General features: G+C 46.6%; 1 protein-coding gene across 1 annotated transcript; it reads right to left on the reverse strand.

The window, feature by feature from the left end:
* Positions 1 to 17,277: 17,277 nt before the first annotated feature.
* Positions 17,278 to 119,921, reverse strand: SPP2 (secreted phosphoprotein 2). Its single transcript, XM_069221374.1, has 7 exons — positions 119,767 to 119,921; positions 119,535 to 119,665; positions 114,454 to 114,576; positions 111,640 to 111,750; positions 107,317 to 107,371; positions 90,482 to 90,586; positions 17,278 to 18,079 (listed from the first exon to the last, which is right to left on the reverse strand). The coding sequence occupies exons 1-6, from the start codon at positions 119,819 to 119,821 to the stop codon at positions 90,492 to 90,494; spliced, it is 570 nt and encodes a 189-aa protein (XP_069077475.1). The 5' UTR covers positions 119,822 to 119,921; the 3' UTR covers positions 17,278 to 18,079; positions 90,482 to 90,491.
* Positions 119,922 to 144,179: the final 24,258 nt, after the last annotated feature.

The raw sequence follows: 144,179 nt of genomic DNA on the forward strand, positions 1-144,179 counted from the left end.
ATCATAGTGCTGACAGCATTTCTCTGTCAGCACCTCCAGCTCCCTCTCAGAGAATTTCAGCTTCCTCTTCCTTGGTGTTCCCTCCATGGCAGCTGCTGTTTGTCCTGTGTGAAATTCGGCAGTTATAAAAGGGTGTGGTCCTGCCTCCTCCCAGGTGTATTAGTAAACTTCCTGGCTGTGATGTCATCATCATGTGCCAGGAAGTGTTTCCAGAGTGTTCTGGAGTGGTTTCTGGAGTGTTCTGCTGCACCTGTAATCAATTTTCAAGGTAATCGCAATTTGCGACATCTACTCGCTAATTGCGAGTTCGTTTTTTTTTTGCACACTCGCAAAAAGCGACCTCGCAATCTGCGGACTCGCACACTGCGTTGCGAGTCCGGGTGCGAGTCGCTATTTCGACACGTTTTTTTTCCCTGCATTCCAATTTGCGACTCGCATTTTGCGAGTCGCATCAACTTGCAAAATGCAAGTCGCAAATTTTTGTTTTCCTACATCTGGCCCGTAGTGCATTACACACATTCAAAGCTAATAGAACTACTGCAAATGTATTAAAAACAAGGACCATAAAGCATCACTTTTCCTAGTTGTAAAACAAAAGTTTCAGCATTGAGAGAGCTTAAAAAGATAATGAATGGTGGTAGGGGTTATTATTTTGAAATCCCCACTAATATAGATTGGGGACCAGCAATGATGTAGACAGAAAGAGCACATTGTGGTCAAGGTTTTGAAGGCAGTTCCTTTGTCCTAGGGCCACCACAGGCTGAGTTATGAGCAAAAATGCCCTGCAAAGCATTATGAGACAAGTTTCTGTTCCACAAATATTTGAATATGTTAATATGACTGTAATCCTTAGAAAAGCCCTGAGAGCACACCACAATGGAAATAACATTTGTAAGAAACATGGGGCCAGATGTATCAAAAAAGCCTTTTGCGAATCGGTAATAGCGAATTTTAAGAAATTGCTATTTCTGATTCGTAAAATGATATGTATCATATTAGCGATTCGGCAATAGTGATTTCTTAAAAATCGCAAATGCTATTACCGAATCGCAAATAGCGAAACAGCCCCCATTCGCACCTATGGGCCTGTAGGTCCATATGTGCGATTTTTTTGCATTTCTCAAATAGCAAATTCCTAACTGGAATTCGCAATTATGGAAATGCAAAACCCCAGGGTGCTGGGGGCCTAAGGCCCCCTCTGCTGCACCCCAAAATGTTTTTTGGGACATGTAAGGCACACACATGTCAAAGGGGCATGTGTGTGTTACATGTCAATTTTAAAAATGAATTTTTAATTCATTTTTAAAATTTGCACATGGTTACCACCAAGTTTTACTTGGTGGTAATTGCGATTCCTTAACGCCAAATTCGCATTAAGGAATTGCTTGATACATGTGGTTTAGAAATCGCAAATAAGGATTCCTTATTTGCGATTTCTTATTTAGAGAATCGCAATTTGCGATTCTCTCAACAGGCTCGCAAATTTAAGGAATCGCTATTTTAGCGATTCCTTAAATTTGCGTTGCGAATGCCTTTCATTAATACTGAAATGCATTTTTGCATTCGCAAACGGGCATTTGCGAATGCAAAAAGGCTTGATACATCTGGCCCATGGTTGTGTAACTATATAGTTAGCCCGCTAGCGGGAATAGCCACACAAAAAGAAAATGGCAATTAATAACGCAGTGTAACCATACATTTAGCCCCTAGAGACCATAGCACATTACATATATTCAGGGGCGGCAGGCCTATAGCAATGATATTACAAAGAAGGCCCTTAAAACACATAGGCCCATATTTATACTTTTTGACGCACAACTGCGCCAACGCAGTTGTCCGCCAAAAATTTTACCGCCGGCTAGCGCCATGCGGGCGCCTTATTTATTGAATGACGTTAGCCGGCGCTGCGGACTGGTGTGCGTCAAAATATATGACTCACACCAGGCAGCGCCGGCGTAGGGGAAAATGGAGGTTGGGTGTCAAAAAATGGGGCAAGTCAGGTCTGAGGCAAAATTCAGGCCTCAACCCGATTTGCGCCATTTTTTTTTACGCCCAACCTCCATTGACGTGACTCCTGTCTTAGCAAAGACAGGAGTCATGCCCCCTTGCCCAGTGGCCATGCCCAGGGGACTTATGTCCCCTGGGCATGGTCATTGGGCATAGTGGCATGTAGGGGGGCCCAAATCAGGCCCCCCTATGCCACAAAAAAAACCGAAAAAAAATACTTACCCTAACTTACCTCAACTTCCCTGGGATGGGTCCCTCCATCCTTGGGTGTCCTCCTGGGGTGGGCAAGGGTGGCAGGGGGTGTCCCTGGGGGCATGGGAGGGCACCTCTGGGCTCGTTCTGAGCCCACAGGTCCCTTAACGCCTGCCCTGACCCAGGCGTTAAAAACGGCACCCATCAGGCTGGGCGCCGTTTTTTAAGGCCTGCCCCCTCCTGTGCGTCAAAATGACGTCAGAGTATAAATATGGGGCACAGGCCTTAAAGTTTTTTTTTGGAAGGGAACGCCTACCTTGCATATAATTAACGCAAGGCTGGTTCCCCCTTCCAAAAAATGACGCACATGGTGGAACTTTGACGCCCGCGGGGTCGGACGTCAAAGTATAAATATGGGGCAGGGTTTGCGCCGATTGTGCGTTAAAAATTTTGACGCACATTCGGCGCAAACAGAGTATAAATATGCCCCAAAGTACTTTCAGCTGTAAAACAAAAGTTCCAGCCATGACATAGCTTAAACACACACTGAGTGGTGGGAGGGTCCCCACTAACCTAGTGTGGGGACCAAAAGATGATGTAGACAGAAAGAGCATGTCATGAACGTTTTGGTGGTGGTCCAGTGTTCCTAGAACCACCACAGGCTGAGTTATGGGCAAAATTGTTGTGAAAAAGAATGCTTGCAAAGCGCCAGGGGTCAAGTTTCCTGAATGCAGTGAATATTGTAGTATTGGCTCTCCTGCTGTGCCGGGAGAGACGCTTTCGCTTTGAGGTTTTCTGTTTTACCATAAAGCATTTACCAATTTCAAGTGTTTTAAGAGGAGAGCCACAAGAAATGATTCTGATTAGGTAACTGTGAACAATGTGACAAGCGCTCCAACAGAGCCGATCTAGTTCACACTGTTTGCCTGTGCGTTTATGAGCGACATGGCCACCATGAAGCACAAGGGGGGGGGACAGAAAAAAATAGTTCACCTACGCTAAAGTATATCTGCAATTGAGCAATAATCCATGTAACAGGATCAGTCCCCAAGGCGGTAACAAAAATATCCCATGGTGGGACAGACATAAAGCATTTACCAATGACATCAAGGAATTTTTTAAAGGCAAGCCCACGAACGAGTGAAAGTGATGGGTGTGACATGGGCATGGTTAAAAGCCCACAATGCTTACAACAGATCAAATAACTTGCGAGATTGACCTAAAAATGTGGGAACCGGTTTAGCTGGGTCTTTAGGACCTCCTACCTGGCTGCGACCTGGAATTATGAACGAATATGGATATTTTGTGTCTTAATCGATTTGCCTATTTTTTTCGATTAATGAACTGTCTTGATTGGCTTTACCTATGCATGTTTGATGGGGCTATAATGATTGATATTTATTTTTTCTGTTAAGCTGCTTTGGGTTTTGTATTTACTATACCACTGTGAATTTTAAATTATATGAAAACGTCTCAATATTAAAAAAAGGATCCTCGTCTAATTTTTCCTGTCATTTGTTCATTTACATGTACAGTGCAATTTCTATTGCAACCCTAGCGTTTATACCTGCCTGCTAAACCTAATTAGCAAGTAAAATTGGCCTCACAAGTTCCCAGCCCGAGATTTTTTTAACACTGACCTTTTTGCCCACAATTTGTAATGAGATCGGATATGCTGGCAAAACCTAAGACCCAGGCGTAATGTGTGTGATCACATATTTGCTTAGATACACATGTGAAGAAATACATATTCTCATTCTGAACCATTTTCAGATTATCAGCTGACCCTGCATGATGCTATATATTACGTTAAGTCACCTGCTTTGTTCTGTGTGTGTTTTCTTCTTCTTGACATTTGCTTTGGGTTTTTTCCAGATTTTTGTGTCTGTTGCCACACATCCTGTGTGTTCTGGGTGTTTTTCGACAGTATTGTTTGCTTTGCTTGTCAAGTATGGTGTAGGTCATATCACCGAGCACCAAATTCAGAGTGCAGATCATACTTCTTATAGGTGCCAAGGGCTCATGGCACAATTAGTGGCACACGTGGAGACTCAGAGAAGAGCACAGTGCACTGCTCGCTAGACCGAGCAGCAATGGAATTTTACCACAAGCCTTGATCCCTACATCTTGGCGCACCTCAGTGTGGAGGCATGAGGGAGTGAAACTGCTATTCAGAAGATTGTAACCGGGTGTTAAATTTAGTTTTCTGTGTTAAATAAACGTTATGCAGAAACAAGCATTGACAAAGACAATACATTTGATTCTGATTCACACAGTGACAAAAGAGATAAAAATGTCTGCTCCTGTGCAAAAGAATTAAACAAGTATTGGCAAAGCCAATAGCTCTCGCTTATGCTAGAGCTACTGGCTTTGCCAATGCATTATTGCCAAGTTGTACACCAGCATGGCTGCTGTTCAGCATGGCTAAAAGTTAGTGGAGTGTCATATAGTGAAGTTGTGTAGAGTGGAGTAGACTGTTGTAGAGTAGAGTGTGGTAGAGTCGAGTGGTGTAGAGTGGAGTAGAGTGTTGAGTGGCATAGAGTATCATAGAGTGGAGTGACATAGTGTGGAGTGGCGTAGAGTGTCATAGAGTGGAGTGGCGTAGAATGTCGTGGAGTCGAAGTTTTGGTGCTCAGGTTTAGATAGGAAAGTTGACAAAATAGTGAGAGAATGTTATGACTGTGTTAAGGGAGAAATGTCACTTAAAGTATCTCCTGCACTTTTGAAACCTGTGAAATGGACAGAATTCCCATGGCAGAAAGTTGCTTTGGATATTTCAGGAACATTTTATTTTTTGCCACAAGATTCTAGCTTTGCTTTAGTACTCATAGAATAGCATTCCAAGTGTCCTGAGATTAAGTTTCGGATGCAAATCACCTCAGTATAGTTATTGAGTTTCTCAAAGAGATTTTTGCGGGAGAAGGGTACCCATTTGATAACGGACAATGGTGTCCAGTTGAATTCTAAAGAATTGGAAGGTTTTCTCAGCAATGTAAAATACAAACAATTACCACAGCTTTATGTGAACATCAAAAGAATGGACAAGTTGATAGATTCAATCGTGTGCTAAAAGGCTGAGTAAGTGATGCTAGAAAATGTGGTTGTGAGTGGAATAATGTATCAAGAGAGAAATTATGGTTATATAAAATAACACCTCATACCACCCAAGAAGTCAGTCCTTTCAAATGAATAAAAGGGATAGATCCTGTATCTCCATTGTGCCCATCGTGGTTCAAAAAGAGGTGGGTTAAGAAGACCGAAGTGCTTTATGTTGAGTATGTGGCCCGGAAAGTGGAGGAGAAATAATGTAAGATGAAAACATGGTATGAATCTAAGTGGAAAGTGAAAGAACCCAAGTTTAAGGTGGGTAATTAGGTAAGAATCTGGTTGCCAGGAAGTTTGACGAAATGTTCACCTAAATATGGCAAAGCTATGAAAGAATTAAAGGTAAACACAAGTAGTGTAGTCACACAGGAGGGGAACGTACGGAATGTCAGGCATAAAAAACAGAAAGATGATGATGGAAGGGAGAAAAGAATCAGAGGAGAATTCTCTTCTCATGATTGATACAAATAAAAGGAATGATGGATGTATAATAGAAAGACAAGGATCAGAAATGATGATTTGGTGATTAGTGAGATTATTCCTTGTTGTGATTTGGTGGCTTCAAGAGTCAAGGAAACTAATTGAGTGAGAGATGCACCTGGATAATACAAATATTTTGTTTTCTTTTTAGGGAGGAAGATGTGTTACATTCAGAAATAATTATTTCTTAATTTCATTATAGTTTAGGTAACTCTCTTTTAAATATGTTTAAATATATTGTACATATTAATTCCTTTATATGTGTAACCAGAGGTTGTGTTTATTTTTAATTGTGTTGCTCCACTCCGTAGCAGCTGTTAGAATTCAGAACATTAGGTTCTGGCTGAGCAGCTGTTTAGACGCAGAGTCTCTTTGATGCTGTGCAGCAAATAAATGTCCTTCCTTCAAAATCCTGTGTACGGTCTGGATATCTTTTCTATTCAACAGATCACTGCTTTCTTTTACAAGTGCTGGATTTCACAGGTAGTTTATTCCATGATGAAGACCCCCAAATTCTCAGAATTTTCCTTTCAAGTCATTTTTGCTGAGTGGTGGCACCACACTCTTGTTGTAGATCTTAGACATCATGAAGCTTGTAGCTTGAGAACAGTTTCAACAATTATTTTGGACCTCGGGGTCCCTATGCTCTATGAGAAGTATTTGATGTGAAGTCAATGAAGGTTGGAAAGAATTGAGGTAATGTGCTTTGCTCTTTCCAGATCTGTTGCTAGTTATGCAGGTCAGTTCTGGACTAGTTGGAATTGCAGTAGGTCCTTTTTGGAAAGGCTAATGTATATAGTATTACAATAGTGATGTCAAGATAATACCAGTGCATGAATGAGATCTACTTTGTGACAGAAGCCTAATAATGAACGCTTTGAAAAGTACATTGAGGTGGAAGTCTTAAATCCTTGTCCCTGTGTTCACTTGGGGAGTATTTCATGATCAAAGGCTATACCCAGTTTTCATGTTTTGCTTACCAGAAAGGGAGGTTCTCTCAATGAGTCTGGCCATTTAAATGGCAGGTGATTTTGGACGAAGTTGCTGAAGGTGAGAACTTCAGTTTTAGATTTGTTAAGGCATACATTACTGTTTAGATATAACCATGCCACAGACTTGAAGGAGAAGATGTATTTTATTGTGGTAATGAAGTTACATCTTCATAGCAGGGTCACACAGGGATAATTGGCTAGCATGGAATGCAGCCTATGATGACCACCCTGCATTCCATAACCTATTTACATTCCAGACAAACATCACCACACTTCTCCCCTTTTAACAAATAAACTTTAAACACATGGGAAAATAACTGTTCCTTCACCTAACACCTTGGCACCCCATCCCACCCACCTTATTTAAACACCAAAACCCCTAAACACCCATACAATTACATTCCTAGTACTAATAATAGTATGCAGTAAGATGCAGGAATATGCACTAGGCTTACTTTTAGAGAATGTAGTTTACTTGTAACAAACATATACCTATTTCTCCTATATTTTCTTTCACAGTTTGACAAAATCTTCCCATTGTTTGGCATGTGTTTGCAACAAGAACTTCTTCTTACACCATTGTCATTTTTCTGTGCTTAATTCATTATCTACTCTGCTGCATCTGTCTTTACATCTCATGTTTACACTGTGGTCCAAAGGAATGCAAGATGTGCTCCACCAATTACTATCCAACAATTTCACAGATTTTTTCTGTATCTCAACTATTTGTGCTGCCTCTTTAAACTTAGAAAAACCTTTTGAAAATAAATTGTGTTTTTTACACTCACACAGTCTCCTATTTTCAACTTATTCACCTTTTTCTTTCTTTCCTCTACCCCCATCTTTTCCACATTATTTAAGTTAGATTTCCTTTTCAGCAAGCCTCCGCCAGTTAATTGCAACTCCTCCCTTTGAGAGCAGTTTCACCCTCCAAAAAGGACACATATTCATTGTTGCTTTTCTCTCGCTCAATAATTCAAATGGCTTTTTCTCAGTGACACTATTTGTAACGCTGCGCCTCAACGCAGCGTCTCTTTTTGCTTCTGCAGTAGGAACGTGCTGCCAATTCTCGGAGCGCCGTTTTTGGTCACTTTGGCAACGCGTCCTGGGAAGCGTGTATTGCGCTCCCGGTTGCGTTACTCTTAGCTACTGTAAGGCATTTTTCATCTCCCCTGTCGGAGGTGGCCTTCTTCTGGTCTTTTTCTTTTTTTTTTTCCTTGCCTCAGTAGTCTGCCCTTTTCATGTTCATGTTGTGTCCATCTTGTCTTCTTCCTGTTTGTATTTCCCAGCATGCTCTCTTTCTTAAATACTGCCTTCTTTTTCCTATTCTTGTCTATGGGCTTTTTCCCAATTCAAGATGGTGTTCTTTTCATTTCCTGGCCTGCGTGAAGAAATTAAAGATGAACTTGTACATTCTCCTCCTGCTTGTTCCTTGAAGGAATTGATGGATCAAGTCATGAACATTGAATATAGACTACGAGAGTGCAAGATGGAGAGACGTAGAACGCGAGTCCCATACCAGTCTGGTAATTTTCGTACCAGTAGTCGGTGAACGGACGAAGTTCCATCCAAAGCCTCTCCATCCCCCACTGAAGAACCCATGCAGATTGATCTTGTCCGTGGTCCATTAACTGAATAAGAAAGGGAGGATAGAAGACGAAAGGGACTTTGTCTGTATTGTGGTAAGGCTGGCCATCTGATTCGTAGTTGCCCGGTACAACCTTCAAGGCCTGCGGGAAACGCCAACTCCCGTCCCCTGTAAGGAGGAAGGAGACGGGAGGAGCTGAAGTACCATCGATATGTTCCTCCAGAGAAAGTATGTCCACCCTGTTTATCCTCTCGGTCAAGTTACAAAGTTCAAAGGATCAAGAAGAACATCTCCTGGCGCTCATAGATTGTGGAACCAGTGGAATCTATTTGGATGAGACCTGGGCTATGAATAAAGGAATTTCCCATATTCCTAAAGAAACTCCTGAGCAGGTACACACGGTTGATGGCTCTCCTTTAACCTCAGGTCCTGTGGTGGTCTCAACTCCTACACTTTGTCTGACATTTGGGGGGCATCAAGAACATGTTGTCTTTGATCCTATAGCATCACCAAATCACACCATGATTTTAGGAATGCCCTGGTTAACTCGACACAACCCCTATATCAATTGGGAAATGAGAACAATATCTCTAACGTCTTTGTTTTGTCAGCAGAACTGTTATTCCACTAACTATTGGTCTCCCTAAAGGTCCTGCAAGTCAACTAAGGATAATACTAACTCTATAAACATGATTCAGGGAGTTCCAAATTGTTATCAGGAATATATTGGGATTTTTCAGAAACCCAGTAATCCCATTCTACCTCCTCATTGAATCTATGACTGTGCTATTCCATTAGTCCTGACAAAGTCATACCCTTTGGTCGAATGTATTCTTTGACAGACCAAGAAAAGAAGGTGCTCAAGGAATACCTATATGTAAGGATGATAACTTACAGAACAGATTAATTGTTCCTTTTGCGTCTCCTGCTGGGGCTCCTCTTTTCTTCATCCCCAAGAAGACGAAAGATCTGCGTCCATGTGTTGACTTTCGCGAACTCAGAGGAATAACAATTAAGGATCGTTACCCGTTACCCTTAATTAGGGATATATTGGATGCCATTCAAGGAGCCAAGATGTTCACCAAATTAGATTTAAGGGGTGCCTATCATATTCTACGGATCAACGAAGGAGATGAATGGAAGCCAGCTTTACGTACTCCTTTCGGGCTCTATGAGTACCGTGTCATGCCTTTCGGATTGACCAATGCACCTTCTGTCTTCCAACCATTCATGGACTCAGTATCCTCTGATTTATTAAACCAATATGTAGTAATCTATTTGGATGATATCTTGATAAATTCCTGTGATCCTGAGCAACATACGGAACATGTACTGCAGGTCTTGGAAAGACTTAAGAAGAACCAGTTATTTTGTAAACCAGAGAAGTGTGAATTCCATAAGACCGAAGTGAAGTATTTGGGGTCAGTATCAATCAACACAGAATATCCATGGACCCTGACAAGGTCAGCGCCATCTTAGATTGTCCTTCTCCAGCGTCAATAAAGGATATGCAATGTTTCCTTGGTCTATCAAACTTCTATCTTCAGTTTATCCAGAACTTTGCCAACCTACAAAGTTTCATTACACAAACAATTAAGAAAGAGAATCTGAAGAAGGGCTTCGTCTGGACCGAGAATGCTGAACGTGCTTTTCAAGAATTAAAGAAGGCCTTTACCCAAGCACCCATTTTGCGACACCCTGACATTACCAAAAAATGTATTGTTGTGACTGATGCCTCAGACAGAGCCATTGGGGCAGTTCTGCTGCAGAAACAAGACAACGATGGATTAGAACATCCTATCTTTTATCTTTCTCATATCTTATCAGAAGCAGAACGCAATTATTCAGTACTCAAACGAGAATTACTTGCTCTCAAAGTAGCATATAAGGAATGGAGGCATTTCTTGATAGGATCCAGAGAGCCTTTTGAAGCCAGGACTGACCATCGCAATTTACAATGTCTTCGGAGTTTCCAGTGTCACAACAGTCGTCAAGCAAGATGAGCTTTCTTCTTTAGCCAGTACGATTTCGTGATCACGTACATACCTGTCTCCCAGAATTCAGTGGCAGATGCTTTATCCCATAGATATCCTGACGTCGCTAAGAACTCTTCTCCACACATTATTGAGTCTAGTAGAATCATCAGAGCTACTCAATCTTTTCAAGAACGTGTTAAATCAGAGTACCAGTTTCTTTTTACTTCAGAATGGGATAGAGTGACTCCTTTTTTGCAGAAGAAGGATGACTACTTCTGTCATCAGCAGGCTCTTTTCTTACCTACCAAGAAAGTTCAGACAAACACATTACAAATGTGTCATGATTCCCCGATAGCCGAGCATCGAGGAATCAAGAAGACCCAGGAGCTGCTACTCCAATCATTTTGGTGGCCTTCACTTAAGACAGATACAGAAACCTATGTTTCAGCATGTCCAGTATGTGCTCAGACCAAGACACCCCAAACTAAGTCAGCAGGTTTATTAAGGCCTTTACCGGTTCCCTCAGCTCCTTGGTGTACACTATCCACGGATTGCATATGTTCTTTATCTACCTCTTCTGGTAACCATGTAGTCATGGTAACTGTAGATTCATTCACCAAGATGGCACATTTCACAGCCTTAAAGAAATTACCGACAGCCCCAGAACTGAGTTGCATCTTCATGCAGGATATTTTTCGCCTCCATGGTCTCCCGCAAGAGGTCATTTCGGACAGAGGGCCACAATATGTGTCACGTTTCTGGAGAGCCTTTTGTGCCTCATTAAACATTGAAGTTGCCTTGTCCTCTGGTTTCCATCCACAAACGAATGGTCAAACTGAAAGCGTGAATCAGGAACTCCAACAGTATCTGAGATGTTACTGTAATGGCACACAAAGTAATTGGTCGGAGTTTCTTGCTCTTGCCGAGTTCTCCTATAATAACACAGTGCATAGTGCGACCAAGGCCACACCTTTTTATTGCACCTATGGATTTCATCCTAGGACCATATCAACTGTTTCCAGTATATCCTCTTTTGTTCCTGCAGTCACTTCTTTTGCATGTCGGATCTGACAAATCCAGGGCCTACTTCATACAACCCTCTTAGCTTCTAAACAAGCAATGAAATGAAAAGTTGATCGTTATCAACAAACGGCACCTTCGTATCAAGTAGGCCACAAGGTGTGGCTTTCCTCCAGATTTCTACCTTCCCAATTTTCTGTCAATAAATTCAAACCACGTTTTTATGGACCCTTTCGGATTTTGCAAATCTTGAATCATGTTGTTGTGTGACTGCACTTACCTCATACCTGGAGGGTTCATCCAGATTTCATGTGTCCCAATTAAAGCCCTCTGTTCCTGATCCATACCACTGACATTTCCAGTGTCCTCCTCCTCTTTCCGTTGACGGACAGCTTGAATATGAAGTCCAGGAAATGTGTGATTCCCTATTTTTTCAGCACAGACTGCAATTTATGGTTCAATGGAAGGGCTACCCTCGCAGTGACTGTTCTTGAGAGGATGCTTCCTCCGTCCATGCTCCCCGTTTGGTTTGCCTGTTTTTTGACCGTCACCCTGACAAACCTGGGGCCTCGGGAAGGGGACCTACTGTAACGCTGCGCCTCAACACGGCATCTCTTTTTGCTTCCGTGGTAGGAACGCGCTGCTGATTCTCAGAGCGCCGTTCCCCACGTTTTTTGGTCACTTTGGCAACACGTCCTGGGAAGCGTGTATTGCGCTCCCGGTCACGTTGCCCTTACCTACTGTAAGGCATTTTTCATCTCCCCTGTAGGTGGTGGCCTTCTTCTGGTCTTTTTCTTTTTCTTTTTCCTTGCCTCAGTATTCTGCCCTTTTCATGTTCATGTTGTGTTCATCTTGTCTTCTTCCTGTTTGTATTTCCCAGCATGCTCTCTTTCTGATATACTGCCTTCTTTTTCCTACTCTTGTCTATGGGCTTTTTCCCAATTCACGATGGTGTTCTTTTCATTTCCTGTTATGTCACTTCCCCTTTTTCAGTATATAAGCCATTCAGTCTTGGTCTATCTTGCGTTGCAAACACTTCCCTTTGGTTGTGCTCTTCGCTCCTGTTCATCGTTCCTGCTTTTTTCCTTGGAGTATTTTTTGCCTTGTTTTTTCCTGTTTTCAAGACCTGTTTTTCTTCTTCTTTTTTTTAAGAGTTCCTGTTTGAGGTTTTTCCCCAGTTCTTGTTTTTTTTTTCCTCTGGGACTCCTTCTGGAGGGTACGGTCTGCTTTGGCGTTCCCTGTCAAGCGGCACCGTGGCTACTAGAACAGGGGCGACCCTATCTGGGATTATCCAGAACCTGTAGAAGACCGGGTGTGTTCTCCAATCCTGCATCCAGAGGTGAGAACTCAAGTGCAATTTGTGACACTATATGGTGTAGTGCGATATTACCACAGAAACTCTTTGACAGCTTTCCCCCACGTCCATATCTCTACGTGGATTGAACACACTCAACTAAAACTCTGTTGAAAAGTTCCACTTTCCATTACTTTGTGGTGATATAGTGGCGTTCTAATGTGTTTAATAGCACATTTGTCCTGGAATGACATAATTTGCACAGATTTAATTTGAACCCCTTTGTCTGTCATGATTTCAACTGGCATCTCTTCTCTAGCAAAAGACTTTTGAAAATAGTCAATTACACTTCTTGTGGTAGGTTCACTTACTGGTTCAACTTTGACCCATCTTGACAGGTGAGCGATCGTGACCATGAAATATTTCATATGATTAGGTAAAATGTGATATGGGCCCAAAATGTCTACACCTACACTTTGCCATGCTCTTTCAGGACATAACGTGACTGACTCAATTGAGCCCTCAGTTACCAGCACTTTATCACTCACTTTACATTTGACACAATTTCTCACAAAATCCTCAATTTCACCATCCATTTTAGGCCACCAGAAATCTTCTCTTACATTTGTCTTGGTTGCAGCTGATCCTAACTGCCCTGACTGTGCTAATCCTTTAGTGGAAACACAAAGATGGAACTAATTTATTTCCTTTAACTAACTTCCCACCTCCCACGGAGAAATTCATTCAATACTTTCCAAACATTTGCAACTTATCAGATATATTTTTCTCTTTTGGCCAGCTTGACTTCACAAATGAAGTTACTTCTTTCAGTATTTTGTCCTCATTGATGGCTTTTACCCAATCTTTTTCACTCTTACAAATACTCTTATCTCCAATATGAGCTGTAAAACACTCCTTTACTTTAGATTTCCAATGAAAGGCTTCAGGATCTTGAGTGGGTAATGTGAGAGACAGTCAGCTTCAGAACTTTTCTCCCTGGGAATATATTCCACGGTGAAAGAGAACTCTAACAATTTAGCTGATAGCCTGGCTACTCTAGCAGTTGAACACTTCAATTTTTTTCCTGACAAAATATCTACTAGGAGTTGATGATCAATCTTTACTACAAATGGTCTTCCCTTAAGACACGTCTGAATTTTTCTGCACTCCATACACATGCCAGTATTTCTTTCTCAATTACTGAGTATTTCCGTTTCACTTGGCACAGTGTCCTAGAAGCAAATCCTATAATTGTTTCATACCTGCCTTCCAACTGGGACAATATTGCTCCTAGACCATACTCACAGGCATCTACTGTCACAATTGTTCTCTACAAAGTACTGTAATGCAGGTGCCTTAATAATTTCCTCTTTAACTCTCTTATGTGTACTTTCACACTTTTCAGACCATGCAAACTCGACGCCCTTTTTAGCAATACTCTGAAACATCCGGTCAAACTTGCAAAGGTTTTCAAAAACATAGTGTAGAATTCACAGAGTCTCAGAAAGGATAATAATTTCACATTGTTCTTGGGAACAGGAGCTTCAACTATGCTTTTCACCAAGGTCGGTGTGGGCTTTACCCCTTGTCCAGAAAAAAACATGCCCCTGGTACTCAATCTCTCTTTTACTGAAAATGCATTTGTCTTTTCTAAGTGTGACTCCTCTTTTTTCTAACACCCTTAAGACATCATTCAATTTCATGTTCACATGCACTATCTGAAAATATTAAGATATCACCTTGAAACACTGCAACCTGCCGAAAATCAATAAGCATACTGGACATTAGTCTTTGAAAAAACACTGCAATTGAAGCTATACCACATGGTATTCCAGAAAACTGGAATACTCCCTCTGGTATTACAAAGACTGTTAAGTGTCTATAATCTTTATCAAGTTCTACCTGATGATATGCAGCTCTTAAGTCTAGTTTGGTGAGCCAACTGGAATGTCCTAATTTTGTAATTAAGTCTTCAGTTCTTGACAATGTGAAGTTGTCTACCTAGATAGCTTCGTTGAGAATCCTTAAGTCTAAGCACATTCTGAGTTCACCAGATGTATTTTTTGTTAACACAATCAGAGACAACCATGCTTCAATCGTTTCAATAATCCCTTGGGCACACGTGTCTTTTAGCATGTCTTTTACACTAAAAGGTATGTTCTGTAACTTATGCTTTACTGGTGACACACCTTGTTTGACCTTAATAGTATAGATGAAATCTGTTATTTTGCCCAATTTCTCCTGAAGTACATTTCTAATTTTTTCCTGCCATGAATTTTCTTTGTCACACACTGACCCGATTTTATATCTCTCAATGGTAATGGGTTTGTCTAATCCTGGTCTTATTGTTAAATTAAACTCAGCTTGACATACCCATCTCAACACATTGATACCTTTTTTTGCTACATGCATCTTTCCATTGATGGATTCTTCTAAAGTTTCGATGGCGGCCCAAAAATATCCAATTAAATCCACTCTACTTCCCTTCAAATGCCACCGTTCAGATAGCTGGTGAATTGTTCTATTAGGGGGTAATCAGTGGCAGCCAGTAATTTGAAAAACAACAAGATTACGTCACCCATTCACAACACTCACAAATATACATATAGTCATACATACATACACACACACATACAAGCAACAAACATTACAAAGCATAAAACTTACTTGCAGCATCTCTGATGGAAGAAGGCCTCGGAGGTTCCAGGAGGGTTGGTACTTCTGCATCTTCTCATTGACTGACTCAGTGGCAATCCCTACCTCGTCACAGGGTGGGATGGGGTCAGTGAGACTTGAGGACCCCTTCCCACTCTGTGATGAGGTATCAGTGATAGACTCTCAGCCCTTGGCACTTCAGGGCTTAGAAAGGAAGGGCCCATGTCTGAAGCTATCAGTGACACTCCCCCTCCACATGAGGGGGAAGTGCTCCAAATGCTTTGCCTGTCTGAAGAAGTCATGCTTACAGAAGCTGTGACATATTCAGCCTAGCGAAGTTCAGCTCAGACAGCCAGGTGCCTTTGCATTTAGCACATTTCTAGCACCTGGCTGCCTGACCTCAAAATAAAGAGTGTCTGTCAGGCTGACCTTTGCTCAACCTTTGCTCAGCCTGACAGACACTCTTCATGTCTGCAAAAAAGGTGGGGGGCTGGGCCCCATCTGCCCTTAAGGAATTGGCCAGGGCTAGTCATAATTGATAAATGTGAGGTGAACTATGGTGGCATAATGTTCATACATGCACCGTTGTGTACGTTGTGTAGCTTGGCTCACATAGGCCTGCCTTGGGCATTTGATTCTCCCTCTTATTTTGAGTTTCCGCTCTCCAACCTTTTCAGGAACATGTTCATGTGCAACCCCTGACTGTGACTACAGTGAAGCACCGCTGACCTGAAAAGTGCTGCACTGCCAAGCCACAGCCACTGAGGGTGGAACTTTGCTGATCTGGCTGCCCTGGCCGGCGTCACTGAGAGTTTGTCTGGTATGGTGTGGTCTTTGGAAAGATCCCCTGGATGATCAGATTTCCTCACCCATCTCTTCCAGTCCCATATTAATCAGTTTACTAACTACGAGGCATGGTCAGGAGCCAGGCAACAATGTTTGCATGCCGTGTTTGTGAATAATGCATGACTCAGATTGTATGTTTGAATGTAGAGATTTTAAAATTATGCTACCATAAAATCATGGCAGAATATCTGTGACCAAAATATCAAGAAGGTGAGCATACAGGGGGGGCTCCTCCGTTTGGGCAGAGGAGCTTTGCACCCCGCTAGCAGCGGCAGCTGTAAAACCTTTACCAGAAAACGATAATATATTATTGTTTTCTGGTAAAGGGGCGGGCCATGGGGGTGGCGAGCAGTGAGCGGGAGTGCACTGAACTCTCCTTTACTGTGCATGTATGTTTGGACGGCTGTCTCGGGCCAGCCAAACACACATGCACAGTAGCTATCTCAAGCCTGGCAACACAGTTGCCCGTCTGGAGAGAGCCTGCACAGGCTTCCAGTCTGCCTGGGAGCACCAGGGCTGGGCGCTCCCAGCCAATCCTGATGCTCCTCTGAGCAGCATCAGGATTGGCCGCAGGGCAGGCTGGGAGCCTGTGTCTGCAGCCTTCAACGAAGGAGAGGAGCGGTGGGGCAGTGAGGGAAGGTAAGTGGTTGTTTATTTATTAAATGAATTAAATGCTTATTCCCCCCTGCGAGTGCTGCTGTGCCCCTTTGACGCCCCGCAAGCCGCTACTGTGTACTTATAGAGGCCAATAAAAGTGTGCTTTAACCTAACTGGCCATCTACATACCTTGAAGATATATATATCTGGCCAGCTATAGGAACACAAATTTAATCAATATTCTGTTACCATAGCATGCACTCGTAGTGTGATGCAGTCTGCCTAGATTTGGGTATACGCTATGGACCACACCTTTATTACATTAAACACCTAGCTAGGTAAGTGGGGCACAGTGTTCCCCCCTGTGTATTTTGGATGTACTGTGCAGTCAATGTGCAGAGGTTGTAATAGAGTGGGTAAGGTTTCAGGCAGAAAGTCAAGTAGTTTAATACATCAGATATCATATGCAGATCATATAGCAGCATAGAACATTTAGCTTGTTATTTTTCAGCAGTGCACAAATACACAATATTTATGGCATTGAGTAGAATAACATCAGACATTTGTAAGGATGACTGGTTTTCAAACAACGTTTTATTCTTCTTGTTTAGGACTTCTAGTTTGGTGCTTTTATGTTACATTTTCAAATGTTTCAAGGCAGCCAATGCGTTTTGCCCAGTGTGACATGAACGTCAAAGGCTTTTCAAGGCTAGTTTGTATCTTAAGTAGGAGCAATATCTACTGGTATGTAAGCATTCCTGATCTCTGTCATCTCAGGATCAGTTAAGTCCGCCCCATCAACCTGTGTAGTATACATTTTGATCCTTTCGTCTATCATAAAAGTGGCATGCAGAGGTTGGCCCAAATTCCTGCATTCCTGTGCTCAACAGAGTTTAGTTTTTTTTGGGCTGGGACGTGGGAACACAGTCCAGTTTTCGCCCCTCTTACTCTTTAATTTGGTGTGTTCACTGCACTGCTCATTGTTTCTTACATGTTAGGAGACTTGTTCTGGGGATTCTTGTTGTACTATAAACCAAGTATATGAGTATTTTATGTTAATGTAAAGTATTGTCTCTGATTTGAGGGGACAGCTGGGAACGCTGCCTGAAAAGTGGTCATAGAAGGTTATTGGTAGACTGGTTGCTTCAAACAACATGCTCCCTGTGACGTGAACATTTCTAAATCTTAGGTGAAGATGAGAAGTTCAGTAAAGATCCCAGTCAAAGAAGACAATCATTTGTTAGAAAAGTCTTATAAGTGTCTCATTCTCAGTCCATTGATGTTGGCCTTTCACTTCATGGTGCATTCCGGCATGGCTGCATATTTCCTAAAATTGAAGAAACATCACTGTAAATCTGATGTTAACTCAGATGGTTTTACCTAATGCAATCGAGAGAATTGATCTGTTGCAGAACTGCCCAGCACAGTTCTGTGTGCTGCAGCCCAGGATATCACACTTAAGAGGCAGACTGAAGAGAAATGAGAGAAGGATGTAGAGATACAAGGTTTACAGAGGTGAAAGCTCCAACAATGGGACTCAAACTCCATGCAGGGCATGGATGACTAGACAGCACGTCCCTGTATCTGATCTGAATGAATCAGAGGCACAAAGATTGGCTTTTCCACTTCACTACACCACCCATGCATGTCTGTTCCACTCACTCCCTCTCTTCTCAAACCCTTTTTCTTATATCCACTACTTCGTCTTCTTCACCCTGTGCCTACCAATTTCTCCCTTCCTTATATGCTTTCCACCCATTGCTCTTGTCCATCCTCTATTTCTACTGACACATTTCCTCTCCCTCTCATTTTCCCTTTTCTCCATCCACTTTCTTAGACTTTCTTTCTATCCTTTCCTTCTTCGCCTTGATTTTCTTCCTCCTTGCTCTGCTTTTCCTCCCTCTAGTTACATTACACCCCTTCCTGCTCCACTTAGCTTCATTTCATCCCTTTTTTCTTCCTTTCTTTCCTCCTTTGTTCTTACTCCTTGCCTCCTACTGTCCCTGTCTTTCTTTCTCTTTTTTCTCTCCCTACCAACTTACTTTTCTTCTCATTTCTTTGCTCACCTCCTCTCTAGCTTTTTCTCTCCCCACTCCCTTTCTCTTCCGTAATTTAATTCACTTTCTTTGTCTTGCAAAATCAAAGAAAATTCAGAGACACCAACTTTCTATACGATTAGAATCGAGGCTTCATGTCACATTCAAAATCATCAATGTGTGATCATCCCCGACTTGTTTGGTGACATATATGTCACTTCATCAGGGCTGTTTGAAATAATCTAAAATTATACACATTCATACATAATTATTGACTCTAATATTGATAAAATAAAATGTCTGCAATATAACTTCACAAACCAGCATCATACCCAAAATCTATATCCACGACAAGTAGCTCTTAGATGCCTAACTGTAAGAAAATGGATCTCTCTGCATTCAATTCCTCATCATATGTGGCAAGAATGAAATTGTATATTCTTTCACACTTATTTTAAGTGGTTACCTCAATTGATATTTCAAAATTTGAAAGCAAAAGTATTTACATTCCCTATTAGTTCAAGATAAAACTCTAGCTAGCAAACATGCATGTATCTGGACATCAATAATGATATGTAGTATTTTTTATTATTACTAACAAATGATAGCAGTTCTGCATTGTTACAAAATAGAATATTTGTCATTACATACTACAGAAGTAAATAAACACAATATGGGGGTTATTACAACTTTGGAGGAGGTGTTAATCCGTCCCAAAAGTGATGGTAAAGTGACGGGTATACCACCAGCCGTATTACGAGTCCATTATATCCTATGGAACTCGTAATACGGCTGGTGGTATATCCGTCTCTTTACCGTCACTTTTGGGACGGATTAACACCTCCTCCAAAGTTATAATAACCCCCTATGTGTTGGCTCAATCTTCCATCCTGAGACACCAGCATAGTCAGTGGTGCTAACATCAAATGCTTTATAATTTCCTTTTTCTTCATGTACTACAATGTGCAGTGCTATCCCACTGTCTCGAATCATGTGCCGTATTGGATTCCATATGTGTGCAACAAAGCAAGTAACCATCATAAGTCAAATTATTCGAACATAAGATAGATTTGATATGGTATCTCATCACAAAATCATATGAGCTTTTCCTACTAAATATGTGATTGAACAGAGTACATGCTAGTTCACACCCCGCCTGACACCTTCAAAAGCAACATGGTTAATGGCACCAAAAACAGGCACATTGTAGCTTTCTCTTTGCAGAAGGGCAAATTAAGTACATTGTCTCAAACTATGCATCAAATTGGACTCCCTATATTTGCCTGTATTCAAATAACTTTGGTCAATAAAGTTATTCTAAAATTCGTTTTTCATGTTATTGGAACAGAAATTAGTGTAATATTCAATGTATCATGTACAATAGGTGTAATGATTATACTAGCAATTGAACTCCTTATAATCTTGAATATTTTGTTAGTTTCTCTGAATATTTTACTTAAATTCTATTACTTGCTTGAATATGCAAACCAATAAATACTTGCTAATTTTTACTTACTATTAACTAGTTCAACACTCATTTAACTTACCATATTATCAAATGTATGGTAAAAATATACATGTTACAGGAGCACCCAGACTCTAGGCATGCAGGATTGTAAAATAAAAAAGTTTAAATCTCTAGTTTCGAGATTAATTGTTGCTAAGGAACAGCACCAAAGTAGCCCTTGAGCTGTTTTAGGAATGTTATAAAATTATGCAGTCATAGATAAACTGGAATACTCATCATAGAGGTTCAGACGATTTGATAAACTCTGAAGGGTATCTGTCCAACTTGCTTCTTTTTTAACTTTGTGATAGTTCTCTCTTTCCCTACTCTGGTGTGGTGTAATATAAGATCAACACATAGAACATTTGCATCAATAAGGTTATCCAGCAGACAATTCAAAGTAAAGTGAACAGCCATTGGATATCCGTTGTCTTTGTTTGCTGTTGCCCTCAATAATTCCTGCAATAGAGTTGATATGAACTTTCAACTAAAGATACAGATGGAGAACTTTATTTTGCACGTAATAAAGTGCAAAATATTATACTACATGAATTGGGATCGAAGAAAGTTATGGATTTCCTAACCGTGCATCTACAACAGTTACTTGCACCAAATGTAGAAAAAACATTAAATTTATCATGAATTATTAACAACTGTTCTGACTTGTTATGAAAATGAATAGTGTCACTAGCACTCAATATGTTCTGAAGGGTTTTTGATTTTGTGAATGTTGTTCATGGTTTCTTGTGTATTTCACTGGGGTGATCTGGGTCCAAATTCAAGGCAGAGCAATGTTTAGTCAAGATTTTAAAGGCATCATTACTCTCAATGACATTGGTAGGCCAAGGGGAACCCCAGACACCGAAGGTTGTAACGCCTAAAATGACCATGACCAAAAGAGTCAAATAAGTCATTTATCTTGGCCCTCACCAATTCCAGATGAGAAGTTTATTTCATTAGAGGTAACCCAACACAGCCAGCAACTGAACTGCCTTATTGAAAAGACATGTACATGTCATAATAGCACTACAAATGAACATTCCCCGGCATGTCATAGGCTACAGAAAACCGAAGTGCAACACAACACAGACTCTGGGTACGCCAGAAAAGTGTGCACTGACCTTTCAGCCTCAAGGAACTGACAATTCAACCTAGCCAAATCAGACCATTCAAAGGAGCATAGCCTCCTGGAGCAAGGAAAGAACCTTGGATCTCAAGATTGAAGACAGCTTCAAAAACAAAGCTTCAGGTATCTCTTCTCAGCTTCCTAGTAAAGGAGAGTCTCCTACCTCCCCCATTTGTATAGACAAAGATCACCTTCACTGTCAAAAGATTAATAGGACCATTTTTCAAAGGTTCAAGAGAGAGCCATCATCAAAACTCAAAGGACCAGAAGATGGCTCCAAGATGGCAGCAGAGGCATGACCCATGAAGCTAACAGGCATGAATAGTTCCTAGTTCAATACCTTCCCCCAGGGGTTTCCAGACCATATGAAAGCCACTAGAACATGCAAGGGACCCATATCAGGAGGGAGAAAGATACATACATCATGAACAAAAGGATAACTAATGCTTTCAATAGGCCCTGAGGGTGGGTGGATGAGTGGACTTTTGTAAGGCCCTGCAATTTCCAAGGCTATCCCAACCATAGCATTCCTCTTTCAGCCACCATGCTGTTTGACTCATCCAAGAAAATTGAAATAGGAACAGAACCAGCAACCAAAGTGGGAAGAGAGAGAGAGAGAGAGAGAGAGAAAGAGAGAGAAAGAGTTCATTCTGTCTGAATGGCGAATAGGTGCAGAAGGGGTATCCAAGACCAATTTGGAGTCACTGTAATCACAGAAACAAACTCCCGATTTTGTGAAAACCTCTGGAAGGAAGAGGAAACAGATAAATGATAAACAACTCCTGGGGCCATAGGGGTATGTGTGAATCAACCTCCTTTCAGCCTTTCACTCTGTCGTTTGAGAAAAATAGCCAGAGAGCAAAGAGTATTGCCTGAAGGTGAACAGCTCCAGCCACAGCCATTGAAGGCACAAATTCCTTACAGTCTCCTCTAAAACCTCCAGATGAAAAGAATACATAATTGGGGAAGGGATGACCAAGCTAAAGCTTTGGTCTGGACACTCTCTGATCCTGGAATATATAAGAAGTGGATCAGGAGCATATTGAGTTGGACCCAGGATGTACAAGAGTGTGCCAACAGAACCAGGAAAGGAGTTTTTGTGCCTTGCTTCTTTATGATATCTTACTTTGTCATCTGGTTCACAATTCTTACCCTCAAAGGCTTCCCAGAAAGCTAGAGGCACATATGTATGTAAATCTAATCAAAAGAGCTGAGGAGCACTGTACAGGATAAATGACATGCATAGTCAGCAAGTGATAGGAGAGGTAGTTGGTGATTGGATTGTTACTGTATTGTGATGTAGTGTTCTTTAAAGAAGTGTGTTCTTTTTCTTTTGTACACACCTTAGTCGCCAGTGTGATGGTGGCTTGGCTGCAGGTGTGCAGAGAAACACCAGAGATGGCAAGCTTGTGTGTGAGAAAAACAGGGGTATATGATGTAACTGGATGTGAAGATGGTGCACCCTGGCAAGGACAGCCCAAGGATTTCTATCAGGCTGGTGGTGATGGGATCATATTTCTTCAAGACTCCAGGGAATGAATGAAAGGTGGATGGTCAACTATGTTGAAGACAGCTAAGAGGTTTAGCAATATCAGGAGGCAGGGGCTGTCTTCATCCATGGTCAGGAGAATATTGCCTATGATGTGCAGGTAGTGGTTTCCACGCTAAAGCTTGATCTGAAGCCACATTGGTAATCATGCAGGAGATAGTTAGCATTGATGTGATTCTGGAGTTAAGCATATATAGGTAGAACACAAATTGCGACTTGCAATTTGCGAGTCAAAGCGACTCGCAAATTGCAACTCGCAATTCGCGATGCAGAAAGGTGTCTCAGAGTCCTTCTGCGACTTGCTATGGGGTCGCTAACACCCACCTCATAAATATTTATGAGGTGGGTCGCAGTTTGCGACCCCATAGTGAGTCTAGGCACTCACGGGGATGGTGGCCTGCTGGAGACAGCAGACCACCATGTCCATGACTGCTTTTAAATAAAGCAGTTTTTTTTCTTCTCTTTGCAGCCCGTTTTCCTTAAAGGAAAACGAGCTGCAAATAGAAAAAAATACCGAAACCTTTTGTTTCGGGTTTTTTCAGAGTAGGCAGTGGTCCATAGGACCACTGCCTGCTCTGAAAAAAAAAATTCTGTGAGCATTCACAAAGGGGAAGGGGTCCCCTGGGGACCCCTTCCCGTTTGCGAATGAGTTACCATCCACTTCAAGTGGATGGTAACTGCGAGTTGATTTGTGACCGCTTTTGCGGTCACAAATCAACTTACATCGCGGTGCGAGTCGCAAATAGGAAGTGAACACCCCTTCCTATTTGCGAGTCGGAAACACATTTTGCGAGTCGGTTCCGACTCGCAAAATGTGTTTATGCATCACGTGAGGGCTTTTGCGCCTCGCAAACGGCGTTTTTTGCCGTTTGCGAGGTGCAAAAGCCTACCTACATCTGGCCCCATAGTGCCTTTGCAATTATCTTGCCAATGAAGTGTAAGTGAGTGATGGGCCATTAGTCGGTGAGGTTATCAGGGTCTAATGTAAATTTCTTTAGAAGTGGTAATCTTGCTTATCTTGAGAACTTCTGGGAAGATACGTTGAGTGAAGGAAGTGTTCCCATGGTGACCAATGGAGAAAGAGCTTCCCCAGAGAAAACCTTTATGAAGGACGAGGATAAGACTTCATCTCCAAAGGATGTGTCTTTGAGGAAGTTGAAGGCAATATTTACAAGAAATGACACATCGCTGTGTCGCAGCAGTGATGCATCAAAATCATTTACAATGCGCAGGAATCTGCTACGATGCCATGGATGCACCATATTTACAAGATAGGGCACTATGGCGCAAGGCCCGAAGGTGTGTCAGAAATTCTGATGCATCTATGGGAACTTCGATGTGACGATTCTGCCCAAAAAGTGGTGCCTGCTGAAGTTAGCTTCACAACTGATGCAACTTCAGCGATGTGTCAAAATTTAGAGTTGCCACATCAGTTTAAAATGACGCAAGTAGCCTAATGTTTTAGGACTAATAAAAAAGGACTGTAAAATGGTGGAATATCACATCTACACTTTTACATTGGTCCTGGGTGTAAGAAAGTATGCATGCAGTATGTCTATGTGTCACATTACAGTAGGCATACTGTACACATGTGTATGTAGAGCCCTGCATAGGTGTGACACAGTGTGTGACAGTGTAATGTAAGTGAATACAAGTATATGTTGGAATGTGAAGTGCAACTGCATGTATTATGTACCTTATGTGTGTACTTACCTGTTGTTCTTTTGGAATACGTAGGCATAGACTTGGTGACCCCTTTCTCCACGGAGAAGTGACAATCTTAGCCTGCCACTTGCAAAACGTACACAGTATCACATTACCTTGCTGCATAGGATGATGGAATTATAGGTGCCATGGTTCCAGCTCAGTCATGGGGTTCTACAACATGATTCTCACATGTGTAGACCCACTACTGGTAGAGGAGAAGTGAAATGCAGATGTATTCTAGTGTCTAAACTGGCTTCAGCTAGTCAGATCCCTATTGCAAAGCCAATTACTAATGTTTACGCTTGGGATAAGGAGGCATAGTAATTTTGACGCATTGTAGACACTGCGTCATTTGCCAAGGAGTCACCTTCCTAACAACTTGAAAATATGGATGCATCAGTTCTGTTTGGGATTGTACAAAGGAAATGCTGCCTTGCATCTATTAATTCTAATGTGACGCATCCTGACAAAAAAGTGACGCACCTGCCTAGATGGGCCACTTTGTAAATATGGAGCAAAGAAAGCGCCGCCGGTGCATCAAAAAAGTGGCGCACTGGCGGCGCAAGCTTCTTGTAAATATGGGCCTGAGTATATGAGTGAGATCTGTGAGAGACAGGGATTTGAAGGATGACTATTCTGGGATTCTATGAGAAGGGGTCAGTGTAAGATGAGAAGCAAGATTGGCATTTTCAAAGTGCTGTCAGACCTTTATTATTTTAGTGAAGAAGAGGCTGATGATACTCTACTTGTGTGAGGATAGTGGGATAAGTGGATGAGACAGGGGGTTGATGCTATACTTGATTGCCTTGAAAAATATTCTGTGTTTGTTGGTGGCTTCTTGAATGGTATTGGTATAGTACTCAGCTTTAGTTGATGTGATGAGCTATCTGTGTTGCACAGACAAATTTCAGTTCCTGAGGTCATCAGGATTTCTGTTTTCTTCCATTTTCCTCCCTATCTGTTAATCACACATTTATTGTCAACCAGGTTTTTCGTGTACCAGGGTACTAAACGTTTTGGCTTGCACTTGTATGTTTACTTTGGAACGTGGATGCTCACATTGTTTCCTCAAAACGCATTAAAGTATTTTAGAAGGATGTTTGCGTTAAAAATTGAGATAGTAGGGTAAGAGATAAGTCAATGAATTAGATTGCTAATGGAAAATTCTTTAAAGCATCTGAAGGTTTGGTATTTGGGTTGACCTTCACTTGTTGGTAGGATAGAACACAGATATGGTGTGGTGGACGGACAGTCCTGGAATATGAGTAGATTGCATTGCACTGCTGGTGATGTTGAAAAAACAAGATTGAAGATGTGGAGTGTGTTGGCTAGGTGACGTGTTGTACCATGTTGAGTGGGTTAAGGAGGTTAAATAGGCTGTCTTGTTTTTTTTTTAGCTTGGGTTGTCTGTAAGATTGAAACCCTTGTTCTGCCTCAATGACTTGTAGATGAGATGGACGGCGATGTTCTGAGTAGCATGTCAGTAGCTCCATAGAGTTGAGTGTCACTTGTTTGCTGTGGGTGTAGGACCAGGAAGACATATTGGTGACATAAGGATATCATCCCTTTTTATGTGTATAGTCTACACAATGGATGCTATAGCCAAAGGGAAGAAGGATGCCAAGGATGTGTGAGAAGGTGGGGTAAGTCATGTTTCTGTGATGAAGAGAGCATCAGGATTGTAGTACGTAATAAGGTTTGCAATATCTGGTACATGGGGTACAACACAGTGAATGTTAATAAGCATGAGTTGTACCTCTGTGCATCTCCCCTGTGTCCTGATACAGCCCAGTGTTCAACGATTGCAAAAAGACCTAGGTAAGGAGCCCTGAGATTTGTCTGGGTAAATAGTATTATTTGTTAAAAAGTGTTTGTTTCAGCTACCTGTGTCTGTTCCACTGTGGACTCTCTGTGTTTCAGGCAGCCTGGCCTCTTTTAAAGTGGTATTTTATTTTATTTGTTTTTGCCGTGACTGTGTGAATTGCCTTACTAGTTTGTGCCCCCCCCCCTTTTTTCTCTTCTAAGTAAAAAGGCTACACACATCTTGCAGAGTGTGTTTTTAGGAGACTGTTTTAATCTGTTTGTGTGATTTAAATTGTGCTTAAAAACTGTCTGCCCCCCTGTATTTTTGCCTTTAAAAAAGCCCGATTTTAGAGTGCGCGCCCAGCACTATTGCAGTGTTTGTTTCTTAAACAATCTCTCCCTTACCTGGAAAGTAGACTCTGTTAGCTTGGAAGTGTGGATTCAGCCTGTCTGTATCCAAGGAGATTCTGAATAGAGCAGCAGTTGCCTTTCCCCCTGACCACAGGGACTGGAGTTCAGTTAACTTGCTCCTTATGTAAGTTCCTATTGGTTGTTGCATATGTTGTTGTGATAGGTTGTTGGGAGATGGTCTTTCATTGGTTGCTGGCTCCAGGGCTGCAGTTATGATATGTGGATAGGGCTGGGAATCTGATTGGCTGTTGGCTCTAGGGCTGATATTCTGATTGGCTGTTGGTTCTAGGGCTTTGATTGGTGGATAGGTCTGAGATTCTGTTTGGCTGTTGGTTCTAGGGCTGTGATTGGTGGAGAGGGCTGGGATTCTGATTGGCTGTTGGTTCTAGGGCTATTATTGGTGGATAGGGCTGGGATCCTGATTGGTTGCTGGTTTTAGGGCTGGGGCTGTGATTGGTGGTCAGGAATAGGGCTATGATTGGTGATTAGGGCTGGGTCTCCCATTAGTTGTTTGAATCAGGGCTTGAAATTGGATTGGCTAGGGTTAGGACCAGCTTCTTATTGGCCAGTAGGGCTATAAAAGGCTAGGACTCAGGGCGTCTCATCCCGGGCGTCGCGGCAAAGGGCGGAGAGGACAAGGGCAGCTGCCTGTTTGGGCCTGTTCGAGACAGGTAGGGACTAGGGACTAGGGCCAAGAATGCTGCCCAATTCACATTTGAGCATGAATGGTTTCAGCCCCTACACATCCCTCAACATGCAGACACATATTCTACAAAGACATCCAACACATGCATCACAAACTGACCACATACAGATTGTATTGCCCCATCACCCAACACAATACCCTGTATACAACACATATACACATATCCCCCACTACTACTACAGTCAAACACCTGCATTCTCACAGCCAACACTGCTCTGTCCACTCCCACTAACACAACTTGCCATCACCCACACAATACAAAACTACAGCATACATTTCTTTCAGTCTCAGCCTCCCAGATAGACACTCTCTTCTCATACTAACCAACAACACTATCCGCTGTTTGCTCCACACAGACCACCTGTCATCATAACAATGCCCAAACCCTGCCTTCAAACACATAATCTACAAACACTCTTCCCCTCTCTTCACCAATTACACACAACCATACAATCCCCACATTTCACTCCACCACACATATTACCTCTTCCAGTCATCACAACTAATACTAACTCCCCTGACACATCCCCATCACCTCTTACACACCTCGTACATTCATCTCCAAAACACATCAACACCCCATCTAACACTCAAATTCCACTTACCAGCACTAACTCACATACAAATCCCTCACCAAAAACAACTACACCAATATCCCCTCTCACTATGCCACAAAAACAATACCGACCACAAACATCAGCACATCAAAGCAACACAAACTTACATTACACTTCTCGTCATACCCACTCCCACCCCCAGGACTACACAAAGAATACAAATGCCATCCTATCTCCACCCCTACTTTCTCACTCTTCACAAACACCTACCACAAGCACCCCAACCCAGCAGCTTTCATTCACTCGCCTCTCCTCCATTGCACAATTTAGAGCCTTACATCATAATCCACATGCTCCTCTACCACCCCTAACCCATACTCCATCCACACTAAACAAACGCAAACAAAATAAAAAACATGCCACTCATATCAACCTCGCATCCCCTTGTCTGTTACATAATAAAACTACCCTACAAAAAACAGTACACTCCTCATGGCTCTTTCAGCCACCAAGTCCACCACCCACACACACAGACCCAACAAAATGCCTCCTTAACCTGCTGGAAGAGGAACACTATATTGAAAAGCAAGACTATTGATAGCCTCAAACAGTTATCACAACTAGTAACACTCCTGCTTCAAGCTCACATTATACTACTTACCCTTCTCCTAAACAAAACAACACTACCACTAACACACCTTTTCTAAACTGCCAGCTCATAAATGCTCGATCACTCTAAAAAAACAAGCACCACATCTACGACCTGCTCACAGACACACAACCTGACTTACTATTCATAACTGAATCCTGGTTGGGAGATGACATGGCACCAGTGTTGCACGAAGCCGTTCCTCCGGGCTATCAAACCATCACTCAAAACCATATAGGCAAGAGAGGAGGTGGACTAGCTATTATATTCAAACAGGCAATGAACCTCAGTAAAACAGACAACATCTCCATACAAGGTTGTGAAGCCCTCCTTACCAGATGCCACCCTACTCCAACTTCCTCCTGTAACTTTCTCCTCCTTTACAGACCTCCACCTAACAACTCCACTTTCCCAGATGCTTTTCTAGACACAGTCTCAAACCTTATTACACTATACTCCAATCTATGCATTCTTGGGGATCTAAACATTTGGTTTGACAAACCCAATATGCCCCATCCAAAAGCTATCACCACTGGCCTAGTCTCATTGAACCTACATCAGATTGTACACAGTCCCACACACATCGCTGGTCACATCCTAGATGTCATTTTTGCTAAGCCTGAACTAGTTACCATTCATAGCATCACACCAATCACCTGGTAAGACCACCATATGATAACTTTCCGACATACAACTCCACAAATCAACACACCCCACAACTACTTACATACATACACCTATCGACCATGGAGCAAACTCAATTTGGATCACTTAGAAACACAACTAACAGCAAACACAGATCTAGATACAATTAATTCTGTGCCAAAACTTTATGAGTGGCTACAGGAAGCTTTTGATGTCCTAATATCACTCAGAAAAACTAAACACGACAAAAGAAAACCAACACCTTGGAGAAACACAGAACTTAAAAAGACAAAGCAACAAATCAGAAAGTTGCAGCAGACCTGGCTCAAAAAAAACAACAGTCAAGACAAACTGCAGCTAAACAAACTTAACAGGATATACAAATCATCAATCAAAAAAGCTAAAAAAGATACTACTCAGACAGAATTCAAAATGCTCAATCTACAACCAGGGAATTTTATAAAATTCTCAATGAATTTCGAAAACCTACATGTATGGAAGGAAGTCATCCCACTACTCAAGATTTCACAAACAAATTGGTAACTCACTACACAACCAAGGCAGACACATTGAACTCCTATTTAAAACAGAAGAAAACCATCCGCACCAACCCCTTTGCTAAAATACCCTTTAAGAATAAACCAACCCAACCTCTACAGTCCTTCAAACAAATATCCCAGGATGAATTTATGGATTTGGTCAAAGCAAGCAGACCTTCTGGTTGCCCTTCCGACCCTTTCCCACCACAAATCTTCAAGAACATTCTTCTATCTACTTCTGCTGCCACGCCTGTAAGAAGAATCATCAACAACTCTTTTACTTCAGAAACTTTTCCTGTTGACCTGAAAAAGGCATACATGGGACCTTTATTAAAGAAAACAAACCTAGACCCGCAAGACCCCAACAACTACAGACCAATCACAAATGGACCTTTCCTGGGCAAATTGATAGAATGAGCAGCATTCGCCCAGATGTCACAATTCATTGAAGACAATAATTCCGCCCAGGAAGAAGCACTGAATCGGCACTCATGGCAATCTGGGACGATCTTAAAAACACAGTCAACCGAAATGGAGTTGCTGCACTATTTCTCTTGGACCTCTCAGCTGCCTTTGATATGGTTGACCATGACACCCTAACTCAAAGACTCCACAAAGCCGGCATACAAGGGATTGCTCTCGACTGGATTACTTCCTATCTTCAAAAAAGATCGAATATCATCCACTCGCCCCCCTTCTCGTCCGAACCCTACCTCACAAAAGCAGGCGTCGCCCAAGGGTCAATCATCTCACCTTTGCTTTTCAACATCTACGTGGTATCTTTACCAGAACTGATCAATGATTTCCATCTCACATGCTACAACAATGCAGATGACACACAAATACTACTTAAATTAGAATGCCCCAAAAACATTGAAAACTCACAAATCTTCCGTTGCCTCAGAGCCGTTGATCAGTGGATGACCTGGAGCCATCTCAAACTAAATACCTCCAAAACAGAAATACTCATATGTGGTGACTGGAAAAATTATGACCCTCTGTGCGTCTGGCCTGACGATCTCGGACCACCTCCTCAATTATCCAAGGAAGTTAAAAACCTAGGAATCACCATGGATTCCAAGTTAACTATGAATGCCCAAGTAGACAAATTAGCACGAACAAGCTTCATCACCTTGAAGACTTTACGACGCATCTTCCCCCACCTCGGATTTCCACACAAGGTGCAAGCTACTATCTCGCTTGTACTATCCAAACTGGATTATGCCAATAGCCTCTACCATGGATCATCTCTATCTGTTATGAAAAAACTACAAGGTATCCAGAATTCCGCAGCCAGCCGTACAGAAGACCGCCATAACACCGCCGCGGTAAACCGCCACGGTCATTCTGACCCACAACAGTCAAACCGCCAAAATACTGACATCCACAAAAGTCCGCCACCAAAGGGCAGCGAGAAACTGGCGATGACCAAACCTCCACCGTCACGCCAACAGAAATACGCCCACACTATCACGACACACGAATCCACGCGGCGGTCTTTCAACCGCGGTATTCCATTGGCGGTACACACCGCCGCGCTAAAAATACACACACACCTACAAAATACAACCACATTGGACAATTCAAAAACACACACCTGATACACATACACACACCACTCCCACACACATCTATTACAATATAAAACACACACCCACATCACCCACAAACCTCCACTCCTAGAGATTCGTGAAAACGCACCGAGAAAAGACATCTGAGCACCCAGACGCCTAATTCACTGTCACCCAGCAATATTTGCACGCACTTCACACAACACAACAATACACATCACCACACTTAGCACCACACAATCCACCCTACACATCACCCACACCACCCCATGGCACCGCAAAGACACCCCAGGTTCTCTGATGATGAACTCAGGGTCATGGTGGAGGAAATTGTACGAGTAGAGCCACAGCTGTTCGGGGCACAGGTGCAGCACACCACCATTGCCAGGAAGATGGAGCTATGGAGCAGAATAGTGGACAGGGTCAATGCTGTGGGACAGCACCCAAGAAATCGGGACGACATCAGGAAGAGGTGGAACGACCTACGGGGGAAGGTGCGTTCCATGGTATCCAGGCACAACATTGCGGTGCAGAAGACTGGCGGCGGACCCCCACCTCCTCCCCCAGAATTTACAACATGGGAGGAGCAAGTCTTGAACATCCTGCATCCTGAGGGCCTTGCAGGAGTAGGCGGAGGAATGGACTCTGGTAAGTCAAATCCTCACTACTTCTTCCCCCCACCCCACCTGCATGCCAACTCATACCCCCACCCTCACCCCCACCCCCATCACACCTACTCCTTGCAAATGTCTCGCCATCACAACCCACCCATCCCAAAACCTAGCCCTGCATGCGTCCACAAAGCATGGGCACCCATCACCTAAGCATGCCCACTGCACATACACATACAGCCCCCAACCACCATCACAACAGCCCCCACAAAGGAATGCCAGCACTGGGGTACACGGGCACCCACCCATTGCACGCTATGGCACACACAGAAGCAATAACCATACTTTTATACCCCTGCAGGACCCGAACGCCACGTCACTGCGCAGGAGGGTCCACATATGTCCACTCCACCCCCAGAAGAGGCCCACAGTGAGGACAGCAGCTCTGTCTCCCTGGATCTAGATGACCAGCCCGGTCCATCGGGGACCTCGGGACAGTCGGTTCCCCTCACACAGCCACAGGCCACAGCAGACCTTCCCCCCTCTGGGAACACCAGCACAGCACCCACCCAGTGGGCCCATACCTCTGTCCCCAGGACACGTCAATCAGCGGTGTGTCCACCACTACAGGGAACCCAGGCTAACCCAACACCCCAACAACAGGGACCTGGGGGCAGTGGTAGTGGGCACACGGTCCAGGGGACAGAGGCCCAGGGAAACAGGGGAACTGGGAGGGCTGCTGTGCGACAGGTGGGGGAAAGGCCCAGGGAACCCACTCTCCACGAGGCCCTCTCCTCCATCATGGGAGCATACCACCGCTCCCAGGAGACGATGGCGACGGTCCTGGCCAGGTTTCAGGAGATCCAGCTTCTGCAGGAGCAACAGTATATGGGGTTCAGGGAGGAACTAAGAAACATAAGTTCCGCCATGGGTACCATCGTAGTGGCCCTGAATCAGGTAGTCACCACATTGCGGGACACTGTGGCACCTCAAAGGGCCCCTGACACTAGCATGGACCAAGAACTGCCTACCACCTCCGCCGGCGCTAGTGGAAAGGGAGGCCCCGACACAAGACCAACAGGCCACCAGAACCCCACCCCCTGCAGAAGGAGAACCACCCCGCAAGCGGGCCCTGAGATCCAGGAAGAAGTCAGAGTAAGATGTCAAGACCCCCGCCAGCAAAGGATACCGCCCTGATTGTCATCCCACTGTCCCACATTGTCACCCTGTCCAACCTTAAACTGCCCCTGCTCCACTTCCCACAGGCATTTGGACAATGCACCTGTAAAAAACTGATAGTCTGGACTCTGCCATGGACAATCCTCCACCATCACCCCTCACCGATTTGCAACCACCCATCCAATTTAGAGCACTTGAATAAAAACACTTATTGCACAAAACAATCTGGAGTCTGGCTGTGATTTAGAATAAATGTATTAGACATGACCGTGCCAAAATGTTCATTCACATTGTGATGCCAACAAACCGCTGTCACACAGCTGTAGTCCATGGGGAAACAAAGCAGATGTCACGCAGTGGGGCCCACAGCTCTGAAAACGGAAGGGAAAGTCACAACACAGTTACCATACACTGGGGGAAAAAGTCAGACATTAGAGAGGTAGGAGTCTTTAAGTAAATGTAATACGCCGGTGTGTACTCTTACCTGTGTGTCACTGAAAATACTGCTGTATTACTGTGTTCCTGTTCTCTATGTCGTCCTCTTCGGCTTCCTCCTCTTCACTCTCCACAGGCTCCACAGCTGCTACAACACCACCATCTGGACCATCCTCCTGCAGAAAAGGCACCTGGCGGCGCAAAGCCAGGTTGTGAAGCATACAGCAGACCACGATGATCTGGCACACCTTCTTTGGTGAGTACATTAGGGATCCACCTGTCATATGGAGGCACCTGAACCTGGCCTTCAGGAGGCCAAAGGTTCGCTCGATCACCCTCCTAGTCCGCCCATGGGCCTCATTGTACCGTTCCTCTGCCCTTGTCCTGGGATTCCTCACTGGGGTCAGTAGCCATGACAGGTTGGGGTAACCAGAGTCCCCTAATAGCCACACCCGGTGCCTCTGGAGTTGACCCATCACATACAGGATGCTGCTATTCCGCAGGATGTACGCGTCATGCACTGACCCAGGGAACTTGGCATTAACATGGGAGATGTACTGGTCAGCCAAACACACCATCTGTACATTCATGGAATGATAACTCTTCCGGTTCCTGTACACCTGTTCACTCCTGCTGGGGGGGACCAAAGCAACATGTGTCCCATCAATGGCACCTATGATGTTGGGGATATGTCCAAGGGCATAGAAATCAGCCTTCATTGTAGCCAAATCCCCCACCTCAGGGAAAACGATGTATCTCCGCATGTGTTTGAGCAGGGCAGACAACACTCTGGACAACACCTTGGAAAACATAGGCTGGGACATCCCTGATGATATGGCCACTGTTGTTTGAAATGACCCACTTGCTAAGAAATGGAGTACTGACAGCACCTGCACTGGAGGGGGGATCCCTGTGGGTTGGCGGATGGGTGACATCAGGTCTGGCTCCAGCTGGGCACACAGTTCCTGTATAGTGGCTCGGTCAAGCCTGTATGTCAGTATGACATGTCGTTCCTCCATTGTCGACAGGTCCACCAGCGGTCTGTACACGTGAAGATTCCTATGAAGGACAACAGCGAGCACAGAGTCAATCAACCCACAGGTACGTAACCACAGCTTGCACATGACACGATTCCCAATGCATTGAATGGCTTGTATGAGTGTTGGTGCAAGGCCTAGGTATGTGTGACGCAGTTGGTAATTAGGCCATGTGGGCCCTTGAAATGGCGGCTGCCTGACCTGTGAAGTGCGACGGTGGGATGTGAGGTCAATGCGCTGGCGTGGCACACCGCAGTGGTAGGCGGTCGAAGACCGCGGCGCAAAGCCGCATTGGTTAACATTGAACCCTATGGGTTTCAGGAGCCAATGACGATGTGCGCCGGCGGTCGCGATATGCACCGCCGCGGTACGCACCGCCGCGGGCGTGACCGCCATTTTCTATCTGCCTAATCACTCGATACCTGATCTTTGACAGGAGAGGACCTACACTGCAAGTGCTGCTGTGACCTCGGTCTGGAAGAGACAATGGCTCATGCGACTGGGGAAAGGGCCCCTGCCTTCACTGCAGAGGAGTTGGAGAAACTTGTGGATGGGGTCCTCCCCCAGTATGCGCTACTCTACGGTCCTCCAGACCAACAGGTAAGTACAGTGGGACCATGCTTAGTGGGCAATTCCTGGGTTGAGTGGGGTGGATGAAAGATGGTGGGGAGGGGAGCGATTGAGGCATGCATCAAACGACAGATGAGAGCATGTGCCACATGGCAAGGGTGGGGATGGGGGGCCACTCACATCGAGCATGCAGAAGGTGATGACAATTTTTCTCTCCCTGTACATGTCACATAGGTCAGCACCCACCAGAAAGTCGCGATTTGACGTGCCATCGCCAAGGACGTCCGGACCCTGGGGGTCCACAACAGACGGGGCACCCACTGCCGGAAGAGGTGGGAGGACATCCGACGCTGGAGCAGGAAGACGGCGGAGGCTCAGCTGGGGATGGCCTCCCAACGTAGGAGGGGTGCCAGTCGTCATTTGACCCCCCTGATGTCCCGGATCCTGGCGGTGGCCTACCCCGATTTGGATGGGCGCGTGAGGACATCACAGCAGACACAAGGGGGTGAGTACAAATACATTCTGCTGACTTTGCGCGCAGTGTAGGTGTCTGGGTGGGGGAGGAGGGCTGTGGGTATCCCTAGGCCGGGGCGATTTCTGTAGGCTAGGCCCCTCCGTAAGGCATGGCCCTGTGCCCCCGCCCCCCACCTCTGTAGGGTGCCAAGTACAGGTATCCATGGCCCTGTGTCATCTATGTGTGCAGTTGTCATCCATAGGCTTGTAGGCCATGTCCCATGGATTGCGTAGTGGACCCCAAGTGCGCGGTGTAGTGCAGGGGGCATCTGTGTCTGTCTTGTCCGCCAACGGTAGCGGTAATCCATGCATTCAACATGTCTTTATTTCTCCCCCCCCTTTTTTGTGGTCTTCCTGTTCATGTGTGCATTAGCATCATCAGGCGGAGGAGAAGTGGCATCGGAGCACGAGGGAGCTGCATCCCACATGGCCCTGGAGGGCCATGCAACGGAGTCCGAATACACCAGTGGGACGGAGGGCGAGGGGAGCTCCACAGCGGGGACTCGTGCTGATGTCAGTGACAGCGACTCGTCCTCTGAAAGGAGCTCCCTTGTGGTGGCGGTAACATCCGTGCCCCCGCAACAACAGGTACAGCCACCACCCAGCGCACCAGCACCGACCTCCCAGCAGCCCCTCAGCATTTGCCCCGTGCCCGCTCACCCAGGAAGGTGGGCATCTCCTTCGCCCCAGGCACCTCAGGCCCTGCCCCTGTCGCCCCTGCTGCCCTCAGTGAGGAGGTCATTGACCTCCTGAGGACCATCATTGTTGGGCAGTCTACCCTTTTGAATGCCATCCAGGGTGTAGAAAGGGAGGTGCACCAGAGTAATGCATACCTGGAGGGCATTCATTCGGGTCAGGCTGCCCATCAGCGATCGTTCAACGCTCTGGCCTCAGCACTGACGGCAGCAATTGTCCTTGTCTCTAGCCTCCCCCCTCTAACTTCCTCCACCCAGACCCAATCCCCTGTACCTCTGCCTATCCCAGACACGCCATCAGACCAGCCTGCACACACCTCAACACCCTAGGGAAGCTCATCCAGACATAAGCACCACACATCACACAAGCATTCACACAAGCAACATCCACATGCAGACATACCAACAGCCACTGCCTCCACTGTGTCCCCCTCCTCCTCATCTCCCTCCTCCCTCCCTGTCACGTCTCCACTCACACTTAGATGCACAACATCTTCAGCCACTACGTCCATCACCAGCACACCCACCAGAACAATCCACACACGTGCAGTCACCACCCCCACTAACATTTACACGTCCCCTGTGTCCTCTCCCAGTGTGTCTGTCACCCCCTCTTCCAAACTACACAAACGCAGGCAGCCACCCACCCAACAGCCATCCACCTCACGACAGCCTCCAGCCAAAGCACCTGCACCCAAAGACACCAGACTTCACACTCCTACAACCACATCCTCTTCTTCCACTCCCACTACACCTACCCGTCCCTCTCTTTCGAAATTGCTTTTCCTTGCCAACCTTAACCTCTTTCCAACAACTCCCCCACCCCGTCCATCTCATAAGACTCCAATCAGCACCTCAGCCACCACAAAACCGGGACATGTAAATACTGTTGTCCATGGACTGTGGAGTCCCCCACCCTCAAGGGCATCCAGTTCAGCTAGGAGCCAAGGCACGGCCAGCCCACCCCCGGAAAAGCATCAGAAGATTGCCAGTGCCCGGCGCGAGAGACCAAAGACCCCAGGACCAAAATCCCTACATTGGCTCGGGCAGGAAGTCGGGTGCCACCTGGCACACCACCAAAGGTGGGAAAGGGCCACAAGCGTACAGGGAAGGGTGGGAAGGGCAGCACGCCCGACAAGTCCGGCAGCAGGCCAGCTGGCCAGGAGGGCCCCAGCAGCCCCATCCCAGGTGTGCAGGAGGACACCCACAGGCCCGGTACTGCAGCCCAGGAGGGCCCCGCAAGCCACGTCCCAGGTGGGCAGGAGGACACCCACAGGCCGGGTACTGCAGCCCAGGAGGGCCCCGCAAGCCACCAGACAGATGGGCAGGAAGGCCCCGCCAGCCACATGTCAGGTGGAGAGTGAAACCATGCCTGGGCCGGATCCGCTGACCAGGACACTCATCTCAAGCACCGCTCCGCTGGGCACCGCCGTCTCAAGCACCGCTGAACTGGGCACCGCCGTCTCAAGCACCGCTGAACAGGGCCCTTCATCTCAAGCACTGCTCCGCTGGGCACCGCCATCTCAAGCACCGCTGAACAGGGCCCTTCATCTCAAGCACCGCTGAACAGGGCACCGCCGTCTCAAGCACCGCTGAACAGGGCCTTTCATCTCAAGCACCGCTGAACAGGGCACCGCCGTCTCAAGCACCGCTGAACAGGGCCCTTTATCTCAAGCACTGCTCCGCTGGGCACCGCCGTCTCAAGCACCGCTGAACAGGGCCCTTCATCTCAAGCACTGCTCCGCTGGGCACCGCCGTCTCAAGCACCGCTGAACAGGGCCCTTCATCTCAAGCACCGCTGAACAGGGCACCGCCGTCTCAAGCACTGCTGAACAGGGCCCTTCATCTCAAGCACTGCTCCGCTGGGCACCGCCGTCTCAAGCACCGCTGAACAGGGCACCGCCATCTCAAGCACCGCTGAACAGGGCCCTTCATCTCAAGCACTGCTCCGCTGGGCACCGCCATCTCAAGCACCGCTGAACAGGGCCCTTCATCTCAAGCACCGCTGAACAGGGCACCGCCGTCTCAAGCACCGCTGAACAGGGCCCTTCATCTCAAGCACTGCTCCACTGGGCACCGCCGTCTCAAGCACCGCTGAACAGGGCACCGCCGTCTCAAGCACCGCTGAACAGGGCCCTTCATCTCAAGCACTGCTCCGCTGGGCACCGCCGTCTCAAGCACCGCTGAACAGGGCCCTTCATCTCAAGCACTGCTCCGCTGGGCACCGCCGTCTCAAGCACCGCTGAACAGGGCACCGCCGTCTCAAGCACCGCTGAACAGGGCCCTTCATCTCAAGCACTGCTCCGCTGGGCACCGCCGTCTCAAGCACAGCTGAACAGGGCCCTTCATCTCAAGCACTGCTCCGCTGGGCACCGCCGTCTCAAGCACCGCTGAACTGGGCACCGCCGTCTCAAGCACCGCTGAACAGGGCCCTTCATCTCAAGAACCGCTGGCCCATTGGCGGAAGGGGCAGGCCCGCATCTGTGTCGGGCAGGGCTGCACGAAGCACTCTGGGCACTAGTCCCCCTCCAGTACCAGTGGAGACTGATATTGACTAGAGAGACTGTGGCTTTGCACTCCCCAGGATGGCACAGTGGGCAACCCACCCACTGTAGAGACTTGAGAGACTGTGGCTTTGCACTCCCCAGGATGGCACAGTGGGCAACCCACCCACTGTAGAGACTTGTGAGACTGTGGCTTTGCACTCCCCAGGATGGCACAGTGGGCAACCCACCCACTGTAGAGACTTGTGAGACTGTGGCTTTGCACTCCCCAGGATGGCACAGTGGGCAACCCACCCAATGTAGAGACTTGTGAGACTGTGGCTTTGCACTCCCCAGGATGGCACAGTGGGCAACCCACCCACTGTAGAGACTTGTGAGACTGTGGCTTTGCACTCCCCAGGATGGCACAGTGGCCATGGATGCCCCTCGTGGATCTGGCGTCGTGGACTCATCTGGCTGAGGTGCCCCCCTTCCCTTCCCCCTGAGGTGCCTGTAGTTTTCCTATCTGATGCCCCTGCAGTGTTCTCTCCGTTGGAGGCAGGTATCCTGTGTGGGCTTTGCCCATTTGTTTTGGCCCAGTGGCCCACGAACAATGGCTGATAGACATATCGGACTGGACAATTTATGTATATAAAGTTATAGATGTGTGATATATTTTATACTCAGTCTTACAATATAATTCTATATTTATAATCATTTCCTTTTGCCTTTGCATTCTTCCGGGGAGTTTGGGGGGGTAACTGTGATGTATTTCTATGCATTGATGTGTGTGTTGTAGTGGGTGAGGGTGGGGGTGGGTGTGTCGCGTATGTGTGTCCCCTTAATATTTTCTCCTCCCCCCTCCCCTGTGTCGTAGGTGCAGTACTCACCGTTGGCTTCTGCGTCAGCGTTCGTGCTCCTGGTAGAGGAGCAGGAAGACAATGGCTGGTAGGATGTGGAGTTCGGGTTCCATGCTGTCCAGATTCCTCGTGGGGTGTATGGAGGTGAGCGTTTTCCGTTTGAAATGTCTGTTTCCGCCGTGTTTTTATCGGTGGGGCTACCGCCCCGGAAAAGGTGGCGGATTGGTGGGTTGTGATAGGGTGGGCGGTACATTGTCTCCCGCCTGTCTGTTGGCGGTGACCGCCGCACTGTTTGTTTGTCCCGCCGTGGTGGTCGGAGTGTTAAAGTGGCGGTTTCCGCCAGGGTCGGAATTGCATTTCTTTTACCGCCAGCCTGTTGGCGGTTTGGCCGCCGCTTTAACACCGACCGCCAGGGTTGGAATGACCCCCACAGTCTCAGAACCCTTCATTTGGAGGGCATACCAGCTACACACAGAGAGATCAGAGATCCAATGATGGCCTCTTAGGCCCTGCTATTAGTTGTCAGGACCAAATGCTCTTCTTCGACTCACCATTATAAAGAGACTCTCAAGAGGGGGAGAACTTAAATAGGCAAGCCATGGGTCTGGGACTCCCACACCCAAAATATCATAACATGTTGCACAAAGGGGTTCTGATGGGTCGTGGCCGAGACCACCATAAAAACATATGCAGCTACTTCTCCTTGGGATTGCAGCCACTGACGTTCTGGGCCCACCTCCAGCTAAAGGAGAACCCACAACCAAGACTACAGCTTGACAGCACTGAAAGACAAGAGAAGCACCTGATCACACTAGTCTTGAACAATGCACCAATGATTTCCTAAGTCGATAAGGAATTAGATTAGATTCAACATCCACCCACAAGGCAGTCTGCTTAAGTTTCAAGAGCATGGAATAATGACAGCTGAGTGAACATTCTTCAGTAATGTCTCCACCTTTGTAAACATAGTCACCATCAGTTGTGTTCTCTAATAGCATTAATGTGCCCCGCCACACTGTGCAGTAGAAGATCAATCTATAATGTCTCAGTAGTGTAGGGTAACCCCCCCACCCAGGCCATTTTGTGCAGATCAAGATCTTTTTTTGATAGCCTACTGAATTCAGGATGTTGTAGGCTTTTTTTTGCTTTCATTGACCTAAACAGGCCGACACACCTGAAAGCAATGACTTGTAAATGAAAAGCTCCGACCTGGAGACAGTGTCTGTGATTAATTGAAATAAATCATTATCCTACAGAAATGCCTGCTTCAAAACCAATTATGGAAACAAGTCTTTACCAGAAACAAGGCTTTACAATCTTCTCAGTTCTGCCCACTCCCTAAGAATAAGACAATGGGTATTTTAAAGGAGAAACAGACAAGAGACATTCATTGGTTGGTACCTACAGACAGGATTGTCTAGAGGAAGATTGGGAGTTGTAGATGCATAAGAATGAGGAATATTCTGTAATCCCAAATTATCTTGTGTGCAGTCCAACATTAGAACATAGAGAAGCCCACACATATTTCTTCCAGAGGTATCCAACTTATCCCCATCCTGTATTTCTTCATCTCCCATCACAAGTGACACATCCCCATCAAGCTTTGAGATCTTAGGGGCAGAAGGACTTGGGAAACCCAGAACCAAAATGGCCTCAATCAGACATTTAAAGTGGGCAAGAGACATAGGTGACAAAGGTTTCCTAGCAGGGATGGTGCGAAAGAGTGGACAACACCATCATGAGAAGGAGTACCAGTCAAGAAAGAATAATTCCTGTGATGTTAGTTCAAATACATCCTCCTGAATTTATGAATCTCCCTCCACAAAAGTCTCTGTGGGAGGCAGAGGAAACATATACAGGCTTGGCACTTTCATCCTTCCATGAAACTGAAAGGAGGCCACAAAAGCTAAGGCAGAAGTCAGAATAATAAGGCACAAAAATCATCATACACAACCACATCCTCTTTTCAAAGGTTCAGAGACTATATACCAGCAGTGCAACCCCAAACAATAATATGAAACTCCCCAACATTGAGCTAGTGCCCTGGGAATTGGAAGGTGGACTCAGTGGAAATTAGAACATGTCCCTCAGTGATTTCTGATGATTCTGAAGCAATGTTCGGGATGCCACTGATGTATTGTATTCTATTGTAGCATTTATATAGCACACTATGCCCCTGACCTGTAGCCATGCAATGCAAGGGTTCGTCACCCTGGGAGTCTTGGTGTAGTGAGAGAATACAAGTGGTGGCCAAGCACACCATGGCCAAGCCGTGGACAGCAACAGGTCAATGCCTCAAGTTACTCTGCCCTGCACAAGCCTCCACAAATGCCAAGAAGCATCCCATGGATCCCTGAAGAGACCACAGATGTTCATCAGGTCCATCTATAGAGAACACACAAGAAACAACATGAGCATCCTTCTACATACAGGTGTACTTGGCAGACTTTTATAAGGTACAGATAAAATTGGAAGCGTTGGAGAATGTCAGATCCTCTCATAAGTTAAGTCCCCCAGGTGGAGCTGAAGAGACAAAGAGGCCTTTATTTGCTTGCTTGATGTCTGTCTCTATGTTCAGACTGTGACAAAGAACAGGCTGAATGGGAGATGAGGCCTGTGATGCTTGTGCAGCTCCCTTTCCTAAGTGATGGAACCAAAGGTGATGCAAGCTGTGCTGGCATCATAGAAATGGGCTTTCCATGCCTGAACACTGGTGATGGCATCTACGCATAGTGTCCTCGAGCACCAACCCACATCTAGTATGTGCACCTGGATTTTGGCAGTCCCATACCACTTCTTTCCAAAACGAGCACAGATACCATAGTTCCGGGGCCAGTCTCAGATCGAACGAAGCACACATGTGCCAGCACTAATGGCTGCCTCCCATATGTGAGATATGGAACTGAGGGAGCTCTCACCACTGGACATCCCTGGGTTACTTCTGGCACGGGGCAACTTAGGCTACCCCTTCTCCTGGTCTGTGCAGCTTCCCTAGGCTTGAAATCCACCCTTATCTAGGGCAAGGAAGCCATTCTTATGAGCCAGACAGTGCAAAGCCTGTGAGTCTGCAGTGACGGCATTAACCCTCTCTCACCCCCTCTCGGACCACTGCCTGCTCTGACAAAATGAAAAGAAAACTTTTCATTTAAAAAAAAAATGCATCCTGTTTTCCTTTAATCCCTTGGATGCCCTGGATGAGCTGGTCTCACCGCCGGCCACGGTTGCCATGTGCTGAAGACGATACTTGGTCGTCCTGCACACGGCCCAAGGGGGGAGTGCTAGCACTCCCCCCGTGGGCCTCCCACCCCCTCTACCCTGGGCAGAGATGGAAGGGGAATTGCTTACCCTTCCACCCCTGACCCGCCGTGTAACCCCCCCGTGACGTCTGATGATGTGAGCGCGCGATCGCGCGCTAACCTCATCAGAGGTTGCTCCCATTGATCGGAAGAGAAATGCAAGCATTTCTCTTCCAATCGGGGGATGGAGGCGGGCAGAGAGACAGGAGAGGAAAGGCCTTTCCTTTTTCTTTCATGTCTTTATGACCATTTCTGCAGCCCGATCGTAAAGCGATCGGACTGCAGAAATGCCAACTAGACACCTGGGAGTTTTTAAAAAAAATAAACAATGAAGGGGAGTGACCCCTTGGACAAGGGTCGCTCCCCTGGGGGTCATTTTTTTATTAGGCCCTTTCTGCCGCCCCGGGGGCAGATTGGCCTATTTTAATTAGTCAGATCTGCCCCGGGAGGGGAGGGGGGGGGAGTAGAAACCACTAGGCACCAGGGATCTTTTAAAAAAAAAACTTTTTACATGTGGGGAGTGTCCTCTTAGGCAAGGGTCACTCCCCTGGGGGGTAAATTGTTTTTAGGTCATTTCTGCCCCCTTGGGGGCAGATCAGCCTATTTTGATTAGGCTGATCTGTCCCCAAGGGGAACAGAAACCACTAGGCACCAGGGATTTTTTAAAATATTTTTTTTACTGATAGGAGCGACCCCTTAGGCAAGAGTTGCTCCCCTGGGGATCAATTTTATTTTAGGTAATTTCTGCCCACCTTGGAGGCAGATTGGCCTATTTTAATTAGGCTGATCTGCCCCCAAGGGGGGCAGAAACCACTAGGCACCAGGGATTGGTTTATTTTTTACAGATGGGGAGCGACCCCTTAGGCAAGGGTCGCTCCCCTGGGGGTCAAATTTATTTTAGGCCATTTCTGCCCTATGTGTCCGATCTGCCCCCAGGGGGCAGAAACCACGTAGGCACCAGGGATTGGTGTGTGAGTGTGTTTTGTTTGGGGGGGGGCAGCCCCTTGGGCAAGGGTCGCTCCCCATGGGGGAATATTACTGTTGGCCACTTCTGCCCATCAGCCTATTTTTGTAAGGCCCATCTGCCCCCAAGGGGGGCAGAAAGCCCACCAGAGACCAAGGAAGAGTTTTTTTAAAAAAAGGGGGTGGGAGAATGGCCATACCCCCTCCCCAAATAAATGGGGAGAAAGTTGTTCTGCCCACTGGTGGGCAGATGGGGTAATTACCCCTGATCCTCTCCGGAGGGGGTGGGGGGCAGAAATACTACTAGGAGCCAGGGAATAAAAAAAAAATAGTGGGTGGTAGCTACCAACCAGTATGGGCATGGTTATGCCCCCACCCCAACTAAAGGGGGTACCAGTCTTTCAGCTCTCCCCCCGCACACTAAAAGATCTTATCCCATTGGCAAGCAAGAGGACATTTGATTTTTTTTTTTTTTTGGCCCATGAGAGCTTGTCTAACTCTCAAAATCGTCCCACTTGGAATGGTGAGGGCTGCAGTTTTTGGACTTTGGGACACTGCCATGTAGAGAAATCTACGAGACCTAGACACATCTGAAAACTAAACATCTGGGTGAGTCCAGGGTGGCGTGCTTCACATGCACAAGCACCATTTTATTACCCCAAATGCTCTGCAAACCTCCAACTTTGCTTGAAATCACACATTGTTCCCACATTTTTGTAATGGAACCTTCCAGAAAAAAAAACACTGGGAAATCCACACAAGTCACACCTCCCTAGACTCACTCAGGTGTCTAGTTTTCAGAAATGTCTGGGTTTGGTCAGTTTCCCTAGATGGCTGCTGAGCCCAGGACCAAAAACGCAGGTCTCCCCACCTCCACAACTGCAAAAACAGGTAGTTTAGTATTTGATAATTTTGATGTGTCCATGTAGTGTTTTGGGGCATTTCCTGTCTCGGGCACTAGGCCTACCCACACAAGTGAGGTACCATTTTTATCAGGAGATGTGGGGGAATGTTAGGCAAAAGGAAGTTTGTGGCTCCCCTCAGATTCCAGAACTTTGCAGCACCGAAATGTGAGGAAAAACTATTTTGTTTTGCCAAATGTTGAGTTTTGCTAAGGATTCTGGGTAACAGAACCTGGTGAGAGAGCTACAAGTTACCCCGTCCTGGTTTCCCCTAGGTGTCTAGTTTTCAGAAATGTCCAGGTTTGCTAGGTTTTCCTAGGGGCCAGATGAGCTAGAGGCCGAAATCTACAGCTAGCCACTTTCCAAAAATTTCAATGTAAAAATGTGATTTCAGTGAGTTCTCTCACCAGGCAGAAATCATCACATTGTGCTGCTCACGCTGAGTTTTTAGCACCAGGAGCTTGTTCTACTCTGAAACATCAGCGTGAATGGCACCAACCGGCACTCCAAAAGGTGCTCCTGCTTGAGTTGGTTTTGCTCCTGCTCAAGTAGATTTTCTCAATGTAAACAGTCGCAACTGCCCACAACTGCCCGCATTGGGAAAATCTCGATGGGTGCTCTCCTAGTGCCCAAAAATCACAGTGAGAGATGCCAATTCTTGCTCACTCTAGCCAGCTGTAAAAAAAAAAACTCTGTTATGTGGCAGGTGGCATAATTTGGCCGTAACTCCAGCTCACATGCGTAACAGAGATTGGTCAAAACTCCGCCAATTCTGCTGGTGGAACTGAAATTATCACTCACCCCTAATTCTTATGCTGTTACGACTCCATCGTCCCATCTCTAGGGGGCGCTATAAAGGGACTGTCTGTAGGCTGGGAATCACCTTGAACACTCATCTAGAGTCCCTTTCTGACTCACGTATGTTTCCCTTTTGGCTATGGTATGCTTTTAGTAAAATTACATTTGCTTCCTGGGACTGCAAATCCAGTAATGCACAGCCTGGTAGTCAGGAAAGCCTGGATTCTGCTATACATTGTTTTCTATGGGAGAAGTCCAGTTGCTCCTTTTTACTGTATTCTCTCCTCCAGGACTTGCGAGTGTCTAAAACTACACACACCTGAGTCCTCTCCTGTGCAGCCCAGTCATGTGATTCCACCTGGAGTTTGCTGCAGCCTGGAACTGCTTATAAGCAGCCATTTCCTCAAGATCCTCGTCGTGCATTGGAGTTCGATTCCTTTGAGTTCCGGACCCTTTATTGGATGGTGTTCCAGTCTTGTTCCTGTTCTGTTTCAGCTTGTTCCTGCTATCTGTTTCTCTGCCCTGTTCCTGCTTGTTCAAGCCAGAGTCTGTTCCCTGTCTCTTAGCCTTGTTCCTGTTTGTTTCTTCAAGAGCATGATCCCTGTTTCTCAGTCCTGTTCCTGCCTTGTTTCAGCCTGAACCTGCTCTCAGTTTCCCAGTCCTGTTTTCTGCTTGTTCCAGCCAGAGCTTGTGCTCTGTTTTCCACTACTATTCCTGCCTTTGCTTCAGCCTGAGCCTGTTCCTAGTTCCTGCCTCTGCCTCCTAGTTTGTTCCTTCTTTTTCTGTTTCCTCTTGGATATTTGTGTCTAGTAAGTGTACTATCAGTGCTTTCCTTTGTTGACTCCTCGTTTTCAGGAGGCAATTCCAGCCCCATCCTGTGTCTAGTGTTATACGTAGTCTTTAGTGCCTAACAGTGATAGTGTGCTGTTTCTGTTTTTTCAGGAATTGCCACTGTGTTTCCAGCTGGACCCACAAGGGCTTGTCTTGTGTATGTAAGTACAATCCTTGTTTGTGCTCTAAAGGTCCAGAGACAGAACCACTTATGCTGCCTCCTTTCTATTGGGCTTGCGGGGTGACTATCTGTAAGAGCAATCTGCACAGAGGCACTGACATTCCCTGTTGCTGTGGGAAGTTCTGAGCCCTACCCTGTGTACAACCTTAGTGGTAACCCTAGTTTGTTTGTCCATTACTAATCTGTGTCCTGTTTGTTCACACTAAGGTTGCTCTGCTTTTACTTTCCTGTTTCCTGTGCCTGTCCATAGCTGTCCTTTCCCGTGTATGCCTTTAGCTGCTCTTCTGCCCCAGTACACTACCTCTTTGGGATATTCTGTGACCTCAAGGGTCTTGATCAGACCCGCCCGAAACCGTGACATATGCTGTCACATTTGTTGTGCATTCAGAGACTGAGGTCAAATTTCAGGCTTTGTCTTCTTAGGGAGCTTGGTGTTTACTTTTCTTTCTCTGACTTCAAAATGAGAGGATTTATGTGACAATCATGCTGACTACTCCGGATGTGCTGGAGGAAGGCTGTAGGTTGATATTTTGTTCTACCAAACAGCAAAATGTAAATGTCTTGAGATGCAAACATTGGAGAGATGCAGGCGTTGGATGCCGCTGCCAGGTGGAACGCGGCTGAGAGGAGCAAGTAGCGAAGCAAACGACAGGCGAGGCGCAGGGGAGGGGACGCGCCCATGGAAGTACAGTGCAGACAGCCTCGTCCCCGGCCTTCCCCTGTCCTATTCACCCTTATCGGAGCCGTGAGCCATCTGCGCCAGCATCCATTTTGACCCGACTCTCCAGCATGTGAAAGGGCCAGCAACATGAGGTGCGTGTGCCCGAGGCCCACGACCAACACATCAAGTGGAGTTGAAAGTGAAGGTGAGGGGGCAGCAGCAGGGGCACGGGGGTTGGGGAGTGTGGTGTGCAGGTGCTCTAGTCCCTACCCACCCTCAGTAGATCACCGATCGTGCCCCAGCCAGTGGGCCAGCAGTGCGGTGTTTGGAACTGGGTGCCACGTGGAACCAGCAGGAAAGCAGAAAGGCAGGGGGGGGGCTCACCAGTCAGTATGGAGTCCCCAGTTGGCCGATGTGGTGGAGCTTACGGTGGCCGACCTCCACCTGGGCACAGAGGCACAAAGGCTTAAGTCCAGAGGTCTAGGCATCCAGGAGCCTCTCCATACCATCTCCAGACCACTCAGCTAGAAAGTAAGCAAGCACCAAGTGCCAAGCACCGATTCACACCTTGCCACTAGCACAGGCCCAGCACTGCACAGCGCAGACCTTAACACAGACTTGAAGGTGGTTCAAGTACCTGTGAGCAACTGCAGAGTACCATACCTCACCAGCCAAGGAATTATTGTGGGTGCAAGCTACTTCAGGGCTTTAAGCCATAGCCACCTTTTTGCAAGGAAGTGGCTGGTGTTAGACCAGTGCAGCTTGTGCCGACACTCAACTCTAGCTTGGTCGCCCAACCTCCAACCTCCAGCAAAGACGGAAAGGAGCAAGGATTACACTAACTCGGGGAGGAGAAAAGCGGCAAAGAGATTAAGGCAAAGTTCCCCGGGGCCAACGGATTTAATGGTCCAACCGAGTGACTCTACCAAGTGGAACCCTTCCACTAATCCAATAGCGCCAAGAAATCCATCAACTCCTCATATAAATCAGCTGGACATCACAAAAAAGAGGGGTATAAAATCACTGACTTTCTGTTAACTAAGCCGGTGGACAAGTCCATCCCTGCTTTTAACGGCACACAGCTGGTATCCCTGCATATGGACGCTGATACTGGGACAACTCTTGCAGCAACACAGAGAGGCCCCTCCATGACAGGGAAAGATTCCACAACAGCACCCCAAGCGTCCCAATTGCAATAACCAAGGCAGAAGTACACACTGGTAACCAACAGCATTGCTTCTCCACTTTAAATCTTAGCAACTGGAACAACTGGAGCCACAACTGTTCTCTACAGACTCCACAAGTACTGTTATTGCAGCAATTACAGCAATCAGCGCAGGGGGGAAGTATCAGCAACTGCATAATGATGCATGATCAACCTCTGATTGACCTTTCTCACACTTGGGCGACTGTTTGCTTATCTAAACCAGTGGCCTGCGAGGGATCTATTAATGCTGCCCAACCGGCTAACACCAATGCTACGCAAGGAGGGCAGGAGCATTTGGAAAATCCAGCAGCCATCCTGAAACAGTGTACCATCAGTAGTAACAGCTCATCGGCAGAGGTAGAGGCATACCCCTCCTTCAACCCATGGTGCCCTAGTTTCCTAGTCAAGCAGGATCATGCAACGAGCACTGTGTTGGGCTGTCTAGAGGAGGCAAATGTCCCAGCGGACCCTTCTTTGGAAGTTAAACTTAAGGAGGACCAGCTAGCTTCTGGGGAGGCTGGGGCCTCTTGGCAGACCCTCCTATCGACCATGGATGCAAGTCGGCGGTGATTTATTATCAAGCCGACAAACAGGAAACTCAGGTGGACCTACTCAATGTATTGGCAGTGCACATAGTGAGTTTCGACAAGAAGCTTCCATCGTTGAACAACCTGATAAGAAGGGCTCAGACCCATTCTTACACTCAGCAAGTGTTATGCCAATGTGCTTCAATAGGAGATAATTCACCCAAGACCATTGAAATTCTAAATGACATCTTGACGGAAGTCAGGGTCCAGGGCCCCAGAGCTCAGGACGGGCTTTGTAGGAGGGACGGGTCTGTGCACGATAATTATCTGGATGAGAAAGGCGCTCACAGTGAAAACAGTAACTCACAGGCTACTTGCTTCTCCCAGCAGGAGGAAAACTAGAGCTCATCTGGGTGCAGCAAATATTCCAACACTCAAGCAATAATTCCCATTAAGGAAGGGATTGCAGGAGTAGCTTCAAACACCTGAAAAGCAAATGAGGGCTCTCTTACTAAAAAGGAAAATAAATGGCAAAGGAAAGCTTGGAAGAAGGCCAATGCAGCTCAGCAAAACCGTATCTGGAAGTCATTCGCAAAGTTCATTGGCACGCAGGGCAAAGACCCTGAGGGAAAAGATGAGGGTGACTTGGAGGATAACAGCATATACCTCACACAGCAGACAACAACGCAAAAGGTTATCCAGGATAACCCAACACACGCCGTTTCTGCATGCAGAGGTCAACCATCTCAGCATAACGAGTCACTTAAGGATATAAGGACATCGAACGGCTGACAGGGTGGAATCCAGCTCAGCAGGAGGTCCCTCTAAGCAACCCCCAGAAGTGGATCCTAACATTTGCCAGATCACTGTCCAAGGGAACCGAAGGGGCATTGCTGGGAAGCAAGCTTTCAGCTATTGGGAAAACAACCAAACATCCGCAGTAATCGATCATTGTCAGTCCTCACAACATCTTGCACAGGCAAGCACCATGCTGGATATCGGCAAGAAACAACACACAAGGGCACAGAGGCTCAAAGGCTTGAGTCCTGAGGTCTAGGTATCCAGGAGCCTCTCCATACTATCTCCAGACCACTCAGCTAGAAAGTAAGCAAGCACCGAGTGCCAAGCACCGATTCACACTTTGCCACTAGCACAGGCCCAGCACTGCACAGTGCAGACATTAACACAGACTTGGAGGTGGTTCAAGTACCTGTGAGCAACTGCAGAGTACCATACCTCACCAGCCAGGGAATTATTGTAGGTGCAAGCTACTTCAGGGCTTTAGGCCATAGCCACCTTTCTGCAAGGAAGTGGCTGTTGTTAGACCAGTGCAGCTTGTGCCTAAAGGAAAGCTGCCATGAACCTCATCACCTCATCACCGGCACCTCATCACCGGCAGAGGCACCAGCACTCAACTCTAGCATGGTGCCCAACCTCCAACCTCCAGCAAAGATGCAAAGGAGCAAGGATTACACTAACTCGGGGAGGAGAAAAGCGGCAAAGAGATTAAGGCAAAGTTCCCCGGGGCCAACGGATTTAATGGTCCAACCGAGTGACTCTACCAAGTGGAACCCTTCCACTAATCCAATAGCGGCCAAGAAATCCATCAACTCCTCATATAAATCAGCTGGACATCACAAAAAAGAGGGGTATAAAATCACTGACTTTCTGTTAACTAAGCCGGTGGACAAGTCCATCCCTGCTCTTAACGGCACACAGCTGGTATCCATGCATATGGACGCTGATACTGGGACAACTCTTGCAGCAACACAGAGCGGCCCCTCCATGACAGGGAAAGATTCCACAACAGCACCCCAAGCGTCCCAATTGCAATAACCAAGGCAGAAGTACACACTGGTAACCAACAGCATTGCTTCTCCACTTTAAATCTTAGCAACTGGAATAACTGGAGCCACAACTTCTCTCTACAGACTCCACAAGTACTGTTATTGCAGCAATTACAGCAATCAGCGCAGGGGGGAAGTATCAGCAACTGCATAATGATGCATGATCCACCTCTGATTGACCTTTCTCACACTTGGGCGACTGTTTACTTATCTGAGCCGGTGGCCTGCGAGGGATCTATTAATGCTGCCCAACCGGCTAACACCAATGCTACGCAAGGAGGGAAGGAGCATTTGGAAAATCCAGCAGCCATCCTGAAACAGTGCACCATCAGTAGTAGCAGCTCATCGGCGGAGGTAGAGGCATACCCCTCCTTCAACCCATGGTGCCCTAGTGTCCTAGCCAAGCAGGATCATGCAACGAGCACTGTGTTGGGCTGTCTAGAGGAGGCAAATGTCCCAGCTGACCCTTCTTTGGAAGTTAAACTTAAGGAGGACCAGCTAGCTTCTGTGGATGTTGGGGCCTCTTGGCAGACCCTCCTATCGACCATGGATGCAAGTCGGCGGTGATTTATTATCAAGCCAACAAACAGGAAACTCAGGTGGACCTACTCAACGTATTGGCAGTGCACATAATGAGTTTCGACAAGAAGCTTCCATCGTTGAACAACCTGATAAGAAGGGCTCAGACCCGTTCTTACACTCAGCAAGTGTTATGCCAATGTGCTTCTATAGGAGATAATTCACCCAAGACCATTGAAATTCTAAATGACATCTGGACGGAAGTCAGGGTCCAGGGCCCCAGAGCTCAGGACGGACTTTGTAGGAGGGAAGGGTCTGTGCACGATAATTATCTGGATGAGAAAGGCACTGACAGTGAAAACAGTAACTCACAGGCTACTTGCTTCTCCCAGCAGGAGGAAGACCAGAGCTCATCTGGGTGCAGCAAATATTCCAACGCTCAAGCAATAATTCCCGTCAAGGAAGGGGTTTCAGGAGTAGCTTCAAACACCTGAGAAGCAAATGAGGGCTCTCTTACTAAAAAGGAAAATAAATGGCAAAGGAAAGCTCAGAAGAAGGCCAATGCAGCTCAGCAAAACAGTATCTGGAAGTCATACGCAAAGTCCATTGGCACGCAGGGCAAAGACCCTGAGGGAAAAGATGAGGGTGACTTGAAGGATAACAGCATATACCTCACGCAGCAGACAACAACACAAAAGGTTATCCAGGATAACCCAACACACGCCGTTTCTGCATGCAGAGGTCAACCGTCTCAGCATAACCAGTCCCTCAAGGATATAAGGACATTGAACGGCTGACAGAGTGGAATCCAGCTCAGCGGGAGGTCCCTCTAAGCAACCGCCAGAAGTGGATCCTAACATTTGCCAGATCACTGTCCAAGGGAACCAAAGGGGCATTGCTGGGTAGGAAGCTTTCAGCTATTGGGAAAACAACCAAACATCTGCAGTAATCAATCATTGTCAGTCCTCACAACATCTTGCACAGGCAAGCAGCATGCTGGATATCGGCAAGAAACAACACACAAGGAATTACACTAATCTCAAACTGCCGACATCAATAAGCCCTCCAGGAGGTCAGACCTTACAACAAACAATGGCTTTCAGCAACAACAAACTCCTTGTCATCCCCCAATACACTTCAAAAGAGACCTTTGATATCTTAAATAGAGGAACAATCATCAAACGTATAAATTAAATTCGGCCCCTAGCCCATATCACTACGACTGAGATGCAGACAGTGGAGTTTGTTCCTTACCTGAATTACAGGGTCAAAGAGGCAACACTTACATCTTGGGCCACCCTAGCCACCGCGTCCCAAATCCTGGCACACTTTAGTTCTTGGGGCATCACGCTACAAAGACAAGAACCATGTCGATATCCTAACCCCCTGCTCCCAGGAAATGAGAGGGGGCCTCAGTGTTGAAAGGAGCAGTTGGAGTTGAGGCGACTCCAAGCAGACGGGAAAATGTAACTATAGTAGGGAATCAAAATTTGCTTCATCAGGGGAGTCGCCGCCAAGTATATATCGGTAGGCCTCCGATTTGGAAACAGGCAGAGTGGCAATTCATAATGGTCCACAGTAGCAATTGGTCCTGACGAAAGATCTAGATGGGAAACTGCTGTAGAGGACAGCCTCTACATATGCACTTGGAATTGCCGTGGTCTGAAACAAATTGTAACAGATGCTGAGGCGTTGACATTCCTACAGCAATTTGATATAATCATGCTTCAGGAAATCTGATGTACGGAGCCTATTCAAATCTCAGGCTATGTCGGCTGGCATGTTTCTGCAGTCAAGAGCCAGAAATTTGGGCATCCCAAAGGTGGCCTCACTACATTATGTTCAACCAAAACTAATGGGCCATCAAACAAATTGACCTCGGAATTGACTGGCTGCTGCCCATTAAGTTGGAACCTCAGGAGCTAAACAATGCTAAAACACCACTGCTACTAACCAATGTGTACATTCACCCAAACAAAGTGCAAAACAGAGAAAACATGGAAACACTGTTAAACATCCTAACAATGCAGAGGAACTACAAGGAGGCCATTAATATTGTGTCCGGTGACTTTAATGCTGACTTGAGCAAAGGCCATACAAAACAGGGCCAAAAACACCAGGGTAGGCATCTGACCAATAGGTTTGAAAATCTTGCCCTCCGTCACTTGATGACCCACTCATGGGGAGACTCCCTTACACCAGTAACTTTCTCAAGTGGATCAATAAAATTAACAATTGACTTTACATTAATAAATGAAGCAGCACTGCCAGTAGTCACTGTCTACAATATTTATGCACGCCGAGAGAGTGATCACTTTCCACAAGCCACACATTTAAGACGGGAAGGGAAGCGACTACCAACCACAAGCATCATTATCACCGTGCCGACGACCTATTATACAAAAAAAGTTAAAATGGCAGGGGCACCTAATTGAGAAAGTAATGGCAGAAGTGTACCACTGTGCAGGGTCACTAAAAGAGCTCAAGAACGAATTTGAGAACCAGGAACAAACTGCATGGAGTTTAGGAGCACGGGTGAAGGCTCCTATGCGATTCATTACTGAACAAATTTCCTAATAAAATGCCTTTCTCAAGCTCTGCATTTGTTGCAAATAAAAATCTAAAAGGTGTTACCGAAGAGCAGCCATGGTACAATAGATCTCTGCATAAATTAAAAAATCAAGTCTCACGTGAGACAAAAAAAAGTGGCAAAGGAGGCACAAAGGGATAAGAACCCCAACAAAACAAAACTCCTTAAATTGAGATCACAATATAAGAAAGACTGCTGGATGAAAACAAAGCAGTACTACAAAGATCTGTGGCCAATTCTCCTGATGTCTAATAAACTGAAGAACAAAAAAAAGTTCTGGCAACTGGTGAGCGGGCTAGTACATGGGAAAAATCGACATTCTAATGCAGGAATTGATGCTGCCTCTTGGAAAGCCAATGTCTCAGCATTGTATTCATCCTGAGACGAAAAGGAGATGGGAGAGGACCCTCTGCCTGTAAGTGGTTGCCCTTCAAGTTCGACTGACTTTGGCTTTAGAGTAAAGTTGAAAACAGACGCTTTCCAGCCCGACTCCTTCCAGCCCGACTCTGACAAGTCAATGCTCTCATGGATATAGACATTGAGCAGCTAAAAGGCATTATAACGAAGCTAAAAACGGAAGCCGCAGGACTGAGCAGCACCCCTAACGCCCTTTTTAAAGGTGATGCAACATACTGGGATTATTATTTGGCTCTCCTTTTGAACTATCTCCATGGCACAAAGCTGCTTCCAGACACCTGGAAAGGCAACAACTTCCATCCAAGTTAAAAGACTGGCAATTCTGCCTCCCCGCTAAATTACAGGCTAAAAGCCTTGATCGATGTTGAAGCAAAGCTTTAAGCAACCTGTTTGCTGCAACAATTATCTGTTAGGATATGCAAGAAACATCTCCTGCCACGAAGTCAGACTGGCTTCAGAGTTGGCATGGGGACTTCAACCTACTTGATTGCTTTGGCTTTGCTAGGCATCAAGTCTAGGCATAAGAAAAACTGACTATTTGCCTGTTTTATTCTACTTAAGTCGGCTTTTGATTGTGTCCCAAGATCTCGCCTATGGGAAAAATTGATAAGCTGGGGTCTTCCCAGCAGCCTGTAGAACGCAATGATGGAACTATATTCAGGTACTTGAGCGCGAGTCAAAATCGGAGAAGGTGGCCAGGTTACCAAAAGAATTCAAACTTTTAATGGTCTAAAGCAAGGATGTGTTTTAGCCCCTATGCTTTTTAATTTATCTCTAACAGACCTGGCCAACGCTCTTTCTCCTGTAAATAATCTCCTGCCCGTTTTGGCTCAGGAAGCAATTGCATGGTTACAGTACGCAGACAGCATAGTATTACTTAGTCAAACTCCAATTGGTCTGCAACGTCTGGAATTGAACTTGAACAAAACTAAAGTGGTCAGACAGGTGGACTCAAAATGTAAATCTTTCACATGGTTCATCAATGGAACCCAGGTGGAGGTCATTCCCTTTGCTGCTCAAGCAAAGGCACAATTCTTGACCTATGGATTGAAGATATTAAAACAAAAAATTAGTTGTCCGTCATACAACCATCTGCTCTCTCTAATGTCAGCACGGCTAATGCCAACAGTTACATATGGTGCTGAAACAATGTTGGGCAAAGAAATAGTAGTTTTAAATCAAATTCAAACAAAGGCCTATAAAACACTTCCAGATTCCAAAATCAGCTTCACGAGCCCAGGTACACCTAGAATTTGGATTATAAAACTACAAACTTCAGAGCAAAAATGCATACGTAAAACTCTGCTGGAGACTGCGAGCAGCAGAGACAGGAACTATAAACAATCTATGCTGGTGTGAAATCGAGGAGTAACAGCGCAGTAATGCTAAAGACTCATGTTAAAACCATCTAAATAACTCTATAAAGGAACTGGGCCTGCAAAACGTCTGGGGCATGAGCTTGAGCAAAGCAGAGTTTTACTGGATGGTAGATGCTGCAACTCGGTTACTGTCGCTTGCAACAGACAAGAACACACTTGCCAAAAGACGACACGCCTGGACCGTACTATCATCATATAAAATGTCCGAGCACTGGAATATTTATCGGTATTTATGCTTCTGCGCTTTGGGACGATTGAAACTAAAGACAAGGCCCCTTCTTGGAAGCAGCAGTTTAGGACTCAATCTTGTCGCCTCTGTGGGTACAAACAAAAGTCACTGTTCCTGTTTTTTGTGCATGCCCAGTGTTGGCTGAACAAAGGAAAACATACTTGAAATACATCTTCATGGCCCTGGGTATACCCTCATGTAGGCAGCCGTCATTAGCTGGTTAAGTGGCTCCTCAATTCCTCTTGCCTAATGGGCATATTAATACGTGTTTTGCGGGAATTTGCATTATTTCTTTACGCAAATTCAGTGCAAACTAACTCTATATTTATACTTTGGCTCCAGACCCATCTAGCACCATATTTATGGAGTTAAAGTCATTTTTTTTACTTGGAAACCTACTTTGCATCAATGAGATGCAAAGTAGGCCTTCCTGTGCAAAAAAATGACTCTCTGGCCTTAGTGCCATATTTATCCACCTGTGCTAAAATCACACACGGTGGGGAGGAGGGGTCACCTGGGTCAGGACAGGCGTTAGGGGACCTGTGGGCCTATTTCTATGGTGGACCACCATGGAATAAGCCCACAAGTGCCCTCCCCAGGCCCCAGGGACACCCCCACCCATACCAGAGGGACAGTGGAGGATGGGGGACCCCATCCCAGGTAAGTATAGGTAAGTACAGGTAAGTATATATATATTTTTAAGTGCCATTGGGAGCCCTGAAATAGGGCCCCCTACATGGCACTGGGTACAATGGCCATGCCCAGGTGACCCTGGTCCCCTGTGCTGGCCATTGGTTGGTGGGCATGACTCCTGACTTTTTTAAGAGAGGAGTCATGTGGTATGGATGGTTTTGCGTCAAAAAATGACGCTAGGCTGGTTAGAGTCATTTTTATTTACTCTAACCTGCCTAACGTCATTTTTTGGTGCAAAACCCCCTTCTTCCACACCGCCATCCCCGCCCGGGTAGCTTCATTTTTTTACACTAGCCTACCCTTTGCACCAGCTTGCACCATTCCATAAATATTGTGCCCTGCTGGTGCTCAGAAATGGTGCAAGACGGTGCTAAACGTTTTAGTGCAAAACAGCGTTAGTGCAGTTTTGCAACAAAAAGTATAAATCAGGGCCTAAGTTTATGGTGCAGACTTTGAAAAAACTGTCAACTATTGCTGAAAAGATAGCTCAAAAGCCAGGATGGATAGGGATGCTACTGTTTCAAATGCCTACGGGTGTTTGTGGACGGGTAGTCATTCGGCTTAACATGGGAAAACGAGCTTGCGTATTCAGGAATTTTTTGATTTTAGATTTTAGATTGAGGAACAAGGAAACTATGCCCCCAGCCACTCTGATATTGTTGGCACTTTAGGATTGCTAATTAAGTTGTGCTGTTACTGTACGTACATGGCTACAAGCGAGGTCTTGCCTTTAAGACCCCGCTTTTGGACTATTCTTAAGGAAAGTTTTAAACGCTATGACAACCAAGGCTGGGCCTATCCACCAGGATAGTGCGCAATCTAGAGGCACATAAATTAGCATTTCCAGGGAGTGCTTTTACTGTTTTTTGTATTTGTTTGTTTTTAATTATTAACTAAAGAGCTTGCGAGTGTTTATTAGCCCGACATTGTGATGAGTTGAAAATTTACATTGGTTTTAATTAACTATGCTAATAAAATGTACTTACTTAAATGTCTGCAAATAAACTGCACAGATATTTCAGAATAAATCAGAATTAGGAAAGCACAAATTAAGTACATTTATTGATAATTCTGAAGTGTGGTGGAAACCAATATTTTATTATGATCAAAACAATTCAATAGACTGGGTAATGACATTCCACACATTTTCATTTGTTCGCTGTATACTCAGTAAAACTGTATGTCAGTGCAAATATAATTGTCATTTTAATTGAAGATGTGTTGCCACTCCACTGTACTCTGCATGACTCCACTGCACTCTACTCTGCATCACTCCACTCTACACCAATCACCTCTATGCCATGCTACTCTACTTTGCACCACTCTAGTCTGTTCTAATGCACTCTATGCAACTCTGCTCTAGTCTGCACCACTGCACTCTTTGCCGCTGCACTCTACGCCTCTTCAGTTTAGGCCACTCCACTCTACTCTGCACCACTCCACTGTATGCCAATCCACTCTATGCCACTCTACTCTGCAGCCCTGCAGTCTATGCCACAACACTCTATACCAATGCACTCCACTCTGTACCACTCCACTCTAACCTGCACCACATCACTCTATCGTATACCACTCAACTCTGTGCCACGATAATCTACTCTGAAACAATCTAGTCTATGCCACTACACTCTACGCTACTCTATTCCACTCTGCACAACTCCACTCTACACCACTGTACTCTATGCTGCACCACTCTATTCTACGCCACTGAGCTCTATGCCACTGTAGTCAAACCACTGCACTTTACATCACTGCACTCTATGCCAAAGCACTCTACACCACTTTACTCAAACTGAATGCGCTCTACGCCACTGCACTTAACGCCACTCTATTCCACACCATTGCACTCTACTTCACTATCCTCTACACCACTCTGTTCTACTCTGCACCACTGTACTCTACCGAACTGCTATGTATGCCACTGTACTCTACTCTGCGCCACTCTACTTTATTCCATTACACTCTATGCCACTCAACTATACACCACTACACTATAAAACACTTTACTCTGCAACACTGCACTGTCAGCCACTGAACTATAAGCCATTCTACTCTATGCCACTTCACTCTATGCCGCTTCCTCTACGTCACTGCACTCTACTCTGCGCCACTCTATTCTATGCCATTTTACTGCACTCTATGCCAGTGCACTTTATGCCACTACACTCTTTGCCACTCTACTTTGCATCACTCCACTTTACACCACTGTATTCTACCCTGTACCACTACACCCTACCTGCACCACTACACCCTACCTTCATCACTCCACTCTATGCCACTCCACTTGACAATGCTGTACTATGCAACATCGCACTCTCTGCCACTGAACCCTATGCCACTCTACTCTGCACCACTGCACTCTACTCTGCGCCACTCTACTGCACTCTATGCCAATCCACTCTAAGCTACTTTAATCTGCTCTGCACTGTTGCACTCTATGCCACTCTACTCTAGGCCACTCTACTCTGTGCAACAGCATTCTACCTTGCACCACTCCACTCTACCCTGCACCACTCCATTCCATAACACTTTACTTCACTCTACTCTGAAACAATCTAACTTATGCCACTGCATTCTACGCCACTGTACTCCATGTCACTCTAGTGTATGCCACTGCTCTGTATGCCACTCTATTCTATGCCACTCTACACTGCACCACTACACTTTACCCTGCACCATTCCACTCTGCACCACTTCACTCTACTCTGAAACAATCTACTCTATGCCACTGCGCTCCACACCACTTTATGCCACTCCACTCAACGCCACTCCACTCTATGCCACCTGAATTAATCTGTGCTACTCCACTCTACCCCACTATACTGTCCTCTGCCCCACTTCACTCTGCACCATGGCACTCTATGCCACTGCACTCTACAACAATACACTCTACACCACTTATAGTAAAACCAATGCACTCTGCTCCAATCTACTCTGCACCACTGCATGCTATATCACTATACTCTACTGTGCAACACTGTACTCTATGCCACTGCACTCTACACCAATCCATTCTACACCATTGCTCTCTATATCAATGTACTCTATGCCACTCTATTTTCTGCACCACAGTACTCCATGCCACTGCCCTCTATGCCACTCTAATCTACACCACTACACTCTACACCAGTGCACTCTAAGACACAACATTTGCCAACACTGTACTCTCCGCCACTGATATCTAGTCCATTCTACTCTTCAATACTGCATCTATGCCACTGCACTCTACACCACTGCACTCTATTCTGCACCACTCAACTCTACACCACTCTTCTGCACTCTACACCAATGCACTCTATGCCACTACACTCTATGACACTCCACTCCATGCCTCTGTACTCCATACCATTGCACACTATGGCAATTCACTCAATGTCACTCTAATCTACACTGCACCGCTGCACTCTAAGCCATTGAATTCCATAGTATGCCACTGCACTTAACTCCACCGCGCTCTATGCTACTGTACTCGATACCACTGCACTCTGCCTTTCACCACTCTACTCCACTCTAACCTGCACCACTCTACTCAATCGCTACATTATTTAACTCTAAAACAAAATACTCTATTCTAGTGCACTCTACACCTGTGCACTTTACTCCACTCTACTCTAATACACTGTACTATATGTCACTGCACTCTATGCCAATGCCCTCTACAACTCTTTGCCCAAAATGAGTGCATTCTAGGCTACTACACTCTACGCCAATCTACTCTGCACCACTGTACACTATGCCACTTCACTCTGGGCTACTCTCCTCTACTCTGACACTCTACTCCATGAAACTCTACTCCACTCTTTGCCACTCTTCTCCACTCTTTGCCACTCTATGACACTCTGTGGCACTCTACACTACTCCACTCTACACCATTCCATGTCACTCTAAGGCACCTCACTCTATGACACTCTAAGTCACTCCACTCTACAACACCCTACTCTATGCCATTCTTCTATTCTACAGTACTCCACTCTGCAACACTCTTATGCCACTCCATTCTCTGACACTCTACTCCACTCAATGCCCTTCCACTACTCCACTCAACACCCTTCCACTCGACTCACTCCATGACACTTCACAACACTCTACACAACTCTATGCAACTCCACAACACTCCACTTTACTCCACTCTATGCCTTTCTATGCCAATCCACAACACACTACACCACTCCACAACACTCCACTGTACTCCACTCTACAGCACTCCACTCTACTTTATGCCACTTTCCTTAACACCACTAATCTTTAACCATGGAAAAGAGCAGCCACGCTTGTGAACAACATGGCTAAAACAGATTGGCAAAGCCAAAACCTCTTGCATAAACGAGACCTATTGGCTTTGCCAATGCTTATGTATCTCTGTTTTCCTTTTTTGTCAGGGTATCTTTCATGCTCTTTCTCCTCCTGTCAGCCTTTCACATCTTTCTTTTGCTTGCTCTTGGTCATAGTCTGATAAGGAAAAAATAAGTGCTGGTCCCTAAAAATGAGTGCAGGTGAGCCACTGGCTTATAATAAGTATTGGGAGTAAGTGTGTGCTGGTCGGGGAAGTTTGTCCCAACAGGGCATTTAAAAAAAGCAAAAAGCCTTGTAGTGACTTGATCTGCACTACACTGCAAGCCATATAAAACACAAAAGACAGATGTGATTCCTTTCAGGGAGCCTGTCCTGTATATGTGGATCACTAAATTAAAATCACGTAGGCCGAGTTTCCACCCCTCTTTGTGGGGCTAATAGCAGTGGTACTGTGTAGGAGGCTGGACTGGCTTGTAGTGAGTACCTAGGGGTACTTGCACCTTGCACCAGGCCCAGTTATCCCTTATTAGTGTATAGGGTGTCTAGCAGCATAGGCTGATAGATAATGGTAGCTTAGCAGAGCAGCTTAGGCTGAACTAGGAGACGAGTGAAGCTCCTACAGTACCACTTAGTGCCATATGCACAATATCATAAGGAAACACAATACACAGTTATACTAAAAATAAAGGTACTTTATTTTTATGACAATATGCCAAAGTATCTCAGAGTGTACCCTCAGTGAGGGGATAGGAAATATACACAAGATCTATATACACAATACCAGAAATATGCAGTATAGTCTTAGAAAACAGTGCAAACAATGTATAGTTACAATAGGATGCAATGGGGACACATAGGGATAGGGGCAACACAAACCATATACTCCAAAAGTGGAATGCGAACCACGAATGGACCCCAAACCTGTGTGACCTTGTAGAGGGTCGCTGGGACTATTAGAAAATAGTGAGGGTTAGAAAAATAGCCCACCCCAAGACCCTGAAAAGTGAGTGCAAAGTGCACTAAGGTTCCCCAAAGGACATAGAAGTCGTGATAGGGGAATTCTGCAGGAAAGACACAAACCAGCAATGCAACAACGATGGATTTCCAGTCGAGGGTACCTGTGGAACAAGGGGACCAAGTCCAAAAGTCACAAGCAAGTCGGAGATGGGCAGATGCCCAGGAAATGCCAGCTGTAGGTGCAAAGGAGCTGCTACTAGACAGTAGAAGCGTAGGTTTCTGCAAGAACGACAAGGGCTAGAGACTTCCCCTTTGGAGGACGGATCCCTCACGCCGTGGAGAGTTGTGCAGAAGTGTTTTCCCGCCGAAAGACCACCAACAAGCCTTGCTAGCTGCAAATCGTGAAGTAAGCGTTTTTGGATGCTGCTATGTCCCAGGAGGGACCAGGATGTCGCAAATTGCGTCAGGAGAGAGAGGGGACATCGAGCAAGACAAGGAGCCCTCTCAGCAGCAGGTAGCACCTGGAGAAGTGTCAGAAACAGGCACTACGAGGATGCGTGAAACAGTGCTCACCCGAAGTCGCACAAAGGAGTCCCACGTCGCCGGAGAACAACTTAGGAGGTCGTGCAATGCAGGTTAGAGTGCCGTGGACCCAGGCGGGACTGTGCACAAAGGATTTCCGCCGGAAGTGCACGGAGGCCGGAGTAGCTGCAAAAGTCGCAGTTTCCAACAATGCAGTCTGGCGTGGGGAGGCAAGGACTTACCTCCACCAAACTTGGACTGAAGAGTCACTGGACTGTGGGAGTCACTTGGACAGAGTTGCTGGATTCAAGGGACCTCGCTCGTTGTGCTGAGAGGAGACCCAAGGTACCAGTGATGCAGTTCTTTGGTGCCTGCGGTTGCAGGGGGACGATTCCGTCGACCCACGGGAGATTTCTTCGGAGCTTCTAGTGCAGAGAGGAGGCAGACTACCCCCACAGCATGCACCACCAGGAAAACAGTCGAGAAGGCGGCAGGATCAGCGTTACAGAGTTGCAGTAGTCGTCTTTGCTACTATGTTGCAGTTTTGCAGGCTTCCAGCGCGGTCAGCAGTCGATTCCTTGGCAGAAGGTGAAGAGAGAGATGCAGAGGAACTCGGATGAGCTCTTGCATTCGTTATCTAAGGAATCCCAAGAGACAGAGACCCTAAATAGCCAGAAAAGAGGGTTTGGCTACCTAGGAGAGAGGATAGGCTAGCACCAGAGCAGGGCTAAGGGGTCCCTGAACCGGTGTAGACTGGCTTATGCAGAAATGGACACCAAATGTGCCCATGAAAGCATTTCCAGAGGCTGGGGGAGGCTACTCCTCCCCTGCCTTCACACCATTTTCCAAAGGGAGAGGGTATAACACCCTCTCTCAGAGGAAGTCCTTTGTTCTGCCATCGTGGGCCAGGCCTGGCTGGACCCCAGGAGGGCAGATGCCTGTCTGAGGGGTTGGCAGCAGCAGCAGCTGCAGTGAAACCCCGGGAAAGGCAGTTTGGCAGTACCAAACTATGGGCTGCAGCATTTCTTTTGCCACCCATAGGGAGCTCTGACAATTCTTACACAGGCCTGCCACTGCAGCCTGAGTGAAATAACGTCCACGTTATTTCACAGCCATTTTACACTGCACTTAAGTAACTTATAAGTCACCTATATGTCTAACCTTTACCTGGTAAAGGTTAGGTGCAAAGTTGCTTAGTGTGAGGGCACCCTGGCACTAGCCAAGGTGCCCCCACATTGTTCAGAGCCAATTCCCTGAACTTTGTGAGTGCGGGGACACCATTACACGCGTGCACTACATATAGGTCACTACCTATATGTAGCTTCACAATGGTAACTCCAAATATGGCCATGTAACATGTCTATGATCATGGAATTGCCCCCTCTATACCATCCTGGCATAGTTGGCACAATCCCATGATCCCAGTGGTCTGTAGCACAGACCCTGGTACTGCCAAACTGCCCTTCCTGGGGTTTCACTGCAGCTGCTGCTGCTGCCAACCCCTCAGACAGGCATCTGCCCTCCTGGGGGCCAGCCAGGCCTGGCCCAGGATGGCAGAACAAAGAACTTCCTCTGAGAGAGGGTGTGACACCCTCTCCCTTTGGAAAATGGTGTGAAGGCAGGGGAGGAGTAGCCTCCCCCAGCCTCTGGAAATGCTTTGTTGGGCACAGATGTGCCCAATTCTGCATAAGCCAGTCTACACCGGTTCAGAGGACCCCTTAGCCCTGCTCTGGCGTGAAACTGGACAAAGGAAAGGGGAGTGACCACTCCCCTGACCTGCACCTCCCCTGGGAGGTGTCCAGAGCTCCTCCAGTGTGCTCCAGACCTCTGCCATCTTGGAAACAGAGGTGCTGCTGGCACACTGGACTGCTCTGAGTGGCCAGTGCCACCAGGTGACGTCAGAGACTCCTGCTGATAGGCTCCTTCAGGTGTTAGTAGCCTATCCTCTCTCCTAAGTAGCCAAACCCTCTTTTCTGGCTATTTAGGGTCTCTGTCTCTGGGGAAACTTTAGATAACGAATGCAAGAGCTCATCCGAGTTCCTCTGCATCTCTCTCTTCACCTTCTGCCAAGGAATCGACTGCTGACCGCGCTGGAAGCCTGCAAACCTGCAACATAGTAGCAAAGACGACTACTGCAACTCTGTAACGCTGATCCTGCCGCCTTCTCGACTGTTTTCCTGCTTGTGCATGCTGTGGGGGTAGTCTGCCTCTTCTCTGCACCAGAAGCTCCGAAGAAATCTCCCGTGGGTCGACGGAATCTTCCCCCTGCAACCGCAGGCACCAAAAAGCTGCATTACCGGTCCCTTGGGTCTCCTCTCAGCACGACGAGCGAGGTTCCTCGAATCCAGCGACTCTGTCCAAGTGACCCCCACAGTCCAGTGACTCTTCAGTCCAAGTTTGGTGGAGGTAAGTCCTTGCCTCACCTCGCTGGGCTGCTTTGCTGGGAACCGCGACTTTTGCAGCTACTCCGGCCCCTGTGCACTTCCGGCAGAAATCCTTTGTGCACAGCCAAGCCTGGGTCCACGGCACTCTAACCTGCATTGCACGACTTTCTAAGTTGGTCTCCGGCGGCGTGGGACTCCTTTGTGCAACTTCGGCGAGCACCGTTTCACGCATCCTCGTAGTGCCTGTTTCTGGCACTTTTCCGGGTGCTACCTGCTTCAGATAGGGCTCCTTGTTTGGCTCGACATCCCCTCTCTCTGCTGGTCCAATTTGCGACCTCCTGGTCCCTCCTGAGCCTCAGCAGCGTCCAAAAACACTAACCGCATGATTTGCAGCTAGCAAGGCTTGTTGGCATTCTTTCGGCGGGAAAACACTTCCGCACGACTCTCCACGGCGAGAGAAATCTGTCCACCAAAGGGGAAGTCTCTAGCCCTTTTCGTTCCTGCAGAAACCTCAGCTTCTTCTGTCCAGTAGAAGCTTCTTTGCACCCGCAGCTGGCATTTCCTGGGCATTTGCCCATCTCCGACTTGCTTGTGACTTTTGGACTTGGTCCCCTTGTTCCACAGGTACCCTAGATTGGAAATCCACAGTTGTTGCATTGCTGGTTTGTGTCTTTCCTGCATTATTCCTCTAACACGACTTCTTTGTCCTTAGGGGAACTTTAGTGCATTTTGCACTCACTTTTCAGGATCTTGGGGAGGGTTATTTTTCTAACTCTCACTATTTTCTAATAGTCCCAGCGACCCTCTACAAGGTCACATAGGTTTGGGGTCCATTCGTAGTTCGCATTCCACTTTTGGAGTATATGGTTTGTGTTGCCCCTATCCCTATGTTTCCCCATTGCATCCTATTGTAACTATACATTGTTTGCACTGTTTTCTAAGACTATACTGCATATTTTTGCTATTGTGTATATATATCTTGTGTATATTTCCTATCCTCTCACTGAGGGTACACTCTAAGATACTTTGGCATATTGTCATAAAAATAAAGTACCTTTATTTTTAGTATAACTGTGTATTGTGTTTTCTTATGATATTGTGCATATGACACTAAGTGGTACTGTAGTAGCTTCACACGTCTCCTAGTTCAGCCTAAGCTGCTCCGCTAAGCTACCATTATCTATCAGTCTAAGCTGCTAGACACCCTATACACTAATAAGGGATAACTGGGCCTGGTGCAAGGTGCAAGTACCCCTTGGTACTCACTACAAGCCAGTCCAGCCTCCTACATTGGTTGTGCAGCGGTGGGATAAGTGCTTTGAGACTACCTACCACTCTTGTCATTGTACTTTTCATAAGAGAAAAATATACAAAACAAGGTCAGTGTATATACACATAGCCAAAAAGTTTTGCATTTCCTCTTTTCACTCTTTTCTAAGTGCTGAAAAGTACTTCTAACTTTCTAAAAAGTTCAAAAAAGTTTTAAAAGTTTTTTTCTCTGTCTTTCTAAAAGCTTTGACAAACTTTTTATCTTTTACTATCACTTTAACTCTCTCTAAAAAATGTCTGGCACAGGCCAAAATGTTGATCTGTCCAAACTTGCATATGATCACCTTAGCTGGAAAGGAGCAAGGAATCTCTGCATAGAGAGAGGTTTGAGTGTAGGGAAGAATCCTTCCTTAGAACTGTTAATTAACATGCTTAGAGTACAGGATAAGGCCATAAGTGCCCAATCTGGTGAAAAAGTAGCTAATGGTTCTCAATCTGATCCAGGGACTCCCCCAGGAAAAGATTCAGGAAAGAAACTTCCTAGCCTGCCCATTACTAGACAGTCTAGCATAGTTGGTAATGATGATGAGCCACACCATATAAATAGTGTTGTCTCACATCATAGCAAAAGCATTTATTCTCACCATACTGGTAGTGATGTTTCTGTTAGCCAAGCTGTTAGGGTGGCTTCTGTAAGGGACAGGTCTCCTTCTGTCCATTCTCACCATACTTCTGTTTCAAGGCATGTCCCTCCCACCCACCCTGATGACAGATTGTTAGAAAGGGAGCTCAATAGATTGAGAGTGGAACAAACCAGACTGAAGCTCAAGAAGCAACAGCTGGATTTGGATAGACAGACTTTAGAAGTAGAGAAGGAGAGACAGAAACTGGGTTTAGAAACCCATGGTGGCAGCAGCAGTATTCCCCATAGTCATCCTGTAAAAGAGCATGATTCCAGGAATCTGCACAAGATAGTTCCCCCTTACAAGGAGGGGGATGACATTAACAAGTGGTTTGCTGCACTTGAGAGGGCCTGTGTTGTACAGGATGTCCCTCAAAGGCAGTGGGCTGCTATCGTATGGCTATCATTTAGTGGAAAAGGTAGGGATAGGCTCCTTACTGTGAAAGAAAATGATGCTAATAATTTCCAAGTTCTTAAGAATGCACTCCTGGATGGTTATGGCTTAGCCACTGAACAATACAGGATAAAGTTCAGAGAGACCAAAAAGGAGTCTTCACAAGACTGGGTTGATTTCATTGACCATTCAGTGAAGGCCTTGGAGGGGTGGTTACATGGCAGTAAAGTTACTGATTATGACAGCCTGTATAACTTGATCCTGAGAGAGCATATTCTTAATAATTGTGTGTCTGATTTGTTGCACCAGTACTTGGTGGACTCTGATCTGACCTCTCCCCAAGAATTGGGAAAGAAGGCAGACAAATGGGTCAGAACAAGGGTGAACAGAAAAGTTCATACAGGGGGTGACAAAAATGGCAACAAAAAGAAGGATGGTAAGTCTTCTGACAAGGGTGGGGACAAATCTAAAAATGAGTCTTCATCAGGCCCACAAAAACACTCTGGTGGGGGTGGTGGGCCCAAATCCTCTTTTAATCAGAACAAGGAAAAGAAACCATGGTGCTATTTATGTAAAATAAAAGGCCATTGGACAACAGATCCCAGTTGTCCAAAGAAAGGCACCAAGCCTCCTACCACTACAACCCCTACTGCTACACCTAGTGTCCCTACTAATAGCAGTGGTGGTGGGAGCAAACCTACTAATAGCCAATCCAAGGGATTAGCTGGGCTCACTATTGGTAACTTAGTTGGGGTTGGCCTTGTTAGGGAGGCCACAGAGGCTGTGTTAGTCTCTGAGGGGGCTATTGATTTAGCCACCTTAGTTGCTTGTCCCCTTAATATGGATAAGTACAAGCAGCTACCCCTAATAAATGGTGTTGAGGTTCAGGCCTACAGGGACACTGGTGCCAGTGTGACTATGGTCATAGAGAAACTGGTCCACCCTGAACAACACCTACTTGGTCACCAGTACCAAGTAACCGATGCTCACAACAACACACTTAGCCACCCCATGGCTGTTGTAAATCTCAACTGGGGGGGGGTTACTGGTCCAAAGAAAGTTGTGGTATCTTCAGATTTACCTGTAGACTGTCTATTAGGGAATGATTTGGAGACATCAGCTTGGTCAGATGTGGAGTTGGATGCCCATGCAGCAATGCTGGGCATCCCAGGGCATATTTTTGCTTTGACAAGGGCTCAGGCCAAAAAGCAAAAAGGACAGGGAAGCTTGGATCCTGGAACAATGGACCAAGTGCTCCCTAAAGCTAGGGCTAGTAGAAGCAAACCACTTCCTACTATCCCTCCCTCTACAGTGGATTCGACTTCTGAGGAAGAAGAATTCCCTCCCTGTGCAGAACCTACACCAGAGGAGCTGAAAGCAGACACTGCTGAGCTTTTGGGTGAAGGGGGGCCTGCCAGAGAGGAGCTGAGTGTGGCACAGCAAACCTGTCCCACATTAGAGGGTCTCAGACAGCAAGCTGTCAAACAGGCTAATGGGGATGTCAGTGACTCTCACAGAGTTTACTGGGAGGACAACCTCTTGTACACTGAGCTTAGGGATCCTAAACCTGGAGCTGCCAGGAGATTAGTGATTCCTCAGGAGTACAGAAAGTTCCTCCTAACACTGGCACATGACATTCCCTTAGCTGGGCATCTAGGACAAATGAAAACTTGGGACAGGCTTGTTCCCCTGTTTCATTGGCCTAGAATGTCTGAGGACACAAAGGAATTTTGTAAGTCCTGTGAAACCTGTCAAGCCAGTGGCAAGACAGGTGGCACCCCAAAGGCACCCCTTATTCCACTGCCTGTGGTTGGGGTTCCCTTTGAAAGGGTAGGGGTTGACATAGTTGGCCCCCTTGACCCTCCTACTGCTTCAGGCAATAGATTTATCTTGGTGGTAGTGGACCATGCCACAAGCTATCCTGAAGCTATTCCTTTAAGGACCACTACAGCACCTGCAGTGGCAAAGGCCCTCCTGGGAATATTTTCCAGGGTGGGCTTCCCAAAGGAAGTAGTATCAGACAGAGGAAGCAATTTCATGTCTGCATACTTAAAGGCCATGTGGAAGGAGTGTGGTGTAACGTACAAGTTCACAACACCCTATCATCCACAAACAAATGGACTGGTAGAGAGATTTAATAAAACTCTCAAAGGCATGATTATGGGTCTCCCTGAAAAACTCCGCAGGAGATGGGATATCCTTCTACCATGCCTCCTTTTTGCCTACAGGGAGGTACCCCAGAAAGGAGTGGGCTTCAGCCCCTTTGAACTTCTTTTTGGACACCCTGTTAGGGGTCCACTCACTTGTAAAGGAGGGTTGGGAACAACCTTTAAAAGCTCCTAAGCAGGATATTGTGGATTATGTACTTGGCCTCAGATCAAGGATGGCTGAGTACATGAAAAAGGCCAGTAAAAACCTTCAGGCCAGCCAAGAGCTCCAGAAGCAATGGCATGATCAGAAGGCTGTTTTGGTTCAGTACCAACCAGGGCAGAAAGTGTGGGTCTTGGAGCCTGTGGCCCCAAGAGCACTCCAAGATAAATGGAGTGGTCCCCACACAATTGTTGAAAAGAAGGGAGAAGTCACCTATTTAGTTGACTTAGGCACTGCCAGGAGTCCCCTTAGGGTGCTCCATGTCAACCGCCTGAAACCCTACTATGACAGGGCTGATCTCACCCTGCTCATGGCAACAGATGAGGGACAGGAAGAAGACAGTGATCCTCTACCTGATCTCTTCTCTTCCACAGATCAAGATGCTCTTGTGGAAGGTGTAGTTTTGGCTGATTGTCTTACTGCTGAGCAGAAAGACAATTGCATAAATCTCCTAGATCAATTCTCTGAACTCTTCTCTACTGTGCCAGGTACCACTTCTTGGTGTGAGCACACTATAGATACTGGAGACAGTTTACCTGTCAAAAGTAAGATCTATAGGCAGCCTGACCATGTCAGGGACTGCATAAAGCAAGAGGTCCAGAAAATGTTAGAACTAGGAGTGGTTGAGCACTCTGACAGTCCATGGGCTTCTCCTGTGGTACTGGTACCAAAACCCCATTCCAAAGATGGAAAAAAGGAAATGCGGTTTTGTGTAGACTATAGAGGTCTCAACTTGGTAACCAAAACTGATGCTCACCCTATACCCAGGGCAGATGAGCTCATAGATACACTGGCATCTGCCAAGTATCTAAGCACTTTTGACTTGACTGCAGGGTATTGGCAGATCAAATTGTCAGAAGATGCTAAACCTAAGACTGCATTTTCTACCATTGGAGGACATTACCAGTTTACTGTAATGCCTTTTGGTTTGAAAAATGCACCTGCCACTTTTCAGAGGTTGGTGAACACAGTCCTGCAAGGGCTGGAAGCTTTCAGTGCAGCATATTTGGACGATATAGCTGTCTTTAGCTCCAGCTGGGATGATCACCTGGTCCACCTATGGAAAGTTTTGGAGGCCCTGCAAAAGGCAGGCCTCACTATCAAGGCTTCAAAGTGCCAGATAGGGCAGGGTAAGGTGGTTTATCTGGGACACCTTGTTGGTGGGGAACAGATTGCACCACTTCAGGGGAAAATCCAAACAATTTTTGATTGGGTTCCCCCTACCACTCAGACTCAGGTGAGAGCCTTCCTAGGCCTCACTGGGTATTACAGGAGGTTCATTAAGAACTATGGCTCCATTGCAGCCCCTCTTAATGACCTCACATCCAAGAAAATGCCTAAAAAGGTATTATGGACAGCAAACTGTCAGAAAGCTTTTGAGGAGCTGAAGCAGGCCATGTGCTCTGCACCTGTACTGAAAAGCCCTTGTTACTCTAAAAAATTCTATGTCCAGACTGATGCATCTGAATTAGGAGTAGGGGCAGTCCTATCACAACTTAATTCTGAGGGCCAGGATCAACCTGTTGCTTTTATTAGTAGGAGGTTGACCCCTAGAGAAAAGCGTTGGTCTGCCATTGAGAGGGAGGCCTTTGCTGTGGTCTGGGCACTGAAGAAGTTGAGGCCATACCTGTTTGGCACTCACTTCATTGTTCAGACAGACCACAAACCTCTACTTTGGCTAAAACAAATGAAAGGTGAAAATCCTAAATTGTTGAGGTGGTCCATATCCCTACAGGGAATGGACTATACAGTGGAACATAGACCTGGGAGTAGCCACTCCAATGCAGATGGACTCTCCAGATATTTCCACTTAGACAATGAAGACTCATCAGGTCATGGCTAGTCTTATTGTCCTTCGTTTGGGGGGGGGGGTTGTGTAGGAAAGTACCATCTTGCCTGGCATGTTACCCCCATTTTTCACTGTATATATGTTGTTTTAGTTGTATGTGTCACTGGGACCCTGGTAACCCAGGGCCCCAGTGCTCATAAGTGTGCCTGAATGTGTTACCTGTGTAGTGACTAACTGTCTCACTGAGGCTCTGCTAATCAGAACCTCAGTGGTTATGCTCTCTCATTTCTTTCCAAATTGTCACTAACAGGCTAGTGACCATTTTTACCAATTTACATTGGCTTACTGGAACACCCTTATAATTCCCTAGTATATGGTACTGAGGTACCCAGGGTATTGGGGTTCCAGGAGATCCCTATGGGCTGCAGCATTTCTTTTGCCACCCATAGGGAGCTCTGACAATTCTTACACAGGCCTGCCACTGCAGCCTGAGTGAAATAACGTCCACGTTATTTCACAGCCATTTTACACTGCACTTAAGTAACTTATAAGTCACCTATATGTCTAACCTTTACCTGGTAAAGGTTAGGTGCAAAGTTACTTAGTGTGAGGGCACCCTGGCACTAGCCAAGGTGCCCCCACATTGTTCAGAGCCAATTCCCTGAACTTTGTGAGTGCGGGGACACCATTACACGCGTGCACTACATATAGGTCACTACCTATATGTAGCTTCACAATGGTAACTCCGAATATGGCCATGTAACATGTCTATGATCATGGAATTGCCCCCTCTATACCATCCTGGCATAGTTGGCACAATCCCATGATCCCAGTGGTCTGTAGCACAGACCCTGGTACTGCCAAACTGCCCTTCCTGGGGTTTCACTGCAGCTGCTGCTGCTGCCAACCCCTCAGACAGGCATCTGCCCTCCTGGGGGCCAGCCAGGCCTGGCCCAGGATGGCAGAACAAAGAACTTCCTCTGAGAGAGGGTGTGACACCCTCTCCCTTTGGAAAATGGTGTGAAGGCAGGGGAGGAGTAGCCTCCCCCAGCCTCTGGAAATGCTTTGTTGGGCACAGATGTGCCCAATTCTGCATAAGCCAGTCTACACCGGTTCAGGGGACCCCTTAGCCCTGCTCTGGCGCGAAACTGGACAAAGGAAAGGGGAGTGACCACTCCCCTGACCTGCACCTCCCATGGGAGGTGTCCACAGCTCCTCCAGTGTGCTCCAGACCTCTGCCATCTTGGAAACAGAGGTGCTGCTGGCACACTGGACTGCTCTGAGTGGCCAGTGCCACCAGGTGACGTCAGAGACTCCTGCTGATAGGCTCCTTCAGGTGTTAGTAGCCTATCCTCTCTCCTAAGTAGCCAAACCCTCTTTTCTGGCTATTTAGGGTCTCTGTCTCTGGGGAAACTTTAGATAACGAATGCAAGAGCTCATCCGAGTTCCTCTGCATCTCTCTCTTCACCTTCTGCCAAGGAATCGACTGCTGACCGCGCTGGAAGCCTGCAAACCTGCAACATAGTAGCAAAGACGACTACTGCAACTCTGTAACGCTGATCCTGCCGCCTTCTCGACTGTTTTCCTGCTTGTGCATGCTGTGGGGGTAGTCTGCCTCTTCTCTGCACCAGAAGCTCCGAAGAAATCTCCCGTGGGTCGACGGAATCTTCCCCCTGCAACCGCAGGCACCAAAAAGCTGCATTACCGGTCCCTTGGGTCTCCTCTCAGCACGACGAGCGAGGTCCCTCGAATCCAGCAACTCTGTCCAAGTGACCCCCACAGTCCAGTGACTCTTCAGTCCAAGTTTGGTGGAGGTAAGTCCTTGCCTCACCTCGCTGGGCTGCATTGCTGGGAACCGCGACTTTTGAAGCTACTCCGGCCACTGTGCACTTCCGGCGGAAATCCTTTGTGCACAGCCAAGCCTGGGTCCACGGCACTCTAACCTGCATTGCACGACTTTCTAAGTTGGTCTCCGGCGACGTGGGACTCCTTTGTGCAACTTCGGCGAGCACTGTTTCATGCATCCTTGCAGTGCCTGTTTTTGGCACTTCTCCGGGTGCTACCTGCTTTACAGAGGACTCGTTGTCTGGCTCGACGTCCCCTCTCTCTGCTGGTCCAATTTGCGACTTCCTGGTCCCTCCTGGGCCTCAGCAGCGTCCAAAAACGCTAACCGCACGATTTGCAGCTAGCAAGGCTTGTTGGCGTTCTTTCGGCGGGAAAACACTTCTGCAGAACTCTCCACGGCAAGAGGGATCCGTCCACCAAAGGGGAAGTCTCTAGCCCTTTTCGTTCCTGCAGAAACCTCAGCTTCTTCTGTCCAGTAGAAGCTTCTTTGCACCCGCAGCTGGCATTTCCTGGGCATTTGCCCATCTCCGACTTGCTTGTGACTTTTGGACTTGGTCTCCTTGTTCCACAGGTACCCTAGATTGGAAATCCACAGTTGTTGCATTGCTGGTTTGTGTCTTTCCTGCATTATTCCTCTAACACGACTTCTTTGTCCTTAGGGGAACTTTAGTGCACTTTGCACTCACTTTTCAGGGTCTTGGGGAGGGTTATTTTTCTAACTCTCACTATTTTCTAATAGTCCCAGCGACCCTCTACAAGGTCACATAGGTTTGGGGTCCATTCGTGGTTCGCATTCCACTTTTGGAGTATATGGTTTGTGTTGCCCCTATCCCTATGTTTCCCCATTGCATCCTATTGTAACTATACATTGTTTGCACTGTTTTCTAAGACTATACTGCATATTTTTGCTATTGTGTATATATATCTTGTGTATATTTCCTATCCTCTCACTGAGGGTACACTCTAAGATACTTTGGCATATTGTCATAAAAATAAAGTACCTTTATTTTTAGTATAACTGTGTATTGTGTTTTCTTATGATATTGTGCATATGACACTAAGTGGTACTGTAGTAGCTTCACACGTCTCCTAGTTCAGCCTAAGCTGCTCTGCTAAGCTACCATTATCTATCAGCCTAAGCTGCTAGACACCCTATACACTAATAAGGGATAACTGGGCCTGGTGCAAGGTGCAAGTACCCCTTGGTACTCACTACCAGCCAGTCCAGCCTCCTACAGTAGGCTCAGGGGGTTTACCTGGACAGGACTTATCCCCTGGCCTATGGCCTCTGTTTTTACACACAAAGCACCAAGGCTTTTTAATGTGTGCAGGTTGAGAAGAAGAGGAAGAATTTGTTTTATCCCCACCCTCTGAAGAGTGTTTAAGATTTGAAGTGGGATGTTTGGTTTTACCCTTATCCCCATGCTTATCTTGAGATTTTTCACCATGTTTCTTCTTATTGCCATCTTTGTCACCCCCTATATGAACTTTTCTGTTCACCCTTGTTCTGACCCATTTGTCTGCCTTCTTTCCCAATTCTTGGGGAGAGGTCAGATCAGAGTCTACCAGGTACTGGTGCAACAAATCAGACACACAATTATTAAGAATATGCTCTCTCAGGATCAAGTTATACAGGCTGTCATAATCAGTGACTTTACTGCCATGTAACCACCCCTCCAAGGCCTTCACTGAATGGTCAATGAAATCAACCCAGTCTTGTGAAGACTCCTTTTTGGTCTCTCTGAACTTTATCCTGTATTGTTCAGTGGTTAAGCCATAACCATCCAGGAGTGCATTCTTAAGAACTGTAAAATTATTGGCATCACTTTCTTTCACAGTAAGGAGCCTATCCCTACCCTTTCCACTAAATGATAGCCATAGGATAGCAGCCCACTGCCTTTGAGGGACATCCTGTACAACACAGGCCCTCTCAAGTGCAGCAAACCACTTGTTAATGTCATCCCCCTCCTTATAAGGGGGAACTATCTTGTGCAGATTCCTAGAATCATGCTCTTTTGCAGGATGACTATTGGGAATACTGCTGCTGCCACCATGGGTTTCTAAACCCAGTTTCTGTCTCTCCTTCTCTACTTCTAAGGACTGTCTATCCAAATCCAGCTGTTGCTTCTTGAGCTTCAGTCTGGTTTGTTCCACTCTCAATCTATTGAGCTCCCTTTCTAACAATCTGTCATCAGAGTGGGTGGGAGGGACATTCCTAGACACAGAAGTATGGTGAGAATGGACAGAAGGAGACCTGTCCCTTACAGAGGGCACCCTAACAGCTTGGCTAACAGAAACATCATTTCTACTGTGATGAGAATGAATGCTCTTGCTATGATGTGAGACAACACTATCTGTATGGTGTGACTCAACATCAGTACCAACTATGCTAGACTGTCTAGTAATGGGCAGGCTTGGAAGTTTCTTTCCTGAATCTTTTCCTGGGGGAGTCCCTGGATCAGATTGGGAACCATTAGCTACTTTTTCAACAGATGGGGCACTTTTAGCCTTCTCTTGTTCTCTAAGCATGTTAAGTAACAATTCCAAGGAAGGATTCTTCCCTACACTCAAACCTCTTTCTACACAGAGACTCCTTGCTCCTTTCCAGCTAAGGTGGTCATATGCAAGTTTGGACAGATCAACATTTTGGCCTGTGCCAGACATTTTTAGAAAGAGTTAAAGTGATAGAAAAAGGATAAAAAGTTTGTCAGAGCTTTTAGAAAGACAGAGAAAAAAAACTTTTTTAACTTTTTAGAACTTTTTAGAAAGTTAGAAGTACTTTTCAGCACTTAGAAAAGAGTGAAAAGAGGAAATGCAAAACTTTTTGGTTATGTGTATATACACTGAACTTGTTTTGTATATTTTTCTCTTATGAAAAGTACAATGACAAGAGTGGTAAGTAGTCTCAAAGCACTTATCCCACCGCTGCACAACCAATGTAGGAGGCTGGACTGGCTTGTAGTGAGTACCTAGGGGTACTTGCACCTTGCACCAGGCCCAGTTATCCCTTATTAGTGTATAGGGTGTCTAGCAGCATAGGCTGATAGATAATGGTAGCTTAGCAGAGCAGCTTAGGCTGAACTAGGAGACGAGTGAAGCTCCTACAGTACCACTTAGTGTCATATGCACAATATCATAAGGAAACACAATACACAGTTATACTAAAAATAAAGGTACTTTATTTTTATGACAATATGCCAAAGTATCTCAGAGTGTACCCTCAGTGAGGGGATAGGAAATATACACAAGATATATATACACAATACCAGAAATATGCAGTATAGTCTTAGAAAACAGTGCAAACAATGTATAGTTACAATAGGATGCAAAGGGGACACATAGGGATAGGGGCAACACAAACCATATACTCCAAAAGTGGAATGCGAACCACGAATGGACCCCAAACCTGTGTGACCTTGTAGAGGGTCGCTGGGACTATTAGAAAATAGTGAGGGTTAGAAAAATAGCCCACCCCAAGACCCTGAAAAGTGAGTGCAAAGTGCACTAAGGTTCCCCAAAGGACATAGAAGTCGTGATAGGGGAATTCTGCAGGAAAGACACAAACCAGCAATGCAACAACAATGGATTTCCAGTCGAGGGTACCTGTGGAACAAGGGGACCAAGTCCAAAAGTCACAAGCAAGTCGGAGATGGGCAGATGCCCAGGAAATGCCAGCTGTAGGTGCAAAGGAGCTGCTACTAGACAGTAGAAGCGTAAGTTTCTGCAAGAACGACAAGGGCTAGAGACTTCCCCTTTGGAGGACGGATCCCACACGCCGTGGAGAGTCGTGCAGAAGTGTTTTCCCGCCAAAAGACCGCCAACAAGCCTTGCTAGCTGCAAATCCTGCGGTAAGCGTTTTTGGATGCTGCTATGGCCCAGGAGGGACCAGGATGTCGCAAATTGCGTCAGGAGAGAGAGGGGACGTCGTGCAAGAAAAGGAGCCCTCTCAGCAGCAGGTAGCACCCAGAGAAGTGCCAGAAACAGGCACTACAAGGATGCGTGAAACAGTGCTCACCCAAAGTCGCACAAAGGAGTCCCACGTCGCCGGAGAACAACTTAGGAGGTCGTGCAATGCAGGTTAGAGTGCGGTGGACTCAGGCTGGACTGTGCACAAAGGATTTCCACCGGAAGTGCACGGAGGCTGGAGTAGCTGCAAAAGTCGTGGTTTCCAACAAAGCAGTCTGGCGTGGGGAGGCAAGGACTTACCTCCACCAAACTTGGACTGAAGAGTCACTGGACTGTGGGAGTCACTTGGACAGAGGTGCTGGATTCAAGGGACCTCGCTCGTCGTGCTGAGAGGAGACCCAAGGTACCGGTGATGCAGTTCTTTGGTGCCTGCGGTTGCAGGGGGACGATTCCGTCGACCCACAGGAGATTTCTTCGGAGCTTCTAGTGCAGAGAGGAGGCAGACTACCCCCACAGCATGCACCACCAGGAAAACAGTCGAGAAGGCGGCAGGATCAGCGTTACAGAGTTGCAGTAGTCGTCTTTGCTACTATGTTGCAGTTTTGCAGGCTTCCAGCGCAGTCAGCAGTCGATTCCTTGGCAGAAGGTGAAGAGAGAGATGCAGAGGAACTCGGATGAGCTCTTGCATTCGTTATCTAAGGAATCCCAAGAGACAGAGACCCTAAATAGCCAGAAAAGAGGGTTTGGCTACCTAGGAGAGAGGATAGGCTAGCAACACCTGAAGGAGCCTATCAGAAGGAGTCTCTGACATCACCTGATGGCACTGGCTACTCAGAGCAGTCCAGTATGCCAGCAGCGCCTCTGTTTCCAAGATGGCAGAGGTCTGGAGCACACTGGAGGAGCTCTGGGCACCTCCCAGGGCAGGTACAGGTCAGGGGAGTGGTCACTCCTCTTTCCTTTGTCCAGTTTCGCGCCAGAGCAGAGCTAAGGGGTCTCTGAACCGGTGTAGACTGGCTTATGCAGAAATGGGCACCAAATGTGCCCATGAAAGCATTTCCAGAGGCTGGGGGAGGCTACTCCTCCCCTGCCTTCACACCATTTTCCAAAGGGAGAGGGTGTAACACCCTCTCTCAGAGGAAGTCCTTTGTTCTGCCATCGTGGGCCAGGCCTGGCTGGACCCCAGGAGGGCAGATGCCTGTCTGAGGGGTTGGCAGCAGCAGCAGCTGCAGTGAAACCCCGGGAAAGGCAGTTTGGCAGTACCAGGGTCAGTGCTACACACCACTGGGATCATGGGATTGTGCCAACTATGCCAGGATGGTATAGAGGGGGCAATTCCATGATCATAGACATATTACATGGCCATATTCGGAGTCACCATTGTGAAGCTACATATAGGTAGTGACCTATATGTAGTGCACGCGTGTAATGGTGTCCCCGCACTCACAAAGTCCGGGGAATTGGCCCTGAACAATGTGGGGGCACCTTGGCTAGTGCCAGGGTGCCCTCACACTAAGTAACGTAGCACCCAACCTTTACCAGGTAAAGGTTAGACATATAGGTGACTTATAAGTTACTTAAGTGCAGTGTAAAATGGCTGTGAAATAACGTGGACGTTATTTCACTCAGGCTGCTGTGGCAGGCCTGTGTAAGAATTGTCAGAGCTCCCTATGGGTGGCAAAAGAAATGCTGCAGCCCATAGAGATCTCCTGGAACCCCAATACCCTGGGTACCTCAGTACCATATACTAGGGAATTATAAGAGTGTTCCAGTAAGCCAATGTAAATTGGTAAAATTGGTCACTAGCCTGTTAGTGACAATTTGAAAGTAATGAGAGAGCATAACCACTGAGGTTCTGGTTAGCAGAGCCTCAGTGAGACAGTTAGGCACCACACAGGGAACACATACATATAGGCCACAAACTTATGAGCACTGGGGTCCTGACTAGCAGGGTCCCAGTGACACATAACAAACATACTGAAAACCTAGGGTTTTCACTATGAGCACTGGGCCCTGGCTATCAGGATTCCAGTGAGACAGTGAAAACACCCTGACATACACTCACAAACAGGCCAAAAGTGGGGGTAACAAGGCTAGAAAGAGGCTACTTTCTCACATACTGGAACAATTTTCAGAGTGGGGGTGCTGCCATCATTGATTCATCGCTTAATTCATAGGGGCTTTGAAAAATCCAAGCTTCATACAAAGAACAAGTGTAGCAATAAAGTCACACCAGTTGAACAAGATAGTGGTAAGGGTGTTTTAGGTAGCTGGTGGTTCATTTTGGAGCACATTGTCACTAATTCATTGCTGAAGCACGGTGTGGCAGCACATTGCCATTTACAGGCAGCACATTTTCCATTTAAATGGCCATTACCTTTGCAGAGATAGGCCCCCATTACAACCCTGGCGGTCGATGCTAAATCAACAGGCTGGCGGTAAAAAAAAATTGAATCATGACCATGGTGGAAACCGCCAACACATACAGCCACTTTAACACTCTGACTGCCACGGTGGTAGCATCAAGCATCATGGCGGTAACTGCCAACAGCCAGGCGGAAGACAATGTACCGCCCACTCCATTACAACCCGCCCATCCCCCAGCTTTTCCGGGGCAGTACCAACACCATCAAAAGATCGGCGGAAACAGTACTCTGAAGGGAAACTGCACCTAGCACACAAGGGAGGGGGCGACGAAAAAGAGAGTGACACACACACGCAACACCCCCATCCCCACCCTCAACACTATACACACAAACACATGCAACAACATTACATATACACCCCGTAACCCTCAGGAATAGCACAAGGACAAAAGGAATGGAGTCAAATGACTGTAATATTAGTAATACTTAGAAATACGTTCATAAAGAAAAAACAGTATGTACAATATATACAATATATACAAAAGACGGGACAATGCCCACTCAAAAATTGTCTGTGGCCCACGGGGCCAAAACACATAGGCCAAGGCCACACTTGACTCCTGCCTCAATACGGAGAGAACACTGCAGGGGCATCAGGTCGAAAACACACAGGCACCTCAGGGGGGACGGGGAATGGGGGGGCACCTCAGCTGGAAGATGGTACAATGCCACTGCTCTTGGAGGGGGGCTCCAGGCCCACTGCTTGGTCCTGGGGAGTGCAAAGCCACAGTCTCTCAAGTGGATGGTTTGACCACTGCTTGGTCCTGGGGAGTGCAAAGCCACAATCTCTCAAGTGGGTGGTTTGCCCACTGCTTGGTCCTGGAGAGTGCAAAGCCATAGTCTCTCAAGTGGGTGGTTTGTCCACTGCTTGGTCCTGGGGAGTGCAACGCGACAGTCTCTCAAGTGGGTGGTTTGCCCATTGCTTGGTCCTGGGGAGTGCAAGGCCACAGTCTCTCAAGTGGATGGCTTCTTCCACTGGTTCTGGAGGGGGCCTTGTGCCAGTGTGCTTCATCCTGGCAAGGTGGGGCTGAGTGGATGGCTTCTTCCACTGGTTCTGGAGGGGGCCTTGTGCCCAGTGTGCTTCATCCTTGCAAGAAGGGGCTGAGTGGATGGCTTCTTCCACTGGTTCTGGAGGGGGCATTGTGCCCAGTGTGCTTCATCCTGGCAAGGAGGGACTGAGTGGATGGCTTCTTCCACTGGTTCTGGAGGGGGCCTTGTGCCAGTGTGCTTCATCCTGGCAAGGTGGGGCTGAGTGGATGGCTTCTTCCACTGGTTCTGGAGGGGGCCTTGTGCCCAGTGTGTTTCATCCTGGGAAGGAGGGGCTGAGTGGATGCCTTCTTCCACTGGTTCTGGAGGGGGCATTGCGCCCTGTGATGCAGATGTTTTGGAGAGCAAGGTCACAATCTCTCGTCTGGGTGTCACAATGACAGCTTTTGCAGGGACCAGGACGCACTGCAGCCCATGTAGTCACCACTACACACTGATCTCCGGCAGTGACGGCTGCTCAGTTAATCACAGTTGTGCTGCACGTGGCGGTGCTGGCAGTGGTGGTGGTAGCCTCCAGGCCTTCACCTGCAGCCTCGGATGGCTGCCCACTGGGGCTGCTGCTGCTGGCAGTGGTGCTGCTTGCGGCAGGCAGGTGGCGGTGCTGGTTGCGGTGCAGGTGGTGGTGCTGGCTGCTGTGCAGGTGGAGATACTGGGGATTGTGGTGGTAGCCTCCAGGCCTTCACTTGCAGCCTCGAACAGCTGAAGTGCCATGGCTGGTGTTCTGTGCCCCTCCCTGCCCTTGGCAGATGGTGGTGCCACCTTGCTTCTGCCAGCTGGAGTCTTTGACTTGGCCTTGCTGGCTGGTTGTGCCTCATTCCCCTTGCTGGATAGTGTCCACTTCTTGCCCTTGCCAGGTGGCGGACCCTTCTTGGCCTTGGCAGGTGTTGGTGGCACACTGGCTGGGCTGACGGGTGCCTCCTTGGAGCCTCTCACACCTGCAGAAACCACAGTGGCCGTGGACTGGGTGGCTGAGGTGCTGGGCTGGTACTGGCCACCCTGGCCCGAGGTGAAGGACAGGGGAATGGGGGGAGGAGGGGTAGGCAAGAGGTCAATGTTGGCGAGGAAAAGCTTCTCAGGGACACTGGGGTGGGAAGAGCGTGAAGGTTTGGGAGTGGAGGAAGAGGGAGTGGGTGTAGGAGGTGTAAGTCTGCTCTGTTTGGGTGCAGGTGCATGAGCTGGATGCTGTTGTGAGGTGGCTGGCTGTTGGGTGGGTGTGTGCTTGCGTTTGTGTACTTTGGGAGGAGGGGTCACAGACACAGTGGGAGAGGACACAGGGGACGTGTGCATGGATGTGGGGGTGGTGACTGCCAGTGAGGGGCGTGTAGTGATAGGCGTGCTGGTGATGGAGGTAGTGGATGAGGGTGTAGTGCATGCAGGTGTGAGTGGAGACGCTACTGGGAGAGGGGTGGACAAGGAGGAGGAGGGGGACACAGTCGAGGCAGTGGATGTTGGTGTGTCTGCATGGGGATGGTGCTTGTGTGAGTGCCTGTGAGATGAAGTGTGGTGCTTGTGTTTGCCTGAGCTACTTCTGTGTGTTGATTTGGGTGATTGCTAGTCTGAAGGTGTGCTTGTGATAGGCTGGGGTTGAGGGGATTGGGACTGGGACTGGGTAGAGGAAGTTGGTGGGGGGTGGCCGGAGACAGGGACAATAGCTGCCATGAGTGCGGAGGCCAGAGCCTGGAATGCTCTCTGTTGGTCCGCCACGCCAGAGTGAATGCCCTCCAGGTATGCATTTGTTTGTTGCAAATGCCCTGCGACAGCCCGGATGGCATTCAGTATGGTTGACTGCCCAACAGTAAGGGATCTCAGGAGGTCAATAGCCTCCTTACTGAGGGCAGCAGGGCTGACTGGGGCAGGGCCTGAGGTCCCTGGGGAGAAGGAGATGCCCACCCTCCTGAGTGAGCGGACACGGGAAACACTCTGAGAGGCTGCTGGGAGGGCAGTGCTGGCACGGGTATGGCGGCTGTACCTGTTGTTGGGGTGGGCACAGAGGTGTCTGCCACCGCCAGGGAACTTCCATCGGAGGAGGAGTCGCTGTCAGTAGTGTCCCCTCCTTTCTCCGTTGTGGTGCTCCCCTCGCCCTCCATCCCACTGGTGCCCTCACTGTCAGTGGATTCGGCCTCCAGCTCCCTGTGGGATGCAGCTCCCTCCATTGCCGGTGCCTATGCTCCTCCGCCAGATGATGCTAATGCACACAAGGACAGGGTGACAAAACAAGAAGGGGGGATAGACAGAGGATACTCTTGGTCAATGCCAGCAACAACACTACCGTTGGCATACACAACACACAGGGATCAGCCCTATGCACTAGGCCATGCACTACCAGTTACAAAGCTAGTCACCAGCCCATGAGGTGCATTGCCTAACGCCATTAGCTGCACACCTGAAACACACAGGACCCTGCCCAGTAGTAGATGCCCACTAACACTATTGGGGTTGGAGTGCATCTGATCTTGCCCATCATTGAACATACCCTGCCATGTTCGCCCTGGCCTAGGGGCACCCACAGCCCACATCCCCCACCCAGATAATACCTGAACGCGCACACAGTCATGATTCAGAATCTGTACTCACCCCCTTGTGGCTGCTCTGATGCCTTCAAGCGCCTATCCAACTCCGGATAGGCCATCGCCAGGATGCCGAACATCAAGGGGGGTCAGGGTACGACGGGCACCCCATCCTCGTTGGAAGGCTAGCCCCAGCTGGGCCTCTGCCGTCTTCCTTGCCCAGCGGCACAGGTCCTCCCACCGTTTGCGGCAGTGGGTGCTCAAAGACCCCCAGGGTCCGCACCTCCTTGGTGATGGCATGCCAAATACCCTTTTTCTGATGGACGCTGACCTGCAGAAAAAATACAGCAGAAAATGTATTAGTCATACCGTCCGGACTGTTATACTCATGGCCCACCATATCCCCCCATCCACTTTCGTACATACATTTCCCACCATATATGCAGCACTCTGCCCAGGACCCCTCACCCCCCCAACTACATGGGGCTTACACACACAGCAATCCATACATTCATGACCCATGCATCATGCTCACAGTGTACTCACCTGTTTGTCTGGAGGACCATAGAGTAAAGTGTACTGGGGTAGGACCCCATCCACAGGTCTCTCCAACTCCTCTGAAGTGAAGGCGGGGGCCCTTTCACCAGACACTCGAGCAATTGTCGCTTCCAGACACAGGTCACAGCAGCACTTGCAGTGTAGGTCCTCTCCTGTTGAAGGTCAGGTAGCAAGTGAGTGAACAGATAGAAAATGGCGGTCACGTCCGCGGCGCTGCGTACCGTTACCACTGACATACATCGGCATTGGTTCCTGGAACCCATAGGGCCCAATGATAACCAATGCGAAGTTGCGCGGCAGTCGTCGACCGCCGACCGCAACATCGCACAATGCCAGCGGAATTACCTCATTTCCACTGTCTCTCCTCACAGGTCAGGCTGGCGCCATTTCAGGTATCCCCCCTCTAGTCCAGGTCCTGTCAGTGATCCATTTCCTGGAAAGTGGTTCCTTCGAAGCGACAGTGGCCATGGCATCAGGGATGTCTCAGCCAATGTTCCCAAATGTGCTGACCAGAGTGTTGTCTGCCCTGCTGAAACACATGTGCAGCTACATCGTATTTCCCCAAGTGGAGGTTTTGGCCACAGTGAAGGCTGACTTTTATGCCCTGGGACATATCCCCAACATCATTGGTGCCATTGATGGTACACATATTGCATTCCCACCTCCCCCCCCGGAGAAATGAACAAGTGTTCAGGAATAGAAAAAGCTTTCACTCTCTGAATGTGCAGATGGTGTGTTTGGCGGACCAGTACATCTCCCATGTGAATGCCAAGTATCCTGGCTCTGTGCATGATGCCTTTATCTTGAGGAATAGCAGCATTCCATATGTGATGTCTCAACTCCAGAGGCACCGGGTGTGGCTGATAGGTGAGCCCATGGTCCCCACCCAGTTGATGTAGGTATATGAGTGTGGGTTTGGCCCTAAGGGTGAGTGTGTGGCTAACAGGTATCCCTGGATATTTATAGGTGACTCTGGTTACCCCAATCTCTCATGGCTACTGACCCCAGTGAGGAATGCCAGGACAAGGGCAGAGGAACGATACAATGAGGCACATGGGCGAACAAGGAGGATAATTGAGACAACCTTTGGCCTCCTGAAGGCCAGATTCCGGTGCCTCCATCTGACAGGGGGATCCCTGTACTACTCACCCAAGAAGGTGTGCTAGATCATCGTTGCATGTTGCATATTGCACAACCTGGCCTTGAGACGCCAGGTGCCTTTTCTGCAGGAGGATGAGCCTGGAGATGGTCATGTGGCAGTGGTGGAGCCTGTGGACAGTGACAAAGAGGAGGCAGAAGAAGAAGATGTGGACAACAGAAGTACACTCATTCAACAGTGCTTCCAGTGACACACAGGTAAGACACTGTAACGTCACCTTCCATTGCAGTTTTGTGTTTGACATTGAACATGGCAGCCTGATTTCCCTATGTCTATGGCCACTTACTGTACCCTTTGGCATCTCTATTTTCAGATCTCTGTGCCCCACTTTGGCTCCTGGTGTGCTTACTGCTGCCCACTACAGGTTATACCTATGTTAATATTACAGTAGATTAGAAATGCAATGTTTACAGTTTGTGAAACTAATACATGTGTCATATAATTCACAGAATCCATATTTTAATTTGTTCAAAGGGTGTTTATTTATGTGCTAATAAGTGGAGGGGTATTGCAATGGGCTGGGTTGCTTATGGAGGAAAGTCCAGGGTAGAGTCCAGTCAATTTGTATCACAGGTGCATTGTCCAAGGGGCATAGGAAGGGGAGCAATGGCAGTTCAAGGTGGACAGGGTGACAGAGTGGGGCAGAAGGGTGGCAATCAGGAGAGTCTTATTTCCTGGCGGGGTCTTGGCAATGTTCTCTGGCTTCTGCCTGGATCGCAGGGACCGTTTGTGGGGTGGTTCTCCTTCTGCAGGGGGTGGGGTGCTGGTGGCCTGTTGGTCGTGTGGGGGGGCCACCTGTCTACTAGCACCGGCGGAGGTGGAGGGCTGTTCTTCGGTGAGGCTAGTGTCAGGGGCCGTTGGTGTGCCACTGCCTCCCTCATGGTGTTGGCCATGTCTGCTAGCACCCTTGCAATGGTGACCAGGGTGGTCTGGATGTCTTTCAGGTCCTCCCTGATTCCCAGGCACTGTCCCTCCTCCAGCCGCTGGGTCTCCTGCAACTTGTACAGTATCTGGCCCATGGTCTCCTGGGAATGGTGGTATGCTCCCAGGATCCCTGCAAGTGCCTCGTGGAGAGTGGATTCCCTGGGCATGTCCTCCCCCTGTCACACAGCAGTCCTCCCAGCTTCCCTGTTGTCCTGTGCCTCTGTCCCCTGAACTGTGTGCCCACTGCCACTGACCCCAGGTCCCTGATCATCCTGTGTTTGTGGGGTTGCCTGGGGTCCCTGTAGTGGTGGACACACTGCTGATTGACGTGTCCTGGGGACAGAGGTATGGGCCTGCTGGGTGGGTGCTGTGCTGGTGTTTCCTGAGGGGGGAGGCTGTACGGTGGTTTGGGACTGTGACAGGGTCACCGACTGTCCAGAGGTCCCTGATGGTCCAGGTTGGTCATCGTGATCCAGGCGTGCAGACCTGCTGTCATCACTGTGGGCCTCTTCTGTGGGGGGACTGGATGTGGCTGGCACCTCCTCTTCAGTGACGTTAAGTGGGGGTCCTGTGGGGATGTAACTGCAGTGTTATTGTATCTGCGTGTGCCTTCTTGTGCATGGATATGTTTCCCTCTATGGTTGTTATTAGCAAGGCAGCTTTGGCTTGTGTGAGTTGTGCTTGGTTTGGCTAAGTGATTGTCACTAGTGTGCATGCTGTGGTGATGGGTGTCCATGCAGGTCTGTGATGGGTGTCCATGCATTGATGTTGCATGCAGGGCTTGGTATTGGGATGGATGGGTTGTGATGGTGGGGTATATGTGAGGTGTTGGAGTGATGGGGGTGAGGGTAAGGGTAGGAGTTTGTGATGGCATGCAGGTTGTTTGGGGTATATATTAGTAAAGATTTGACATACCAGAGTACAGTCCTCCTGCTGCCCCTGCGAGGCGCTCAGGATGCATGATCGCCAAGACTTGCTCCTCCCATGTTGTTAGTTGTAGGGGCGAAGGTGGGGGTCCATCGCCAGTCCTCTGTACAGCTACCTGGTGTCTTGCTACCATGGAATACACCTTCCCCCGTAGGTCGTTCCACCTCTTGCTGATGTCATCCCTTGTTCTGGGGTGCTGTCCCACGTCGTAGACCCAGTTCACGAGTCTCCGCAATAGCTCCATCTTCCTAGCAATGGACGTCTGCAGCACCTGTGATCCGAATAGCTGTGGCTTTACCTGATGATTTCCCCCGCCATGACCCTTATCTCCTCCTCAGAGAACCTGGGGTGTCTTTGTGGTGCCATGGGTTTAGTATGAGTGGTATGTGTGAGGGGGTGTGGGGTGATGTGTTGGGGTGTGTGCTGTGCGGTGCATGGATGGAGTATGGGTGATGGTGTTATGTGGCTCAGATTCAGTGGGTGCTCCTGGCTTTTTTCTCTCTCAGTTGGCAATGCTTTTTTTTCGTTGTAAGGGGTTGTGGGTATTATGGGTGTATGTTTTATATTGGATTGGGTGTGTGGGTGTGGTGTGTGTACATGTGTCAGCTGTGTGTAGTTTGAATTGTCCAATGTAGTGTAGTTTTATTAGTGTGTGTGTATTTTGAGCGCAGCGGTGTGTACCGTCAATGGTTTACCGTGGTTGAATGTCCGCCGCAGTGATTCGTGGGTCATCATGCTGTGGGCGGATTTCTGTTGGCGTAACGGTGTGGGTTTTAGTACCGCCAGTTTATCACTGACCTTTGGGCTGGCGGACTTGTGTGGGTGTCGGTATAGTGGCGGATTTCTCTGTGTGGGTCATAATAGCCGTAACGGTTTACCGCCGCAGTTACTGTATGTTGGCGGCCCCCAGCAAGGCGGTAGGCGGCATTTACCGCCAATGTTGTAATGAGGGCCATAGTTTCACAAACAACATTGTGTGGAGATTGTGTTTTAGTGAATATTTGTTATTTTTACATCACCAATTAAAGTACCTTGATTTGTTTAAATCCTATTAAAATCTTTGGTTTCATCACAGTTCGAAATTACAAAAATCACCTAATTTGTGCTTTCCTAGCTGCAGATATTTTTAAAATACTTTTACAGTTCATTCATAGGTATTTAAATATGGTTGTGTATTAGAAAAAAAAATGACATCCTGCAGCCTTTCCTTTCACACTAGCAAGATTACCACATAGTTCACTTGAAAAAATCCTCTCACTGAAACCAGAGAATGAAAAGTGAACACAAATCTCCATTTAAAACGAATAAGCAGCAATATGACAGAAGCCTTGACCTGACATTTGAAATATGTCTTTGAACGCACAAAAATGGGTCCAGCTAAAAAAATAAAGGCATCTTTACTGCTCATTCATCTTCAGAACTCCAGGTTGGCCATGCTGGGAGTGCAGCAGCACCCCATCACCTCTATTTCCAGTGATGATGCTCTTTGATTCCCCCTGTCTGATCATTCAATCATCATGCACCAGAAATGTCAACAGCCCCCAAATGTATCAGGAACTGATGTAATTTAACGACATCCAATCGAACCAGAAATCTTGCTTTCTCTGTCTTTCAAATCTGCATGTACAGCACCTACCTGAGACGCGCCCTACCAAAACTGAACTCCACTTATCAACATTCATACACTCTTCATGACTTTCAGACATTCACGCCCATGTCCACAACTTGTGCAAAATCACTCGGCCAGTTCTTCAATAACAGCCACAAAGAAGAGTCGGTGGCAAGGTGCCACTTTTCTCTGCAAAGTTATATTTGCGTGAATTAGCCTTCAAGGCCACCATCCCAGTCAAGTCCTTTGATGCCCTAATCACTAAAATCCCTGTAACAACCTTCACACCATTGATGCCATCCTACAATAACCTGTCCATCACACCAAGGAACAACACACTACCTTTGATAATCTTGCAATGGTTGTCTCTGCCAGCCATCATCATCTTTATGACCTTTTGCATCACTTTCAGAGCTGAGATGTCTAACTCGCCAAATTACCTGGGAGCGAACATCTATGTTGATCAATGTTGATCAATGCATCACAAAACAAAGCCTCACCAGACAAACTTAAAAACTGCAAAAACACTGTGTGGCTCCTTCCCTATTTCCCCCCCCCCCCACTCTTCAGCATTCTAGTTTTCCAGTTCTAGTTAATATAAATACTTGATTTGATATAACACAGTGGACAGATCATCCTGCATGAAAGAGCAAACACTCAAAGTGGTGCTCTGCCTAGTGGCCCCTCAACTGACATGAATGGTCAGATTCGATAGGTTATATTAGGTACACAGCATGAGACCTGTTAAACTCTTGGATGAAATTGAATTCGGTGTATGATCATTTATCCCCAACATCAAATGAGGTCAGCATTCTCTAGTTCTGCGGCGTGAAGGACACACAGATAACTGATACATGACTGAGCTTCCATAGTCTTGTGACATTGTTTTAAGGGAATGTAAATTTTGTGTTTCATTGTGCCCTCTGATCTCTGAATACTAATACTGTTTGGAAACTAGTCTGTAGATGAGACAGACTATTAGTCCTGGGGCCTAATTAGGAGTTGTGCGGTTGGACTGCTAAACTGTCATGGTGCCGTTTTTTTGAACGGCGCCAGGCTGATTGTCCCGAGACTACCGGATTACGAGTTCCCCACAGAGGTAGTGTGACTGCTGGGAGGACGCAGGGGGCAGTATAACGGAACAACTGCGGACATACATCCCTACCTGTCGGCACAACAGGCAGACTGTGCCCATGCAGCACGTTGTGCACGTAAACAGTGCACCCCAGAATCCCCAATTTTTTGGGCGGGTCACAGGGCCCCCACCTCACCCTCCATGGGGCCATACCCCGTGGGGCTCCTTGTTTTGGGCCCCTTACCTGCCTGACTGCCAAGCTTTACATGGCAGTGGGATCGCCATAGAAAGCTTGGCTGTCCTGCAGGTCATCATGGGGGTGGCGGTCCCAATGCCAGGGTCTCCAAAATTGCCCGCCACAGACAGGACCACCGAGGTCTCCGCCACACTGACTATGGCAGTGCCAGCAGTTTGCTGGCGATCTTCTGGTGGTGCAACCACCAAATTCATAATCTGGCAGTCCGACCACTAACCCGAAGGCAGTCAGACTGCTACCATGGCGATCCACGGACCACCAAATTCGTAATCGCCCCTTAGTCTGACTAAGAGAGACTTGACCAATGAAAAAATAGTTATATGTCAGAATAGCGTCCTACAAAAATATGAAAGCCCAATTTTCTGCTACTACAATATTGTGAAATTAATTATAAACAGGTAAGTGCAGATTTACTCCACATCTACACACCTTCAAGATATATATTGCCAAGATAAGATACATGAACTTAAGAATACCAATCTAAACATACCTACATACACTCACCTTCTTGATGTTTTAGGAGTAGAAGTTCTGCCTACTTTATTTTTTGTCAAGAGGTATTTAAAATGCGATATTCTGGTAACATTCCATCTGAATACACTACCTGAATTAGGTTATTCAAACTGGTACCGGTTCATGGATTTACTCAGTGTTTTTTGGCTCTTTACGTAATTTTTCCCAGCTGGATAAGCTTGGCTGATGAGTCTGGCTGCAAGGCAAAGACAAATTTGATTATGGATTCTTTTTAGCAAAGCTTCTGTTTCTACAGAAACAAAAATACAGCAATTGAGCCTCTCGCGAATTTTAAGTCCCTTTTTCGAAGGTTTATTGTAGTTAAGTGAGAAGTTCTATGGGTGAGAGTTGTTTTGGGATTGTCCTCAAGAAAATAACATTCACGGTACGATAAAAACAGACAATGTTAATAAAGAAAAACATTTGTGATAAAAAAGGAGTGAACATACACACACACCTCACTGTAAAAAATCTCTAGAATTGGAGGGAGGGACAGGATGTTGTGGAATGTGGCGGTAAAACGGGTATAGGATGTTGCCGGGCTGAGATCACAGAAGATTAAAAGGTAGAGTAATAGGAAAAGGTGAGTGAGACGGAAAGCAAGAAAGGTGGTTGGTAGAAAGGCACTAGAGAGGGTAAAGTAAGATGAAAGGAGAAGTCAGACAGCCCTGAGAAAAGTGGTAGTTCCTCATTTAGACCTTGGTACCCCATCACAAATGTGACAAATAGCCCATCCCTCTTATCACAAGTGCATTGGGATCAGTTATAGCGTAACATACTCCATCAAGGAGGTGTAATAGTAACACTTGTGATTATAATTGTTCAGAACTGGATACTTGTGGCAGTAAACACTATGCACATGCTGCATTATTATATTGGGTGTGTGTAGGCTGAACATGGATAATCTGTGAGCGGAAGGCATTTGAGGATGAAGAGACTTGGCCATATTTCAGTAGTGGAAGAGGGGACACAATGTAGTTGAGCGATGAAAAGGGGCGCCAGCCTAAGAATGGCTCAGTCTTTTTGAATATTTTGTAATCTGCTTTGGACCTGGAACACCATGTAATGTTTGTCTGTGTACAAGGGTTTAGGATATGACTTGAATTGCATAAACTTACAAGGGCCTAGCAGTCACAACCTGACAGTATTATGTCTGAGGTGACAGCCTTATAGTGCTATTTTTTATGGGAAAATCTGGCTTGTGTTTGAAGGAGGGCTGCGAGGTGTCTGTTTTGCACTGGTTGGTCCCTCTTCCCCTGCTCTGCAGCTCGGTATTCAACGTAAATAGTAACTCAAAAATATCATCAGAGCATAATATTTTGGTAAGAATATAGTCAGTACAAAACTATTGTGTGCCAAAACAATACACTATAATATGGAGATTTTAAGTGCCATTAACTGTAATATTGCGAATTATGGCGTTTTACTGTATTGTATTATGTGATTATTTGATTATGAATGTTATAGTAAAATACATTTATAATATGATATTAATTTATCATTTTAATAAGGTTGTTGGAGTTGCTGAAGAATTGGATGATTAGTGCTTTTCAGTTCTACTAACTAATGTTAAGGGATTAAAATGCTAATTTATACATTTTAATTGTTATTTTTAAATGTTTGATTATATTTTTATATTATGTATTACATTTTACTTTCAGGTTGTGGGGTTCAGTGGGAGATTGTATATGTAGTTTTCAAAATTGTATATGTATAAATGAATATTAATTATTTAATTTTTTATTAACCAAATGTTTTAATTTGAAATTAACTGATTGCATGCTTATTATTGAAATGTAATATTATTTTTTATATATTACTTTCAAGAATGTTAGGCTTTTTAATGGATTTTAGGGAATATTAGGGGAATGGCTGGGCATTATAAAAAAAAGAATATATTAGCAATTAAAAATGTAAATACATAAAATGTAAAAAAGGTTTTTTTGTTGGTTTGTGTGTTTTATATGTAAGCTGGAGGGACCTTATTTCTAAAAAAATAATTAGTAGTGTTAAGATATTCTAATGCGTTTTAGTTTTTTTCAATTTTTAAAATGTATTGTTTTAAATAAAATTAAATTATTTGAATGTGGCACATCTAACTACTCAAATAAAGGAATTTTCCTAATGTTTGTTAGACAGCATTAGATTAGTAACATGGACCACTGTGTATTCACTTTTGCCAACATCTGCTTAACTGGAGTTAGAATAAAAAATATGCCCCCAATTTATGTACTTTCTCCTTGTGTTTCCAAGACTGAAGTTAGAATAGTAAATCTGACCTTCTCCAATGTATGCAGTTTCTCAAATGTTTGTTAGACTAGGCTTAAAAAGACTCTCCTCACACTGTAACCCCTTGTATACATGTCGTCCAGTGTTTGCTGGACTCAAATTAGAATAGAACATCTGCCCCCACCTAAATATATGAACTGCTCTCAACGTTTGTTGGATTGGAGCTGGAATAGTAAATCTGCCCCCTCCCCCTTCCTAATCACCCTCCAAACTTCAATGTTCAGTGGGCCTATTTTGAGAGCTCTGTATTTGAAAATATGTATATTAAATTTAAAAAAAAAGTTTTTTTTTTTTTTTTTTAATTATTTCCTCTCTATGTAATGTGATTCGGTATTGTTTTTTGTTAAATATTTGTAAAAGTTATTGTAATAGTCCAAAAAGTATAATAGGTTTTAATTTTTTAAAACAAGATTAAGAATTATGGGGGTCATTCCGACCGCCAGGGCCGCGAACGACGGAAGCACCGCCAACAGGCTGGCGGTGCTTCCCTGCCCAAACCGGGTCCGGCGGTTTCCCGCCGGATTTACCCCGGCTGGGCGAATCCGCCATGGCGGCGCTGCTTATTCTGACCCCCTTACCGCCAGCCTGTTTCTGGCGGTTGTCACCGCCAGAAAGAGGCTGGCGGTAATGGGTGTCTAGGGGCTCCTGGGGGCCCCAGCATGCTTTTCACTGTCTGCCTGGCAGACAGTGAAAAGCGCGACAGGTGCAACTGCACCCGTCGCACGCCTGCAACACCGCCGGCTCCATTCGGAGCCGGCTTCAGTGTTGCAGGCCTCTTTCCCGCCGGCCCAGCGGGAAAGTTGGAATAGCACCAGCGGTCTTTTGACCGCGGTGCGGCCAAATGGCGGTTCCCGCCAGGCGGGCGCCAACCGCCGCCCGCCGGGGTCAGAATGACCCCCTATATATCTATAGATTGTGCTTTCTTATTTAATATAACTTATTAATATTATATTTATATTACACTTGTGTATACAAATTGTATTTACTTTTTTAATTTTCAATGTAATTCATTTTTTACTTGGATTGCTTACGTTTATTTTAAAGTTAAATTATTTTTACGAATTAGATTTGTAATAGTTAATACATTATTGTTTGTATCTTATTTTTTGTTATGTATTCTTTAAATGAATTACTTTTTTTTTTAAACGATTTTTTTTTTACAATTAGAATAATTTTATGTACATTTAAATATATATCCTTTCCTAAGCAATATCGATACTCTGATCCCCAATATTTTTTTAGTCAATATTCTTGCACTTTGCACTGCATGCATCTAAAGTCTAAATTTTGGTTGTCAGCTATATTTTTAGACTACAATATTTTTATGATCTATTATTTATCATCCAACTGCAGTGCTCCTGCACAAGAAGTCCACTTGCAGGGTCTGCCCAGGGGTGGATTCTCATATAACTAAAACAACAAACGCAAGTAAGAATAATGAGACTACTAAAGGTTATTGAAGACATGCTCAATGAATTTCAATTTTATTTAAAAATATTGATGCACTACCAAACAAGGACACCTAAGCGTTGTGTACATGCGGCGTGGTTACAAAACATTCATTTCACTCTGTCCACCTCCCACCTCTGTGGTCAGTTTAAGGGATTTATTGAGGTCAAACAGCTTGGCTACTGCAGTATGTTCTTAATGAGATGTTGATTGTGATTGTGCCAGCATGATCCTGGCCAGCACGCTGCGTTACAAGCTATGCACTGAATACTAAGCATGCCTGCTTCCGGTGGCAATGACATGCACTCAGTGCATGCTAAGCAGGTGCTCTTGACACGTCATATGTTCTTCCCCAGTCAGGTATAGTGGCCTCCAGCTCTTGGTCCATCTGTTTCCAGGACCACAAGGCAAGTGCAGGCCTCGGAAAAACTATGGATCTTCTTATCAGTATAAGTGCTACTTAGGGAACCGGAAAAATAACGATACTACAGGGTATGTTATTTATCAGGTGCAATAAATAGCAACTATTATGTGCTTCTGGAGAATAACATGAGGATTTTGTTGTTAAATGCAGAAACATGTACATGATGCTGTAAATACCATATGGTTTTCACCCATTACTTTTCTGTAGGTTTGACCTGCCAAAATGTAACTAAGGGTGAGGTATTTAACACATCCCATAAATATCAGATATGTCTTCCAAGCCGTAATTTCAACTGATGCATAAACAGGGGTTAGTGATGGACGTAGGCACTTGCCATGGTTTTAAGCCAGAATATATACTTAAATCCTCACTTTTCGATTTGCTTCAATGTCTTTGGCCACATAATATTTCCTGGACCACTAGAAATATGTAATTCTGCCGCTGTTCATATAATTATAGCTTTGAAATATTTATCACATAATATACCATGAGCTGTGTTATTGGAACATTTTAGCCAAAAATTGCCTGTAGTTCAAACTCACCAAAAGTTACTAAAAATACCCCAAAAATTGGTTCAGCACAACTGCAGATCCGTTGCAAAGGGTTACTGATGACGTTTCAGTAGCAGATTACAGTAGTCAGGTATAGTAATAAGATGCAACTTTGCCCAGACGCTATTAAAAGGCGTTCACTTCAAATGACAAAATGAGGAAACATCCTGTCATAGATTGTGAGACATTATGACGCATAATTTGTCCTTTATTGCAGCATAATTTTGTCAACCCTGACTCATAATTTGCCCCTCCATTGCTGCATAATTCTAGTGACCCTACCTGTCTTCAGTATTCCCAAAGATAGAGCGACTTATCTTTGGGATCAGTGGCGTCAGGACTTCTTACCACAAATAATGTTTAACTCCACGTTCACCCCCTCCTCATTATCACGAAATTGTGCTTGCACCAAAAAGGAATGGCTACCAATATCTGTCTTCAAGAAAACGAGCTAGAGCTGAATGTGGGTGGTAGCAGGGAGGCCACATTAAAAGCCTCAACTAAGGCTAGATTTCGAACAGGGCCTTAAAAACCCATGTGAGCACTGAAGGTCGAAAGTGAAAGTGACAGTTCATGTCAGCATTAGAGACTGACAGTCAAAGTGACAGCCCATGTCAGTATTGGAGATCTGGGGTGAAGGTGACAGTCCATGTCACCACTGGAGATCAGGAGTGAAAGTGACAGTCCATATCAGCATTGGAGATAGGAAGTGAAAGTGACAGCCCATGTTCGAATTAGAGTTTGAGAGTGAAAATGACAGTCCAAGTCAGCATTGGAGATTTGGGATGAGCTATGGAAGTTGTTTACTTCTGGCAAGAGCAGGGTGGTGCCCAAGCGAGGACTAATATGCCAGACAGGGGCCGCTCCTCCATATGGGCGGAGGAGCGTTGTCCTCCGCCAGCAGCGGCAGCTGCAACCCTTTTCCCAAAATATGATCAAAAACTATGAGCAAAGAACCTTGAGCAGCATCAGGATTGGGCGCAGGGCAGGTGGGAGCCTGTGCCTTCGTGCAGCGAGACGGGAGGAGGCAGAGAAGCGGCGCGGGAACGCAGTTAAGTGTTTTTTTTCATTATTATTTTTTATTTAATTCTTCTCCCCCTCCCCTCTGCACGTGCCTCCCCGCCCCTTTTAGTCAGCGCGAGCCATGAGTGATGCCAGAGAAATGGCTGTGGAAGAGGCCAAAGGTATGGGGGTTAAACCTGCCCTACTCCACACTAATAACCCCATAAATGAAATACAAAATGGAATCGTCCATACACGTGGAGAGCAAGAGACTGGGCTTGTATGTTGAGAATGAGGCACAAACTGTGCATGAACCACAGTGGTGAAATAGGAGATACATGAAGGGCCGGTCTTAAGCGTTAACCCTAGTAGAAGAACAATGTGGAATGCTGCAGGAAGGGGTTAAATAACATTGCTCATGCTGTGTTTTGTAGATGATTCTTAATACTGGAATATCAACAAGTGCTGAAGGTCTGGCTTTAGGTGTAAAGGTCTCCAAGCTAGTATGAAATGAGCTATTTTGTAATTTCAGACTTGAAAAAAATGGTATTTGGGCTTAGTACAACTGGTGGATGAGCTGCGTAAATCTGTCTACTTCGACCCCCTTTTTAACCACACAGCACATGGAGTTTCTGCTAGTACGATAGGGCCAAATTCACAAACTGTATTTTGGAGTACCTAAAGCAGTACTTCAGTTGCACTATGCACCTACTCCAAAATGCATTCCACAAACCTACAGGTGGAAATACACATAGGTATAAGTTTTAGTACTAAAAGTCAGACGGGCCAGGGGAATGGTGGTTAAATGTGGAATACTTTCTACAAAATGAGTGGGATTTAGGAAACGTGAGGAGGGTTTTAGAGAAAGACCTGCTAAGTCCAAATACATACCCATAAAACAGTAAGATTATAGCAGTTTACAAAATACACTTATCACTATATTTACTACAACCCTAATAGTTTAAAAACAATCCTAAAATACTCCAGCATAGCCTTAGAATAGGTCAAGCAACTCACATGGCGAAAGGCTGGAAATATAACACACTTACACGGAAACAGCTTTTACCACTACGACAAAACAACAACATGCCTTTACGACACCTAAACAATGAGAGCGTCTTTACAACAGAAGTCAATACAAAAACTTTTTTACAACGAGTATGCCTTTACCACGAACGACTATACAGCAAAAATGTTAGTATTTTGCGGGTAAGAGTATCATATATATGTGATCAAGGTCTCTCAGACCGAAACGCGTAGGGCAGGTGATTGTTGAGCTGTAGATGAAATTAACTGAGCCTGAATAAATGAAATTTGTGAAACAAGAGATCCCGGAGTGCGGTCGTTCGTGAAGTATTTCCTGGGACTAGGATTCAGCCCAGTCTCAGAAAAAAAGCCAAAAAAAAAGGAAAGGGGCCACGGTAGAGTCACTCTGACCCCTTAGCCCTGCTGCTGGGGTCGCTGAGGGACCCTGCCAGGGCTAAAAAGCATTTTATTTTTAAAAAAAATGGAAAACTCTGCAAATGGATCCACGGATCTTTCCGAGATTAAAAAAAAAAAACACACAGACACGCGCTTTCTAATTGTTTTGCCCCCTGGTGGGCCAGGTCCAAGGGGCATTGGGCTTTAATAAAGGAGGGGGTGCACGGGGCCCCTCTTCTTGGGCTTTAGAAAGCTCCAGGGACCACCGCCTCCCCAGGGCAAAATGCTTTTTTTAAAGTGGGGGAGGCCGCACAGCCCTGGAAATCACCACCTCCCGGGGCTTTAAGTAATTAACACACAGGGGGCCACCCGGCCCCCCGCTGCCCTGGGGACCACCACCTTTAAATTAAATAGAGGGACACCCAGCCCCAGGGACTGCCACCTCCCTGGGGCTTTGTTAATATTGAGTGGGGTGGGGCGTATGCCCACCCACTGCCCCGGGGAGCACAACCTCCCCTGGGCAAAGAGTAAAAAAGAGAAGGGGGTTCGTTTCGGACCCCCTGTAGCCCTGGTGACCACCACCTCCCCGGGGCTATGTCCACATTGGAGGGGGGCAGTGCAGCCCCCCTCGAGGAGCCACAGATGGCCCTGGGGTTTTCCACCCCCCACGGCCAGCTCCTGTATGTCCCGGGATGCCCGCCCCCAGGACGTAGCTGTTTGCACTGGCTTTGCTGCAGCTTTGAGTCAAACACTCTGGTTTCTGGCAGCAGGACCTGTCAACCGGGTCCTGCTGCCAGAAAGCAGATTTTTCATCTCTGTTTCCTGCACACATGTATGCGTGCAAGGAACAGAGATGAAAGCTTTGTTTCAGCAACCAGGGAGCTGCTACTTAAAGCAGTTCCTTGCTTGCTTAAGCAATAGGCCAGATAGCCCATAAATGGCATATACTAAAAAATAATAATAATAATAATCAGGGACCATGGGTGAGGCATTGAGGCTTCCCCTGCTGACCCAGATAGCCTGTTAAGGGCATTTGCTAAGAAACAAAATAATCAGGGACCATGGGGGAGGCCTTAAGGCTTCCCCGGCAGGTCCCAGATAGCCCCTAAAGGGCAGATTATAAAATTTAAAACAAAATGTAGAGACCCAGATAGAGCTTATAAAAGCATACTTTAAAAAAAAAAAACAGCTCAAAGGGTGGAAGTTAGAGAGTCCTTTACACCGAGCGTTGAGGGTTCGAGTCCAGCCGGACTTGTTTTCTCCATTATTTTTTTATTTTTTTTAAGTAGAAATGTTTAAGGATTAAATGTAGGTGATCTTATACTTCTTACATGACAAATACATTTTTGTTTTCAAATTGTGCAGAAATATCTCATTCTAAGTATATCATACATCAAAGCCTAAAAAGCCTCTATCTCTCTCTCTCTCACTCTCTTTCTCGCTCTCTCTTCCTTGAGGACCCCCAAAGCCGTGAGCGCCAGAAGACCACCCACCATATTACGGGTGCTGCTGGATTTATGCCACACCGGCCCACCTCCCCAGAAGGACTCCAGCAGCTGTATGATGAGCAATAATACAGCCTGGCGGTGTCCTGATGGTGGGGCGCTGCTGGAGGTGGAATCGCCCCTTCCCGTTCCCTGCTGGATGATCTCCTCCCCAGACCAGGTAAGTTGATCGTCCAAGAGGGGAGGAGGGTGGGAGGGTGGGGGGTGTTGTGTGTGCGTGTGTGTGTTGTCTGCATGTGTGCATGAATGTGTGTATGCGTGGTTGTGTGCATGTCTGAATGTAGAAGTGAGTGCGTGTATGCATGTAAGTGTGTATGCGTGTGTGTCTGCAAGTATGAGTGTTGTGGTGAATGCATGTTTGTCTGCATGTGAGTATGCGTCTTTGTCTGTGTGAATATGCATGTTTGGATGGGTGTGAGTATGCGTGGTTGAATGCGTGTATGAGTGCTGTGGTGAATGCAAGTATGGATGTGTGTGAGTGAATGCGTGTATGTAAGTGTAGGTGTATGAGTGTATGCGTGATGCGTGTGGTTGTCTGTGCATTTGCATGTATGCGGGGAGGGGACGCTGTGTCTGGAGGGGGGCACTGTGTCTGGAGGAGGAGGGGGGTTTAGTGCTTGCTGGGCTGTGGGGGAGTCGTCTACCAGTGACAGGGAAGATATTCCCTGTCACCGGTAGCCTTTCTGCCGGGGTTTTCGTGGTAGTGCTACCGCCACGGAAACCCATGTGGAAAAGCAGCTCATACTGCCAGCGGTCTTCTGTGGACAGCCGGGTCAGAGATGCACACCTCCGGCCCAGCGGCTCCGACCGCCCGGGCGGTATGAGTGGAGATCTGGTGGGTTGGAAGAGGCCAACCCGCCACACTCATAATGTGGCGGTCTTCACTGCCAGCCTGCTGGCGGTAAAACCGCCACGGTGGCCCTCACGATCAGAAGACCGCCAGGGTCATAATGACCACCTTAAAGTTTTTTAGCGCATAGAAACTAAAGCACCTGTCCTGGGGCAAAGTGAAATTTGAGGCCGACCGTGATGGAGCTTTTCTCGGCTACAGCAAGTGGAAGGCCTCCGTTAAAAGTTTACCTACGGACTTAGGCCCTCCTTACAACTCTGGTGGTCTTAAGACCACCACATTTGCAGTGATGGTCCGACCGCCGCCATAGTGGGGGTCTGACTGCCACATTACGACTATGACGGAGCCTCTCCGGTCCAACGGGTGGCACTATCAGGTTGCCTCCAGTCAACAGCCTGGCGGTTTTGGTGGTCGTAATCCGCCAGGGCAGTATAAGTGGAGATGTGGTGGGTTGGAAGAGGCCAACCCACCACACTCATAATGTGGCGGTCTTCACCACCAGACTGTTGGCTGGGAAACCGCCACCGTGGCCCTGACAGTCAGAAGACCCCCATGGTCATAATGACCACCCTAATGTTTTTTAGCGCATAGAAATTAAAGCACCTTGCCCGGGGCAAAGTCAAAATTTGAGGCCGACTGTGATGGAGCTCTGCTCGGCTACAGTATGTGGGAGGCCTCTGTCAAAAGTTTACCTATGGACTTAGGCCCTCTTTACGACTCTTAAGACTGTCACATTTGCAGTGATAGTCTGACCGCCACCATAATGGGGGTCTGACTGCCATATTCTGACTGTGGCGGAGCCGATACGGTCCAACGGCTGGCACTGCCAGGTTGCCGCCAGTCAACAGCTTGGCGGTCTCCGTGGTCGTAATCCACCCCTTTCTGGCAGCTTTTGCATGGTGGTCAGACTGCCATGCAAAGGCTGGCAGAATGGGGGAGTCAGGCCCCAAAGGGGCCCCTGCACTGCCCATGCACTTGGCATGGAGAGTCCAGGGGCTGCCATGGACAGTCCTGTTGTGTTTTTTACTGCCCGAATTACAGACTGCCCACCCAACGCATCACAACATTGCCGCCGGCTCGATTACAAGCCAGCATCAATGTTGTGGTGATATTCTGCCCACTGGCCCTGCTGGAAACTCATAATAGGGCCCGCGGAGGGACTGCAGCATAGACGGTAATGAGACCCTCAGTCTTTTTCTTGAAGATTTTTCAGATACACACTGCAGGAGTCCTCGGTGAAGAGTTCTACCTTCGGACTTAGACGATTTTTCAGGACTCTTTTTGCCAAAAGTTCTCCAATCTTTTCCAAACTTCTCGATCTTCTTCCAGAAGGTCTTTAAAGGTCTTTCAGGAGTCCACAGCTCGCCACAAGGTTCCAGAAGCTCTGAGTTGCTCCTTGAGGGTTAGGACTTCAACTCCCAGAATGCACCTGGCGCAAACTCCCAAATGACAGTGGTCAGCTGGTCAGTTTCTTCAGTATGGGGGAAGGGGGCTCTGGTTAGCTATTTTCTACCTGTAGCAAACAGTGAGTCCCTTCTTGAACCAGTTGAAGCCAGGCAAAGTCATTTTTGTGGTGAAGCCCAAATGTGCAGCTGGTGCAGTCCTTCAGAGTTCAGTGTCCAGGTGCAAGTCGGGGGTCGAGCAGGGCAGTCCTTCTTCTTCTTGTCTTGTTCCTGGTAGAGATCTGAGGTGTGAGTGCATCTCTGCCATACTTGTCCTTGCTTCTGGGGTGCAAAGTGGGGGAAGGAAGACAACTGTCCAATCATAGGAAGGCCACCACCCTCTTGGATGACCACTTCTTGGGAAGTATGGCGAAAATCAATCCCAGGGAGCAACATTCTTAAAGAATCAAAAATAGCAGAATCAGAATTTTGGAGGTTAGGTCTGGCTGAATCAACCCACTGGTGTGGCTAAAATTCTTTAACACACCCCTTTCCTGCCCTCTCCTAATCTAATCAAGGAGGCACCTGGTTGTCTGGGTTTGCAGAAAATGGGAGCGGTCCTGAGCTGCTCCAAATGTCCTTCACTCCTTTGAAGACCAGTTTGGCTGCTCTCCTCCATCCTGTTTCACCATCTGCTGAGACAGATCTCCTCCTCCAGGCACTTCCTTTGTCTTCAGCCTAGGCAACTTCACACCTCATCAAGACTGCCTGACCAGGCTGTCAGCTGCTGGCCAATGAGAGAAGGGCACTACAAAGCTGAAGTTGGCAACTTTCAGGCAGAGTTCTAGAAACTCTTGCCCTGAACTTCTTATATTAAATTCAACAATGTCAAGTTATTGGATTTATTATAACAATCAGATTGATACCAATCTTGAAATATCTAGCTCTTTTTGGGACTTTATTAATTAAAAATAAGGTTTCCCTATTATAGCCTATGGAGCCCATTCACTACTATAAAAACAAATTTGCCTATTTTCCTTCACCGGAGCTTATAAAACATCTTTTATAAGGTCTCTGCTTGTACTTACACTGCGCCCAACCCTGGGGGCACCTAGGGCACACCTTAAGGGTGACATATGTAAAGATAAGGTAGTTTAAGACTTTGGAAGTACTTTTAAATCCAAAGTTGAATTTGAAGGTAACTTTAATTTAAAAGCAGCCAGCAAGACAAGCCTGCCTTTAAAATGACACTGGCTACCTCAGCGGAGCACCTATGGCTGCCCCGCCTATGCTGGGTTCCCTAATCCTATATGCCCAACCATATCCTAGGGACTTATAGGTAGGTTGATACAGCCAATTATAATTAGCCTAATTTGCATACTCATTTTACACAGAGCACAGGCTCAGGGACTGGTTAGTAGTGCCCAGGGCACCATCAGAGTCAGGAAAACACCAGCAAAAAATGAAAAATGGGGACAAAAAGTTAGGGGACTTATGCAATCAGCCCAGTTTTCCCACAGTTACTCACCCACTCACAGACCCACTCAGACTCTCACCCACTCGCAGACCTACTGACACCCTAATGCACCCACTCACAGATCCATGCACACACTGGCACACCCACTAATACACTGATGAATGCACTCTCACACCCATACAGACACTCTCACAGCCACTCTCACCCCCAGAAACACCCTCTCACACCTATTCTGACATCCAGAGAGGCCACTTTGGTTTTTTCCAGTGAATTTCTCTGTTTGTTTCTAGCATGCACAGGCGTGAATAAAAGCAGGTTCGGGGTTTGGCCATAGGGCCTGGTCTATGACCAGGCAATGCGGGCAATCCTTCTCCATGCACCCAACACCAAGCTGCGCACAGTTGGTGTTTTAAAAAAAAAATGTCTCTGGATTCGCAAATCCTCAAGTGGATTCTCAAATCTGGGATCCGTGGATCCAACCGTGGATCCGCGGATCTGAGCATTGGATAAAAAAAAAAAATTGGGCAATTTTTGCCCACAAGTAGTCCCTAAGAGACCCCTCTATGTGTCCTATGGGGTCAGGATACCTGTATCCTGATCCCTTATGTGTTTTTTCTCTCTTCTTTTCGATGCGACAAACAAAATGGCAGCTGCCACTTTTCTGTCAGGTTGCAGCCAGACAATCAGATTCTTCTTGTGGCACGTGGATCTGCGGATCGACCCACAGTTGATCCGCGTCGCTATACATACCTTTATTTTTTGGCCTTAAATTACTCCGAAACCACAGAATGGATGTACACCGAATCACAAAAAGCGTGATCTGTGCAACAGAATCTACCTTTGTGCCAAATTTGGTGTAATTCCATTCAGTGGTTCGGGCTGTAGGCGTGTCTAAAGGTCCTATGGAAAAATGAATGGGGAAAACGTGTTTTGGGACCCCACCTTTTTATTGGCCCCTGCGTGACAGATCACCCTGATGATCATCAAACGGCGCTAAAGTTATTGGCTAAACAAACAGCGATTTTCTATAGAAACTAGGTCCTAACTATAACTACCTAGTGGTGACTGCCACTAGGTAATACATACATATATATACATACATATATATGTATATGTATATTCGTATATATGAATATATATGTATGTATGGGTTTTTGGGTGGTAAGGGATTTTTTAACGTTTAGGATGGGTATGGGTTTTTGGGTTCGAAGGGGTTTTTAGGGCTTAGGGTGGCATAGGTTTTTGGGTGGAAAGGGAACTTTTAGGCTTTAGGGTTGGAATAGTTTTTTGGGTGGTAAGGGCATTCTTAGAGTTTACGGTGGGTATAGGTTTTTGAGTAGAAAGGGTATTTTTAGGGTTTATGGTGGGTAAAGGTTTTTGGGTGTCAAGGACATTTTTAGGGTTGATGGTGGGTATGGGTTGTATGGGTTTAGGGGTGGTTGGTTAGTAAGGTAATACATAAATAAACATATAAGAGAATTTATGGATCTTGTCAAAGCAAACAGGCCTTCCGGCTGCCCTTCTGACCCTTGACCACCACACATTTTTAAGAACATTCTTTTGCCTACCTTTGCTGCCATAATAGTAAGAAGAATCATCAATAATTCTTTAAGTATGGGAATCTTTCCAGAAGACCTAAAAATACGTCCTTTATTAAAGAAAACAAACCTGCACCCAGATGACCCCAACAACTACAGACCGATTACAAATGGACTTTTCTAGGGCAAACTGATAGAAAGAGCAGAAAAAACTCCACACTTTCAGACCACCAAACTAGATTCCGCCAAGGAAGAGGCGCAGAATCTGCTATCATCGCCATTTGGGATGACCTTAAGAACACAGTAGACTGCAATGGAGTTGCCATACTACTTCTCTTTGACCTCTCAGCTGCCTTCGACACAGTTGCCAATGACACCCTAATACAAAGTCTACGAAGCCGGCATAAGGGGGACTACTCTCTACTGGATCACATCCTACCTTCAAAACAGAACAAATGTCATCCATACTTCCCGTTTCTCATTCAAACCATACTTTACAGAAGCAGGGGTCCCTCTAGGATCAATCATTTCACCCTTGCTTTGCAGCATCTACATGAAGTGATTCCTGGCGATGATCTGTGAATTTCAGCTCACATGCTATAACTATGCAGATGACACACAAAAACTCCTTAAACTGAAAAGCCCCAAGGACATTGAAAACTCACAAATCTTCAGTTGCCTCAGAACCATTGATCAGTGGATGACATGGAGTCATCTCAAACTGAATGCTTCCAAAACGGAAATCCTCACATGTGGTCATTGGAAAAATGATGACCCACTCTGTGCCTGGCCTGACGATCTGGGACCACCTCCTAAAGTATCAAAGGAAGTTAAAAACCTTGGAGTTACCATGGTCTCCAAGTTAACAATGAATGCCCAAGTGGACAAATTTGCAAGACCAAGCTTCATCACCATGAAAACGCTTCAACACTTCTTCCCCCACCTCGGATTTCCACACAAGGTCCGGTCTACTTCCTCTCTTGTACTGTCTAAACTGGATTACGCCAATGGTTTCTACCATGGATCATCACTAGCTACTATGAAAAGACTACAACAGATTCAGAACTCTGCTGCCAGACTACTCCTATATACCAAGCCACAAGCCCACATTTCCCATGCTTTGAGGGCCTTACATTGGTTTCCGGTTGCCAGAAGATCCACCTTCAAGCTGCTTTCCATCATTCCCAAAGCAATACATGGAACAGGGCTGCTTTTCATCAGGAATAAAATCACCAAATTCATTCAAGAAAGGAACCTCCACCCAAGATTAGCACCGCACCTCAAAACCCCACCATACAAGAAAAAGACAAAATGTGGTACATCTTTCTTTGTTCAAGCGACCAAACTATGGATTTCATTACCCCAAATATAAGCTCCATGGATAACTATCTTATTTTCAGAAGACTACTCAAGAGTTGGCTCTTTCCTACATAACCACTATACTCACACAGCAAATCCATATGTATGTAAACATTTATAATTTGATTATATGTGTATTTCTTTGTACAATATGTATAATAACTATGGCCTCAATTACGAGTCTGGAGGTCCAAGGACCGCCAGACTCGCGGTGGGCGGTAGGACTGCTTCATTCCAGGCGGTCCGACCACCACATTATGACCCTAGCAGTCAAACCGCCAGGTACAGCCGTCACCCCAGGAACAAGGTTCCCGATGGTCTGACAGGGGTCAGACTCGTGGTCAGCCGCATCGGCGCTGAACTCAGCGCTGCCGTGCTGATCACGACTCCTGTTTCCGCCAGACTTTCCATGGCGGGGACCCCACCATGGAAAGGCTGGTGGAAACACAGTGCTGGGGGCTGCAGGGGTCCCCTGCCCTATCACCCTCGGAATATGCACTGTCTGCTCAATAAATACATCTCAATATATTATCTAACTTATACATATACTCCCTTTCTATGAAATCATGTATCTATACATTTATTACTTTAGTCCTACCTTAGAAGAGAAAAAACATCACTCTCTCAAATGCAATACTCTGTCTCATCCTATTCCTCTCTCAATCTATCCTCTATCTCCACTCCCTGACTCATCCCAAACCTCATTCGACTACTAGGATCTCCAAAATAACCCTCCCTAGACATTTCCCTCCTCTATCCCTCCTGGCTCACCCCAAACCTCAGTTTACTACTATGATCTCCCAAACAACCCTCCTAAATTCTCCCTCATGTATCTCTCTTTTGATTCACCCCAAACCTAATTTTACTACTATGATCTCCCTCATCTCTTTCTACAGACTCTTCCCTCATCTCTCATTCTTTTTGCTCATCTCAAACCTCATTTTTTTCTATGATCTCGTTATTCACACTTTCTAGATTACTCCCTCTTCTATCCCTCCATTATTCTAATCAATCGAACTAACGTACTCACATGTCCACTGCTTGAATTTACTCATATTTCCCTAAACTAATACTAATATTATAATTATATTTCCCTATACTAATCCACCGCTAATCCTTTTGGGTTCCGGAAGTACTTTGACACCTCAAAATCTAAAAATGTACATAATAAACTAAAAATACAGCTTTTATCTGTTTGTTGCAAATTAAATATACATGTTAGTGAAAGTGGATGTTTTTATAACTACATTATTGTTTATAAGTTAATATGCATAGAGTTATAATATTTTGGAATGCAATGTAAAATAAATATGTGGTGGTAATATGCTGTAACTCTATTTTATTAGTCCTAAGTAAATTTTCATTTACATGTTACTTATTTTTAAACAAACTTTAATATTTTTCTTAGAGTTTCCTGAACCAAGATCTCCACTCTGATGGCCAAAGGTTACTAATAGTAAACGTATGGTGGTAACATCGGTTGTAAGAGCATCCACCCTCTCTTTTTATGAGGTGGAGACTTTAAGTGTTCATCTAGGTGTAAATATCCACTTGTAAAACAAGTGAAGGGTTACACCTAGGTGTAGAAGCAGAAGTAAATATGAGTAGATTTACATATGGAAACTTATCTTTGTAAATCAGGTTGATAGTGAAGAGAGGTTGTGGAGTCACTACTTACAAGGAAACTTTACGTTGCTCCTTTGTCTGTTGAGGACCTGCCTTCCCCGGAACATCTGCAATAAAAAAAGAAAAATACTTTTGGATTCAAATATTTTCACACGGGATCAAAATTCTTAATTTGTCACCAGTAGCTAGGAGGTACTGCACCACAATACTGAGTTTAAATATCATTTCCAGAATTTTGACTGCCTCAATATCTGTAAGAACAGAGTTACTGTTAACACCACATCTAAATTTAATATATATAAATATGTGTGTGTGTGTGTGTGTATAGATATATATATATATATATATATATATATATATATATATATATATATATATATATATATATATATATATATATATATTACCTAGTGGCAGTCGCCACTAGGTAGTTAAAGTTACAACCTAGTTTCTATATAAAAAGCATTTTTTAATTGCCTATATCTTTGGCTCCGCTTGACGGGGGGGGACATTTGGTTGGGGAGGGGAAGGGGGAAAAGGGGGTTCCCAAACACGTTTTCCCTATTCACTTTTCCATAAGGATTTTGAACAGGGATTAGCCCAAAAACTACCGGATGGAATTACACCAAATTTGGCAGGAACTATAACTCGCACCTTTGGCATGCACAGCTAATTACCCCACATATTATATAATTGATGTGATCTTGTATGGCATATGTGATATTATCACTGCAACATTTGCAGTAAAATTATTGATGAGAAAACGGTGCGTGGCAAGGGCGCGAGTTATAGTTACCTTAGAGGGCGAGTTATAGTTACTTGAAAGAACTCTAACTAAAACTGCTGAATTTCTATAGTTTTGGACAAATAAATTCAGAACCTAACTATAACCTTCCTGTTACCTTTGTTTTTTTTCATTGAATATATATATATATATATCTATATATATATATATATATAGATATATATATATATACATTTCTATGTGGGTAGCTATAGTTAGGAGTGTTTTTCCTTAGGCAAGGCGCTTTTTGGTTTGCTAATAACTTTGGTTTCTTCACGAAACTTTAAAAAAAAAATTCACCTCAGCGCCTTCCTGGAAAGTTTCAAGGTGACCTATCAAGTCTCAAAAGCAAATTTCCCCATGCATTTATCTGGATGGTTGAATTTCAGGGACTCTCACAAGGGTCTGTTGAACCCAATTTTAAACAATATGGCATTCTGATTTGCCCAAGGAGCTTTTTTTCCCTTAGGCCAATTTGCTCCCAAGGGAGTCAGACTCCAGCAGGAGCAATACTTCTGATTGTCTGCCAGCAATGTAAAAAAATGCTGCTGGCAGCCATTACAGGATTGGGACTTAAGGCCTGATTACGACATTGGCAGTTGGACCAGCTGACCGTCAATGCCGCAGGGAGGATGCCACCGTCATACCGATGATATCCCTCCTGCCTCATTACTATGTTCCCACCAGGGTCCCCGACATGAAAAAGCTGGCGGAAAGTGAGGTTGTAATCAGCCAGGAGGCTCTGAGTTCAGCGCCGCCATGGTTACAAGCCGGACTACCGTCACCCAATCAGGATCTATGATCCTGGCGGGGACGGCGGTCTTTAGGTGGGTCCGGCTACCAAAGTTGTAATTGGGCGGTCGGACTGCCTGGAGTGTGGCAGTCCGACTGTCATCGCAAGTGTGGCGATCCTTGGACAGCCATTTTGTTCCGTCCACCTGTTTTGGACTCCAATGTCCAGTTCCAGGGTTACCTTTTTTGTTAGCAGAGTCCTTGGATCCGTATTTTAGACTTCCAGATATTTCTATCGAGTTTTCAATTGTTGGGCTTTTGCTCAATTAAATGTATGGGAGACGAACGGATCCCTCGACCCCTCACAGTCCGGCTTCCGAGCCAACCACAGCACCGAGACCGCCCTCATCGCCGCCACCGATGACATCCGAGCCCTGATGGACAATGGAGAAACAGCGGCCCTCATCCTCCTAGACCTCTCCGCGGCATTCGACACGGTCTGCCACCGCACCCTAGTACGGCGCCTCAGCAACATCGGAATCAAGGACAAGGCGCTGGAATGGATCATCTCCTTCCTCGACGGAAGAACACAGAGAGTCCGCCTACCACCGTACAAGTCAGAGGCCTCCGAAGTCATCTGCGGCGTCCCACAAGGATCATCTCTGAGCCCCACCCTCTTCAACGTCTACATGAGCCCCCTCGCGGCCATCGTACGCAAACACAACCTCAGCATAATCTCCTACGCCGACGACACCCAGCTGATCCTCTCCCTGACCAACGACCCCGCCGCCGCCAGAGCCAACCTGCACGAAGGGATGAAAGAGGTAGCCGAGTGGATGACGACCAGCCGCCTGAAACTGAACTCGGACAAGACGGAGGTTCTCATCCTGGGCTCTTCACCCTCCGCCTGGGACGACTCCTGGTGGCCTCCCGCCCTGGGCACCGCACCCAAACCGACAGACCATGCACGCAACCTGGGCTTCATCCTGGACTCCTCCCTCTCCATGACCAGGCAGGTCAACAACGTCTCCTCGGCGTGCTTCAACATCCTACGCACACTTCGGAAGATCTTCTGGTGGATCCCCACCGAGACCAGGAGGACCGTCACCCAGGCCCTCGTCACCAGCCGACTGGACTACGGTAACGCCCTCTACGCCGGTACCACCGCCAAGCTCCAGAAGAGACTCCAGCGGATCCAGAACGCCTCAGCCAGACTCATCCTCGACATCCCACGATCCAGCCACATCTCCGGACATCTGAGAGACCTGCACTGGCTCCCCGTCAACAAGAGAATCACCTTCCGCCTCCTCACCCACGCACACAAAGCCCTACACGACCAAGGCCCGAGCTACCTCAACAGCCGAGTCAACTTCTACGCTCCCACGCGCCACCTCCGATCAGCCAACCACGCCCTCGCCGCCGTCCCCCGCATCCGAAGAGCGACTACAGGAGGAAGGTCCTTCTCCTACCTGGCCGCCAAGAACTGGAACTCCCTCCCGACCGACCTGCGCCTGACCCAAGACCACCTCTCCTTCAGGAAGAAGCTGAAGACCTGGCTATTCGAGCAGTAGCGGCACCCCCCCCCCCCCCCAGCGCCTTGAGACCCTACGGGTATGTAGCGCGCTTTATAAGTGTCATTGATTGATTGATTGATTGATTGGGAGTCACAGGGTAGTTGTGGTTGCCCTTTAAACCATTTTGCTTGAGTATCCTTAGTGGCATCTACCTGGTCAGAGTGGCTTTGGGCCACAGCCTTATTGGATACATCCCCGCTTTACATCTCTACACCCTGAAGAAAGTGGTTTCCGCTGCACGGGTCCACTGAAACTCAGGCCAGGGCTTTATTGGGATAAAAGGATCACTTTGTGTATAATTACCGATGATAAACTGTATCTGTAGACTATCATCAACAGAATGAAGTACTAATATACATTGGTTAATGAATAGTGATTTGTACTTCTGTTATGTATATCACGATTTATAAATTGACTTAGATGGCTTTGTTTCTGTGATTATTGTCAATTTGGTGACCATGAATTTACCCCTCTCCTGTTTCTTTTTTTATATTGTGGGTGACTTGTTTTGAATGTGTGTGGTGTGTAGTATGCAGTGATTGTATGTATGCTGGTATGTTGAGCAGACGTTTAAGTGTTGTCTGTGGCCTTATTTATTGAATATTACATGAGCTGGTTGACTCATAAGGATTGGTGGAATGTAATATTGTGTGTGTAACCGACAATTAGGTGTTTTTTTATGTATTTCTCATAGTTCTTGGATTGTGATACAAATAAAAAAAAGTATTTTTCTTGTCCAACGATTCCTCGTGGGGTTTTATTATGCTCCAACTAGTAAATGGCTACTCAATATATTGTGAATTTATGTTTCTTTCTTTGTAGTTAGTTTCCTTAGACAGTGTTTTTTAGTCTTGTACCCAGGGCCAACAATGGCTTGGGAAGGGGGATGTGCGACCCCCAACTCCCTGGTGAGGTGTTGGCTGCTTGCCGTGGGTTTTCACCAATGAGTTTCTACCAATATTCTATCTCCTAAACCTTTAGAGGAACCTAATTGTCATATTTAAAAACACTTAGACCAATATTTATACTTTTTAGAGCCGCATTTGTGCCCCCTTTTGACGCACAAAGAGCGCAAACTTACAAAATACAATTGTATTTTGCATGTTTGCACCGCTTTTGCGTAATAAACTTACGCAAATGCAGTGCTAAAAAAGTATAAATATGGGCCTAAATTGCTGAAGTAAACTGGTCAACTCCAATAAGGGTGGCTTGAAAACCACATATTCATATCTATTGCTGACAGCACTTCTAAATCAAAAACAAATCTAGCTCCCCCATTGTGCACCTCTTCACTGCTAGACGATTCAGAACTGGAGTCTTCAAGCTGACAATGCACATTGGTTCCCTGGACCTTTTCTTCGGACACCTGGACCCAGCTCGTGCAGTAAGCCACTTTCTGTGGAATGATATAGTGAACATGCAGATAAGTCAACATCAGGCAAGCAATAGACACACAGACAAGTCAATAAGTCGATATGAAGCAAAAGATACACAGGGAAGTCAAAACTAAGAAACAAATGCACAGAAGTCTATAGCAAGCAACAGACACACAGAGGAGTCAACACCAAGGAACAGATACTGCAAGGAGACTGTTGCTGTTCTTATTAGCTTGACACCAACGGATATGTGTACTTATGACTGTTATTTCATGGGCCATGTGGAGATAGGTCATTATCTGTATTATTAAAGCTTTTTACAACACTTTTAGTTGTGGTGTCTGAATGGTGTAATCTGAGACTACTTGTAAGGTCTCTGTAACTAGAGTACTTAAAGTAATATTTGCCTATTTCTGCTAACTAGAACCTCAGATTGTGACATATATGTAGCCTTCAGTTTCCAGAGTCTGACCTTCACAATTAGATTCCCAGTCCTACAATATGACTGAAAATCTACTTGGAAGGGACGTGTTAGGAAAACGAAAAGAAGAGGAATAGCATGTTGAAGAAAGTGTCTATAAACATTTTGAAAAATCTGAACTGCATAAACGACTTTTGTAAGGCGTCTGATTGCTGTGCTGTTTTAAAAGGTTTCTTGGGAAACTGTGCTGAATTATTCATACATTCTGTTTCCACAATATTTCCAGGTATGTTATGTGAAATTTTGTTACAAGTGACTGATTTGGACCAAGTGTTGCTAAATATGTTTTGAGGCAGCCCTTTTCCCATACCCTGATCTCACGTTGTGTAGCGAGCTAGCATACTTTCTTCAGCTGATCAATGCCGTGTGAGGCAAGTGTTTATTTCCCATAACCATGGGCGACTTTAGGGAGGTGAGATTGGTGCACCTGGCATAATTAAAAAAAATTTTTTTTGGGGGGGGGAATTATTCATAAAATACTTAGGGATTTAAAAGAAAGGCGCTGCAGAGTTCTTGTGTATCCAGCAGTTTTCAGGCAACAATAAAAATGTCAAGATAACTGATGATTTACGTTCCTGCTGATTAGAGTCGAGTTTTGTCTAGTGGCGCTTTTGAAAGCAGCACAGAGGGTTAAAAGCGCCTGCTGCAAAGCTCGTGTATCATGCAGATCACAAAACTGAGTGCAAGTGAACTATGAATAGCGCTATAAAAAACAGTAAGGGGTATATTTACGGAGAAAGTGATGCATCTTTTATGATGCGTCACTTTTCTTGCTCCTCATTGCGTCCCCCTAACGACACCATGTGTGCACTGTATTTACTATATGGTGCACCATGGTGGTCGTGTCCACGTTAGCTTCATACTTTTAGAGGCGGCCGCCGTATATGCGCAGGGGGGTTAGGGGAGGACCCTGGGGGAAACAATATTTTCTTTAAAAAAAAAGAAGATACTTACAGTTTCCCTCACGCCGCTGCCCCCTGCTGCCCTACTCCTCTTGTGGTGTCAAAGCATTTGCTGGGACACCAGCACAGGCTCCCCAGCAATCCTGGCACTGCTTACATGCTAATCATAGCATGTAAGCAACGTCACACACAAGCCTGGGGTCTGTGCTGTTTCTCCAGCCTGGCTGTGTGCACCACCAGGTTGGAGAAACCTAGGTATGTATGTGTGTTTGGCCGGCCTCAGACGGCCGGCCAAACACACGTGTGCACTTAGTGCACTCTCCTGTCCTCCACCTCCAGTGGCCCAGCCCCGTCCCCTCCCTGAACATTCTGCTGGTTGAACCAGCAAATGAAAAATGATGACAACTAAAACAATAGCAAGCTATCATTTTATTTTTCAGACAGGGGGGCGACACCCCTCGGCCACTGCGGCGGAGCCGCTCCTGCATAATGTATGGTGCTAATGTGGTGCTTTGCTGGATTACCACCATAAATTATGGGACTAATGCAGCAAAGCACAGGGAAGCCCATTGGAAAGATTAAGAGAGTCATCTTAATGCCTGCCTTAGGCAGGTACTAATAATGACGCTAATAATGCCACAGTGAAATCTTTTAAATTTCACTGTGCCATTTTTCAGACCTCCCAGCACCAGAACGTCCCTTGCATACAGTATGCCTAGCGAAAGCATACTGTGGCGCAAGGGAAAATTTACTTTGTGAATATGGCGCATGGGAAATGCCACCTTAATGCCACGTTTGTGTAAAACAAATGACACAAATGTGGCGCAAGGTGGCGCTAGGGGCTTATAAATATTCCCCTAAATGTATGCCACAGAGGGGCTATGGAGAGATGAGGGCACTGTTGGAGGGTGGTAGTAAGGGAATTTGTGGAGAAGGAAGTCATTTGAGGGTTGGAGGCACCATAAAGCACTGTTGTACCGGGCTACAGCAGCGCTAAAGTCGGCCCTGCTCATAACATTCAAAGGTCATCAGTTGATGCTGGTCTGCTATTTACAAAGGTTAAACGTGCTTATTTGCTACAGTTCATTGTTTAAATAAATGTGATAGGAAACATTTTAGGAGAAAGACAAACAAGGAAAGTTGTAAATAAATCATAGAAAATGTTTGGTTGTTGGAGAATTCAATTTTATAAATTGCCTGGGAGATGTTGAGGCCTAATGTATAGCAATTTAATGGAACATGACCATACATAACATCTTCCACGACCACCAAATTCATCTTCTTAAAAAAATTACCAAGGTGAGAACATGCTGCAATCAAACAAATGTGATGATATTTACCGTAAAGGGGCCCCTCTGCAACTCACAGGTAGCTGAATCCTGCCCAGAAGCTTTTGTGCAGGTCGTTTCTTGAATGTTCAAGCTCAAGACTAGAGTGAAGGTGTCATCGTCCTGGAAGTCCACCTGTGAGCATATGAGGTGTCCTTAGATCATGGGATGTTCAGTCCAAAATTCTTTATCATTCCATCCTTAGAAGCTTCTTAATCAGTTGTGGAGTGAACCTTGTGAAGACTCAAACCTTTTGTTTATCGCGCACCATTCTCCCTCTATCACTAAGGCAGAATGAGCTCCTGGGGTTGTTGACTCACAAACTAGTCATGAGAAAGTTGGATTATGGGAACATCCTCTATGCTAGGATCACCAAGCAACTCATTAGGATACTACAAAGCATCTAGAACTCAGCAGGGAGACTCATCTTCAACCTCCCACACAGAACTCACGATACACCTCAGGGCGTTCCACTCGCTCCTGATACACAAAGGCACTTAATTCAGACTCCTCAAAAACTACACAACTCAGGCCCCACCCACCTGAACAGCTGCATTTCCTTCCACCACCCCCCAACACCTCCAGTCCACAGGACTCCTACTCGTACACATCCCACACATACGCAGAGCTAGATCAGAGGACAGGCGTTTTCTTACATCGCTCATAAAACATGGAATGGCCTCCCACTCCATGCCAGAGTCTCCTCCTTCTTGAATTCCGCAATAAGTTTTTATCTATTTCAGTTAACCAACCTACCACAGGAGGAGCTAGGGACCCATATCTACTCAGTGCAAGCATACCCGTCCAGGTAATAGTGTGCTTTACACATAACATACTTTCGTAAAAGCAAATAGAAGATTAAAAGGCATATTACATAAAAACCCTTGGACCATTGCAACATAGGTAAATAAGCAGGTCCCCCAGGGTCGAGTCTGTCATTTTTATAATTATTTCCCTTTTCTGAACAAACCGAAGCTGATTTATCCAGCACTACGAGTCATTTCTTTTTAAATCAGATAAGAGAAAGAATAGTTGTAAGCACGTGTAAATTAAATCATGCATCTACCACTGTGTCTTCGGTATTAATGGAACCGACACACTACAACGTCACGGTGAAGCAGATTTTAAACTTTCTCAGGCGAGACTGCCCTCCTCGCCGCCACAGATGACATCAGACATCAAATGGACAACGGCGAAACCTCAGCCCTCATCCTCCTCGACCTATCAGCCGCTTTTGACACCGTCTGCCACCGCACCCTACTGACCCGCCTCCAAGATGCCGGCATCCAAGATAAAGCCCTCCACTGGATCTCATCCTTCCTCTCCGACAGAACGCAGAGAGTCCGTCTCTCCCCTTTCCGCTCCAAAGCCACCAACCTCATCTGCGGCGTCCCCCAAGGATCCTCCCTCAGTCCCACGTTGTTCAACGTCTACATGGCCCCCCTCGCTCAACTGGCCCGCCAACACCACCTCAGCATCATCTCCTACGCCGACGATACCCAGCTCGTCCTCTCCCTGACCAAAGACCCGCTCACCGCCAAAACAAACCTCCACGAGGGACTAAAATCCATCGCCGATTGGATGAACAACAGTCGCCTGAAACTCAACTCCGACAAGACGGAAGTCCTCATCCTCGGACGCACCCCCTCGGCCTGGAACGACTCATGGTGGCCCTCCGTCCTCGGACTCCCACCCACCCCTGCCAGCCACGCAAGAAACCTCGGCTTCATCCTGGACTCCGCCCTCACCATGTCCAAACAGGTCAGCGCCGTCTCCTCCTCCTGTTTCAACACCCTTCAAATGCTCCGCAGAATCTTCAAGTGGATTCCAACAGAAACCAGAAAGACGGTGACCCAGGCCCTCGTCAGCAGCAGACTTGACTACGGCAACGCACTCTACACAGGCATACCAACCAAAGACATCAAACGCCTCCAACGTATCCAAAATGCCTCCGCCCGACTGATCCTCAACATACCTCGCCGAAGTCACATCTCCCCTCACCTAAAGGAACTCCACTGGCTCCCGGTAGACAAGAGGATAACCTTCAAACTCCTGACCCACGCTCACAAGGCACTTCACAACACCGGACCCTCCTACCTCAACACCAGACTCAACTTCTACACTCCAACACGTCAACTCCGATCCGCCAACCTCGCCCTCGCCATCGTACCCCGAATCCAGCGCAAGACATCCGGCGGCAGATCCTTCTCCTTCCTCGCCGCCAAGACCTGGAACTCTCTCCCCACATCTCTTCGCCAGACCCAGGACCTCCTCACATTCAGAAGGCTCCTCAAGACCTGGCTCTTCGACCGCTAATCCAGCAGCGCTCCCCCCCCCTCAGCGCCTCGAAACCCTGACGGGTACATAGCGCGCTTTATAAATACCATGATTGATTGATTGATTGAACTGGGAGCCTGATCCGAACCGGCTCTTACTGTTAGCATTGTTTATTTAGCTCCAAATTTAATATTGCTTGAACGCCGAAGAATTTCTTTGATTAGACAGCGTGTTCATTCTTGAAGGTGAGAAGCATTAGTTTACATCTGCATTTGTCTGTTATCAGCCTAATATCCTAAATCAGCTAATTTTGAGGTCCTGTTGGCTACAAATCTACACAATCATCATCAATCCCCAGTAGCTGCCTCCCTAATCTCTCATTTCACTTACTCGATTGCAATTCACTTTGTCCCTCACACCCTTGGAAACCCCTCAGGTTTTAAAACAGCCACAAAATAAAAGCTCCCAAATCTCCCGGACCTCTGGATAGCCACTTCCCTCAAACACTCCTTCCCCTAGCTTGCGATGGATCAATGCTTCCCTTCACCATGGAATTCTTCCTATTTCAAGCAACACAGCATCACCACTACCCTTTTGAAAAACATCTGTTGACCCTGAAATACTTGTCAACTGACAGCCTATCACCAGCCCACCCTCCCCAGGGGCGCAGCTTCAGGGAGGTTTTTTGGGGTGTTGTACCTCCTTATAAATGTATTCTGTAGTAAATAGTTGGATACAAGTGCTGCACACATCTACATAGAAGTACATTCTTTTGTCTCTGTTTTGAAGGGTTTAAAAATGTTGATTAGTTTGAAAAATATGGTATTTTAAGTAACCTTAACAATCAGCTATCCTCTCTCTTTCCACTGCCTCTTAAGCCCCCCTATACCCTGTTTCTCATTTATTATATTTTTACTAGCTATCCCAGCGTGACTGTTCTATCCAATCTAGAATCTAAGGCTCACACCCCTCCATTCTCACTGACCAAGCTAAGCCCCTGTCCCTCCTTTTGCAAAATCATAATAGGGAGGTGACAACAAAATTCCAATACTCCTGGAACTAAACCACATTCTCAACAGCAATCAGTCTGGACTCTGGCTTTTAAGTGACACCAAAAATTCCTCAGCTAAGAGAAATCTCCCATACTTCCTGAGCTTTCTAATGACCAAGACGCTGTTGCCATCCAATTCTGCTGGAAAGGCGTTAAAACTAGGCCTGCATATCAGGTTCTCTTCTACAATGGAGCCATTCATTTCTCACCAACCACAGCCAGAAAGTTAGAATCGGGTTTGCCAAATCCTAAAGTCAACTAGTGTGATGTGAGCGTCCTCAAGGATCATGCCTCCCATATCTTATGTTGAATATCTAGGTATGTCTCCCAGTGAAGTTCTTTCAAAAGCTTTAAGATGAACTTCCAAATGTACATTGATGACACCCATTTCCCATGGAAAACGGTCCTGCCAATATGCCAATATCACCTCTTGCTTGGACCATGTTTACCAATGTCTGAAGGAATGTTTCTTATGCATGAACGGTGCCAAAAATGAAATCCTGGTGATCAGTAACACAGTTATTTTAAACAAAGCTCCACTTAGGGATACACCTTACAAACGTGGTTACAAATGCTCTCTTGATGTACGTGCAGGGGTTCCTTATTACAGATTAGCATTCAGTAAGCCATCAACGATGTGTACAGTGTCGGCTTCTGATGAGATATGGTAAAGACCACCTGTACAGCTGTAGCACTCTACCAGAAGTTAGAGGAGATGCCTCATTGGAGCTACAAAGGGGTACACTGCTTGTGCCTATTCAGTGGCCCCATCATAGGAATCCCCTGTGACTGTGTGTGCGGGAGGGAAACCCTGGAGCAGTTGGTGTCTGTTGATGTGCTGACCTGAGTGGCCTAATTATAATTCCAGAACTTCGAAGTGGCTGGTGTGGCATCTATCCCTATGGCGTCTCCTCTTTGGTGTCTTAAACCTCTTTTAGTGTGCAGTGCCACTCCCCCTATGATGCATTTGCCCTAAATTAATGTGCTAGTGCTGGGACTATCAGGTAAATGTGTCTGAGGTAGCCTGTGTGTTTATTACGTGTGTCAGCTAGCACATGATTAAAAATAAACAGTATAGTATATTTAGACCTAGATAGATCATAGTGGTGGAGTGCTTCAGATGTACATGTAAATCCAAAGTGACATGGCCCCACTTTGGCTTATCCTCATATCTCAGCCGAAACTGACAATGTATATACACCAATCGGTAGGTTACTGAATACTAAGGGGCCGACAGAGTTAGACTGACTGGTACCACATCACAAATGTAACAAATGTGCTGTTCGCTTTATTACAAGTGCAGTACATCCTAATGCAATTGTAAAAAGATGGGTGGGATATCCGACACATTTGTGAAAGACTACCACTGTGCCTACCTCTAAATCAGTCCCTAATTTATTAGTACAAACCCTTGCACTTACGTCAATTGAGTATTTGTAACCTTTACCAAATTTTGGAAGGTGTACGTTCAAATTTGGCTTTGTTTCAAATAATGCTTTTTCGGTGGAGGGTGTCCCATTTAGCATCCCTCTATACTACAGGCGGTTCAGTTATGATCAGTGACACAGTACCTGATTCTGTGCCCTTCATGTGTACTTTACCTCTTTGTCACCCTCCAAAAGGAAGGGTACTGGGGATCCTATTTGATGACAATTTCACTATTGCTCCCTAACTGAATAAAGTGGCCATGGGTGTGAACATGCAATGCACTCTAATTTGCAATAATTGAAATCTTCCAACATTGTTCAAAGGTCATAAAACCTACTGTTCTCACGGAGCTCTTAACCACTCCAAAGAGATTGCGGCTGTATGACTGTTGGTTCACTTTTATCATGGAGGCATTGATGGCATCTTCCACGATAGAAGCGTCATAGTCATTGGTCCAGGCTGGGAGTCCTGCAGAAGACAGGCACAGAAAGGTGAAGTTAGCAAGCAGAACAGACGCGATCAGCCACCAACAAGGGTTTTGAGTGGAGCAGTGAAACAGGCAGGCCTACCTGAGCAATGAAGAGCGTGGAGGGCTAGAAGGAATAGGAAGAGCTGCATCTTCATGGGAATTCCCTTGTCCTGGAAGTGTCCTTCCACTGGGCTTCCTGACAGCCCTCTCAGTTCATGGATCTCTGGAATCGGAGCAGCCTTTTATCCCAGCTGTGCTTCTAACCCAGTCAGAATATTGACCCACAGACAAATATTTGCTGTGCCAATGACATGCAGAGCACTTCAGACACAAGTGCCATAACCGAGGGAGGGACAGGAATGCACATCTATTAAACATTTACTACAGGCTCTGTTTCATGTATGTGGAGTTGAGGCAATCTGAAGAGAAAATGGAATGTTAAACAAAATATACATTTTCCCTAAACCAAGTTTAATCTGGTCTGCAATGCATGCACACACACTAATGTAAAATATGTTCAATAAGGTTACAACAAAACTTTCCTTTTTAATGGCAATGCCACCTATATAGATGTTTAATCAACTCACCAAAAACCAACGTCCACAGCTATTAGATATTGTTTGCAAAGTTATTCTGTCTCATCAAAAATGAAAATCCATTGAGTAGCCGTTACCTGACCTCTTGGACTCACAAATGATGGGGAATTTTCCCTGTAAATCCACGGCGCCACTTTAACTTAATATGGGATAATGAATTTGTAAAAATGATCATGAAGACTAAATCATCCATCCACTGTGCAGATCCTGTATTAGGGAACATTTCCAAAGACTTGCCATATTTGATTTTGCCTCATTGAACTAATCTACTGAATCTCTATCTCAGTCAAGAAGTGTCAACTGTCTGCCTTAAGATTGTGGAAGTTAGCCCACTTCTGCAATTAAACCTTCTCTGGCTGTGGGCGACCTCAATAACTGTCACCCTCTGTCAGATGTTCCCATTCCCTCCAAAGGTACTGTGAGCTGAGTTGCAACTCAGCTTACACACATGTAGAATAACCTCTTCAGTAGCTCCAGTCTGGTTCTGACAAATGTGTAGAACGGAAACTGCCATGCTCTAGGTAGTTGGTGACACGCTCAGCCTCCTCAACTCTGGCAACTCTTGTTTTCTTGTCCTTCTCAACTTTGTTGCTGCAACTGATGCAGTGAACTACTTTATGCCGATCGAGACTCTCAGGGAATGCATGTGCATTATCTCATCATCTCAGGCGCCACTACCACCTCAATCCAGGATGGCTAAACTTGGTTTTCCTGACCGCAAACCTAATATTATTGACAGTGCCAAATCGATGGGTGTCAATCAACGCAATAGAAAGGGCTCCATCATGAGTTTCCCCATTTACTCCACAGGGAGATAACAGGCCACAATGAATGGAATTGGACAGTAGCTTCCCATGCGATAAGGTGGCTTACAAGTGACTGCACCCAGAATGGGGAATAACAGGGAGACCCTGTAATACAGGATTAATTTCTGCATATTTTCCCCCCTTCTGGAGGAAATAACGGGCCCAAATATGTTACCTGCTTGCAGTAAGAGGCAAATGTTATGGGGGCTTCTTTTTTTGCTCTAGGATGGGTAAATAATGGCAGGGGTGGCGAAAGATAAGGCGTCTTTCTTTCTTCTTGAGCTGGGGGAGCTTCTCCTGCTCCCCCCATGAAGAAGGATTCAGGCAGGTGAGGCTCAGGCACAGCAGTTGCCTCAAGCCCCAGTAGGTTTGCAGATACCTCTGTATCCAGTGTCGCTGGGTCCTTAATTAGTGGGTGCAAAGTTAGGGGACTATGGGCCAGATGCAGGAAACTGATTGCGAGTCGCAAACGGCAAAAATAGCCGTTTGCGACTCGCAAATTCCAGTTTCTTATTCAGAAATGCATATTGTGAGTCGGGACCGACTCGCAATATGCATTTCAGAATCGCAAATAGGAAGGGGTGTTCTCTTCCTATTTGCGATTCAGAGTGGTATGCAATACCATTTGCGACCGCATATGTGGTCGCAAATGGTGTCGCAGTTACCATCCACTTCAAGTAACCCACTCACCAACACACTCCTCATCACATACACCACCCCACACCTCACCCACACCACCCCATGGCACCCCAAAGGCATCCACGATTTTCGGACCAAGAACTCCGGGTCATGGTGGAGGAAATCCTAAGAGTGGAACCCCAGCTCTTCGGCTCGCAGGTGCAGCACACCAGTATAGCCAGGAAGGCGGAGCTATGGCAGCGGATCGTGGACAGGGTCAACGCGGTGGGACAGCATCCCAGGAATAGGGAGGACATCCGCAAAAGATGGAACGACCTACGGGGGAAGGTCCGATCGATGGTCTCCAGGCACAACATCGCGGTCCAGAAGACTGGCGGCGGACCCCCACCCACCCCTCCCGAATTTACATCGTGGGAGCAAGAGGTCTTGACCATCCTGCATCCTCAGGGCCTCGCAGGAGTAGCCGGAGGAATGGACTCTGGTAAGTCCCATCTCAACTACTATATCCCCCACACCCCACCAGCATGCCAACCCACACCCCCACCCTCACCCCCAACCCCCCAGCACACATCCTTCCTGACAATGTCTCACCAGCACAACCCACCCATCCCAACACCAACTCCTGCATGCCAACACAAACCATGGGCACCCATCACCTAAGCATGACCACTGCACTAACCCCTCCCCCCCACTAAATACCCTCACAACACCTCCCTCCAGGGAATGCCTGCACTGGGGGACAAGGGCACCCACAACACGCATGCTATTGCACACACAGAAACAATAACCAAACTCTCTTACCCCATGCAGGACCCGAACGACAACACACCAGCCAGGAGGGTCCAGAAGTGTCCATCCCACCACCGGAACAGGCCCACACTGAGGATAGCAGCTCTGTCGACAGTGAACCTGATGACCAGCCCGGACCATCGGGGACCTCTGGGCAGTCGGTTCCCCTCACCCAGACACAGGCAACACCAGACCCGACCCCCTCTGCCGACAACAGCACAGCTCCCACCCAGCGGGCCCATGCCTCTGTCTCTAGGACAGCTCAATCAGCGGTGTGTCTGCCACTACAGGGCACCCAGGCTAACCCGACACCCCAACAACAACAGGGACCTGGGGGCAGTGGGAGCGGGCTCACCGGCCAGGGGACAGAGGCCGGGGGAAACCGGGCAGCTCGGAGGGCTGCTGTGCGACAGGGGGGGGAGGAGAGGCCCAGGGAACCCACTCTCCAAGAGGCCCTCACCACCATCATGGGGGCATACCACCACTCCCAAGAAACGATGGCGACGGTACTGGCCAGGTTCACTGAGATCCAGGCACAGCAGGAAGAACGCTACATGGGGTTCAGGGAGGAGCTGAGAATCATCGGGACCGCAATGGGGACCATCGTCCTGGCCCTCCACAGGATAGAGGACGCGTTGCGGGACCATGGTGCACCACACAGGGCCCCTGTCACTAGGCCGGACCAGGAACAGCCTACCACCTCCGCCGGCGCTAGTGGACAGGAGGTCCCAACACCTCGACAGCCCCCCAGAACCCCACCTCCTGCTGAAGAACAACCACCCCGTAAGAGGAGCCTGAGACCAAAGAAAAAGACAGAGTAGGATGTCAAGACCCCCGCCAGCAGGACATACCCCCTCAAGTCTTCCCACTGTCCCACATTGCCACCCTGTCCAACCATGAACTGCCTATGCTCCATCCTTCCACAGGCAAAAGAACAATGCACCTGTGAGACTGAGAACTGGACTCTGCCATGGATATTCCTCCACCCCCACCCATCACCCTTAGAATCACATGTACCGATATCTAGCACTGTAAATAAATCACATTTTGCACACAAACCTGTTTTGAGTCATGCTGTATTATTAACAAATGGATAACATATTACTGTTCAATTTCTGTTCTGTCAATTAGTCATGACAACATACCAATGTCAATACGCTGTATTTCATGGGCGAACCAAGCAGAAGTCAGGTACTGAGTCAGACAGCACTGAGAAGGGAAGGGAAAGGCATAAATTAATAAAAAACATCTGTGGGGAACTACAGAAAGTACAGATGCAGGAGGCTAGAAGCAATTGTGAAATGGCGTGGGTGATTCTTACCTGGGTGTTACTGGAAATACTGTTGTATCACTCTGTCCCTATTGTCTGTGTCGTCCTCAGAGTCTTCCTCCTCTTCACTCTCCACAGGCTCCACGGCTTCTACAACACCACCATCTGGACCATCCTCCTGCAGGAAAGGCACCTGGCGTCGCAAAGCCAGGTTGTGAAGCATACAGCACGCCACGATGATATGGCACACCTTCTTTGGTGAGTACATTAGGGATCCACCAGTCATATGCAGGCACCTAAACCTGGCCTTCAGGAGGCCAAAGGTTCGCTCAATCACCCTCCTTGTACGCCCATGGGCCTCATTGTAGCGTTCCTCTGCCCTTGTCCGGGGATTCCTTACTGGGGTCAGTAGCCACGGCAGGTTGGGGTAACCAGAGTCACCTATTAGCCACACACGTTGTCTCTGTAGCTGCTCCATCACATAGGGGATGCTGCTATTTCGCATCACATACGCGTCATGCACTGACCCTGGGAACTTGGCATTTACATGGGAGATGTACTGGTCAGCCAAACAGACCACCTGGACATTCATCGAATGATAATTTTTTCTGTTTCGGTACACCTGCTCATCGTCTTTTGGGGGTACCAAAGCCACATGGGTCCCATCAATGGCACCAATGATGTTGGGGATATGTCCAAGGGCATAGAAATCACCCTTCACTGTGGGCAAGTCACCCTCCTCGGGGAAAATGATGTAGCTCCGCATGAGTTTCATCAGGGCAGACAACACTCTGCTCAAAATCTTAGAAAACATAGGCTGAGACATTCCAGATGACATGGCCACTGTGGTCTGGAATGACCCACTGGCCAAAAAATGGAGGACTGACAAAACCTGCACCAGAGGGGCAATCCCTGTGGGTTGGCGGATGGGGGACATCAGGGCTGGCTCCAGCTGGGCACACAGTTCATGGATAGTGGCACGGTCAAGTCGGTATCGAAGTATTATATGGCGTTCTTCCATTGTCGACAGGTCCACCAGCGGTCGGTACACGCGAGGATTCCTCCTTCTCATCCCAAGTCCCAGCGGACGGTGCCTAGGAAGGACAACATGGAGCACAGAGTCAGCCAAACCACAGGTACGTACAGACAGCTTGCACAGTTAAAGAATGGCAATGGGTTGAAAGGCGTGTATGTGTGGCAATGCAAGGCCTAGGCCTGTGTGTCGCAGTCAAAATTAAGCCATGTGGGCCCTTGAAATGGCGGCTGCCTGACCTGTGAAGTGGGACAATGGGATGTGAGGTCACTGCGCTGGCGGGGCACACCGTGGCGGTAGGCGGTCGAAGACCGCAGCGCAAAGCCGCATTGGTTAACATTGAAGCCTATGGGTTTCAGGAGCCAATAACGAAGTGCGCCGGCGGTCGCGGTACGCACCGCCGCGGTACGCACCGCCGCGGACGTGACCGCCATTTTCTATCTGCTTAATCACTCGAGACCTGATCATCCACAGGAGAGGACCTATACTGCAAGTGCTGCTGTGACCTCGGTCTGGAAGATACAATGGCTGCTGCGACTGGGGATAGGGCCCCTGCCTTCACGTCTGAAGAATTGGACAAGCTCGTGGATGGGGTCCTCCCCCAGTATGCGCTACTCTACGGTCCTCCAGACCAACAAGTGAGTACACCGGGTGCTAATGGAATGGGCTATGCCTCTGTGGATTGGGGTGGATGTAAGTTGGTGGGGTGGGGGGCGAATGAGGAGTGCAACGCCCGACAGATGAGAGCATGTGCCATATGGCAAAGTGGGTGGGGGGGGGCCAATTACATCTAACATGCAGGCCATTGATGATTTCCTCCTTTCCACCCTGTACATGTCTAATAGGTCAGCGCCCATCAGAAGATCGAGATTTGGCGTGCCATCGCCAAGGAAGTCCGGACCTTGGGGGTCCACAACAGACGGGGCACCCACTGCTGCAAGAGGTGGGAGGACATCCGCCGCGGAACAAGGAAGACCGCAGAAACACTGCTGGGGATGGCCTCCCAACCTAGGAGGGGTGCCAGTCGCACCATGACCCCCCTGATGTCCCGGATCCTGGCGGTGGCCTACCCTGAATTGGATGGGCGCTTTAAGACATCACAGCAGACACAAGGGGGTGAGTATCAGCACATTCTCCTATCTTTCTGCGCAGTGGAGGCGTCTGGGTGGGGGAGGAGGGCTGTGGGTGACATTAGGCCAGGGCGCTTTCTGTAGTGTAGTCCTCTCCCTTAGGCATGGCCCTGTGCCCCCGGCCCCCACCTCGGTAGGGTGACAAGTACAGCCATTGAAGGTCCAGCATCTCCCATGTGCGCGTTTGACGTCTCTTGGCCTGTTGTCTTAGTCAGTAGTACTGAGTAGTGTACCCCGAATGCGCGGCTTAGTGCATTAGGCACCTGTGTCTGTCCTCTCCGCCAACGGTGTTGACATTGCATGCACTCAACCTGGTCTTCTTTTTTCTCCCCCCACCCTTTCTCTCCATCTTCTTGTGCATGTGTGCATTAGCATCATCAGGCGGAGGAGATTTGGCATCGGAGCACGAGGGAGCTGCAGGACACAAGGCCCCGGTGGGCCCAGGAACAGACACCGAGGGCACCAGTGATCCGGAGGGCGAGGGGAGCACCACGACGGGGACCGCTGGTGAGAGCAGCGAAAGCGACACGTCCTCGGATGGGAGCTCCCTAGGGGTGGCGGCAACATCCGTGCCCCCTGCCTCTACAGGTACAGCCGCCACCCAGCGCACCAGCCCCGCCCTCCCAGCAGCCCCTCAGTCTTCGCTCCGTGCCGGTTCGCCCAGGAAGGCGCGCGTCTCCTTCGCCCCAGGCACCTCAGCCCCTGCCCCTGTTGCCCCTGCTGCCCTCAGTGCGGAGCTCATTGACCTGGTAAGGACGCTCATTGTTGGGCAGACGACCCTTTTGAATGCCATCCAGGGAGTGCAAAGGGAGGTGCAACAGAGCAATGCGTACCTGGAGGGAATTCATTCGGGTCAGGCTGCCCATCAACGAGCGTTCACTGCTCTGGCCTCAGCACTGACGGCAGCCATTGTCCCTGTTTCCAGCCTCCCTCTTCTGACTGCCTCCAGCCTGTCTCTGTCTCCTGTTCCTCAGCCTATCCCATCCACACCATCAGACCAGCCTGCACACACCTCCACACCCAAGAGCAGCTCATCCAAACACAAGCACCACAGATCCCGCAAACACTCACCCGAGCAACACCCAGATGCAGACATGCCAACAGCCACTGCCACCCCTGTGTCCCCCTCCTCCTCGTCTCCCTCCTCCCTCCCTGTGACGTCTACACTCACACCTGCATGCACCCCAACATCAGCCAGTGCTTCCATCACCACCTCACCCTCCAGTACAGTCCACACTCATGCAGTCACCACCCCCACTGCCATGTACACATCCCCTGTGTCCTCTCCCACTGTGTCTGTCACCCCCTCTTCCAAGACACACAAACGCAGGCAGCCACCCACCCAACAGCCATCCACCTCACGACAGCCTACAGCACCAGCACCTTCACCCAATGACAGCACACCTGACTCTCCTACAACCACCTCCTCTACCTCCACTTCCATCTCCACTTCTCCTACCCTTTACCTTGGCCCTAAAAAACTTTTCCTGGCTAACCTTAACCTCTTTCCCCCCGATGACCTCCCCCATCCATCTTCAAAGAGTCCCAAGAGCACCGCAGCCACCACCAGCCCAGCTTCGGGTGTCACTGTTGTGCCTGGGTTCTGGAGCCCACCCTTTGCCAGCAGTGACACATCGATCAGCAGCAAGGACACGTCCAGCCCCCCCCCCGGCAAGAGGACCCGCCAAAACAAGGACCGCCGTGCGAGGACCGACAGGGCTGCCCCCAAGGAGCAATGTGCGGCCACTTCACCACCCACACCATCTAGGGGAGGCAAGGGCCCGAGAGCCCCATCAAAGGAGCGGAAGGGCAGCAGGAGCGCGGATAAGGTGGACCCCACATGCCACATCCCAGCTGGGAAGGAGGACACTAAGGAGGCCAGGAGTCCGTCCCCGAAGGGTCCAGAAACGTCACGGTCCCAGGGCGACTGAACAGGGAGTCCAGGCCAGGTCTGGCTCCCTTGACCTGCTGGATGAGCACCGCTGAACAGGGCCCGCGGTGCAGAAGAGTACCGCTGAACAGGGCCCCGCCGTGGAGATAGGCACCGCTGAACAGGGCCCGCGGTGCAGAAGAGTACCGCTGAACAGGGCCCCGCCGTGGAGATAGGCACTGCTGAACAGGGCCCGCGGTGCAGAAGAGTACCGCTGAACAGGGCCCCGGCGTGGAGATAGGCACCGCTGAACAGGGCCCGCGGTGCAGAAGAGTACCGCTGAACAGGGCCCCGCCGTGGAGATAGGCACCGCTGAACAGGGCCCGCGGTGCAGAAGAGTACCGCTGAACAGGGCCCCGCCGTGGAGATAGGCACAGCTGAACAGGGCCTGCGGTGCAGAAGAGCACCGCTGAACAGGGCCCCGCCGTGGAGATAGGCACCGCTGAACAGGGCCCCGCCGTCTCAAGCACCGCTCCGCTGGGCCCCGCCGTCTCAAGCACCGCTCCGCTGGGCCCTTCCTGTCAAGCACCGCTCCGCTGGGCCCTTCCTGTCAAGCACCGCTCCGCTGGGCCCCGCCGTCTCAATCACCGCTCCGCTGGGCCCTTCCTGTCAAGCACCGCTCCGCTGGGCCCTTCCTCTCAAGCACCGCTCCGCTGGGCACCGCCGTCTCAAGCACCGCTCCGCTGGGCCCTTCCTCTCAAGCACCGCTCCGCTGGGCCCTTCCTGTCAAGCACCGCTCCGCTGGGCCCCGCCGTCTCAAGCACCGCTCCGCTGGGCCCTTCCTGTCAAGCACCGCTCCGCTGGGCCCTTCCTCTCAAGCACCGCTCCGCTGGGCACCGCCGTCTCAAGCACCGCTCCGCTGGGCCCTTCCTGTCAAGCACCGCTCCGCTGGGCACCGCCGTCTGAAGCACCGCTCCGCTGGGCCCTTCCTCTCAAGCACCGCTCCACTGGGCCCTTCCTCTCAAGCACCGCTCCGCTGGGCCCCGCCGTCTCAAGCACCGCTCCGCTGGGCCCCGCCGTCTCAAGCACCGCTCCGCTGGGCCCTTCCTGTCAAGCACCGCTCCGCTGGGCCCTTCTTCTCAAGCACCGCTCCGCTGGGCCCTTCTTCTCAAGCACCGCTCCGCTGGGCCCTTCCTGTCAAGCATCGCTCCGCTGGGCCCTTCTTCTCAAGCACCGCTCCGCTGGGCCCTTCCTCTCAAGCACCGCTCCGCTGGGCCCTTCTTCTCAAGCACCGCTCCGCTGGGCCCCGCCGTCTCAAGCACCGCTGAACAGGGCACCGCCGTCTCAAGCACCGTTGATCGTTCACTGTGCCCACCATGCCTCCTCCTTGACCAGTGGAGACTGTCATCCACCTGATGGACTGTGGCTTTGCACTCCCCAGGATGGTCCAGTGGGCAGCCCACCCACTGTAGAGACATTGAGAGACTGTGGCTTTGCACTCCCCAGGATGGTCCAGTGGGCAGCCCACCCACTGTAGAGACATTGAGAGACTGTGGCTTTGCACTCCCCAGGATGGTCCAGTGGGCATGGTGGCTCCTCGTGGATCTGGTGTCGTGGACTCATGTGGCTGTGGTGCCCCCCCTTCCCTTCCCCCTGAGGTGCCTGTAGTTTTTACATCTGATGCCCCTGCAGTGTTCTCTCCAAAGGACTCAGGTCTCCTGTGTGGGCTTTGCCCTTGTTTCTCAAGACTTTGGCCCACGGACATGCTGAATTCGTAGGATGTGCAGGACTTGGTACTTCAGTTATACACTGATGTGTATGTCATTTGTTTTGTTGTGGATATCTTTCATGGTTGTACGCTAATTTTCTGGAGCTTTTTGGTACATAAATATTTATTCCAAATATGATTATGTCCTAGCATTTTTCAGGGGTGTTTGGGTGGTGTCACTGTGACTTGGTGCTCTGCATTGGTGAGTACATAGTTGGGGGGTGGGGGGGGTCGCATATGTGTGCGCCCGTAACCTTTCGTCCTCCCCCTCCCGTGTGTCGTAGGTGCAGTACTCACCGTTGTCGTCTGCGCCGGACTTCGTACTCGTGGTAGATGAGAAGGTAGACGAGAGCAGGTAGGATGTTTAATTCGGGTTCCATGCTGTCCTCCGTACTCGTGGAGTGTGTTTTGGTGAGCGTTTTCCCGTTCGTAGTCTGCTCCCGCCCCGGAAAAGGTGGCGGATTGGTGAGTTATGATAGTGTGGGCGGTACATTGTCTGCCGCCTGCCTGTTGGCGGTGACCGCCGCGCTGTTTGTCTGTACCGCCGCGGCGGTCGGAGTGTTAAGTTGGCGGGCTGTGTTGGCGGTTCCCGCCAGGATCAGAATTCCATTTTTTGGACCGCCAGCCTGTTGGCGGGTTGGCCGCCGCTTTAACACCGACCGCCAGGGTTAGAATCACCCCCTAAATGTGCCCGATAATCTGCAGATACAAATCAAATGGCCAAGAGTACTTGTTTACAACTGCAATTGCTATGGTGGACTGAGCAATATATCGCTGCACAAAATATTTAGGGTCAGATTTATGAAAAGTGGCTCTGCACACAGTGCAGCACCACTTTTTTTGCACCCTTAACCCCCCCACTAACGCCACCATGTGTGTGCAATATTTAATATACGGCGCACCATGGTGGTAGTTAGGAAACTAGCATCAGAATTTTTTACGCTAGTTCGGCACTTTGCAGGATTAGTGTAAAAAATGTTGACACTAATCCTGCAAAGCATCCAGAGGCCCATTGAGTTTCAATGGGAGCCTCATTTTAACGCCTGCTCTGAGCAGGCATTAAAAATCCCGGAAAAAAATGATGCAAAGAAATCTGTTAGATTTCTTTGCACCATTTTTACGGCCCCTCTAATGGGGGAATGCCCCCTTTGCATGTATTATGCCTGGCACAGGCATAATGTAGCACAAAGGGTTACAAAGTGGATGCATTGTGCCACTTTGTAAGTATGGCGCAGCGTTTTGGGCCTTCTAACGCCACATTAATGTAAAAAAATGACGCTAATGTGGCGTTGGAATGGAGCTTGGCCCTCTTAAGTCTGGGCCTAAGACTCTTGTCCATTCTCTTGTGTTGTCAAGGATCATCTATGGCAACTCTCTCTTAGCTGGCTTCCCAAAGTGCATCTTGCCCCGTTGAAATCAGTATTTAGAACTCTATGCTGTTGTTCACGTTGATGTCATTGTGTTCTGCTATTCTTTTCTCATGTAGCTTATCTTTTGTTATGTAAAGGGCATTAACATCTTTGGGCGTTTTCTGTGCTACACAAAACTAAAAAATAAACAAAAAAAACAATAGACACTCTTTTCTCATCAAATTAGCCAACAGTCCTAACAGACTACACAACATTCCCTGGCTTCTATTGCCACATTGTGACCTAACTGAAAACTGAACTTTGAAGTAGAAACTGAGGAAGACAGAAATCCTCTATGAATTAAAACATCTAATTTGGTAACTGAGCTATTGAAAAAAAACATGAAACTCACATTGTGTCACATAATTTACTTACATCAAGCAGAGGCATGATCAGGAAAGAGCAGTTTAGAATATGCCCATAAATGACGGAGAGAGTAACAATTCTACTCTCAAATTGTTTTTATGTGTGCAATTTCAACAATCCCCCAACCCCATTTTGCATTTAGGTGTTCTCTTTAGCTTAGCAACAAAATTTTTTTTTTTTTAGGTCATTTGTCAGTCCCGGCTCGTGGGGGTCACAGGGCGGCACGCGGGGGGGAAGAAGAGGGGGTGGACATTAATAAAAAATGTTTTAAAAACTTACCTCGGTGCCACCGATCCTCCGTCATCTCCGCACCAGGCCAGGCAGGCACAGGCTCCCAGCCTGCCATGTGACCAATCCTGATGCTGCTCAAAGCAGCATTGGGATTGGCTGGGAGCGCCCAGCCAGGGCGCTCCCAGGCAGACTGATAGCCTGTGCATGCTCTCTCTGCCCGGCAACACAGTGCTGGGCTGGAGAGAGCACACTGCGCATGTGTGTTTGGCCCGCCCGAGACGGACGGCCAAACATATATGCGCACTGAGGGGAGTGCACAGTGCACTCCCCTCAGTTCTCATCATCCCACATGCCCACCTCTTTAGAAAGGAAAGGTTAATAAACTTAGTTTATTATCCTTTCCTTGCATGTAAATGCACTTGTGATTGTCCTTGTTTTTTAAGCCTGGCACTGGCATCACGAGGCTTATTTGCACATTTGTATAGCTCCATGCCTTATTCATGAATATGCATGTAATCCTACAGCTCCTGCCAGTAATGAAAAGTAATGTCTGTAATGCCACAATTTGGAGAATGTTTTAGTATTTTTGCAATAGAAATCTGTTACTAGTGATCAAAAATGGATCAGAGAGAATCCCGGTTCATAGAACAATGACTTCCAGTAGTACGCACGGCCAAGGATGCATGCAGCGATGGCTCTAGCGAAGGAGCGTCGCCCCACTTGCTGTGTCAAAAGCAGAAAAATAAAATGAAAGTTCACTATTGTTTTATTTTTCTGCTTCTGGCACGGTCAGCAGTGCAGGCAGGGGCAGGGCTGGGTCACTGGAGGTAGGAGGGGGGAGGAGGGTTGAGTGCACCTAAGTGCCGGCCAAACACGCATGCGCACTTAGGTTTTTCCAGGCTGGCTGTTTTTAACAGTTGGGCTGGAGAAACTGCAAAGACCCCAGGGCTGTGTGTGAGAGGCAGTCACCGCCGCTCAGACCAAGGTTTTGCAACTCAGGATTGCTGGGGAACCTGTGTTGGTGTCCCAGCAGTGAATTCTGGAACACCAGAAAAGGAGCGCAAAGAGACAGGAGGCGGTAGGGACGGAGGCAAGGTAAGTGCTTTTTAATTTTCTCTTTTTACTTCATCTACATCCCAACTAATACCCCCCCCCCCCTTGAGTTATGCGGCAGCCGCCATTGGATCCATGATCAGAACTTTTGCTTTTGTCCTAAACAGTAGATGAAAGGCCACGTGAACTTGTTCATGTGAACCACCTCTGACATTCCCCGTTAGCTTCTTCCACCAGATATCTCTGGGACATGAACTTTCGTTGGATTACTCTTCTTTGGATGCTTTTACTGACAGGGTATCGCCTTTGGAGGGATCAGCAGTAAAGCATTAACCAGGTGGAGAGCTAGTCCACCTAGGTCACCTGGTAACTGCTCCTCCACAGTAAACTGCAGTCAAGGCCATTGCTCTGATAATGTCATGTTATAAAATGTTTATCCATCGTACTGACATGTGGGTGATCTCCTAGCACTGACAATAATTAAACAGAAGACTGGACCAGCAAAAGCTGACGAGTCAAACAAAATATGAGTGAAATAGTGAGGTTTCCACCAGGTGAGAGGAAATCGACCATAGAGCAGGTGGAAATGAGTTCCATAGGGTGGGCGCATGAATGGAAAAGGCCCGGCTTCTGCTTGGTGCTTTCCAGAAAAGCCGAATTAGAAGAAACATCTGATTAGTGGAGCGAATGAAAGCGCCTGTGCCCATCCAAATGAGCAAAAATAAATTTAGCTAGAGTAACAATGAGTGAGTGGTTAATAAGGCTTAAAAGAGCCCCAGGCCTGTATAGGTAGTCAGTGCAGCGGTTTGAAAATGGGTCTTGCATGGCAGGCCTGAGGTGCAACTGCAACAATTCACGCTTCCAGGTGTTGAACAGATTGTAGTCAGAATCACAATCAGAATAAACTTTATTTGATTTTTTTTCTTAAAGATCATAAAAGTACACAATATAAAAAAGCTAAAAACAGATATAATATTAACAAACACAGCTCTCTCAAATATGGTCTTTTAAAATAGCCCATAAATACTTTGACATTGCATTACAAATTCAAATAGATGGCAAGGATTGTAAAAACAGGGAAGCTGGCTGACATTGTACAAAGTCCAAGGATCTCAACAGCTATACAGCAGTGCATTCCTTTGTTTCTTATACAATTTACAAAATAAAATAATATGGAATGGACTTTACACTGATTCCTTGTCACATGGCCATCTTTCCAAGGGCCATGACCAGTCGTTCATAGTTGGAAAGCTTACCAGGTGATGGAAAATATCCAGAGAATAAGGGAGGGATCAGGAGGGATTATGGTCCAGTGTATATCCTCCTTAAGTGAACATTGAAAATCAGCGATACACTGTTCCAATTGGAACAGTGTATCGCTGATTTTCGATGGAAAATATCCAGTCTGACCAGAGTTAGAACAAATCTATGCTCGACATTATTCACCTCAATTAAATAAGGTTGTTTACCCAGTGATGTTAAAATCAACTGATTTTTTAGCACGCTTGGCTTAAAGAGTCCTACAGATATTCTTAGTTCTTCCCGAAAGGACAAATACTAATTTTTCAGAGATTTCCTAGCAACAGTCTCTAGGGTTTCAGACTTATAAAAATATTCTTGGTGCCCCAGATCGCCCATGAAGTACTTAATACATTCTAACCACAGAACTTTTGCTGTTTGAGTCGATTTGAGACAGTCCTTGATAATCTCTCGATTCAGCCCTGTGTGCTCAGAAGTCCATATCTTATGCCATAACAGAATGGGCTGGATCTTAGCTACATCCATTATAAAAGACACCCCTAGTTCAGCATGGCATTCACAAGATGAGAAGATTTCTCAAGAAACATTGTCAATTACTTGCAAAGAATCACAATTTGCATACCCCCAGAGACCCGCCCCATGTCTACATGCATTTTACATTATAGATGGCTTGTAACTCGGGAGAAATTACGCAACGCTGTGATAGTTTTCTGGAAATTGAACTTCCTGGTGTTTATCGCCTTCGTCCATGACCCAGCCTGGTCAAACATAATCCCCAGATACAAGAAAGATTTTATATAATCAATTCTAGTGTCACTTATCATTAGGTTACGTGATTATGAAATGATTTTTCCACACCTCATAGCAAATGTCTTGCTCCTATTGACTAGTCACCTTAGTTCCTCCATTTAGGATACAAAACATGTTAGTAACAGCTGTACTGCCTGAGGGGTGCGGGCCATAAGCAGAGCATCATCAGCATAGAGCAGGGCAGGGACAGGGCAGTGTCCTATTTGGGCAGACTTTTACATTCAGCACTTAACGTACTACACAAACTATTAATATATAAGAAAAAGAGAAAGGATGCAAGGACACATCCCTTTCTCACCCCCTCTCTATGCTGAATGACGGGGTGCATTCACCTAATATCCCATACCGCACCATTGCCTTACTGCCATAGTAGAGTTGTCTAAGAATCTGTCAGATTGGTGGATCCACCCCGAGATCTGTCATAATAGACCACAACCTATGGTGGATTACGCAATCAAAGGCAGCTGATAAGTCAACAAAGACCCAATACAAGCTCCCATGTTTAATTATACAGTATTTCAACATCATGAGGTTGAGGCCCTGCTCAATTGTCCCCGCTCTGGCTCGAAACCGATATTGTAGATCGGAAAGAATATTCTTGGCTTGTGCCCAGTCCTGTAATCTTTCAAAAACAATACATCTGGCCACTTTAACCAGAGAATCTAATAAAGAAATTGGTCGGTAACAAGTAGGGCTATGCTGGTCCCCCTTTTTAAAAATTGGCTTGATGAGAGATTCTGACCATGTCTTCAAATATCCCACTTTACAGCAGGCATTTAAAACTCAGGTAAGCAATGGTCCCCAGAGGGCCGTGTTGGCTTTATATCAATCTACAGGAATGAAATCTGGCCCTGGTGCTTTTCCAGCCTTACTGCCATTTACAGCTGTGATTACTTAATCCAATGTAAATCTAAGACTAATGGAAAAGTTAGCAGAAGAACAGCTATCCAAAGCCTCAGAATCGCAAGAACCCGGCCTATCCATAGGGATCGAATATATGGCTGAGAAATGCGATGTCTAGTCTGCCTCCCTAATTGCAATTTCTAAACGTGGTCCCTCATCTGATCTAAGATAGGGAGAATGAATTACATGCCAAAAGGAAATATTATCTTTGCTATGACTAACCTCTTGCATCGAATCCCAGAGTCCCTCCCTCATCTCCTCTCTCCTCTTTTTCAAAGCAATTTTATAGTTTTTCCTGCCATACCGGATTTCAACAAAACAGTGTGGCTGTTTATGTAAAGTTGTTTTAAATAAGCTCTGTGCCTTTGTACTAGATCCATCAAACCACCCCTTATTTTTCTTTATAATGCCTCTTCTAGCAACCATAAATCCATCCTTAATACCCCTTGTGATCTTTTGAAAAGTCACTATGATTTTCTTTGGACCAGAGTCAATATCTAAACATTCCTCAAATTTCCTATTATTAGCTGTTTTAAAAACTCATGAGGATCTATCTAGGACCATCGTAAAATATACCCATTACGATTTGCAGTATCCATGTTTTCTATAGTACAATAATTTAAGTTAGACATCTGTGTTATCATGTCCTTCATCAATAAATGTAAATCAATAGTAAATGGATAATGATCACTATAAGCAATATTGTGGGTAATACATTTTCCAATCCTAGCAGAGTGCCTGTGTGTAACTAATATATAATCTATCACTGAATTTCTTCCCTGACCATTGAATGTATACATAAATGGAACTGACAGGTTGCAAGTTTTGTTACAGAAAGCCAAATCAAAATTAAATAGCAATTAATTCAATTTATCACCATAAAACTATGTATAAAATGTCACTGCCCACATTTCTCACTAACGTTTAGGCCACATATCTTTTCTGAATTTCAATGTTAAAATCCCCACCCCACACCATTACCACATCCTTATTAGCCCCATTGTTGATACATTCTAGATCTTTGCCCAGTTGACACAAGATTGATTTTACCTCCACCTTCGGAATGTTATTATAAAAAATAATTAAGGCTAACAGGCAAAAAGCTGGAAATTCCATGGTTACAATCTGATGGAAAATGTGTGATGTTGTCATTGTTATTCTAAGACCGGGCAGGGCATTTGAAATATAGGTAAATATTCCTCCCTTTTATCTCCCAGAGTTAGAGGGCATAAGGGGAGTGTGGAAGGTTCTATCTCCATTTAACTGAGTAGGGTTTCCTGCCCAGGACTCTTGAAAACAGTTTTATAATTGGTTACAAAATTAACGCTTTCGGTCACTGCCATCTTATTCGACAGGCCCGCCACATTCCAAAACAATGCCCCTGTCTCCACAGTATCAAGTGCAGGCCTAGCGACAGAGAAACCTTCCAGGGAACAGCGTATCACCCCATTGACATTGTTGAGCCTACTACGTGTGGAGCCAATAACAGAGGTAACAACGTTAAAAATGGGACTAATGCAACTTTCCCGTATAGCATGTCACCAATCAATCCATTAAGGGCCCCGCCCCACCCCCTTGGTTTTCCAACATCAAATTAATATTAGAATCAAGTCAGTCTACTCCTTCCAGGTCTTCAAGACATGCAAACCCGTTACTAATTGTGATTAGGGGGGCAGAGGCAGTACTTAAGCTCGAAAAGCAATTTGGCACCTCCCTCACATTAACTTGTTCATAGAAATATCCATGGGGTAATACAGATATACAATTTGGTGACACCGCAGAGGAGCCCACTATATTTAATATGGTTTCTACCAGGCGTGGCGTTTTGGAGAACAAAACCACACAATCTCCCTTCATCGTTTTTTGCCCTCTCCCGACCCACTTCACTCTCTTACCATTTTAATGTCCTCAAACAGGTCAATGTGTAAGCCCAGATGTATTCCCTTGCCAATGAAAGGCTTTATTCCTCAATGACATCCATGATTCTGTTGCCATTGCCGTTGAGGGCAGGGTAGGTGCATTAGCCAAAACTACCACATACGGAGTAGCAGCAGAAAGTAGGTCAAAAGATTCCATGGCTCTTCGTGTCTTCTCGGCCACAACCATGTTCTTTTTGGGTCCATGACCCAGTACTGGAAGACTATTTTCCCTACTAAATGCTCAATTGATCGGGGCCAGTGGTGCAGATTGGCCACCCACTAAGTAATTTTCGGGCAGTAACTTATCCCCCCTATAGTCTGTTGCACTACACTTGTTGAGCCCTGGACTAGCCCCGTCACTGTAATCCTGCCAACATTTTGTTTTAATAAATCTTTCTGCAGGAGCTTAGCTGTCCAGTCCAGCTTCTGGACTGACTGTAGAAGCTCTGCGTAAGTGGAAACAATACGTTACACCTGTATACCTCTCGTAGAGAGAGAAGACAATGGCAATTTGAAAAAAGACTCCAGGGATTCCACAGGGGTTATTAGCTGCTTAAATACCTCAGAAGTGACGTTAGCCATTGTTTTCTTAGTAGAGGGTTTTACAGGGCCAGGCTTACTGGGTACTTTTCAGATCTGGTTTCACTGCCATATCTTCCCCTGTTTTGATTACATGACACTAAGGATGGAGCCCTGGTGTTCTTCTATGCTTTAACAAGTCCAGCTCGCAAATAGAATCAGAGGCATTTTGGGTACTTCCTGTACTCTTGCTCACTATATTTGCTACCAAAATTCTGGGTGATCTAGGATGATCAACTCTAGTCTCATGGTGTGAGGTGCATGATGCTTCCTCCACACAGGTAGTTAAGGATTCCTCAATGCTAGCTATTTGCTTTTCTATGGCTCCCATTGCCCTGTAATTTAATTCAATAAAGAAGTGCATGGTGTTCCCTGGTCTTCACATTTAGCCCCCACCATAGAATGCTTCCTCTTTCCTATCTTCTACATCAACGCTTTACGCTGGCACACACGAATTACAAACCGTAAGTTAACACCTCTTCTCCTTTCTCAGTTAGAAGAGGAAAACCGAATAATCAAATTGGAGGGATTCTACTACCCACTAAAAAATGTCACTCTACATGGGTGACCTAATATTTGAACCTGATTGAATAATAAGCACAAAAGGACCTAGAAGCATCTACACAAACAAAGAAAAACAAAAACTCTCCCCATTGATATTCACTCTCCTGGCCAAGTAATATTAACTTAACAGAACTCCACTTCACTCATCAAGTGATTGTGTAGGCTTGGCCACAGTAACCGAATGGTACTTAGCAGGCTGTCACAAACTTCATATAAGTTCAGCATTCAACACCAAGGGGAGTGGCCCTCGCCGGCCGCATGCTGGCTCTGATGGGCATAGGATGGGCCTGCCTATGGCCCGGGCGCAGCCTGCACACGTCCTGCAGGAAATGGTGAAGTGCTTTATGTGAGTGACACAGGAGACCCGAGACTTGGCCCCTTTTCAATTCAGGCAAACAGTCTTCCGGGACAGTGAGTCCCTGGAATACAGCTCCTCCACAGATTGTAGTCAATAACTTATTGAAGATTTAATGATAAAATACTCTCCATTACAATAGTCATGCCTAGATCCAGTGAATGCTACAGGAGCGTCTCTGTGTCCTTCAAAAGGAAGGTAGGGGACTATGGGTCAAGTTTCTGTGAGGCAGAGGTTACAATATTATATAAGAGATGATATTTGAGTGTACACCTGAAGGGCAGAATCTGCTTTAATACCTAAGCTTCTAACACCATGGAAGGGTGTCAGATTTGATTTGTATGTCCTAGGACTTGATAGCAGAATACTAAAGCCCTGATCTTCCACCGGCAATCAGAACTACCTTTTTCAATAAATGGAGCTTCAGCCAGTGCTTACTCACCCTGCCTTTCAATTCTCTGAGATACACTGTTGAAGAGGTATCACTTCTACTTAGTCTGAATAACAGTTGGGTGTCATGAGTGCAGCTACATAAAGGTAGGCAGTGTGTCAGATTTTGACATAAGACGGCAGTGAAGGTCAGGAATAGTACCAAATGAAGGAGATGGAGATCAAGGCAGTGGAGACTACAGTCATGCAGTCATGGAAGACAACAACTTCCAGGGTCATGTCCAGTACATGCTGCTCCAGCCACCTGAGGGCTGGTTCTTCACTTCAAGGACTGAGAACGCAGAGCATCATTAGTAGTTAGAGAACACTGAAGACAGTCTCTGTCAACATCAGTTGTTTCTCTTGACACTTTCATTTACCCCATCTCTGTTCCTACCCCTTTTTTCCCTTTACCGATTCCCTCAGTTTCCCTCCTACTTACTCCCTGTATTAACCCTTTGAGTTAGACTGATCACTGTTTTTTGACTTAGCTAAAGTTTTTCATGGACTCCTGACTTCCCCTGCTTTTAGGCTTGTGTTGCAATTGAGTGCCGCCCATTTGGTACACCCGGATTATTTGCTTTTTGGATCATCCAGTTTTGGATTTTTTATTGTGGGTGAGTCTCACTACATGTGTCTCACCCACAGAAATCACATGGCAAACGGACTGCACCCGTGTAATGCCAGTGTCTGCCTTTTAGAATAAGGTTGCTGCAACGCAGCAAGGTTAACGGTCACTTGGCTGATTACACATATACACTTGTGCACATGCCTGGGCACTCCTGTGAGGGCTGTGCATGTGAGACTACTGTCTTGCATGGCCCAGTAACTGCACAAAGGTAGCCTGGCAGAGGGGCTCTGCAAGATTAGATATTATCCTAGGGTAGGCCTTATAATGTTAGTATACACTATTAGGGAAAGTCAGTGTGATTTACTGTTTTGTCTGTAGTAACACTTTATTATATGCATAGGAGGAAACCTGCCTTGGAGTGCAGTTTTGCTTCCCTTTGGCCTAAAAAGTTCAGTGACCTGTCAAAATGGGGTGCAACCTGTGTGAGAAAATGAAATCTGCAAGTTCCAAAAAGATATTTCTAAAACTTATGGGTCATCAAGAATTGCCATATTTCTCTGTCTCAGCTCAGGATTGAAGCCCAGACCTTTTGTCACTCTCCTGTGCCAGGTTAAATACCTTTCTTTCTAGCACAGGACCAAAGGCATCCACACACAAAGGGAGCAATTATCAGTGCTTCACTAAGCTCTTGAGGAAGAAAGGGATGGGGCTGAAGAATCTGCATCAATCACCTGTCACCCTGTATCAGGGATGGGGCAGCCGAAGCACACTAAACAAAGGAGGGACCCCAAACCTCTGGAGCCAACACAAGAGGGGGCTCCCCTTCGAAGATTCAGTGATATCAACAAGGGGCAGAGCTGAGGCCCCAGAGGAGATGTGACCAGTGGTTCCTGGAAACTCCATTTTGAACTGTCCCAGCATGCTGTACAGGAGATTTGGAACGGAGTGGAGAGGTGATGTGGCACCCAAGCATTGGCAAGGGATGACTGGCTTCTGAAACCTTCCAATCTTATTTTAAAAAACATGCACAAGAGGGAGACTCTCTCTTGCTTGGTGTTTTTCTGCACTTCGCTGCTGGCCCCTGGGGCTGCCATGGACAACTGAAAGGAGGAAGGCTCTGATGCCCAGAAAGGACTAAGGACTCTGCTCCAGTTACGGTCTCCCCAAAGGCCAGTGAGGCTGGCCCCCTTGTACCCTCTGAGGACCAGTTGGGGAAAGACCCAGGACTTTTGGGCCCAGAGACAAGGACCAGGAAAAAGCCTGGCGTATGGAACCAGGAGAACCAGCTCTCTGTGAATTACACTGCTTTGGAGGTGAGGAGATCTGCTAAAACTGCTCCTGGTGACTAGAGCTCACCACCAGGAATAAAATGAGCCCTGGATCGCCTAGGCTCCCTAGTGGAAGACCTGCACCTTCCCCTGCTAAGTATGGGAAGAAATAAATAATAGGATCAGAAGAGGAAAGGTAGAAAGGAATTCCTATCTATACTATGATCCACTATGAATAATGTTCGCAAATATGGTGCACCATAAATGTTGAGGAAATATCACCATACTGTGTGGCTTTTCATTACTCTATTATTAGAGTATAAATAAAATGTGTTGCGAAGCCAGAATAAATAGTGTTTATCTTGTGGGCCTGTTCCTTGAATATAACTCCTTTTATTAGATCGCAAAAGTCATCATGTTACCATCTTCCAAAATATTATAGCATTAGGACAGCTAAAACATTGATGTCATAAGTAACTATTCGTTACTCCCTTTCCCAGCTTGATGAAAAGCTTTTCATTACAAAAAGTGACCTAATAGGTTTAATTTAGGATCATTACTGGATATAAATGTGCGCTCCACAGAATCCTTTAATTTTTCAATTTAAGATTAAAGTCAGGCCGCCATTTGCTCACTTTTAAGAGGTGTTGCAACTACACTCTAGAGTCCACGTTCTCACCAATCTCCGTTTCCCGATCACAACTATGTTTGTCACTTCGCATCTTGCTTAAAATGTGACATTTTTTGTAGCTTATTGTATAGCTTTTTTGTAGTCTACTTTTTGAAGACAGAGGCGTCTTAAGTAAGTTATGTTACTGACATGGAAAGAACAGATGAAAATAGAGGCTCAACATTTTCCATTATTGGTGCTGAACTGACCGCCACATAGAGATATTGATTTCATTAAACTTGTTTTGCATGATTTGATTCCTGGAGATTATAAGATTGTCTTATTTCATTAAAGCAGTACATGCTTCTTCCAAACTTTTTTTATTCATTTCGATCCTAAGATCTCCTAATTATTCTACTGCAATGTCCTGTACTGTTTCTGAAGATTACTATTGTTCCCTTTCGAAGATTCCTAGTATACGTTCAAAAGAAAGTTCATTTCCTTAGCCATGATGCTGATCAGCTGCTTTGATATTTTTCTCTTACCTTAAAAGTTTAGAACAAATTTTGTTTATTTGTCAAATTCTGGCTTCACGCATTCACATGCCACTTTTGGGTATAACAAACTCGAAGACACTCTTAGCATTTGTTGTTTGCTGTTGGGGAAATGCTTGAGATGTAAAAATTCAGGAAACAAACCACCTCTACCACAAATGTTTTTAAGTTAAGAGTGGACTAATCATGGCATTCTCTCCAATTTGTAGGGTTGTAGAGAAAGGGCTTTCTCCAGTGGAAAAAAAAGAATATCCACTCATATAGGAGATCTTCTTCCTATAGAGAAAATCTCTCGGTTCATGTGTTTTTACTTTCTTTGGGAATCAGGCTCTTTTTGTTTTGGAGCTCCTGTGCCAGGCTGTGAGTGGGTGCCTGGGCAGAGGAGTGTTTTTTTAATGGATTCACTGTGTGGTCATGGGAAATGCTACAGAAACGCATGCTGGGGTAAATATGCCGAATTGTTCACACCTTATCCAATCACGCAGAATCGAAAATATCATAGGAGGAGATAAAATGTGTGTTTACTTGGAGGCAATATTCTGGGTTTACTTTAAATGAGATTGTGGGTGTTGTTTTGCTTTCTGTTCTATTCTTTTGAGCGCTGACCTTCTTCTGAAACCACAATCCAAAAAGTTTGTCAGGGTATTCAACAACATCAAAGAGCTATAGGCTAGGGTAGTGTTCATTTTGATGTCCTTGTGTAGTCTCCTGTGCAATTCTGTTGTGAGCATTGCTGGCGTTCCTTCCTGCCTTAGGATCCCACTGTCGACTTTAGTGCTGGTGGTGCCTAGTGAGACATTCATTTTTGATGGTCCTGAGAGAGCGTAATTTAAATAATATATATACTAAAATGAAATGTCTATATCAATGTATAATGATGCTACATAGAAAACAATAATAATAGCGGTTTTGCTTAAATGCGCACCTGAATTATAATTATGGTGAATGGCCACCAATGTATACGCAAACTAACAATGATGAATAAAATGTTTATGTTATGTTTAATTAAGTTTATATTAACATCCATGTTACTGCATTCATATTGAAAATATTATAGGCCTTAAGTTAGCGTAAGCTGTGGATTTTAGCTGCCTGGCTCTCATATTAAATGCATTTTCTGTTTTTCCAGCGTGCCGACTCGCAAAGGGCCATGACCCTGCAAATGTTCTTTTCTTCAACTTGGAAGATGAATGTATCTATGTTGATTCCGTTCCCAAGCGCATATTTGGTGCCTTGGTTTAAGATTTGTATACAAACTGAAACAAATGTAGATGAATGTAATGTACAAGGACATTTAGACCAATGGACAATGGATCTGCTGACCCGAAAAGACATGCCAAAATATGAAGTAACACCGGATGAGCCACCTCCAAAGACGTCAATTATGAAGACCAATCAAAATGTTATGAATAATTGTGGGGTGACAATTGGGATTACCTAATGTTTAATTTGATAGGTTAAAGATAGTGGGGTATAGTAAATGTCCAATAGAATTTTGGGGGAATGTACTACAAAAAAGGGATAAAAACCCATGTCACGGAAGGGTCATTAGAACTAGGTAGGGAATTCTATTGATTTTATCCAGAAACTCTATCACTCTGTTTGGTGACTTTAAGACTTATTAAAACCATCCTCACCCATAGACTACCCATTTTCTTTTACTTCTCCTCCTTATGAGGGAAGTGTCCCCTAAGCCTTTTAATCGAGTTTAGACTGATGGTGTTTTGACTA

The sequence above is a fragment of the Pleurodeles waltl genome, chromosome 3_1, assembly GCF_031143425.1.
Source record: "Pleurodeles waltl isolate 20211129_DDA chromosome 3_1, aPleWal1.hap1.20221129, whole genome shotgun sequence".
Classification (NCBI taxonomy): Eukaryota; Metazoa; Chordata; class Amphibia; order Caudata; family Salamandridae; genus Pleurodeles; species Pleurodeles waltl.

What these genes read in the sequence shown, in the direction of transcription:
- SPP2 (XM_069221374.1), bottom strand. Translation starts at nt 119,821, where the DNA reads ATGAAGATGCAGCTCTTCCTATTCCTTCTAGCCCTCCACGCTCTTCAT. An exon ending in CCACGCTCTTCATTGCTCAG is followed by an intron (nt 119,666 to 119,766) that starts GTAGGCCTGCCT and finishes TGTCTTCTGCAG; the next exon opens with GACTCCCAGCCTGGACCAAT. An exon ending in GAGCAACGTAAAGTTTCCTT is followed by an intron (nt 90,587 to 107,316) that starts GTAAGTAGTGAC and finishes TTTGCCTTGCAG; the next exon opens with CCAGACTCATCAGCCAAGCT.